This window comes from Convolutriloba macropyga, chromosome 4 (assembly GCF_964194025.1).
Source record: "Convolutriloba macropyga chromosome 4, txConMacr16.3, whole genome shotgun sequence".
NCBI classification, from domain to species: domain Eukaryota; kingdom Metazoa; phylum Xenacoelomorpha; order Acoela; family Convolutidae; genus Convolutriloba; species Convolutriloba macropyga.
Window position 1 is genome coordinate 18,056,124 of NC_134471.1, and position 144,179 is coordinate 18,200,302.

At 34.8% G+C, this 144,179-nt stretch overlaps 1 protein-coding gene and 1 long non-coding RNA gene across 2 annotated transcripts; both read left to right on the forward strand.

Annotated features, from left to right (window-relative positions):
• The first annotated feature begins 5,311 nt into the window (after positions 1–5,311).
• On the forward strand, positions 5,312–100,376 carry LOC142338008 (uncharacterized). Its single transcript, XM_075387642.1, has 24 exons — positions 5,312–5,376; positions 5,698–5,840; positions 6,213–6,275; positions 12,702–12,845; positions 13,781–13,920; positions 29,545–29,653; positions 41,224–41,382; positions 41,530–41,688; positions 42,864–42,988; positions 43,331–43,439; positions 43,860–44,014; positions 48,773–48,968; positions 57,065–57,319; positions 57,745–57,777; positions 58,139–58,207; positions 60,728–60,793; positions 64,349–64,477; positions 64,879–64,956; positions 65,738–65,899; positions 68,767–68,790; positions 77,579–78,097; positions 89,269–89,511; positions 89,814–89,914; positions 100,058–100,376. The coding sequence occupies exons 1-24, from the start codon at positions 5,312–5,314 to the stop codon at positions 100,109–100,111; spliced, it is 3,300 nt and encodes a 1,099-aa protein (XP_075243757.1). The 3' UTR covers positions 100,112–100,376.
• Positions 100,377–135,563: 35,187 nt separating this feature from the next.
• On the forward strand, positions 135,564–142,591 carry LOC142338293 (uncharacterized). Its single transcript, XR_012758968.1, has 3 exons — positions 135,564–135,948; positions 141,206–141,331; positions 142,408–142,591. It is a non-coding gene; the product is annotated as an uncharacterized LOC142338293 (long non-coding RNA).
• Positions 142,592–144,179: the final 1,588 nt, after the last annotated feature.

Below are 144,179 nucleotides of genomic sequence, written 5' to 3' on the forward strand. Positions count from 1 at the left end.
GTCGACTCGCGGGCTAATTTCACTACTTTTTGAAAACAACACTATGTGATATGTATACCATTGAAACCGTCTTGAGCTAAGCTGTTCATATCACTAAACAAAATGAAAAAGTTCCCTCTATACACAGAGTTATTAGCAAAAATCGACCTAGTCCGATCGAAAATAGGGACGTTTCCCATGCTCGTACTCAAATTTACAACTTCTGGTGAATATTTTTTCAGGTTTCATTATATCAAAAGAAAGCACGCATAACGAGCTCTCTGATTATGCAACTCAATGGGAAAAAAAATTCGTGTAGGCAGAGTTATTAACGATCGAGCCGTTGGTGCCAAATGCACCAAAAAAGGACTTGGATGACCCAAAATGCCCAACACCTTCATCAACGATTATGATTAAAACAACCAAACATATATGGGGAGAATCCCCATTATCAGGGGAGTCTAAACAACCAATTCTCGGACAGTTTAATGACGATATTCAGAGGTCACCAGATGATCAGACCTGGCAGTCATCCTCTTCTGGGGTTCAAAATGGGGTCAAGTTTACAGGGTAATTTCTCGAAAACGACCGAACGAAAACAAACGCCGTTAGAACAGTTATTAGCACTGCTTGAGATACGCATCATATTAAAAAATGAGCCCAATCCGTGCATTCTTCAAGGAGTTATAGCAAAAATAAGGTACCGTACCAAATGACCCTAGAAGAGAGATACGCCACTTTCAGAGCTAAAATTGACCTTCTGAACTACGGAAAACGCACTATAAAACATATATGAGGAGAATCCTCACTATCAGGGGAGTCTAAAGAACCAATTCGCGGGGCTAAATTCGTCATTTTTGTTGGTCTAACATGTACATACCTGAAATGTACCCGGACACGAATAGGTAAAAATGGAGGTATGTGTCCTGGCCAATTTCTCGAAAACGGCTGAAAGGAACAAAACGCCATTTACAGGGATTCAAGTACGGCTCACGCTGAGTTCAAATCAACAAACAGATCAAAAATCGGTTCACTCTACGAGATATTCCAACATAAAGGTAGCGTACCAAATGACTAAATAGGACAAGTACGGCGCAGGTTTCGCTAAAATTGACCACCTGGACTACGTGAAACTACATACAAAATATATATGGGGAGACTCCCCACTAACTGGGGATTCTAAATCACTAACACTTGTTGGGTAAATCGCGTGTTTTGTTGTACCGAAATTTGGGTCACCCAGGATAGCCCGAAAATTCGAACTATTTCAAATTTGAACATTAATAACTTTTTGATTAGGCCGATTTGGGAAACGAACCAAACACTGCAAGCAAGAGGGGTTCAGTGCTAACAAAATGCGACCACTCCGGTTTAATTTGGTCCAGTAATTTAGGAGATATTAAGAAAATACTGTTCTGTACCCCATTTTTTGGGCTAAAATCGAAGCCCAAGATCTCCGGAACCGACGTAAAACAACGTGAAACAGCGTTCCCGGCGTATTTGTGGGTGTAATTATGGTCCACTTCCACATTCTAGGTCACGGCAAACCTTCATGGTGAGGTGGGAAAAAATTTCCCACCTCACCATGAAGGTTATGGTGTTTTGTGTGTTTTGACATAAAACAACATCAACAGAAATTTGAAATCGTGAAAAAAGTAAAATTGTTGAATTAAGCTCATCAATCAATACAAGTAGCTCCAAAGACCTATATGGTGCCTAGAAAGCACAAATTGCACGCCGAAAAACCTGTTCTTTGCGCAAAACACCACTAATCGATTAAAATTTGAGAATTGTTAAGTTTTCCAGCTTTCACTGTTAAATTTCCCTTTCACAAAAACTTTTTAGGAAGGCGACCAATAATTTCATCAAAGACGGGCTTAAAAGGAAGAGAATGCGCTCTAAATTACCCATTTTGGTTAATATTTGACAGAGAAACAAGAAAAAAAAGGCCAAAAACGGAGTGCCTTTTTTATGCGACGAAACAAACTTCGTTCCTCAGCATTTGCAGACTCTGACAGAACATCCACCGTAAATATTTCAATTCACCCGGGCATTAATCTGTTCTTAGGCCTGGAATGATAAAAACCAATTAGGAGAAACTTTTAACTGCGAAACAGCTGCTTTAAATAGCGTGTCCTAATGTTTTTCACACAAAAAAATTTGATAAATTGTCATTTCAGGAAAAAACTGTTTTAGTTCTCCATTACCAATAGCTATTATAAATCTTTCAAGAAGCTAATGAAAGAAAATTGATGAAAAAAACACAAACACATAGCAAACAAAAGAGGCGTCAAAAACTAAAAACAATCAATTACAATTGAAAAAACAGTCGGAACTTTTTTTAAGATTTTACTTAATTTTTCTAGTTCTTAAAGTGCAGCATAGTTCGAGTGCTGCGTTCTTTCAACAATTGAAGTTTTGAAGTTGCATGACGTTGATAGACATTATGAGGACTAGGAAGAAATGAAAATTTGATGATTGAGTTCACTTGCAATACAAAAGGTTTCCTTCGGGTTATTATGGATGAAAGAAGATTACTTGAAATCTTGTTAGTTTTAAAATTTAAAAAACGACAAAATGAGTTCTTACACGTTACGATTGTTAAGATATCTGCAGTGTTGATATTATTTCACTTGTGTGCTTCATAAAGAGCGAAAGTCTATTGAAAAAGTATCAAAAACTATCCTTGATAAACTTTACCCTCACTTATTTACAACATTTAAAAATCAAAAAATTTTCAATGTGTTATAAATTTTCCCCATTTTTCGAGCCCTTATTCCCATTTCAATATTGTTTTGGCTTCAGCAGAAGTCCCATTTGGCTACAGAATGAGTTTAGAAGGGATTAAAAGGTTTGAGACATATTCACATTTAGGATTTTCGGCAGGTACCTATTTTATCGGCGATATACGATGTTATCGCAACACAAAACGCATGATTGACTATTTTGCAGACACTATGTGATTTATCACTCTCAACTGACTGCTGACAATTGTTTTTTGTAGTACTTGCTACCTAATAAGGACTCAAAACGATGGGACAATAGTAAAATGTTTTTTACTGAACAAAAAGTCAAATAAAAAATTATTTATCATAAGCTGGAACGCACTAGATGCCTTTGTTTGACTTTTTGAGTGTTTACCACTTCCATCACCTTTGGTAAGAACAGATTGAACTATTTAAACGATCATTGAACTCTTTTCATGAAAACAAGTATTTGAAACACGTTATCGACGCTAAAATCTATATAAAAAAATATTGTTTTTATTTCAAGTTTGGCTGTCAATAATTTTTTTACCGGCATGAATGAAGAAAGCAGCGAGCAGGGCAAACATGAACTGCTTGGTGCTATCAAAATGCGACTATGCCGAACAGATTTGGTTCAGTACTTCAGGAGCATTTAACAAATCCCTAAGTATACCCCATTTTTTCAGCTATTTTTAGAGCCCAAAAATGCCGAAAAAATTCTTGACGTGGTTAAAAGGTACCTCTAACGTGTTTTTGGGAGTAAACTCAGTCCATCTTTGCGTTTTCAATTGAGACAAACCTTCATGGTAAGATGGGAAAAAATTTCCCGCCTCGCCATGAAGGTTATGGTGTTTCATCAGTTTTGATACAAAACAACAGACACCGAAATTTGACAAAACAATAAAAATAGAAAAATTGTTGAAATACCAACAACCATTGATATAGTCAAATTAAGAGACTTGAGTATTGCCTGGAAAACACAAATTGCACGCAAAAAATTTGTTCGATTACAAAAGGCACACCTCAGCCAATAGAATCTGAGATCGGACACTGTTCTCAGGATTGAATCTTGAATAACCGTTCAATAACAAATTTTCAAGACAAACAAATTACATTGCATGCAGTAACCATTTAAGCGCCACCAATTGCGCTGCTGATAAGCCAGCTAGATGCCAAAACTATATAGAAGTCCAGAAAATATAAAACCTCGATTTATTTTTTTTAAAGCGATCAAATGAATTTATTGTTGCGCATTTGAAGATTCGTCTTAAATCATTCTTGTAAATAGTTTAAACTATCTTATTGTAGATCTGCAAGACGGCTCTTGCTGTTGTGAAGGCCCAAAGGTAACTGACTTTTCAAATGAGCCAAAATTTGAATAAAAAATTTTCTTCTGAAACCAAAACAGATTTAATTGAAACGAACGCAAAACAAACACTTTAATTTTTCTTTTCTTTCCTATAAAATGTGGGCCTGTTTTTAGGTATTTTTTCACCAGCTACTGTGGATAATTGGAACTGAATTTTTTTCTGGTTGATTAATGACATGAACTGCAGAAGATATCATTAGACTTCCAAAGTTCTGCACCGCCTCACAAGGGGCGTAACATGTTTTTGCTATTTCAAACTAATTCAAAGTAAAATTTTTGAACGTTATGTGTACCTGCAGAGCAAATTAATGTCTGAAAAAACACTTTGGAAAAATTACAAAACTTGGTACGGCCTTATACGGCGCCGTACTAAGTTTTTTAATTTTTCATAGATGTGAAAAGTGCCAAAAATTATTGAAAAAATGACTTGTGCAAGATAATCGTTTTTTTTAAAAACCAATTTTAGGAAGGTAGACTTTAGAAATTGGCAATTACATCAATTGGATACGGTGCCGTAGAAAACTTATTACGGCCTTATACGGTGCCGTACAAAGTTTTGTAAGTTTTCTACGGCACCGTATAAGTCTTAGTAAGTTTTCAAAGTTTCGTCTAAGGTGGGTAACCTGGGATATTATACTGTTGATTCTTTCGTGGTAAAAATTGAAATGTTGCTTTGTTCCAAAAATGAGATTTCCCTCCCTGCTTAACTATGTGTTAACAAATTTGCTATTTTCCTCCAGCAAAATTTATTTTAAAAAATTTATTTCCCGATTCAGCTGATGCGTAACACAGATGCTGGTAGTTATCTAAGTATTTTTTGTTTTCAGGGGGGGGGGGGGGGGGGGTTTAGGACTAAAATGTTTCGAAATACAACAAATTTTAACCTTGGACAAACCTTTCAGTTGCCTGTGCTAGTTTTTTTTCAGCTGTTTTTGCTAAGTTATCGCGGAAGAGTTTTAATTCTAAAGCCTCTTTTCGCTGGCTTGAGTTATTTGACTTTTTGGATCTATTTTGTCAACCCCCTCCCCAAATAGATCCGACTGTTTCAGTGACTTGTTCACGTTTGAGTTCTTAATTTTTGCCTGATCGGAATTGCGCTCATTCCGAATTTCAGCAGTTTTCTTAAATGTGCTTTATCTAAGATTTAACCCCACCCCCACCCGCCTGTCCGAGAGCAATTAGTCGGTATATACTCTTTACCTCTTTTAATCACAACATGGATCTCAATGAGGTCAACCTCGACTATTTTGCGGTCATCTCGGCTTCAGCAGTGGCTTCTCTGTAAGAAACAGATTGTGACTGCCAAAGTTCAGATATAAATCTTCTTTTGATTTTCATGGGTAAAATGAGGTCAATATTTAGCTGCTTCGGTGAAAGTTTTTACGAAAAATTTTTTCGAAAAGTTGATAGTTTTTGGCGTTTTGGCAAGAGCGGTGCCAAACGACAAAACTATCAACTTTTCGGAAAAAAATTTTCGTATCCCCCCCCCCCCCCCCCCCCGTTGCAAATACTGGGTTACACAAATGTCCCCCCCCCCCCGTTGCGTGCCCTGTAAGACACTATACTACTAACGGCTATAATTTTGAAAAATGATTAACAAAGATGTTTTTGGCAGGTATGCTGCGGGGATCGACATACAGCCATTCTGACACAACATGGGAAACTCTACACGTTCGGTAGCAATGATTGGGGGCAACTAGGCCACGGACACAACAATCCTGTACCTCAACCAAAGAAGATCAAAGGTTTGAAAAAAGAACACTGTATTTCTCCTAATATCTGTAAAATTTCAGTTACAGCAACAGTTAACAGAGATAGGCAGGCAGTGTAGAAAGTTGAATAATTATAAACAACGAAAACAGTAATGTTTAACATTCAAGGCCTTTATACATGCCAATAGAGAAATTGCTGTTGATGGGGTGGAGGAAGGGCAGTATCAAAAATTCAATACAATAAAGAGTGAAGTTAATTGAATTTAAAACGTTTCCGAGTGCTTGAACCGTATTAGGCTTTGTTCGTGTTCTTCTAATATTCATTAAGATGGACCCGAAATTGGGCACCAAAGAGAATTCTTCCCTGTTACCGTATTCTTTACTAAACGTGTGACTATGTTTCAGCTCTTCGAAATGAGCCCGTTCACTTAGTAGCATGTGGGCGATGTCATACCCTAGTTTACACAGGTTAGTTAGCATGCAAATAGAGAGTGTACCCCTATTTCATTAAACCTGTCACAACAAAACAATTTAGCTCAATAAAAATGTCAATTTTGAGCAGTTTTTTGGACAAAGAATAAGTTTATAAAGCTGCAAGCTTCGCGTAGCTGTACCGCAGTAGTTATGGTGATCTGTGGTCTGTTACAACTAATAGGACTATTGGTGGAGCGTCTGTGTTTTAATCGGTAATTTGTAAGAGCGTAATTAAAACTGAAGTTGCTGCGCGGAAAAACCGTTTACTTCAATCTACTGAAAAAAATGGAGAGATGTTTGTGATTATTTTTTCATGCCTTTTTCTGAGAGAGTTTTACTTCTTTCACCTAGATTCATTTAACACCGCATAAATCAACAGCATATCACTTCACTCATAAATTAGCAGTCGGCATTACAAGCAGATTTTCTCATAAATAAGAGAATAAAATTAATGCACTATTTGGCTGTTACAGATTCATAGCAAGTCCCACGCGCCGCTGAGGCATAGCCATGGCGCGCGAGGCATGGCCAAATGATTATGGTGCCAATATTATTAGTGCAAATTACACAAATAAAACATTATTAAAATCGGGCCGAAATGCATTACACCGCAGAGGTATACCCCAACATTTCCGCCTAAGTAAAGTTCGCCTGAAAATTAGATACATAAATTGAACAAAATTAGGAGACAATCTTCTGTATCTTACTTTTCAGAAAATGGGTTCTGCCAATTTTGCGAAGTAAAAGAACTTTCGAATCGAAAAGTAGATTACAACATATTGTAGCACGTTTCCGCTCAATTTAGGTATCTATTATTCGCATTAAAAGTATCTCTAATCCTCAATTAAGCCTAATTAAAAGCGCGCATTTTGAGCATGCAATTGATTTAATACTCTGTAATAAGCACGTTATTAAAGATTTAATTGAAGCTTTTAAAGCTTTAAAGCGATTTACAAACAACTTTAAAGACAAAGTCGTTAAGCCGAGCTATCGGTTTTTTCCGAAGAATCCCTCGCTCAAAAAGGGCTTTTATACCAATGCTGGACTGGCGAACTCAGGGGCACTATAGGTAGGGGCACTGATGTAGAAACCAAGCGGTTTTTTTTAACCAGCGGGAGAAAATCCACCTGAAAATCCGACAAGTATCAAAAAATATTGAGGGATTTTTTAGAAAATCAAATTTTTGTTTTTAATTAACTGAACAAAAAATTTAGTTTGCAAACTAATCAAAAAGTTTTTTCGGTTGTTATTTGGTGAGCGAATAACATGTCTTTAGATTCTGAACAACAAAGTCAAGTTTTGCAATTTCGTCCAATGTTTCTCAAAGTTAGTCTCTTATTTAAAAAGTATCATGTTACCCTATGGGTTAAGGAGCTGTAGAATGTTACTCATACTATGTTCGTAGTATCTCCTATTCATATGGATTGTATTGAAGCAAAAATGTTTGCTTTGTGGTCAATACTTGAAAATTTTGGTGCATTAGAAAAGTTAAGTTTGGAAACGCAAAAGTTTTTTTTAATGTAAAATGCCTTCCTATTTCTCGACTATTAGTTCAGAGGTGGTTCAAACTGATAAGAGAAACGTATGTCAGGCTAACTTTGGCTATGATGTAAAGAAATTTAAGATTAGTGTTATATAAAGTCAAGTTTTGCAATTTCGTCCAATGTTTCTCAAAATTCGTCTCTTAAAAATATGATGTGACCATATGGGTCAAGGAGTTGTAGAATGTTGCTCATACTATTTTCGTAGTATGTCATATTCATATGGATTGTATTAAACCCAAAATGTTTGCTTTGGCTTCAATACTTAAAAAAGGTGGTCCATTAGAAAAGCAAACTTTGGAAACGCAAAAACTTCCTGTTTTTTTTTATGCAAAATGCCTTATTGGGTCTAGATGGTTAAAAGTCATACGAGAAACGGAGAAACGTGTGTCAGGCTAACTTTGACGAGGATGTCAAGAAATCTAAGCTAAGTGTTATATGAAGTCAAGATTTGCAATTTCGTCCAATATTTCTCAAAATTCGTCTCTTAAAAAAAATGATGTGAACCTATGGGTCAAAGAGTTGTAGAATGTTGCTCATACTATTTTCGTAGTATCTCCTTTTCAAATGGACTGTATTAAACCAAAATTTTTGGTGCTTTGGGTCAATACTTGAAAAATTGGTACCTTAGAGAACTAAAGTTCGGAATTGCAATTTTTTTATGTAAAATGCCTTCCTTATTCTCGACTATTGGTTCAAAGGTGGTTCAAAGTGATAAGAGAAACGTGTGTCAGGCTAACTTTGGCAATGATTGAAAGAAATTTAAGACTAGTGTTATATAAAGTCAAGTTTTGCAATTTCGTCCAATGTTTCTCAAAGTTCGTCTCTTTTTTTAAAAATATGATGTGACCCTATGGAACAAGTTGTAGAATGATGCTCATACTATTTTCGTAGTATCTCCTATTCATATGGATTGTATTATACCAAAAATTGTTGCTTTGCGGTCAATACTTGAAAATATTGGTGCATTAGAAAAGTAAAGTTCGGAAACGCAAAAAAAATGTTTTGTAAATTGCCTTCCTATTTCCTCGACTATTGGTTCAAAGGTGGTTCAAAGTGATCAGAGAAACGTGTGTCAGGCTAACTTTGATTATGAGTTAAATAAATTTAAGATTAGTGTTATATAAAGTCAAGTTATGCAATTTCGTCCAATGTTCTCAAAATTCGTCTCTTATAATGAAGGGTAGTTGACCTGTCAAATTCTCATCAATTGAATCTTCACCATCTTGTGAAGCTTAGTTATCTTGACTAATGCCATGCCCTGTCTCGTTGCGTCTTGGGTGTTCACCCCTCGTTGGTGTCCCCCGCTACCCACACGCCGCAGTTCCTGGTGTGGCGGGCCAGATTTTAGGCTGGAATGGTTTTCTTACATCTGTCATTTTGTCTTCGGCTCGTATTTTGTTGTACTTGTTTCTCCCAGACAACCTTTCTCGTGATTTTTCAAGGTGGCCTTCTGGTTGAAGGTTGCACCACAATTTCCACATTTGAACTCCTTTTCCTCTACGCTGTGCATCCTCTTCAAATGAATTGCGAACCCTGCTCTGGATTTGCAGATCTTGTCACAGAACTCGCATTTCGTACTCTCTCTCATGTCCATTTTCTCGCTCCTTGCCATTCGATCTCCTGTCCATCCATTTTTCTGGGATTCGTTGCACTCTCGAATGTGGTTGACTCTCTTCCTCACCCAGCTTTTCCACTGTTTCTTGTCCTGGGCCGTCCTCTCCACTTCCAGAGGGTTCCATCCCGCTTCCTGTGCTAGGCGCATCCAGTATCGCGGTGTACAGCGATATCTTTCTCTTTCCTCTGAGTTTCGAGGTTCTTCAGCCGTCTAAAAATTGTCTCTCGTTCTGCTCTCTCTTGGCATTCTGAGAACATGACCCAATCTCTCCAGGCTTCTTGTTTCAATCTTCATTCGGACTGATTTGACACGAAGTTCTTTTCGAATGTCGCACATGTTGCATTCTCTTGTCTCCATTTCTCTCAGTTGAGCCATTGTTTTCGAGCTCGAGACGTATCCGTAGCACTTATCTACACTGCGTTGCAATCTATAGATTTTGAACCAGCTGTTTCGTCATCAACATCATCGTCGTCATCAAATGCAACATCATCATCATCATCAACTTCGTCATCATCGAACTGTTCAGTTTTTTTTTTCAATTTGTCACTTTCTGTCAATTGGTCATCTCTAGTTTCATTTTCGGACCAGGTCCAGGTCCGACCATTTTCTACCCCTCAAGCGTTTTCTCACCCTCTAGAGCTTCATTGTCATCCGGAACTTCACTGATACACAACTGACTTAGTTTGGGGGTGCATCTGTTTCTTGATCAGGTTCCCGAATGTCCACATCGTAAACTGGGGGTGTTTTAGAACCTATTAAGCTATCTGGGAGAGGAGTTGGTATTCTAGATGATTGATGAGGTTCCCTAGTTACCAAAAATTCCACATTCAAATGTCCAAGTCAGATGTTTCTCTAAAGTCGTTTTGTATTCCAGAAATATGTAACCCCATGGGTCAAAGAGTTGTTGAATGTTGCTCATACTATTTTCGTAGTATCTCCTATTCTTATGGATTGTAACAAACCAAAAATTTTGGCTTTAGGGTCAATACTTAAAAATTAGTACATTAAAAATGCAAAGATCGGAATCGCAAAAGAATAGTCTGTTTTTTGTGTAAATTGCCTTCTTATTTCTCGGCTATTGTGTTTAGGTGGTTCAAAATTTTAAGAGAAACGTGTGTCAGGCTAACTTTGGCTATGATGTAAAGAAATTTAAGATTAGTGTTATATAAGGTCAAGTTTTGCAATTTCTTCAAATATTTCTCTAAAGTCGTTTCGTATTTAAAAATATGATGTATCCCCATGGATCAAAGAGTTGTTGAATGTTGCTCATACTATTTTTGTAGTATTTTCTATTCACGTGGGTTGTAATAAACTAAAAATTTTTGCTTTAGGGTCAATACTTAAAAATTGGTACATCCTAATGGCACAAAAACTTTTTTTTCCCCGAAAAATCCCTAGCTCAAATAAGGCTTTGTTTGTCAATGCGGGACTGGCCGAATCTATTTTCGCGGGCCAAATCTATTTTCATTGGCCAAATCTATTTTCACTGGTCGAATCTATTTTGTGAAATATATGATTTACGTCCCAGTGCCACAAAAACTGATTTTTTTCCGAAAAATCCCCCGCTCAAAAAAGGCTTTTATTTGTCAATGTGGGACGGGTGTAGATTCAATCAACTGGCTAGCAACCCTTTGATAAGTAGTGATAAAGTAGTAATAAGTACTAGTAGTAGTAATTAGGCTTTAATAATCACTTTTATGCTCAAAAACGCGCAATTAATTAGGTTTAATTGCGGATTATAGTGCGAAATCGAGTTACGTTGCGTGCGAAAAAGCGGTACGAAAGTAGAGCAGATGCGTGATACAAGATGCGCGAAAAATAGGATGCAAAGTTTTTACTTGTATTTCGCGGCTAAGATTAGGACACTTTTGCGAACACGGGTGGCTGATTTCCCTTCAATTTTGCAGGTTTCTGCTAAAGTAGCTATTTTCCGCAATACTGTTGCATTTTCAATGTGTTATCATAGGAAAAACGAACACGAGAAACACATATCGGGCATATTTGCCCGTGACGATTTGGGTATAGCTCTGCGGTGTAATGTGATAGGGGTTTAAACAAGAAGGGGGTGAAAAATTGGGACACTTTCTGAAAGATAGCTAGAAAATTAGACCGTGCCGAAATTGTTGTTGACATGCGGCATTTTTACCAGATAACAGCGTAAGGCAATTTTTTATTTAAAAGGTCTCTTTTCTGCCAAGTGATATGATTTTTCTGAATTGTAATTGCATTTGAGCAGTTTCTCAGCAAAGCAATCTGAAATGAATATAGTCAATGTTGAAAAATGAAATCAAAAATAAATACGGGCTATGATCTTTAAACCCATTTTTGCTGCCTTTTAATTAATCTTTGTTTTGATTAGTTTTAGTTACCAGGCCATATGCTCATTGATTTTCACACTAGTCCATTTTATCATTTTTAGGACCTAGGATTAAGCCGAATTACGAAATTGGAAAATTCAATAAAACTCGAACTTTAAATTGTCTTTTCTTTGTTTCCGTCAATCCATATCGGATCCATTGGATTTTCGTGAGTTTTTTCAGACCGTTTATCGTGAATATTTCGTTAATTTTCATGAAGTTTCGTTTTCTGAATTGTTTTCAGACCGTTTATCGGCTATCTTTTTGCAAGAATACTTTGAGATTTGAAAAATTTCTTTGACCAAATTAAGAATACAATGAAAAATTTATATCTGGTGTGAGACTGTGGACATCAAAATTTGTAAATATAGTAATTCACTTTAAAGTGGATTTCTGTGTTGGAAATGAGCCATTTTCGTACGATTTTCTTATCTTAGCTTATTCCAGGTTATATAATATTTAGTTTAGGAGATTAAACCTGAAACTTTATTTTGTAGCTTATCCCTTTTCGACTGTCTGATCAATAGTTCTCAAACGAAGTTTTTCAGATTATATGGATGCAGGTTCCTTTTTACGTGAGTTTTTACCCGAATTTTTGTCGAGATAAACTGGATAAAACCATGAAGCCCGAAGGCATTATTGCGAAGCTGTTCTCTTAGAGCTTTGCTAGTCTCTAAATTTAAAATATAGAGGAGGTATAAATATGCAGTAACCCCCGTTCTTAAGCTGGCTCAACCAAAGCCAGACCCGGTCAGTCGTTTGAGGGCAATTCGTCAGACGTTACTCGTTTCTCTTTGGTTCCGATAATCTCAGTTCTAAATAACTCATTGTATAGTGATAGTGTTACAGTTCTCTTTTACATTTCTCTCTTGCTTCTGCTTGCCAGAGAAATACTACTTTTCAGCCTCCGGGAAATTGTACAGTTGTGGAATCAACACGGGGGGTCAACTGGGAATAGGCAAAACATCGAACGAGACGTCAGACTACAAGTTCCACTTAGTTGCTGCTCTATCGGGAAGTTCAAACATCACCGCAAACAATAGCTCAGGTAATTTATTCATTGTTAGGAGTGGTGTAGTAAAATCAATCTGGTAATGGTTTATTTTAATAAAGTGAATGTTAACTTCAATTGCTCTCAATTAAGTTTGCGACAATTATTTGTTTTGTTTCTTTCTATCCAATTTTTGTATAAGAACAGTTGGCTGTTCGAGTGACGTTGTAACTGCTCCTCTCTCAAAAGAATTTTTCCATGGATTGACAAAAGAATTATGACCATTTTTTATAAATTTTTCCTAGTTTTCAAAATAAAAAATTGTGAGCTCGAATGAAAACCAGTTTGAACTTTGATTGCTCAATTTTAGCGGGTTCGTAGACTGAGAAAATAATTCACAAATTGTATTTGATTTCGTAAGGTTGAGTTCCTGACGTTCTTCTAAATAGTCTGTTGTTCAGCACTTTCATCTTTTTTGGATTTGATTACATCTGTTCGACTAAGTTTCTCTTGATAACCGTTTTCTATGGAGAACTAAATTGAAAGATCTTGGATTTTAATTTTCGCGAGTCATCAAATTGAGGGTGTTGAAGATTTCACAATTTTTCATATCAATGAAAAATTGGGAACTTTGAACTGCTACAAAGAAATTGCTTCAAGCCGTTATCGATAACGCAATTTTTTCCCTCAGAAGGAAAAATTATTTGTCAAGATTGAAATGTATATTCAAAAATTGATGTTACCTAGTTGGTTAATCTATAGGAAAAGGTTTTTTTGCATATCCTGTGAATATTTTGTGTGGTTCTACCTTAGAAATTCCTTATATATGTGAAAGAATTTGAAATTATTTGTTCATTTCAATTGATTCTTAACATTTCAATTGATTCTTAGATGTCAACATCGAGACGCTGAAATTTGAATCGGAATCATTTGAATTTTGCGTATTAAAAGCCCTGATATCTGCTTCAATTTTGTGTTTTTTCATGATAAAGAAAACAATAGAAGCGCGAGTGACGATAGCAATAGGACAGATGTGAAACGAATTACGCAGTTGGAATGTGGGGCTGACCACTCCTTAGCTTTGACCTCAGATGGCACTGTCTACTCATGGGGAGAAAACGATCAAGGACAGGTATGTCAGGTGTTTGGAATTTAAACCTTGGAATTGGAATAACGAGAATTGGAGCCTAAGTTTTGAATTTTGAAAGATATCAGCAAATAAATCAATTGATAGTCGGTCGCATCATAACTTATGTTGTCTGATGGAGCTTTTCCTCTCTAAGCCCAGTAGTAGTAAAAATGCCTGTATTTTAACGGGGGGGGGGACCTGTCCCCCCGTTACAATAACGGCATGGCCTTTTTTAGGTGCCCTTGTCGAAAACTTGTAAAATTTTTCGAAAATTTTGTTTCTCATGGTTGGCAAAGACTTGTACTTTTTTTGTGAATTTGGTGTTGTTAGAGTGGTGGAACTTGTAAAATTTTTGCAAAAAAGTTGGTTCGGTGAATGAGTGAAACTTGTAAAATTTTTCGAAATTTTTGCCATTTTTTTTTAAAAAAAGTAAGTGCGAAGTAATGAAACTGGAAGTTTGTTGAATTTCAAGCTTGGAGAGAAGTTTTAAGTAGAGTTTCGAACTGAAAATAGCGCATGAGAATGAATGGGGGAAAATATAGTGAAAATTGACTGAAAAATTGAAGAAATTGGGGTTTTAAAATTTGTCTGAAAATTGGTTAAAAAAGTGATTTTATCCCTTCATTACTGTGTCGGGAAATGTTCGATATGGGGGCCAATTGAATTTTGGTAAAATTACGGGTTGAAATTAGTCTGAATGGAGCGCTTATGGAGTATTTTTGAAGTCATTTTGCGCCAAAATCAGACAAAATTTTGAAAAAAGTGCAAAAATTGCTGTTTTTTGGTGGTAAAAAATTAAAAAATGTTCTTCGCCCCCAATAAGCATTTTTATACATTTTGAAAAATGTTAAAGTATGGTAGGAGAAGTACTGTTAAGGAATTGGGTTTTTATTGAATATTATTTAGTGATAACTTGTACCTAAATTTTTTGTGTTTTTTAAATGAAAAAAGGCCAAAAATGTGCAAAAATTGGTAATTTTTGAGGTAAGAATGTATAATACAGTGTTCTATGTTAGTTGTAATGGAGTGGGCCACAAAGTTTGCTGTCATAAGGTGAAAGTTTGCTCGAACGATTAATAATGAGTAATTGGGTGTTGTTTGCATGTTACTTTTTGGTTAAACTTTTGTCAATTTTCGGCGTTTTTCGACTAAGTGAAAAAATTGATGTTTCTTGATGTTCAAAAAAGAATGTAGATTAAAATGATGTTTCTTAGTTGAATTGCAATTTGCAATGAAATTTAGTCATTTAACGGCTTGGCGAAAGATATTATAGTGATCTACTGGGTGTCGAAATTATGATTTTTGTTGTTACTTTTTATGTTTTTGAGGTAAGAATGTATAATAAAGTGTTCTATGTTGGTTATAATGGAGTGGGCAACAAAGTTTTATTAGGTGAAAGTTTACTCGAACGATTAATAATGAGTAATTGGGTGTTGTTTGCATGTTACTTTTTGGTTAAACTTTTGTCAATTTTCGGCGTTTTTTGACAAAAAAGTGAAAAAATTGATGTTTCTTGATGTTCAAAAAAGAATGTAGATTAAAGTGATGTTTCTTAGTTGAATTGCAATTTGCAATGAAAGTTAGTCATTTAACGGCTTGGCTAAACATATAATAGTGATTAACTGGGTGTTGAACTTATGTTTTTTGTTGTTACTTTTCTTGTTTGTTTTTGGTTAAAACTATCACTATTTTGCAAACCAAATGTTATAAAAGAGCCATCGGCTAAAATAGCTGACGTCCAATTGTACAGTATTCATTGTACAAGGTCATTTTAATTGTTTGTGCGGAAATAGTGGATAAAAAATTTTGAGAGATTAAGAACAAAAAAAGGAATTATTTTGACAATTCGATAAACCCATTTATGTTTCTATGAAGACTTCTTCGAAGTGTTCATGAATGACTTCACTACATGGTAGATAAAACTTGGGTGTGGCAACCATAAAACTTGGCTGAGTTTGATTTTGATTTCTATTTTTCGCATATCTGTGCGATCGACCATGTAGAGCCAAAGTTAGGAAAAGTGCTCTTAAATAGTTTTATTGGTATTGCATTTTCTTTACGATTCAATTCAAAGCAAGCCGCATTTCTTAAATTCCTCTTACAGTGTCTTGATACAATTTAGAGTGTATTTCTTGTCCACAACGGAATCAAAGTTATGACAAAAATTTTCCTTTCAAGATAATAGTGACTTACCACGAATATGAACTGCTTTTTTGCTAGAGTCTGATACTTAAAATAAGTTGAATGATCTGAGAATATACAATTATAAAGTATTTATCAACATTTATAAAGTCAGATTCACAAAAGAATGTCACACACAACACAAAATCAGCAAAGGAATAAGTTTGATTTAGTTTTCATAATTGAGATAGATTCTTCATTTCTTTGGTGCTAAACACTTGCTCACGGGTGGAGTCGCAAGAATTCTACTGCTCGAAACATCATTGGGTTTGTTTTCAGGTGTACAGGCAAGTCTATCATGAACCATGTCAGGAGTTGGTGGTTCGCTAAAAGTTTCTAGGGTTTTCAATATCTTGTTTCATTTTCACCAGTTCACGATCTCTCCAGTAGCCCTCTTGATTCTCATACAGCGGAATTTTTTTCACGTCATAATCGTAATTTTTTTTTTCGTACTCCATCGTCCAATGTGTCTGGGTGAAATACAAACTCTCTGACATAAGACGTTACAAAATCCAGCAAGTATTGAACTCCTTTCATGAGGCCTTTCTCAATTCGAAATGACTGAATAAAATCAAAAATCACAATAGGTACTGCCATTTGATTTACTGTAACCCACTCATCTAACTGATAATCCTGCTATACAATGATTAAAGTCTGTTTTCTGTAAGTCTCATAAGCAATTGTTCGATTGTCAGGCGTCGATTCCGCCTTTAGAATGATGGCTAGAGGAGACATTAGAATTAAATTCTGTTAATTCTGGTAATCGAATTGAACAATAGGAATCTGTTGTTAAATTCCAGCAAGAGTTCTGCTAAATAAAATTTGGAATTGAGGAAATGAAAGTTGAGGCCAAAAATAGGAAAATAAGAGCTCAGTTATAAGTTTAAGCTATGGCGTGTTCAATCAATTCCTTCCGTTTCTGTTGTAAAAGATTACTCAAGTAGCTATAACACACAAGTTCAGTACACTAAATTCCTTGTATTTTAGGTGAACCTCAGCATACTATTCGTTTTAACGTCTCCAATTTTTCCGTGCTAGTTATGTTGCATGTAGATGCCCAATTTTTTTACTTTCTTATCTAGAGCAATTAATGAATGCAGTATGCTGTTCAAATACCGAACAGCGTTGATATGAGGAATGCTATGCAGATTAAAAGATATATAAAGCTTTGTGGTTTGTTAATGGCTTGGTTTTAACATGTGTTCTTGCAATAAATTCCATTTTGGATAGGACGAAATTACTTCAACTTATATTTAACAAAGGTTTGTAACACTCTCGGGTTTTTTAAGCTTCGGAACAAAACTTGACCTCACGATTTTTACGCTAGCTGTTGTGCCTGCATACCACTCGAACGTATTCAATACTTTCTTATCAATGGTAATAAACAGTATAACGTGTTGTTAACATTATATGTGTAGATTTGTATGTGTGTGTGGTTACTAGTGTATTGTAAAAACTATTTATGAGAATACATACAAACTAAGACCAGCGTATGCTAGGAACATTATTTTATTGCTTTTGCTTTCTTATCTTGAAACGGTTTCAAAGGAATTTGCTTTTGTATGATCAAGATTAACTATGTGCTTAATAAATCAAATCCCATTTTGTCTATTGGTAATAAATTGCTTTCCCGACGCAATGATCAATACTCCAATTTTTGTTCGTTTACAATCCATTTAATGCGCAGCCAGGCTAGCGAAAAGAAGGTATGCGTCTTGAAAAACCAATTGTATGCAGAAACTGTTTGAACAAAATCCATGAAAATTACTTATCGGTTTCATCAAAATACCCAAACAACAGTGTACGGTTAAATTATTTTCTGGGCACAAGTGAATATTTTAGTGACATTAAAGGGTTTGATTTTGAAATAGCGCTAAAATTGAGGCCCTACGGTGGTATTATTGGCATAAACAGTTCTTCAGTAGATAAATACTTGAAAATCTCAGTTTTACGTTTGCACGCTATTTTACACGACGCAGGTGGTTTCATATACGAAATATTTAACCAAGGGCCTGGTTACTCTTATATGGTTCCGTGGAAAAGCAGCAACTGTTTTAGTGGTAGTTTGTCGGGAATATTGTTTTGCTTATATAGATTTTTCATCCGTCAATTTTTCATTTGTTGGAATGCTGAGCAGCAAAACAGTTGTTAGACGTTGAAGGATTTCGTCACAGAGGAGAAAAATTTATTGTTAAAGAACTTGGTATTTGTTTGTCAGATTTGTTTGAGTGCTTTATCATTCATCTGAATTCACTTGAGTATCCTTAATATCTGTAAACTATTTTACACAAAACTGTCAAAATCATTCAAAGGGCAAGAATAATTTCAACAAACATTGTGCAAAAGAAAAGGCTATTTTCTATTTCAACTGGTTAACAAATGAGAGAGGAATTGACTAAAGTGGTCTTTCACTCATTTGGTATGTTATATTGAACCTTTTCGTCAGTGGAGAAAACAGAATGTCAAAAACTCAACCAAAGAGTCAAAAACTCAAAGAGTCTGTCCTCCGAGACTCTTACTGATGTCGAAGCACCCGGTTGGTGAAGAAACTGACAAAAACAATCCTTCACTGCCAAAGAAGATTCAACACTTGGTGAAGGAAGAAAGAGTACACAAAATTGTTCATTATGACAAAACAGAGAGACTCCTCTGAGTGCTTTATGGCTCACATGAAAGACTTCCTAACTGAGTTCAATTGTTATGAGTTGTTTTATGTAAAGTGACTTTCTCAATAGATTTTTTAAGAAAAATTATTTTGTCTCGAGATGGAGGGAGTGACAGTCGATCAAGTGGTCGCTGTTGTAGAAAAATATTTTCAAAAAGAAAGTAGCAGCAAATCTTCATGGAATTTTTGCAATCAAACAACGTTGCCATGGTCAGAAGTTGTATTTTTTGTGCAAATTTTGTTAGATTACTGCTAATATCACTTTGTATTGTTAAATTAACCGTTTTAAAACCAAATTATGAAGAAACTTCAGTTTGGTTATCAATATTGTCCAGTTTAGTAGGATACATTTTACCAAATTCAAGACTATGATTAAAGTTATATCTACGCAAGATAGGGTCTTCATGGCCGTTTTAGGGCCTTCAGGTTGTGGCAAAGCAGAGTTAATTTCCAAAATGCTGAATGGAAACACATTTTACCCAAAATTTAACAACATTATATTTTTATATAGAGAAATGCAACAAATATACATCAAAATGGTGCATAAGCTTGGTGTGATGTTTAGAAAGTACTCTAATTTAGAATTTTTGACTAACCTTGCAAACTGTCTTCTGATAATAGACGACTCGTGCGAAGAAATTTACAATGACAAAGAATTATTGGCCACTGCAGGGCGTCACAAAAACACAGCGCAAGTTGTCTCGTACAATAGACTTGAACACGACACACATCACTTTGTTCAAACCAGCCCGGGATATTCAACAAGTCGAATTTCTAGGCAAACAGTTGAACCTTGTTAAATTTTTAAAACATTTTTATCAATTGGCAACGAAAGAACCGTTTGGGCATTTGCTTATTGATCTTGATCCAAAAACTTCTGATTGTTTACGATACTGTTCAAATATTACTGAGCCAGGTCCTACAGTTTTCTATCTTAAATCTGATAAAGTAGAAACAACTCCTCTAAACAATTAAAGAGAAAAAATTATCTATGATGAAGCAAATGGTATTTGCAGCCAAAACAGTTAAGGAAATATTGCGTAGTTGTGATCGTGATGTTATACTGGTTTTGTGTGAATGTCTTCATAATGTTTTACTGTGGCATGTTAGAGTAAAAGTAAGATACCCTCAAGAAAAATTCATCAACGGATAAACGACGAGCACTTTTACTAACAAAGACCGGTTTCGAACTGATTCAACTCATTGTTAATTTTTGTTTCATCCATTTGAGTTAAGCAATGTCAACTGCTGAAGAGTTTATTTTGATTCCCAAAAATCAGTTTGAAGGAGCAACCTTATTACTCACAAATTCTAATTGATCCCATTCTTCAGCATACAGGTGCTCAATCTTCCTTTTTGAACCGTAACCAAATGAAAACACTAACAAAGAGTACCAAGAAATTTTGGATACGAGGGAAACAACTGATCCTACTGAGTTGTCAAAAGTACATGCGGACAAAATTCTTCAAAATCTCAACATGCTGGCGCCACCAAAATATATTAGGACGGAGAAAATAGTTAATCTCATTAAAGTGTCAGAAAATGTTGTTATAGGCGAAAATGAAAATTTCATTACGGAACAGCGACAGGAATAAATGTCCCTATTTTTCTCTATGATTTAGAGACTTCAAGATTCTAGAGGCTTTAAACATAAAAGAAGACTTGGTGATCAACAGTAATGCTAAAATTGCGATCCAGAAAAGAACTCAGAGTTACCAAACAAAAAAACCAAGAAAAGCCAAGAAAAAGCCAATTACTTAGAGAGGAATCCTCAGACGCCGGAAGTGGGTTCGAAACTTCAAAGGAAGACAGAACTCAGCAAGAGGAGACGGACTGGGAGTCTTTCGACGAATGAGAAAAAATTGCTTGAGTCAAAATATACGAATGGTCCCGCAGCATAAGGAAGCATAAAAAATCTACAAAAAAGCACAAAATTGAAACCAAGTAAAGTAAAGTTGTTTCTAGAGGGTAAAAATGCCCACACAAACATAAGAAATATAAAAAAGATTTCCAACACTGAAAGTTGGTGCTTACGAAATAAACGAGATTTGGTGGCTAGACTTGGCTTATGTGGATAAATTAGCAAAAGAGAACTAAGATGTAAAATATTTGTTGGTTGCGATGGACTGTCTCTCACGTTATCTAATTGAACTTTATAAAACATTCAGCGAGAAAAAATCAGCATTTGCGGAAAGAAATATACGATTGCTCAAGAATTTGATATACATGTATTTAGTGGACAAGTGGACATATTCGTATATTAATCAATTGCAGAGCTTTGTACAAACCATTAATTCTAGAGTCATCAGGGTAACGAAATTGGCGCCCAATAAAGTGACAAAGAAAGACGTTCCTTACTTGATATCCTTAATTTTTAATACGTCAGCAAAACTAGTTCTTCGACCAAAATTTTACGTTCGGGACTTTGTGCGAATATCAAAAGCATATCTTCCTTTTAGAAAAGGATACAAGCAAACATTTACCAACGAAGTTTTCGAGATTTACGATATACCTACAACAAATCTTTCTAATAAAAGTCTCATTGACGCATCCCAAGAGCCAGTCCAAGGAAAATTTTACGAATTAGAGGTGGTCAAAGTTAGAGACAATAGTAGTGAAATAACAAAACATGAATGATTTCACGGTTCACTGTTTCATCAGCCTCTATGAATATTTTTCCTCAAAACACCTTGTCCTCATTCAAAAATTATCTCGAAATTGGCACCGAATAAAGTGACAAAAAAAGACATTCCTTACTTGATATCATTAATATTTAATACGTCTGCAAAACTTGTTCGTCGACAAAATTTTTACAATGGGGACTTTGTGCGATTATCAAAAGCGGATCTTCCTTTTAGAAAAGGATACAAGCAAACATTTACCAACGAAGTTTTCGAGATTTACGATATACCTACAACAAATCTTTCTAATTATAGTCTCATTGACGCATCCCAAGAGCCAGTCAAAGGAAAATTTTATGAATTAGAGTTGGTCAAGCTTAGAGAAAATAGTAGTGAAATAACAAAACATAAATGAATTCACGGTTCACTTAGTTTCATCAGCCTCTATGAATATTTTTCCTCAAAACACCTTGTCCTCATTCAAAAATTATTTCAATGAAGGATTTTATTTGGAGGGGGATTGGCGAGTTGCACTAAGTGAAATCTTCACGGCAAAAATAAATCAAGAGAACAAAAGTGACTTAGAGATATTTTTTCTGAAGGCCTTAAGCTTTGAGAAAAATATTCCATTTGATGCTGTCTCCAGACCATACGGAGGAGAACGAGCTATCATGTGAATTGGTTCCTATGAAAACCGCGACCATCTTTTGAGATCCTTAAAAACAGCTACCGGATTACCTCATTTTTCACTATCAATTTAACAAAATCAGTGGAGTTTTATTCCTTTTTTGGTAAAAACGAAGGAATTACTTTTCCGGATAACGAAGTTCCAAGCATACTAGGTTTCAACAGTATTCATGATGGGACTGGTTATCATATTGGATACAAGATGTTGGACACTTTTGAAAATCTGACCATGGCAGATGACGAAGAAAAAACTTTCGTTGGTGATTATCCTTTTGATTGGTCTGCAGGGAAGCAACTGATTTTTGTTTACGTTAACATAATTAAGTATCAATACGTAGGTGATACTAAAGCTCCTCTTTTTCGAGTCATTGATTGAAAACAACGCCTGAAAAACGGTAGCCCCTGCAAAATAGAGCGAACACAGAACTGTTTTCAGCAACATGGAATACAAAAAAATTTATCAAATAATTTTGAGTCAATTGAAATTCAATTGCGGACAGAAACCGGAGAATTAGTTCCATTCGAATAGAAAAATTTATTTTGTTTTTAAATTTTTTTAAAAAATCGACAAAATGGAAGCCTACTATCAACAGTAATCGGTGTCACCATACTTTTCAGGACACTATCGCCAACGAGGAAGTGGTTTTGGGGCTTCAGCAGCAGGTATTGGCAGAGACGCATTACCGATTGCAAGAAAGTTTCTTTGGCCAGTAGCCAAAAAGATTGGACGTGAATTAATTGTTCAAGCAGCTCCTTAGCTGGTAGATGGAGTTACAAAGATAAAGTCTCCAAAACAAGCAATAAAGTCGTCTGTGCAAAAACTGTAAGAAAACAAGTGGGCGGATCAAAAACAGGAATAATGCGTCAATTGAAAACCAACGATGAAAAGCCAAAACAAGGCATTCGTAAGAAAAAGCCTTTGACGAGAAGCCTTTGACGAGAACACACACCACTTTTGATTTGTTTGAAAAACCGCCTCTGCTTTTTACTTTTGAAAATCCTTTACTCAAAAAGTCGGACCATCATATTCTCCGGACGGTGCATTGCTTGAGTTTGAACTTTTGGGTGATAGGAACAACTTCATAGATTAACAAGAACTCAAAATCTCCCGAAACAATGACGGCGATTTAAGGACAGGCACTGACGCTGCAAACACAGACGCGCCATACTTAAGCAACAACGCACTACATTCTTTGTTTTCAGAATGCAAAATTCTGCTAACGGTGTATAAATTTCCAACACAACCGGAAATTATGCGTACAAAGCTTTCATTGAAACGGAATTTTCGTCAGGAAAAACTGCAAAAAACACATGGCTAGTGTGTCAGGGATATTATTACGAGGATGAGCCAGCTAAAATTGATGGCACCGACGGTCGCGCGGACGACGTAGCGGCCAGAAAAGCTCTTGTTGCTATTTCCCAGGAAAACTTTTTTATTGGACAGCTGGTGAGTGATATTTTTACTTGTGATTAACACTTACTTAGCGGTGTTATTCTGTGAATTTCATTTAGAAGGTCTAGAAATGATTTTGTTGTAATTTCAGAGTCAAACAAAAATTACAAAGTAAAAATAATTGAAGCTAATCTGTACGTTAGAAAAATGACAATAGTGGATCATGTTTTGACGGCAATTGAGAAAACTACTAAAAACACCTTCCGTGTATCGCTATACAGAGGTTTTGCCACGAACTTTTTTTAGCTACAACTGGAATAAGAACTTGGAGCCATGAGGATATATCTCAAAAGAACCTGTACGACGTATGATAATTGCAATGGCGACAAATCAAGCATACCTCGGAACTAATCGCGTTAATCCTTTTCACTAACAGAAATTCAATTTGAGCCAAATTTTTGTTTATAGAAATGGTCAACTTATTGTTGGAACTCCGGTCTCAACAACTTTTAACCACCGTATTTAATTCATTCAATACTCTTAATTAAGTATCAATACGTAGGTGATACTAAAGCTCCCTAAAAACGGTAGCCCCTGCAAAATAGAGCGAACACAGAATTGTTTTCAGCAACATGGAATACAAAAAAATTTATCAAATAATTTTGAGTCAATTGAAATTCGATTGCGGACAGAAACCGGAGAATTAGTTCCATTCGAATAGGAAAATTCATTTTGTTTTTAAATTTTTTTAAAAAATCGACAAAATTGAAGCCTACTATCAACAGTAATCGGTGTCACCATACTTTTCAGGACACTATCGCCAACGAGGAAGTGGTTTTTGGGCTTCAGCAGCAGGTATTGGCAGAGACGCATTATCGATTGCAAGAAAGTTTCTTTGGCCAGTAGCCAAAAAGATTGGACGTGAATTAATTGTTCAAGCAGCTCCTGAGCTGGTAGATGGAGTTACAAAGATAAAGTCTCCAAAACAAGCAATAAAGTCGTCTGTGCAAAAAACTGTAAGAAAACAAGTGGGCGGATCAAAAACAGGAAGAATGCGTAAATTGAAAACCAACGATGAAAAGCCAAAACAAGGCATTCGTAAGAAAAAGCCTTTGACGAGAAGTCGGTCAAATTTCTTTTCAAAAGTTCAAAATGATTACTGATTTACTGCCGACAGAGGCAACACACGCCACTTTTGATTTGTTTGAAAAACAGCCTCTGCGTATTACTTCTGAAAATGCTTTTACTCAAAAAGTCGGACCATCATATTCTCCGGACGGTGCATTGCTTGAGTTTGAACTTTTGGGTGATAGGAACAACTTATAGATTTACAAAAACTCAAAATCTCCCGAAACAATGACGGCGATTTAAGGACAGGCACTGACGCTGCAAGCACTGACGCGCCATACTTAAGCAACAACGCACTACATTCTTTGTTTTCAGAATGCAAAATTCTGCTAACGGTGTATAAATTTCCAACACAACCGGAAATTATATGCGTCCAAAGCTTTCGTTGAAACGGAATTTTTGTCAGGAAGAACTGCAAAAAACACATGGCTAGTGTGTCAGGGATATTATTACGAGGTTGAGCCAGCTAAAATTAATGGCACCGACGGTCGCGCGGACGACGTAGCGGCCAGAAAATCTCAATGGCGACAAATCAAGCATACCTCGGAACTAATCGCACTAATCCTTTTCACTAACAGAAATTCAATTTGAGCCAAATTTTTGTTTATAGAAATGGTCAAACTATTGTTGGAACTCCGGTCTCAACAACTTTTAACCACCGTATTTAATTCAATACTCTGGGAGTCCTGGATTTTCTTGACAAAGGTGGGCATGTCATAACTCTGGACAATTATCCCAATCACTTTATTTTAGCTTTTGACTTAACTTCAACGCAAGAGGCTTCTCATGATTTCATTCATCCAGAACTTACAAATTGCTTAATTTCGGTTCAACTTACATTTGAAGGAGCATTGGCAGCCAACGTAGAAATTTTTTTTCTGGGCGAAAGAAGCTCAACGTTTTATATTAATTCGGAACGAAAGGTGACAAAAAACTTAATTATCACCTACCCCACCGATGGTTAGTGATGAAATACGCTATTTTTTGGGAAAATGTATTCATTTGAAATATTATTTTTATGGAGTTTTTGCAGCAGACAATTTCCCAAAGCTAACAAGAGAAGGATTTATTATAGTTAATGCTTCACCAGCCCAATGTGGGGGAAGTCATTGCATGGTTCTTTTATTTCACAAAAACAACGTTTATTTGGCTGATCCGCTTGGAATCCCGATACAAAACTATCAAATACTGTATTCCCGTCTGGTACACTTTTACAATGAAGTAATTCAAATACTCAAACTTCAGCCAGTTCGAAATCAAAACTCTGTGGACTTTTTGCATTTATATTGCGCATGTGATGTTTGGTTGCGAATATCCTTTACTGTTGAATATGAAAGAAAATGATGTGCTAAGCTTTGCTAATCATATGCTCTAACATTTTTAATTAACTTTTTTTTTGCTCAAATACTTCTTCAAAAGCAACAAAGAACACAATTATTAGTTAGAAGATTTCGATTCCTTATTAAAATTTATCAAATTTAAACTATTCTCAACATGCAAACAACCATAGTCACTATTTAATATATGAAGTATTTTGGAAAGCTCACCCTACAAACCACCATTATAAATACTATAGAATTTATCAATCGTACAAGTAGGCAAAAAATCAGGTTGAGTTTGAACACTATTGGTAAAAACACAATCAACTTTAGGTAGTTTTCTCTTAGAGTTTGCAAAGTTCAATTGGTGTTGCTCGTTGTAGTTCACCGCTTCGTCAATTTTGTTCATTATTTCTCCACGAAAAATTGTCTTTGATATGTTATTTTTAATAAGTAGTTTGAAACAGGTGAAGAGACAAGGTATACTAAACGGCTTGGATGCTGTAGACTTGAAAGAATCAGGAAGTTGATCGTTGGAGGCAATAACATGATAATGAAATCCATGTACTTTACAAAAGTCGTCATTCATATGCAAGCTGTAGGCAAAGTTCTTTGTTACTGTATGGTCAAATATAGGCTCACTTTGACATATAAAGTAACGATATTGTTTGGCAATTTGACGAAAATATTCCGGTGTCCGCTTAACCATTGCCTCCACGATTTTGGCAATTAATTTTCCTTGTCACTTTCACTTGCTTTATTTGTAATTTTTCTCGTTATTTTTTTGCTCTTCCACGTTAGTACTGGAGTCTTTCTTCGAAATCACTTTCACGACCGGTTTGCTGCCTCCGTTTATTTTTCTTTGCAGTTCCTCGAGACGATAGATCTTGAATCGTTTTTATTTTCTGGCCGAGAAGATCGAATTCAGCAGCTGAGAGAGTTATTCTTTGGTTAAAACGCAATTCCTCGGAGTTTTTTTGAAGAGTTGTAGATTAATATATGTTCCCGTTGTTTCGTATGTTTTTACTGAAGCAACAACAATCCGTTTGCTAGAGCAGAAAATTTCGTGGTAAAAGTCGCTATTATCTTGAAAGGAAAATTTTTCAGTCATAACTTTGATTCCCTTGTGGGCAAGAAATATTTTCTAAATTGTATCAAGACGCTGTAAGAGGAATTTAAGAAATGCGGCTTGCTTTGAAATGAATCGTGAAGAAGATGCAATACCAATAACTATTTAAGAGCACTTTTTCCTAACTTTGGCTCTACATGGTCGATCGAACAGATATGCCAAAAGTAGAACTCAAACTCACTCTGACTAGTTTTTTGGTTGCCACACGCAAGTTTTGTCTACCATGTATGAAGTCATTCATGAACACTTCAAAGAAGTCTTCATAGAAACATTGAAGGATTTATCGCCGGCAAAGTTGTCAAGATCATGCCTTTTTTTGTTCTTAATCTCTCACACTTTTTTATCCACAATTTCAGCACAAATAGTTAAAATGACCTTGTACAATGAATACTGTACAATTGGACGTCAGCTATTTTAGCCGATTGTTGTTTTATAACATTTGGTTTGCAAAATAGTGATAGTTTTTGGCTAAAAAACAAAAAAAGTAACAAAAAAACATAAGTTCAGCACCCAGTTTATCACTATTTTATGTTTTCGCCAAGCTGTTAAATGACAAAATTTCATTGCAAATTGCAATTCAACTAAGAAACATCATTTTAATATACATTCTTTTTTGAACATCAAGAAACATCAATTTTTCACTTAGTCGAAAAACGCCGAAAATTGACAAAAATTTCACAAAAAGTAACATGCAAACAACACCCAATTACTCATTATTAATTATTCGAGCAAACTTTCAGCTTCGAAAACTTTGTTGCACACTCCATTATAAGTAGCATAGAACATTTTATCCTACATTTTTACCTCAAAAATTACCAATTGCATATTTTTGGCCTTTTTTCATCAAAAAATACAAAAAATGTAGGTACGAATATTATTTAAAAATAATATTTAATAAAACCCGATTCCTTAACAGTACTTCTCCTACCATATTTTAACATCTTTTAAAATCTATAAAAATGCTTATTGGCGGCGAAAAACGATTTTTAATTTTTTACCACCAGAAAACAGCAATTTTTGCACTTTCAAAATTTTGTCTGTTTTTGGCGCAAAACGACTTCAAAAATACTCCTTAAACGCTCCATTCAGACTATTTTCAACCCGTTATTTTACCAAAATGGAATTGGCCCCCATGTCGAACATTTCCCGACACAGTAATGAAGCGATAAAATCACTTTTTTAACCAATTTTCAGACAAATTTTAAAACCCCAATTTCCTCAATTTTTCAGTCAATTTTCACGATATTTTGTCCCCCATTCATTCTCATGGGCTATTTTCAGTTCGAAGCTCTGCTTGAAACTTCTCTCCACGCTTGAAATTCAACAAACTTCCATTTTCATTATTTCGCACTTGTTAATTCAAACATGGGCAATAAAACCCATTAAATTAAATACCACTTGTGCGGTCTCAGACTCGCAAAACTATTAAATTTCTTACATTGGAACAAGAATTTATCAAATTTAAACTATCTTTTTCTTCACTTACCTCAGTATTCTATCAGGTTAGTCACTTTCGCTTTTCAGTCCTTCATTAGTCTCATTAGACTAGAGAAAGGATTCAGAATTTCTTAAAAAAATCGCAAAATTTTCGAAAAATTTTACAAGTTTCACTCATTAACCGCACCAACTTTTTTGCAAAAATTTTACAAGTTCCACCACTCTAACAACACCAAGTTCACAAAAAAGTACGAATCTTTGCCAACCATGAGAAACAAAGTTTTCGACAAGAACACCTAAAAAATGCCATGCCGGTATTGTAACGGGGGGACAGGTCCCCCCTTAAAATACAGGCAAAAATGTAAATAAAAAGTGTAAATAAGAAATGCATAGCACGAATTATTCATTCATTCTTTAATTGTTTCTTGTAAAACTTAGTGCTATTTGTCATCCTCAGAAATTGTGAAATTTTCTCATCTTAGCAGAATACCGGATGCTTGCTAACCTAAATATTTGGGAAAAGAAACTTAAACCCTAAACATCAGAAGGAACTCTGTCACTAGAGGCGCTATAAAGGAGAGATACCATAAGTACACAAGAAAGAGCGATCACTAATAGATGTTTCGTAGAGCTGTTTATAATTTGTTTTAAAAATTTGCGTCCAACATCAAGCGTTCAAAATTTGCCAGTAATTTCTCGCGAAATTGTATGATGAAATTTCCTTGTTTACGATGGTTTGGTGCAGCTATCAGCATGTCCGCCGATAAGCATAAGTAGGGAGATTCACAAGAAGTTGTGACAAAGTCCCAAAATTTGTGTGAGCAAATTGAAGTGGTCTAATATTGTTAAATCATTAAATCACCTATGAAGATGTTGGAAGAGCTCGGTGCCATGAAAATTTGTCGTTCAAAATTTGTCGCTCAAAAAGTTTTCCATGGTATACATAAACTGACCATCTATGATATTTGGATTTTTTCCTTTTGTGCCCCGAAGCTCTCCTAATCGGCGGAAGCCGCATATCAATAATTACTGTGCAGTATGAATTGGAGTATATGATTGTATTTTAGCTGGGCCTGGGCGACTGTGAAATGAGAAGTAAACCCACAGCTGTTAGTCTGGTACGAGAGGGTGTGAAAGAAGTTTCGTGTGGTTACTACCACTCTGCAGCTGTAACAGGTCAGGAGCATGCGCGATAGAAAAAATCAAGTTGATATCCATCTAAACGATTTCTCCAACATGAAAAATACTAGGCACGATGGAGACAATCGGTTAATGTCTATACTCTATGTTGTACGTTTTTCAGTTCAGCCGGATGCTATTATTTTGTTGAATTTTGAGTATGAAGTATTTCTCGACTTTTTTGTCAGCTTTCTAACAATTACCGGACTGACAAAAATATCGCCTGTTCCCGGTGAAGTGAAATATTACTGAGTAATTAAGTCTTCCTACTTCGTAATGCGATTTGATTTTTAATAGATTCCATTAGCATCTCAAAGCCTATTATAGAGGCACTCTCGCTCTCCTATTTTTACAATCCGAAGAATTTGGATTGTATGGGTGCTCTCTGATTGAAGGAGTATTGTTATTCTGCAGGTTTTTTCAGCTGAAGCAAATTTGTTCATGACTTGAATTTTGACTTTGTTGTTCGAACATTGATTTGTTTTAAAGCTCGACTTTTGTTTCCGAACTCTGGACTCTAACAGTAGCTTAGTTTTTAGAATATCGGATTTAGGAACTGTTGGTAATATTAAACGGCGAAGTTTATTTTTCAGATGTGAGGAATTTTCGTCCCATAACAGTCCGTCCCCCTATTCAAACTACAAACACCACCCTATACCTGGCAACCCTTCCAAACTACTCGCCTCCTTGCCCCTAAGTATCCCACCTCCTAACTGCCCATCTCCCCTCTCAACTACCTATCCCCCTGCCCATAACTCTAAATCCTAAAAATTGTTTCTGCCAATTTGAAAGCCTTCCATGCTTTTATTAGTAAATCTTTTTTAATAGCCGCACAGCGATAGCTGGGGCTATTATTGGCCTTCTCTTGGTTTTTTTTTATTTCGTCGTCATGATTTTCGTTACGACCATATGACGTCACAGCCACTTTTTGTTCATTCGTTCATGCAATTTCAACTGAATTGCATGTGTGACGTCATTTTTCGCTCTTAGTGGAGCGAGTTTTTTTGTTCATGCGCGTGATTAAATTTTTGGTCAGACTTGACTTACCTCACTCTCAAAAATGACTTCCTCACTTTGAAGTTGACTTTTATTTACTTTAATTCAAAGAGATAAGGTCAAATGGGTGTGTGTCACTCTAAATGAAGGTTATTTGAGATCAGCTAATTTTAATCAAAATATAACAGATCAGCCTTCAATGAAAAGACGAATTTTTTGGTCTGTCTTTTTTACTGTTTTTTTTAGACTGCCGATCTACAAATCAATTGCGGCTATTTTCTGGCAATCTGCCAGCTATGTTTTTGTTCTCTCCTTGCTGTGTGATTTTTCTGGTTTAGGTTAGTTCACTATGATTTACGACTCTTTTAGTCATTTTTGGTATTCTACTGGTGATGTTTGTTCATACATTTGTGCATACATTTTTCTGTGATTTCAATAGATGCCCTAAGCTATCTTCGACAGTTTTTTAAGATGTTTTTAATGAAGTTGCTGGAAAGGCCTACTTTGAGCAATCTTTGTCAAATTTTTTGTTCTAGCTTTCTTATTTTTCTTACCAAACATTGGTAATCAATATGGTGACCCTAAAAGTACCCTAATACTTGAATGCTGTTATTTTTCTTACCAAACATTGGTAATCAATATGGTGACCCTAAAAGTACCCTAATACTTGAATGCTGTTATTTTTCTCTAAATTGGGGAAACTTTTTGTCTTTTGATGGAAATTTTCATTTGGTTTGTTGGTCAAGTCTTTAGTTATGCATTCAAATCCTCGGGTTGCATTTCAGTAATTTTCGGGCTTGTTTTTTTAGATATCAAAGAAAGAATTGTTTTTTGTTGTATTGGTGCGACGTCTTTAAGATCTGTTCACTGTTTTCGACTTGTGTTCAATGAGAGGTGAAATTAGAGTAGTGATTATACTCACCTTCGAGTAATAAAAAAAGCAAAAAGTGAGTAGTATTATTGCGTGCAAGATACTGCTGTGAAAATTGAGTAAGAAAACGGTGTTTGGGCAAATTTTCATTTTTGTACGTAAAAATATTTTTCACGTACGGCATTTTGACCTTTGTTTTCACTGTTTTTTTGTCTTCATTGCCTGTACGAATGAGACATGAGTCGAAATGTGGGACCTGTGTTGTCATGGTGCCTACTTTCATTTTCTAAATTCAGCTATTATTTTTCATGGCTTAATATGAACATTATGGACAGTATTTGTGTTATTATTATCTTCGACTTTTTGAACTTAACCTATTTTCGTAGTTTTTTGCCTCATAGTCGCATTGATGACTGGTCTCGAAGGCGTGCTAATGAGGCACAATTGTAGCTATTCAGCGGTTTTTATTTCATATCGAACGTTTTTAGCTACTTTCAAAAATGTTTGCTGTTTTCTTCCGCTCGTTTTCATTGTTTTTTTTCTCTTTTTGAATGAAAATCAGGTAGATCTAGTTGGCTCTCTGATGGAGAGTAATTGAAGATTTTACAGTGTTTCATTTAATATGTAATGGCCTGAACTGCTTGTTTTTTAAAATTCTTGGGAAATTTTTGGGGTTTTGCCCGTTTTACAATTGACCATTGGTTTCTTGTTACTTATTGTCGTTTCTGGTAGGTTGCATTGGCTCTCTGATGAGACTTATTTGAAGCAATTTAATTTTCGAGTTTTTATCAAAGTTTTATTACAACCTTAACTTTACTTGTTTTCAAATTCCCTTGTCTTTATGAGTTTTAAAGAAATCTATTCATAGTGTTGATTTGGTTTCTTGTATAGCGATCTTGACTACTTTGACATGATTTGTTCAAAAATTAGCGGTTGATTTTTTCGACTTTTGACTGCTTGTTGTGCTTGTATGTCATGTCATCTAGTTTCATTAACGACAGGTGTAATAGACTTGCTGATTAAGTAAAGCCAAAGCTAATTCACAATTCCAGTTAATAAGAAAGGTTAATAGATAACAGTTGCTTTCAAAAAGAAAGGTTAATTTTTGAGTTCTGACCATGTTCCGATTTAAATTTAGTGAATTTTTCATTCTTGCGTTTGTTCCCCTTGCAGATTAATCGTTTAGTTGTTTCAAAGAAGTTTTTGTATGTTTCTAAAAATTAAATAATTTGCGGTAAATGGATTATTTTTAGCTACGTGTTTAGATGACGGCTATCATTGCATTTATTTTCCAAATCGTTTGATACCATCGATTTTCTCTAAATTTCTTCTTTTTGTCATTCTTTTCTTAAATTTACTTTGTCTACCTTCTGGTCCGCAGAGGTGGTATGCACTGTCTCAGGTTCCATATTGTAGTAAGCATCTGCTTAAATTGGTGATAACGGTTTTAATGACCATTTTTACCTCTAATATGGTCCTTAACTCATTAGAGTTCAATGAAACTGCTGAAGAAATTAGAACACGTGGAAGTTGACGCTAAGAAAAATTAGAAAATAAATTTGAGTCGTTAGTCAATGGCGTCTATTTTTCGGCAATTTACTGTCTATGTTGATATTTTATACATGCACAACAGTTTTGGAAGTGTAGTACTCATTGATTGTTTAACAATTACTAGCAGGCCCGCAAAAGCATCACAAGAAAATCGTTTAAAAGAATAGAAGGTAAAAAATGCAGATTTTTTGTACCACCCGGGGCTAGAAGATATGCCCCTCGTTCAAAAGCAATTGGTACTACGTTTCGCTACCGATGTGCTTGGTTTGTGTATATTACCCTTACTGCCAACAATTTTTTGTCCAACGACGTTTTCGGCTTTGCCATCTTGAGTATTTATGGAGCGCTAAGACTTGTACAGATAATGAGATTCTGCATGGTGGCATACCGCAACTCATATTCTACGTTAGGCTGCAAGTTTAAGGAGCGTTTATAACATGCGATGATACGGAGCTTAAACATTCGAAAGTGAAAAGAGGACGAAAGAAACGAAAGAGAAAAGACAGAGGAAAAAGAAAACAAAGGCAGAAGAAAAGAACAGGAAAGAGAAAAGACAGACAAACGAAGGACAAAAAAGAAAAATTAAAGAGGGAAAAGAGAAAAAGAAACGAAAAAAGCAAACCAAGACAGAAAAGAGAGAAAAGAAAGAAAGTTAAGAAAGGCAGAGAAGAAATCGAGAAAGGAAAGACATAAATGAAAGAAAAGAATAGAAAAGCAAAAGAGAAAAAGAAAAGCCAGAGAAAATGAGGGAAAAAGAAAGCAAAAAGCGAGAAAAAGAAGAAAAACAAGAGATGAAAGAAGAAGAGAAAAAGACAAAAAGAAAGAAAAGCAAGAGATGAAAATATAGACAGAGAGGAGAAAAGAAAGAGAAATGAAAGATATTAAAGACAAAAGAAATACAGGAAGGAAAGAGAAAATGAGAGAAGAAAGACACAAAAGGCCAAGAAAGGAAAGAGAGAATAGAAAAGAAAAATTAAAGAGAAAATCAAATCAGAAAAGAAGAGAAAAAAAAGGAAGAGAAAAGCTAGAGAAAGAAGGAGAAAGATAGAAAAAAAGAAAACGAAACGATACAGAGAAAAAAAGAGAAAAACGAAATATAAAGCAGACAGAAAAGAAGAAAGAAAAGAAGGGCAAAGAAAAAGAAGCGAAAAGAAAGAGAAGAAAAAGACAAAAGAAAACAAGGCAGAAAAGAAGAACAGAAAAAAAATAAAACTGTGAAAAGAAAGATACAAGAAAGACAAACGATACAGAAAAGAACAGGAAAAAGTAAGACAGAAAAAGGAGAAATGAAAAGCAAAAGAGAAAGAAAAGCGAGAGAAAGGAAAAAAGAAAGGAAAAAGAAACCAAAACACTGAAAAAACAAAAGATAGGAACAAAAGAGGAGCGAAAGAGAGAAGAATGAGAAACAAATGCAAAAAAAGAACAATGAGAAAACCAAAAAAGGAGAAAAGGAAGAACAGAAGAGAGAAAGCAGAAAAAGAAAGAGATATGAAAACAAAGGCAGAAGAAAAGAACAGGAAAGAGATAAAGAAAAGACAGACAAACGAAAAGAAACGAAAAAAGCAAATCAAGACAGAAAAGAAAGAAAGTAAAGAAAGACAGAGAAGAAGTCGAGAAACGAAAAACATAAATGAAAGAAAAGAAGAGAAAAGCAAAAGAGAAAAAGAAAAGCAAGAGAAAAGGAGGGAAAAAGAAAGCAAAAAGCGAGAAAAAGAAAAAAACAAGAGATGAAAGAAGAAGAGAAAAAGACAAAAAGAAAGAAAAGCAAGAGATGAAAATATAGACAGAGAGGAGAAAAGAAAGAAATGAAAGATATTAAAGACAAAAGAAATACAGGAAAGTAAGAGAAATTGAGAGAAGAAAGACACAAAAACCGAGAAAGGGAAGAGAAAATAGAAAAGAAAAATTAAAGAAAGTGAAATCAGAAAAGAAGAGAAAAAATAGGGAGAGAAAAGCAAGAGAAAAAAGGAGAAAAAGATAGAAAAAAAGAAGAAACGATACAGAAAAAATAGAAAGAAACGAAGGATAAAGCAGACAGAAAAGAAGAAAGAAAAGAAGCGAAAAGAAAGAGAAGAAAAAGACAAAAGAAAACAAGGCAGAAAAGAGGAACAGAGAAAAGAGATGGAGAAAAGAAAAGTAAAAGAAAGAAAAGCGAGAGAAAGGAAAAAAAGAAAGGAAAAAGAAACCAAAACACTAAAGAAAAAAAAACAAAAGATAGGAACGAAAGAGGAGCGAAAGAGAGAAGAATGAGAAACAAATGCAAAAAAAAGAACAAAGAGAGAAAGAGAAAACCAAAAAAGGAGAAAAGGAAGAACAGAAGAGAGAAAGGCAGAAGAAAGAAAGAGAAAAGAAACGAAAGAGAAAATTAAGGAAGAGAAGAAAGAGGTTAAAGAGAAGACAGAAAAAAGAGAAAACGCTAAAGAAAGAGAGAAAAGAAAGAGAGAAAACAGAGAAACGCGAGATCTAAAAAGATAGACTGAAAGGAAAGAGAAAAGAAAGCGAAAAGAGAGAAACGAAAGAGAAAACAAAGGGAAAAAAATAGAAAGGAAAGAGAAAAGAATGAAAAGAAAGACAGAAAAGAGAAAAACAAGAGACAATAGGTGAGAAAGAAGACAGAAAAGAAAAGGCAGAGAAACTAATTATAATACAAAAAAGAAGAGAAACGGAGAAAAGAAGGAAAGGCAATTCAGAAAGGAACCGAAGAGAAAAGCAAAAGAGAAAAAAGGAGAGAAAAAAAGAAGCGCAGGAAAGAGAGAAAAGGACGAAAGAATAGAAAAAAGAAAGGTGAAAAAGAACAGAAAAAAGGAAGAAAGAGACAAAAAATGACGGAAATGAAGGACAATAAAAGGAAGCAAGACAGGAAAGAAAGGCACAAAAGAAAGAGAAAATCTGGGAAACGGAAAGGAAAGCGAAAAAAAGCTAAAAACTAAAGAAAAAAAAAGAAATTGAGGAACGAAAGAGAGAAAGATAAGAAAAAAGGCAAAAGAAAAGAAAAAAAGTAGGTAAAAAATGAAAAAAAAAAACAAAAACAAAAAAAAGACAGAAAAATTAACAGACAAAGAAAAGAAACAAAACAGAAAAGAAAGGAAGAGAAAGAGAAAGACAGAAAGGCAAGAAAGAAAAGGAGGGGAGAAAATCAAGCGAGAAAAGAAAGAAACGACAGAAAAGAACAGAAAAAAAAGAGAAAGAAAGACAGGAACGAAAGTCAGAAAAGAAAGAGAAGCGAGAGAGAAGACAGAGAAAAAAGAGAGAATGAGAAACTGATGAGAGGAACGAGAGCGAACGAAAGCGGGACAAAAGAATGAGAAAGATAGGCAGAAAAAAAGAACAGAAAAGAAGGCGAGAAAAAGACAGAAGAAAAAAGACAAGAGAAAGACAGACAGGATATACAGAAAAGAGAAAAGCAAGAGATAAACGAAGAGAGAGAAAAAAGAACAGAGAGAAAGAAAACAGAAAGAAACAGAAAGAGAAAACAAAGAAACAGAAAGGAAAAAAAGATAGAAACCAATGAGAGAAAAGAAAAAGAGAAAAGCAAGAGAAAAGAAAGACAAAAAGCAACAGAGAAAAGAACGACAGAAAAGAAAGAAGCAGGAAAGAAAAACAGTACGGGGAAAAAGAAACGGGAAACTATAGAGAAGCGGGAGAGGAACGAAAGAGAAAGAATGAGGAAAGACAGATAAAAAGAACAGAAAAGAGAGAGAAAGAGAGGAAAGAAACATAGAAAAGAAAGACAAAAGAGAGAAAAGACAGAAACGGAATACAGAAAACGAAGGAAGAAAAGCGAGAGAGAGAGAGAGAGAGAGAGAGAGAGAAAAGCGAAAGAAAAAAGAAGTAAAGAAAAAAACGAAAGAGAAGAGATATACGGAAAGACAAAAGAAAGAAAAGAAATCGCAACACTTTGTTGAGAATTTAAAAGCGCTACACAAAAGCTTGACCATGTTGCTTTTATATCTAGTTAATTTAACTTTTTTAATCATTTTTCTTATCATTTAAATGGACAGTTCTTCATCTTCGATTGCCTTTCGGTAATTGACCTTTACTTAAAGAATCTTTATTGTCAATATCTGTGATGCATCGGCACATGTCATTCAAGGACTATTTTCGTGTGAAAAATTTTTTGGCGGTGGAATCATTTTTTATAAGCAGGTTGCAGTCAAGATACCACCCTCACTCTCCCTCTCGTAGAAATGGTCAGAACCTTGTCTTGTTCAGCGCTCACTTCTCCAACTGAACTCGTCTCCGTGAGCACAAAGCAATCGCAGAATTACTCTCCTTCAGCGAAATTTCTTTGTCTGTCTTCGTGGAACCCCCTTTTCTACTCTTAATTTTGCATTCCACTTTGACATGAGCAATGGTTGCATCAGACGTCTTCGTGTCAACTGGTTTATCAGGTGCGAAAATTGGAACATCGGCAACATTCTGGCTTGGCGTTGCGAATGTTTTCGAAGCACCAGACTCGCCACACTTCTGAGCTTTGTTTTTAGGAGCTTTCTTCGATGTACGCCCCTTGCTTGGCTCCAGATTCATCTTTCCTCGCTTTATAGTAGCCTTTTTAGCGTCGGCCTTCTCACACTCCACGTTAGCCGGCATATCTGCATTCCGCTCGTTACCCTTCATCGCATCAGCCCCAGAATCGTCAGCTATGGACTTCCTCGCTTTTTTTTCTTGGGAAGAGAGACAAATCGTTATCTCCCGTAAGGTAATCGATTCCCGTAATGTAATCGATTCGAGAATTTTTTGGATTAACGTTGAGCCCAATAAAGAATAAAGCAGAAGTATTTAATTTCAGAATCAGCTTCTTGACCTCTCCAAAAGAATCCCTAACTCTTTTTCTCATGGCAGCCACGTCAACAGTCTCGATTCTGTCCTCTATCAGCGCTCTCTCCACTTGCTTGATAGCCACATCTATCTGTTCAGAATTCTCCAAAGTTTTGTTGAAATTACTCTGAAATCTGGTAAGTGCCATCGTAGACGAAAGAGAAGACATTTTAAAACCGAATGATGTATATTCTGTACCATAAAGTTGTGAAGTTATCATACGTTCGCAAAACTGAGCATCAGTTGCGAGCATCAATGTAGTCATTGATGTTGAGCATTCAGTCTAGTCAACTTAAAACGTTCGCATATTTCAACTTTACTAGCAGGTCCGTAAAGGCTATCTGAATGCATCTTATCTTGAAACTTTAAGTATTGATATTCTCATTGAAAACTTATTCGTGATAACTGGTGTACATGCAATCGTTTTAATGATTTTCTTTGCAGAACCACTTTGGAGACACCAGCGAAAAATAAAGAGAGCCAAATATGTCAAAGAAAGGTTTTACGCGAGTTAAGAGTAATAGACGTTCTCACAGAGCATTAAAAAAATCATAACAGATAGAACGAGGTATAAGGAGGGAGAGAAAGAGATCGACAGCAGCAGGTATATGAGTCGGAGCGGAGAGCAAAAAGAATTAAAAATACGAAAAGAACACAAAAACAGAAAACAAAAGAAGGTTGAAAGCAGTGAAGGAAAACAAAAAAAAACAAGAGTCTGGGAGAAAGCCAGCGGGAGACAAAAACGAAAAGGGAATTAACGAGAAGAGAAGGATAAATCAAAAATGACGAGAAAAGAACGGAAAGAATACAATGCAACAAAAACCATAAGAAAATCAGAAACCAACGGTACGAAAAACAATGGGGAACAAAAAAAAGAATCAAAAACATTCAAATAAAAAGAAAAGAAAAAGTTGAAGAATCAAGAAAAGAAAGAGAGAAAGGAAAAGGAAATTGAGCGAGAGAAAGAACGCAAGAAAAAAAACGACAGCGATAGAATGAAGGAAAATGGGACAGCAAAAAGAAGCCAAAATCATGAGACAGGGAGAGAGAAAGTACAAGAACAGCGAGATAGTGAGCGAGCGCAAAAAGCAAAAAATTGAGTGAAGAAAAAAACACAGATAGAGAAAGCTCTTAAAGAGCAGAAAAAATAGATCACCAAATAGAAAAAAGAAAGACAGAGAAAGAAACTGAAGAGCGGGAGAGACACAACAGTTCAAAAGAGAAAAGAAAACAGATCCTGGGCGAAACAATGAATACCGGTTCTCATAAAAAGGATGAATTTGCTGAGAACAAGATAGATGTGTCCAAGACGAGGAAAGTGCCGATAAAGGAATCGTTGGCAAGCCTTTGCGAATTTTTTTAATAAGTCAACAATGACAGAACTGAATTAAAGGGCTGGCTAATGACACCAACAAAAATTTCCACGAAAAAATTAAAGAAAATTATATACCTGCCAAGTTTTGTATGCAAAAATTTATTAGTAACAGCCCTTAATATGAAAAAGTCCTCTACTGGTCGCTATGAGATTTTTGTATTTATTTCAAGACCTCAGTCTTGTCATATATAAATTTTGGCACCTAACTTTGGTTTTTGCAACGGCACCTTTTGGGGGTTTCACACTTCACAAATTTTGTTCGTTGAATTCTTCTGTAATAAAAAAAACTTTCGTAAAGTGAAGCTTTGACAAAACATATTTCCATCATCCACCTTTTAATCCTTGACGTTTTCGGTGAGTGACTTTTCCTACACAAATTTTCAAGACAATCGTTTTCATCAACCACAAATTTTTGACAAGGAAAAACAAAAAACTTTTTTGCAGTCATAAAACCTCTTTGTCTTGACACAATTTCGGTCTTTTACCTTTTCAGTATCACAAGGTTTTCAGGCACAGACCCTTTTCTGAACAACTAACCGGCCAATGATTTTTTCGACACTATTATTTTTGTTTATTGAAACACCAATTATTGTCATTTTCTTTATCAAAGAAATTTCGGCTACAGGCTAAGTATTTTTTGGTAGATGACACGTCCTCTTTGCAACATTCTAGATCAATGACATTTTGGCAACACTTTTCGGTCAATGACCTTTTTGTAACATTTTTCGGTCAATGACCTTTTAGAAACATTAATCGGTCAATGACCTTAAGCAACCGTGCTCTTCGGCAGTACTGTTAAAACATGCTGCTGAGTGATGCCTCTAAAACATGCCGCCTCATCTGTTCACGCGATTAATATATAGATGGGACAGGCTATGTGTAAATCAAGGACGTCAGTTTTTTTTGGGAGTCAAACACACTTAAGGTCGCAGATAAAGAATCAGTTTTTAAACCTAGAAGTATCTGCTGATTAGAAAGTCAATAGAGACCTCATCTAAGCGGCGGTCTGGAAACTTGGCGAATAAGAGAAGTCAAGGCCCCTACGCAGATAAAAAGTTCAGGTTGCCTGAAGAACAAAACTGTCAAAAATGCACAAGATGAGCCCTCATTGTACTACAGGAAAAGGCTAAGCGGAACAAAAGCATAAAGCAAAACAAGTAGTAAATAAACAGTTAAAAACGTACGTGCAATTTTGCAGCTAACGAGCTAAAAGAGCAGTCAGGGTGTTCAGTCGAAAACAAATCTAGAGAAATTTAGCCGTAAGCCTAATTCTGCTTTCCAGGGTCAGACAGCTTTACGGAGAGACAAATGAACAACGCTTAAGAACAACCCACCTCTCACTAAAGGATTTCGCAAAGCGGCATATCCGTGTCCACGTTGAATTATATATAGCTACACAATGCAACAGAAATGCGATTCCATAGCCCAATGGTTACTGTACATGACCAACGTCCCCACTCATCTAGGTTCGGTCCCCATACGAATTTAAATTTTTTCCTCATCTAGAGAACTGGCTGTCTCAGATAGCAAATATATAGTATGCTCTTAAAAATGCTTTTCGACGAGCAAAGCAGTTATCTAATAGTAGGATTTGCGGTTACATTCGTTCACTATGGTCCAGCACTTTATTCTTTGGATTGTTAACCCATAGGTCCAGTTTCAGTTCTCAATCGGGGGAAACTTTTTGCTGATAGGCGTATATAGGCGCTCAATAACCTTAATAAAACCCTACGCATCCCCCTTCTCCAAACCATGCGCATCCCCCTTCTCCTTAGTTCAACTCATTGTGCTTCCGCTTCTCAACCCATAGACCCAGGTTCAAACCCGACTATTGTATATCATTTTCTACGGACACCGTGTTTAAGGGCCGTAGATAGGCGCTTAAACATGGTGTTCAGAGGCTCTGTCGGCGTCGAATTAATATATAGATATAGATTACATAGTTGGCTTGTTCAGTTTCTGGGAAGCTGTGGACTTGGGGTGACGCAGAGAGTGGCCAACTCGGTTTATCCAATCAGAGGATGGAACAGAAGGATAGTCCTGAGTGTGTCCTCAAATTGGACGAGGCGGCTGATCATGTCAGCTGTGGAAGCACACACACGGCAGTCATTACCAGTTAGTAGGCTTAGTAAAACTTTTACCCCGCTTATACGCACTTTCACACAGCTGAAGTTGCTCAAAATGGTGCCCCCTCGGAGTCTGTCGAGAGCAATTCGTACAAAATTAGTTGGATGTCTTTGTATCTTATTTTGACAATTTTAGAGTCGGGCAAGCTGTACACCTTTGGTACAGGGAAGAGCGGTCAATTGGGTTTGGGGCCAAAGTGCATGAGGAGTAACCTACCCAAGCTAGTTGAGAATATGCGAAGGACCAAGAGCATTCAAGTGAAGTGTGGAGAAAATCACACGGCTGTCTTGAATGGTAAGTTGTGTGCTTTAGTTATTGCTCTAGAATTGGGAAAATAAATAAGTTGAGCATGTCCTATTGGTCAATATTATAACTTTTCTTGGTAAATAGTACCGAAAAACAGCTGGATAAACCCAGCCGCTGAAATTTGTATCAATTGTTCATCGTTTTGATGCATCTGATTCATTTTATCTAAAATTGTAGGGCCTTTTGTTTTATGAAATAACCTGCCTTTTACTTGATATTGTCGGTTTTTGTCGAGAAAAGTTTTCAACATTATTCTGCCTTCTGGTGCTTAGAGGCGATTTTTTAGGGCTTAAAAATGGCTTTCTTTGGCTTTCTGAGTTGGCTTATAGATAGCCTAAAGATGGCCTTTTCTGTTATCTGTTGAATTCTTTTACCTTAGGATGTTGTCAGCCTGATGGTTCATTTCACGAGTTATGTTTGTATTGTTGTTTTGGAGTCACGCATTGTAGAGTTTTTGTTTGATACTTTTTCTTTTTCCTTGGCTTTCTTTGGAGCAAATAGTCAGTAAATTAATAGCCCCCAAAAAGTTAAAATATTCAATAAGTAAGTGATTATGTAGAGCCTGACTGTAGATGTCTTCAATTGACTTGGAAGTCTACTGTCGAGTCCTCTGGCTAAGCTTTTTAAATAGCAATGTGCATATCTTTGCAAACATTTAGTCAAGCCTCGATTGCAGCAATGTTTTCAGTTACTTCTACTGCTCAGCTGAAGTTTTGTGCGTGATGTCATTTGAAATACCCAAGCTAGATTGATGTCAGGATTTCATTTGAGATTCTTTGTGATACGAGTTAAAATCTCAATCGCGTGATTTGGTTTTTCGATCGAACATTACTTAACTCACAAAAATTACATCTTACATCTGCTGTCGTTTTTTGATTTTAAATTAAGGAAATTGACTCTAATTGAAGCTAAATAGAGATCACCAGAATAATCTAAATTTTTTTAGAGTTCTAATTCTTGAAAAGCAATAATGCATGGAATTTGGACTGAAAATTTGGTCTTTTGTGTCAATGGTATTCTTCACAAGGGATCTCAGCGGTCCGTTTTGTAGCTGTTGTATGGCATTTTACCAGCTGTGATTTATTTTATGAAAAAACCTTTGTGAAAATCCAAAAGTTGGCATGTTAAGTTTGTTGTGTTTGACAGCTTTGCTTTTCCTTCAGAAAAAGGACAGCTGGTCATGTTTGGAGATGGGAGAGATGGAAAGTTGTGCCAAGTGGGAGATGAGTTTGCAAATGTGTTCAATCCTGTGCCAGTTCTTCGCTTCAAAAAGTTCAAAGTTCTTAGTGTAAGCATTCTTTTCCGAAGCTATCACAGTATGGAAACTGTTAAAGAAAGGTCGCTGTCATCGTTCTTGTAGTCTATTAAGAGAAAGGAACTAATGGCTTATAGTTGTAGAATAACTTCGTTTTTTTTCAGCTGTTTTTTTTTTTGGGGGGGGGGGGGGGTTAGTAACGAGGGTTAGAACTCATCGATTGACTGATGACTTCCACAGTCTCTTACAGGTTCCTACTCGCAAATAGCGCTTAAGATCTTTGAAAAGATGGTTGAAAAACTTGACACTGACTAAACTATCATTCGATGGAAACTAGCACGGGTTTTGTAATTTGATTTTTTGTACATATTTCAGTTCTCACTGGGTGGTACGCACTCGGTTGTGGTGGCAGCTAAAAGAGACACTTCAGCATCCGGAGGGTTTGATGACTCAGACGACGAAGGAGGGCTCATGTCAGATGAAGGTCTGTCAAACAATTTTTCGAAATTGTTGCACGTGGTATTTGAAAACTACAAAAGAGAACGTTGTGCAAACATCCAAATGAGCAATCTGCTCAAATGAGTCGGCCAATCTTGAAGTCAGAAAAATATAAGCAAGGATGAACATAGTGATAGGTCTTTATGATAATTGACACCCGAAAAGTCTAATGAGCTTGTTTGTAGCTCATTATCAGCTTTCGAATAAACTCGTGTGGAAAATAAAACGTTTCAACGAATTCAGCAATGTTATTCTCAAATACTCCAGAAAATTTGTGGATCTTTTCCGTTTGTGCCCCCAGCTTAGTGTGTGCATATTATTTGCACCCCCAGGGAGTGGGGGGTGCATAACGTACTGGGGGGGGGGGGTACAAACGGATAAGATCCAAATTTGTTAAATTATTTAGACGATGATATGGCAAAGTTTGACTATCTTGGTGGCACTTCGATGTTGCGCATGGCATCTACTAGGTCTGTAGGACGGAAATCGGCTACTCTCCCTGTACCTGGAAAAATGGGAGGAAATAAATTGTCGCCCAGAGACAGACGAAGGGTTAAAAAGGTAGGGCTGAACTAAACTCTGAATAAATGTTAATATGCGGAATTTTTAGTTGCTCGCAGAAAAAATTTGTAGCAATTATTTCGCAATGTTGTTCTTTTTATTTGCCCTCAAACGAACTTGGAGGCAACTAATGAAAACGTGTTGGTCATTTTGAGCAAGTTTTTGCTTGACTGTTTTGACTTTTCGAGTGACCCTTACGCCCTCAACTTTTGTTTTGCGTAACCTCAATTTCTCTCATTCACAAGTGTCAACAGCTGAACTCAAGTGCCGGCAGTTCACTGCTGAAAGTCAGCTGAAAAGTGCGCCGAAATTGGTGTATTTTTTAATAGCCGCCGTCAACCTCTCAACGCTGTTATTCAGGCGCTCTCCTTTTTTTTTTTACAAATCAAAGAATTTGAATTGTATTAGGGCCCTGTTTTTTTAAGATCTGTTCACACATTTTCATGATTTTTGAAGTCAAATTGGAGTAGTGATTTTAATCACGCCGAAATAGGAAGTGGAGCGAAAAAGCGAGTGGTTTTGCTGCGTGAAATTTTTTCCCTCTAATTTTAAAGCAGAGTAAGAAAACAGTGTTTGAACAATAATTCGCAGTCTCGCTGTCTCGGTTTTTTGTACACATTTGGCCATTTCATTTTGAGTTTTACTGTTTTTTTAAAATTTTTTGGTTCGGTTTTTTCTAAATGGTATTCCCAATCCATTCATAGCTCATTCTAGACCTACTTTGACATTGATTTTCAGTTTTTTTTAAATTTTTTGATCTGTTTTTTTTTCGGAAATGGTTTTCCCAATTCACTCATAGTCCATTTTATGTCTTTGTTTAGTCAATGAAATTGCTTTGCATTGTACGTCAGGACTTGTCCTATGTTTTTTTAATTCGCGTTTCCTTTCTGTCACGTTTTTTGTTTACATAAGTCACGATTTTCAAGCTTGACTTCTGACTTACCTCACTCACTGTTTCAGCTGAATGGTTTTTAAATTATTTCAAGCCTGGATTTACGCAATGTGAATAAGGTCATAGTCAAAAGAGCGAGATGAAAGGATCAAAAGAAACGCGATAAGCATGTAAAGCCCGGTCATTAAGTCATAGTGCATTAGCTTATCAAAGTTCATTAAAGCGATTGTGAGCTGGCATTAGTGTTATGCTTAATAGCGTTCAGTTTAAAAGCTGAATTAAGCGTAATTTTAGAATCTAACCGGATATGCAGGATTTGCACACCAAATATAAAAGTGATTTTTAGAAAATTTTTCTCATTTTCTATCTCTTTTTGTTTCAATCCCAATTTTTGTCGAGCGGGTCAATGGCAGCTATTCCCCAGAAGTTTACCGGCTATGTTTCATTATAGCTGCGAAGCTGTAAGCTTAGCGGTGCTCTTGGTTTCTAACAACACAAAAGAATTTGAACGGTATTAAGGCGCTGTCTTAAGGTCTGTTCACATAATTTCTTATGTGAACAGTCTCCAATTTGGTTTTTGGAGTCAATTTGAAGTGATGATTTGGGTCCCGCTGAAACAGGAAGTGGAGCAAACAAGTGAGTGGTTTGCTGCGTGAAACGTTTTCATTTTAAAGCAGAGTCGGAAAACTATGTTTGAACAAAACTTCGCTTTCTCGTTTGGTGTTTTTCACATGCGGCTCTTGGATTCCGATTTTACCTTTTTTTACATTTGTTCATCAGATTTTTGAAGCGGTTTTCGTAATCCATTTTTGTCCATTCCAGTTCTATTTTTTTGTCTAGTTATTGAAAATACGTTGAATTGTGTCAGGACTTGTCCTGCTGTTTTTTTGTACGCCAAGATATTTGATACGACTATATGACGTCACAATCACTTCAAATCTGCTTTTTGTTCCTTTGCTCATGCAATGGCAACTGAATTGCCTGCGTGACGCCATTTTTCGCTCTTAGTGGTGAGAGCTTTTTGTTAATTTGATTTATTTCGTTTTTATAAAGTATTCAGTTTTTGGTTTTCACCTGTATTGGATATTCGTTTATTGTCACTTTGTCTCATCGGCCACAAAATTTATTCTATATATGGTTTAATAGCCGTTGTCAGCCTCTCAGCGGCTATTATTTAGGCGCTCTCCTTTTTTTATTCGCTTTACCTTTTGATCACGTTTTTTGTTTTACATAAGTCACGATTTTCACGCTTGACTTCTGACTTACCTCACTCACTGTTTCAACTGAAGTGATTTTAAATTCTCTCACGCATTCAATTAAGCAATGTAATGTTAATTTCAAAAGAAACGGGATAAGCATATAAAGCCCGATCATTAAGTCATATTGCATTAAGTATCAAAGTTCATTAAAGCGATGCTAGTTGGCATTAGTATTATGCTTGATGGCGTTCCGTTTAGAAGCTGAATTAAGTGTAATTTTAGAATCTTACTGAATATGCAGAATTTGCCCACCAATTACAAAAAATTTTAAACTTGAAAAATTCGGTCTGTTTCTATCGCATATTTTTCTGTTTCAATCCTAATGTGGGCCAAGCGGGTCAACAGCGGCTACTTTCCGTCAATTCGCCGGCTATGTTTTTTGTAGCGAATGTTTTTGGTTTGGATGCTCCATTTTGGACCTGGCGATCATTTATTATTACTTTTATCTTTTTTTTACCGGTAGAATTAATACAAAGATGTTATATGCTTTCTTAGCGTTGAGTTTTACGGTGTTCCCGTGTATTTCAATATTTAAAAACGCTTTTTTATAGCTGCGAAGCTCTATTATAAGCTGAGCGTAGCTATATTGCTGTGTTTCTGGTTTTTGTTTGTCGTCAGAGTCTCTTTTTTCGTTTTACATTTGATCACGCAGCGAAGCTGAAAAAGTGAAATGTTTTGATTGACCTCTTCCTCTCACTTACGGCATTTTTGCGTGTGACGTCATTTCTCACTATCTCAAGAGAAGATTTTTAGATCATTTGCGTGATTAGATTTTGATCATAGTGACTTAACTCACTCAAAAAAATCTTTTCGAATTAGTTTAAAGTCAAAGGAACTCATATGTGTAATAAAGGTCCCTAATGCAGAATGCATTTTAACAAGCTTTATCAATTAATTCTGAATGTTTTTCACATTGTTTTTTTTCAGCATCGCCAATGACTTTTTCATTTTATATCTGTTTCTATCTATATTATACGGCACGCTATTGTATTTACAACTATTCCGGCAATCTGCAGGCTATGTTTTTAGTTTTCATTAGTGGTTGAAGTGATGGATAATCACCTCTATTGAAGTCTATTTTTAGGTGCTATCCCTTCCCCGGTTCAAGCAGGCTGCAGGTTGAGCTCCCACTGGTCGTTTGAGATCCTTTCTTCTGATGGTTTTGATTTCTTATGTGTCAAACGATAAGACCAATTAGGCATGATTTTTTTCTATTTTTTATTTCGAGCTTGACGCTGGGTTCTTGCGCCATTTTTTTCATTACAGTCTTGGTTCTGAAGATATAAACACCAAGGATTTTGTAAAACTTAAGTTATTTTGCCGATTTAATTTTTTTTAGTATTTGATATTTTTTGACCTGCAACTGCTTGTCTCTTGTATATTAATCGGAAGACTTCGCTTAGGTTTCAAGTCTTTTCTTCTCTTTTTCTTGTTTTTTTAAATATCAGCCTGGTTGTGCAAACTCGCTGATACAAATAAAAGACAATTTAAATGCGATAGTTTTTTCTTTCAATTTTGGAACCAATTTTTATCTCTTTTGCTCGTAATATTCAAATGGTCTTCTGATAAGGTAAAGTAAAATAGTTTTTTTTCAGTTTCTTTGATTCTGTTTCAGGATTTGCTCACCTTTCTTTTTCGCGTGAAATCTTTTTCTTGACTTTGCGTGAAATCTTTTTATTTCTTCAGGCTAGTTTTACTCTTCTAGCATTCTGCTCGAAGAGCTTTGAAGCGGCAGTTGCTCAGCCAAAAAGTCTAGAGTCAACAGGGTCAGTATCGAAAAGCGAAGTCAGAAATAGAATCGGGATTAAACATTAAAGCCCTATTTTAGATGACCGCTCTTGAACATAGTTCTTATAAGCGACCATCTCTGTTTAAATAGTGCGCACTTTTAAAAAAGTCTCCCTTCATTTTTTTCTGTTCTTTCATTCCAATTCGTGGTTATGGAAATCAATGGCGGCTATTTTTTGGCAGTCAACCGGGTACGTTTTCGCAAATGTTGGTGGTTAACGTTTTTTCTTATTTTGACAACGGAAACTTGACGACTGCTTTCGGGATTTCGAAATTTTAGTTTTCCGTGCACTATTATAAAAAGATTTGTCCTTTTGATTACAGCTTAATTCTTTTTCGTTTCAGAGAAGCCTCGCTCTTAACGTCCGACTTATCTGTTACTGTTTTAACTTACCGTTTTTAGATTCATTGAACTTTTAAATCAAGTTTTGTCATCTTCAGGAGGTGTTGTGGCTATTTCTTATATTCATAGTTGCAAAACGATTATTGCGGTAACCAAATATTTTAAGGATCTACGAAAATTTTTTAGTGGAAAACGAATTTTGATCTTAAACTGAGGATATTTGTCACCCAACGTAACATCTAACATAGGCTCAGCAAATTTGAACTGAATGGGACTGTTACTTCAACGTTAACACCAGACCCATCGCTAGAATTCAGAAGACCCATCGCTAGAAGACCAGTTGCTTCAGAGCTCAGCTTTGTCTGGACCAGTATTGTGTGGACCGTTTCTAACTTAAAACTAATTTTCATTTGTGGCAATGTTGTTCTATATTCATGATTTATTGCTCGAAATCGTAATGTAAGTATTATTTTCAGATTGAGGAGGAAAAGGAGAGATTAAACCAGACTCTACCAGTGCACTGGACCACCAAATTGGGATCGTTGCCAGATCTCTCAATTCCAGATCTGCCGATTTCTTCTTCAACACAGGAAATCTCAATTGAGCCGAATCAGTCTGATGATCAACCAGTTGCGAGAGTAAGGACGATCAAATCCAAACCACTTGAGGGCGGTAAGTATGAAGATGAGGCACTGATTTTGTGCATTTCTTTCGTGATGGTAGGAAGTGGTTACAACCTACAACTTCCACATTTCAAAGAAAAATGACATTATATTGATCCATAATGGTGGATCTGCATGTTTAATTGCTCTTGAACGAAGTTCATAGCAATTATTGTAAACGTGTGTCTTTTTTGTGCAAAATGTTCGCTTGACAATTTTGACTTTTCGAGTGACGTTTACGCCCTTGACTTTTTGCGTTTCGCGTGATCTAAAATTCTCAATCTTAATTTCAAGCAGCTGAACTCAATTGGCGGCAATTTAATACTAAAAGTCAACTGAGAAGTGCGCCGAAACTGGCGTCATTTTAAAATTTTAATCTTAATAGTGGTATATTTTAACCTCGAATGTGGTTATTTGAAGCCCTCTATTGAACTTCGTAGTCCCATTTAGGCTCACCCTCCCTCCACCCCCCCCCCCGTCTGAAGCAGGCTGCAATTTATTAGAACTCCCACTAGTCGTTCGAGAGCAATTCCTCCGACGTTTAGTCGGTTTTTTTAATAGCCGCGAAGCGATAGCGCTATTATTGGGGACATCGTGTTTTTCTTTAATTCGTCGTCTCCATCGATGATTCTTGCGACCATTGACTTTTTCAATTTCGGTTACTTCTACTGCTTTGCAGTTAAAATTTGTGTGCGTGACGTCATTTCTGCTTTTAGGGCAATTGCGTGTCTTACCTCAGTAAAAAAAATACTTTTGAACTCACTTAATGAACTTAAGTTTTTTGAACATTTACTAGTTAAAGATCAATAGTGTGCATCTAATTTGTGCCGAACATATGTGCCATATTATTGCTAGTATTAGATTCTTGAATTTTCGATTTCGAATACTAATTTTGAAAAAAGCTATATTACGGCCTTTTCCTTATAGAGCGTATGTTTCTCATAAAAAGTACAGTCCGAATCTAACCCAAAAAGTCAAGTTGTCTAATAAAGGACTAGTGGCCCACTCTAAATTTTTAACTTGCTTAAAAACAGACGCAACTGATTCGTGTGAGCCCGATTGGTACAACAAGAGCAACGGGGGATTAGTATCAAACTAATGGTGTTCTCGGCTTACAGGCACAGGGGAGGAGAGAAGGCATAATTTTAAAAATTTCAATTTGTTAAAAAATGGGTAGAAAGTCGAAAAGTTGAATTTTTTTTAAAATTATGCCTTCTCTCTTCCCCTGTGCCTGTAAGCCGATAACACCATTAGTTTGATACTAATCCCCCGTTGCTCTTGTCGTCCCTCTTCTGACCTCGCTCACTGTTATTTATTCAATTTTATTTGCTTATTTTTCAATTTGCAGAATTAGCCATATTTATTGAATTTTTGGATACTTTGTACCAAATCAAAAACGCCTAATGACACTGTTAATCGGGTAGAACTTTCTTATTCTCGTCACTTCTCTATTCGTCTTTATCTGCCAGTCCCAATGCAAGCGATCAACAGCGTAATTTTTGTGGCAACCGGTGGGCTATGTTGACGAGTTTGTGTCATAAATGACTGCAGTTTGTGTTTTAACCATCTTTAACCAAGTACTGGTGATAATTCCCGGAAATTCTTGTGTTCTTTTTATCTTTTCAGCATTTAAATCAGACCTTTTTCTCTTCTGTAAAAATGTTTAAAATTTCAAAATTGACGCTTTTGTTAGATTAGGAATGTTCCGGATGATGAAGAATCCTTTTTTTCTTTCGGTAAACGTTTGATGGCTCTTTAGTTTAGTTTTTCTGCGTCCGTGGCGTTTCTTGATCCCATACGTGTGTTAGTCAGACTTTGTGTTCGTGTGCCATTGTTTTAGTTTTCATTTTTTCAATTGTCGATTGCTTAATAAACATTGCTGCACGTACAATAAAAATTTTGCACGCAAAATAGAAATTTTGCACGTGGGTCTACCTTTCAAATGTCAGTTTAACCAAACAGATGGCAAATGAAAGTTTTTTTGTCTGAATTGGGTTGACACCGCATATAATTATTGTGACAATATTTGACTAACATCCACACTTTAAATTCCTGTTTGGTCCTAGGAAGACATTCGATTCACTTCGGTCTTATAGCACAACATGCAATGATGACTACCAACATACGACCCTTATGTTTGGTGACCCAAAATACGACCAAAAATCCACCTGGGCTTTTCTCAGCGCAGCAGCTCACGTAGCTCCACGAATAGACAAATCAGTTCAGGTAGTCAAAAAGCGTCAGTTACGGAAAGCTTCGGGCAGCAGTCTCTTTTGTTTCAGCTAACTCGCAGGCAATTCGTGACCTGGAAACGTTTGCTGAAAAAAGTTGCATCGTCTAATATGGTCATAATTGTTTTCAGTAGTGTTTGAAAGCTGTATAGTTTTTAACTTTTAAGTTTAAGTTCAGAAGGAGGTATTTACAAATGCTGATTATCAATAACTCTACATTGCAAAAGTAGCTTGATCGCAACAGTATTACATGTTGAATAAAAAGTTTAGATAGTTTTTAGTTTGCTCAGGATCTTCTTGTCATGATCCGTTTAAGACACTTGCAATAAATCGTAGAGTTTCGACTCTCATATGAACAAATATCTCACACCAGTTTGTCAATTGTAAGACGTTTCTTGCTGCAGTTAATTTGTCGCATTTAAAAACTAACAGCTCTGATGTTTCAAATGTGTTTTCGCAGAAGCTGCTAATGGGCGAGTCAGAGAAATTTTTCAGCCTTCTTACTTGTTTGTCAACAAGACAGTTGAATGCAAGTCGATACAATAAATTTTGTTGTTGAGGTAAGAGCTTGTTAATTTTCCAAATATCTCGGCAAAAGTGGGTTAACTCTTCCGTTGAACTATTGTATTTAATGGCAGCTTTGCGTAAACGATTTTCAATAATACTGTAGGGAAAAATTTCAGTGATTATGTACCAGTAGATGTCTCTGGTTTTCATGCGATTGTACAGCTTGAGCGAGGATTCTCTGTTGTTTTATATAGCTGCGAAGCTGTAAGCTGAGCGAAGCTATATTGCGGTGCTCTTGGTTTTTTTTTGTTTCGTCGTCTGACGCTCTTTTTTCGTTTTACATTTGTTCACACAGCAAAGCTGAAAAAGTCAATTTTCTGAATGACTTCTTCCTCTCACTAACGGCATTTGCGCTCGTGACGTCATTTCTCACTCGCTTTAAAAAAAGTTTGTAGGTTATTTGCGTGATTAGATTTTGATCATACGTGACTTACCTCACTCAATAAAATGACTTTTGCACTTTAAAATTTAAGTTTAGTTTGAATTTAAGGTCAGAGGAACTCATTTGTGCAGTAATGGTCCCTGATAAGAGGCTTCTGCGGAATGAATTTCAACAAGTTTTATTAATTTATCGCTGAATGTTACCTAGTTTTTTGAGCAGCTCCGATTTTTCAATTTAGATCTGTCTGTTTCTATCTCTATTATGGCACGCAGGTCTATTCGTTCGCAGCTATTCCGGCAATCTGCCGGCTATGTTGAATAAAAGTATAACGTTTTCGTTCTGAACGACTTTAAGCTCTAATGAGTTTATTAAAAGGCTTTAATTAGGTCTTTCAAAAAAGTGATCGGGTTGTCGTCAGGTAAATTAAGTTCGTCAAATGTTTTGCAGAAACCATTTTTGAAATAATATGTGGAAGGGAGATCCCTCCTCTAGCTGATGACTGGTATAGGACTTCGCTTCTAATTTCCATTTTCTGACCAGCTTTCAATAGGCTGGCTGTTAATGCTGTAAATAGGAGGTTCTGCATAATTCCCAAACTTTCACGGTCGAATCTGTGTGTCGTTCATAGTAAAGGAATTTTTGGAAGAATGAATGTTTCGATAATTTTTTCTTGGCTTTCATTGTTTTCGCTCGAGAATTGAAACGACTGTAGACGGCTATTTGATGTTTTGAAGTGGCCAAGTAGATTTGGCTGGGAATAGTCAACGTGGAACATTTTGCCAAGAATTTTTGTTGATCGCACAGTTTTTTAAAATGGAATATTGTTTGTAGATAAGATTTCGCTCGTTTTGACATTAATTTCTAGCTGGGTTCAATCACAATAATCTTTCAGTATCGAAGAGAACTTCATTGGATGACTTATAAACCGTATATGTAATGTCATCAGAATAAGCAACAGTTTCTCCATTCACGAAACCTCTGATGTGAGATGAGTTGTCAACAGAACAAAGTAACGGCTCAATAGCAAGGATGAAGAGTAAAGCTGAGAGAGGACACCCTTGTCTTACTCCTGGTTCGAGAACAATTGACTGAGAGAGATAGCCGTTGATTTCAGCAATTGCTTTTGTTTGCTTATGTATTGTGACTGCAGATTTTGTGAAACTATTTACACCTATTTTATCGAGAAGAGCGAATATGTAACTCCTATCTTTTTTGTCGAAAGCTTTTGAGAAGTCGAGACTTACGAGCTATTTACTGTTACACATTTGTTTGTGGGCCTTGCGTACCTTCGTCAGCGCTGTATTAATTTGCCGTTTGTTTAGGTAGGCGTGTTGATGTTGACCAATTACTTTTTCGAGTTTTTGATTAGTATGTTAGCCAAAACATGCGATAGAATTTCCAAGTCAGTGTTCAATAGGCTTATGGGCCTGAACTCGTCTACTGTTATTGGGTTTTTGGTCTTTGGAAGGGGTTTCAAGATTGTGATTTTTTGGTTGTCTGCAAGTCTGTTGGTCTGTACAATATTGTTGACTGTTTTTAGTATTGGGGCCTTTTCTCGTTTAAACACTTTGTAAAAGTTAGAAGTAATGCCATCTGATCCTGGTGAACTATCTGCGTTTAGTTTTTCGATTGCCTTTTCAATTCGTCTAAGGAGATTTCGTTTTTGGTTGTCATTTCAGTTTCTCTCTCCTGTCGATCAAGCAATCGTTCAAAGGACGTTTTCTTTTTATTTTTATACATTTTTGAGAAATGATTTTCAAATATGTTAAAGGCCTCATCTTGATTTCTTGTTAAATTGTCACCAACTTTCAATGTTGTAAAACTATTTGTGCTGTTTATAGTTTTCGACCATGTATTGAGATCTCTGGCATTAGCAAGCTCACAGGATTGCATCAATTTCTTAAAATGTTTGAAGTTCAGTCGTTGTTTGTTATTCTCGTGTTTTTTGTTTTGGGATCTTGTTGCGTTGTATCGATCTAAAATTTTAGATCTGATTTACTTTGCTGAATTTTCTGTGAGTTCTTGTTCTTCACGTAAGCCGCTTTTCGTCTTTGAACTTATCATCCGGGATTTGTTTGTCGCTACGGCTTGGCATACATCTCGTATATGACACATCAATTCTTCATATGTGTCTTCAATCGGAAAAGCATTACCAAATTGTTTCAGTTCTTCTCTTATATAGTTTTTATTTTCTAATATTGTGTCATTCGTTTTCCAAAAGCTCTGACCACGTTCTTTTCTTCAATTTTGTTGCTTAGCTCCAGAAGCATATGATCAGAGAGGTTATACGTATGTATTTTCATGTTACTTTAATTGAGATAATTAGTTTAAAAAAATAATCTATGTGCAAGAAAGATGATGTTCTCTTATCGTAATGTGTGAAGTCTTGGACGTCTAGCTCAACTGCTATATCAAAAGGGAGCGCTGTCTCGATGACAGGCTTTAGCTTAGCGAATCGCTTTATTCTCATCTTCATTTCTAAGAGCATTTGAGGTGTTTCTTTGATTATTCAATTCGTTTTTCCTTTTACGCCATTCAGTGATCAGAAAATGTCTTGGTATTTCGGTGCTTTGTTGCTTTCGTTGTTTATTCTGTGTTTGTTTGGTCTCTTTTCTGTATTGTTTCAAGACAGCGCCTTTGAGATGCTCAATGTTTGATGAATTAAGCCTTTTTGGACAGTTTGATTTGATAATGTCGTTGCTTTGTTTTTCAATTGAAATTTGATTAGACAAAGTGTCAGTTTGTTCCGTGGTTTCGGTGCTTTCCGTTGCTTCGCTACTCATTTCAGTGCTTTCTGTTCTATCCGCTACGATTTTCTTCTATGAAAGTTTCCTGAACTTCTTCTTCGTCTGTGGTTAGGTTGCCAAAAGACTCTTGATGAACATTTCTTGTTCCTGAGTAATGTCAGGATTTGTTTGTGTTTCCGGACGGATATTCTGTTGTTCTGCGTTTAAAATTCGACGGTTTTGCGTCTCTTTGTGCGTTTGTTTTGCCATAGAACACTAGTATTTATGGTGTCCGATATATTGGCGGCTTTTTTCATGCAAAAATTGCAGCTATATAGCGCAGGAACATGGAATTTAATTTCCAGATCTTTCCAGTTTTTAAATTCGGCAATTTTGTTCTCATAGGACCAATTTCTGACCTTTTGTTCTTCGTTAGCATCGTGAATAGTGACGTTTAAAGTTGCATATCCGTCGAAAATAAAGTCTCCATCAATATTTACTTTCATGTGATTAATTGTCGGGTTGTGCTCTATCCCTTCTGGAAGTTTAATCAGTTTGAGAGTGTCGGTGTCCGAGTAAACGTAAGGAAGATTTACAAATTCAATGTTTTATCTTCTGGTGTAGAAGTTTCGTTCTTTGTTGAGGATATGTTTGCCCATGTGAAATACAGTTTGGCCTAGTAAGTTGAGACCTCGTGATCTTATTGAGTGATAAAGGGCTCTAACAGTTGGAGAAGTAATGGTCAGTGAGTGCAGCGTTTTGTCTCTTATCTGCGCGAATGTTCTGCTAATGGTTATTTGAGACCGTACTTCGTGTGGGAACTCTTTCAGAACAGATTTTGCACATTGAATGAAAGCATCGTTCAAAGATCCTGTATTTGAAAGCATCGATTTAGTGAAAGGAGGAATGACTTGCATGATTTGGAAATCGATCGAGGCTGTTTCTTTTGATAGGTCGTTTTGGATCTGTTCTGTTGGTTCTGTTCTCCTTTTGTTTCGTATGACGCTCATTTTTTGTTTTCGCGCATGCTTAAAGGTTTGATTTTTTAAGTCCTACAAAAAGTGAAGGATGAGATATCTTGAGAGCTATTCGTGCGATATAATTTGTTGATGTTCAAATTATAGTTCGCAATTTGGTTTTACTTTTCTCGCATTTCTGAGGCAGCCAGAAAAGCGCACTGCTATTTAACATTGTATTGTTGCTTTATTTGATAGTCAATCGATGTTAGCATGAATGACTCCGGGTATATGACGCAGCGCCTTTTACCTTATCGGTTTGTTGCGGCTGCTCAAGAATCTCAGCGGAATGCGATCTTCACTGCGTGGTTCTCGAGTTTCACGTTAAAAGAGTTGTAATTTTAGTTGATGGAAATCCTTAGTGGTAAACTATGCTCAATCTCGTGCTGAAGTTTCCAAGGTTGCGGTCAGTAATAGTCTCGTTGCCAACTTCTTGCAAGAAAGCTCAGCTGACTTATAAAATTTGCCGATTTTTAGATCTAGCAAAATGTTCAACGATAATGATTTAAGTTGATAAATCACATTATCGTCTAAAGGAGAGCCAACTTCTCTTTTCTAATGGCTCTAAATACAATAATTTTTACCTTTCAAGCATTTCGGTTCAATCAAATGACATTTAAAATAGCATCTCTAACTTCATGTATACGCATCTCTGATTTGCCGATCAAGTAAGTGATTAAAATCAATATGTACATTGTAAATGTCAAGTTACTGCGCTGAATACTTCAAGTGTCATATATGGCATTTGACTATTTATAAAAATCTAAGAGATCATAAACTAACACATTAACAAAATCGATTATAAACAGATGAAATATGAAAAAATGCCTTTTGCACTATATAAGTGTTAATAGCCATAAATATGGACTTGACGGAATTATGTTTGTTTGGCTCATAGGTGGCTTAGTTGTTATCTAACCGTCTGCTAAACTGTTCCTCTGGGTTTGCCATCTCAAAATCGGAGGGCGTGTACAGTCTCTCGGTCCAACTTAAAAAATTCTTCAGTTATGACTTTTTTCCAGAAAAATTCTTCAGTTATGACTTTTTTCCAGTTTTCACAAGTTCTATGTTTTTCAAGTTTATTCGTCATTTCTGTTGGTCTGGTGGCTCTTGCTTCTGATCAGTAGTGGCGCTAACAGGTTTGCACAGTTTTATCTAATAGGATAATAAAATTGGTGTTTCAGACGAAGGCTTTGAAGAGGACGAGATAGTTGTTGATGATAAGCGGTCCCTCCGTGCTTCAGCTCCAGACCTCTTCCTCGCTAGCCAATCAGAATCAGTCGAGCTGAAGAGTGAACTGGCCGACGAAGTGGATAAGGAAAAGAGGGAAAAGAAGTCAAAAGAAAAAGGCGATGATAGTCATGATGAGGATGATGATAATGGTGACACCGCTAGCTTAAATACAACTCACGATTCGCCACAGGAGAACGAAGAAAATGGTAAGAATAAACAATGGTAAATTTTAATAATAGAATGGAGCGTTTCGTATTTTGATTGTCTTGTCTTTAATTGCTCTCCATCGAAGTTTCAATTAACCTTTTTGACTTAGCGAGTGAGTTTTATAACACCGACTTTGTGCATTATGAGTGATGTAAATTGCTCGCTTATTCACGTCTTTCACCAGCGGAAATGTAACTAGATGGCAGAATGCTAGAAAAAAGCGCCAAAATTGATTTCGTTTTTTTTCTGTGAGGGTCCATAAAAAGCCTCTAATAACTTCATTAGATGCTATTAGAGCTAATAGGACTAACACGCTCACACCCAGCTCCGAATTCGGGTTGCAGCAGAATATAGCACACGTCCGACGGATGTGCTTTTAGTTTAATTTCGTTTGTCTGTAATGTAAGTTTTCTATATTTTTTAGAGGCTGATGAGCGTGTTGTTAGAAAAAAGAAAGGTAAATCTTGTTTGTCTAAATTTTGCGGACTGTTGCAAATAATTTGGTTTTAGTCTTGCGTTCAATCATCCATCTAGAGTTATGGTTTAGTTTTGTTTTATCATCTTGAGATATTTTTTAGCGTGAAGCAAGAAAATTATTCTCTATAAAATAAATTTTGACTACAATTGCTTCTTATGTGATGTCAAAGACCCAGAGATCAAAAATCTGTATAAATTAAAACCTCAACAACCTCTTCGATTAAATTTTAATCTCAGTATATCGGCGCTGCGATGCACCATTATTGACTTTCATTTCATCTGAGGTTTTTTTCCATGCAATCATGTTAAAACAGCAATTGCGTATGATGTATATGTTTTAGATGAAGGAAAGAAGAAAGGAGGCAAAATTTTGGGTCTGTTTGGTAGAAAGAAGTCGACTGATGAAGATGGTTAGTATAGTTTGAACTGCCCCTAACAATAAGGCAATCTATAAGTGACATCTTCACCTTCAAATAGAATATATTGTAATATTAGACGCTACAAACTTACCAATATATTTTTTTCGTTCGCACTGATTAGTCTGTTCACTCCATCTTACAGGAATCAAAATTCTGTAACAGGATAACCTATCAAGTTAATAATGAACTCTGAATTAGTACTATTAAGTTTGTTGTAGGAGAATCGCTTCTCTAGCTCGCCAAGCAAAAAATATTTCAGCGCAAAACAGTCAAGCACTGGGAATTTTCATAAAATGTATGTTCCAAAACTTTGATCTCTGAAACAAAAATCTGAATTATTTGGATTAAGAGGTGTGTATGTGTGTCGAATGATTTCGCTCAGATTTATTGAGCAGGGTTCAAGTTACAAAAATTGATAACTCCCATTCGATGCCTAAAGTGGAAACTGCAGGAGGTCCTCAAAGTTCACTCTTAGGACCCGTAGAGTTTATGTTTATTATAGCTGCAAAGCTGTAAGCTGAGCGGAGCTATATTGCGGTGCTCTTGGTTTTTTTGTTTCGTCGTCTGACGCTCTTTTTCGTTTTACATTTGTTCATACAGCAAAGCTGAAAAAGTCAAATTTTCTGAATGACTTCTTCCTCTCACTAACGGCATTTGCGCGCGTGACGTCATTTCTCACTCGCTTTAGCAAAAGTTTTTAGGTTATTTGCGTGATTAGATTTTGATCATAGGTGACTTACCTCACTCAATAAAATGACTTTTGCACTTTAAAACTTAAGTTTAAATTGAATTTGTTTAAGGTCAAAGGAACTCATATGTGCCGTAAAGGTCCCTAATAAGAGGCTTCTGCCCTTGTTAATGAATTTTAAAAAGCTTTATTAATTTATCGCTGAATGTTTTTACCTAGCTTTTTGAGCGGCGTCGATTTGTTTTTCAATTTACATCTATGTTCTATTATAGCATCCATATTCTTTAACTTCGTCGAACAAAAATTTGTTTCGCTTTACCTTAGTTCTAATTTGCTTTTTCGCCATTTTGTCTGAAATCTTAACTTCTGTAGTCCAGTTTCCTTCTTCCCTCATTCTGCTCAAAAGGCTTTTAAGCAGCAGTTGCTGAGCAAATAACCTAAAATAAACCGAGTCATTCATGAAAAACGAAATCAAAAATAGAAACGGGATGAAGTTAATTTTAGTTGCCCGCTACTTGAACTTTGTTCTTACAAGTTTTAGTTACCAGCTCTATTGCTTATTGGTGTTGATATTAGTCCTTGTGTCCTCTCATTAAGAAACTGGAGTATAATCAAGTACGAAATGACATCAAAATTGTTTGCTCTTTGACAGTATTTGTTGTACAAGTTTTCGTTATTTCAACCCCACTCAGGGTTATGGTAATCAATGGCGACCATTTTCCGGCAATCTGCGGGGTATGTATTATTTTAATGATTCAGCTTATTTTTGCGGAAACGCTAATTTAATTGTGTTCACAACACGGATTAAACAGCACTTGTTTTTTAGGGACGCAATAATTTTAACTTGAAAAGCAGTCTCTATACATTTGAAAACTGGTTACATTGTTACAAGCTATCATTGAATTGTTCGGAAACTGTATTTGTTTCTTACAAAAAGATTGGCTTGTGTAGTACAGCTATAAAGAGCTATAAAACTTCAAACAAGTTGCAGAAATTAAATATTTTGGAATAGGTTTTGACTGGGACCCGAAATTCGAACAGCATTTAAATTTTTGCTTCAAAATTTTTGTGGACTGATATGTGGAATTAGGCATCAGAGCTCAAAAAAATATTGTTTTTACATTATAACGGTCACATCAGATCAATCATTGAGTATGGCAAATGAGTCGTTGCGGATACTTTTTTTCGATCACTGATTCTATTTACAGAAATGCAGAAAAAAATTTTAAGATTAATGTTTTTAATAGAAGGAAAGACTAAATTTTGAATGGATTTGTAAAACCTGAACAGCAAAGTGGTTACAATATTAGGAGGAGGTCAAAAAAAGTTGTTTCATACGCCTTTCGGCGCGTCTTCCACTGAAACGTTCTGACCTTTTTACCGTTTGCCTAAACTACCTAATTATTTCATTGAACACAAGGCGTTTCCCTCAAATCTGAAATTACAATTGCTTATCGATGGAACAATTGAAATCATATGCAAAAAGAACGTGGCTTTTATTATATAAAGTAATGCCTTAGTCAAGCATGTTTTGATCTCAGAGAATTGAGGTTTTTTTAATATGGGCAAAGGTGAGGTATTTAAATCTCGTTATTTGTCTTTTGTCATTATTGGCTTAAATAAATTCTCCTTTTTATGGTTCACATTTTTTGCTTCAAAATTGTATTTTCAGCATCTTATTGGATCTGTACCTCACATATTATTTTTTCGATATTTTTCGCTTGCGGTCCCCCCCCCATTTAGTATCGCTCATTATTGGCAACTCGATTAATGGTTCACATTTTTGTTACTGCCGTGGCGATACACATGGAAGCATATTTCAGGAAAAGAGACTTCCGTATTGGAGAAAGACAAAGACAAGAAAAGCAAGAAGCACGAAGAAACAGAAGGTTAACATTTTTCATTGCTTTTATTCCTTGGGTCAATCAAGTTCTTAAGAGTTACGAGACAATTGTAGTGTGATCTGAATTTGAGCCGAGGTTTCACAAAAACGATTTTGCTGAGTCTAATATAAATTGACGACCAATTGACTGAAAGCTAAATAGCCAAGCTTGTTCTTAGCAGACCATTTAATGGAGGAGAAGGTACTGTATGCTCGAAAAAATGTGATCAATGAGCCAATTTTGATCAATCGATATATTTCATGATGTGAGTGCTATCATAAAAAAAAATCCGTCGTGCGTAAAACATTTCACTGGAGAATTTTTATACGTGTCCAATTTTTGTGCATATTCAACTAAATTCATACAATGGGCTCCAATTTTAATCTTCCAAACCCAGATGAGATAGGAAGCTTTCTAATTATCAACAACTACATTTTTAATTGCTCTTCAACGAAGTTCATAGCAATTATTGTAAACGTGATTTTTTATGCAAATCTTTCGCTTGACCATTTTGCGCTTTTCTTCTAGAACATGCTTTGACTTCTCAAGTGACTTTTTCACGCTTTCGTTCTGCATATTTGAGTGATCTCTATTGCTCTCACTCCTAAGTAAAGCTTGTTGCTAATATAAAGTCGGTTGCAGCATAGAATAAACAAGGGAGAAATAGCACAGCCGGAAGTGCATATGGTTATTAAGCGGTAGGTCAATGCTTCGAATCCCGGTGGAGTAAAATGTTTTTCCACCCGCCTGTCGTTCGAGAGCAATTCTTCTGACATTAGTCGGTTTATGTTTAATTGGCCTCAAACGAAGTTTGTAGCAATTATATTAGTCCTGTCGGTCTTTTTTAATGCGATTTTTCGCTTGACCGATTTTTTGTCTGACTTATTTGACTTTTCGTCCTCAAAAACGGGATAAACAGGTAGCGCCCAGCGGGCATTAAGTGCTCTTAGAGGCGTTCAGCTCACTAGTCTCCAAGTATGTGATTCACAGAAACGGTTTTGGAGCCTTATACTTATAGTGTGAAGGGCGGTTCTTGGAGGTTGACCCCCCATCCCCGCCGCTTTACATCATTCAGGCCATAAGGACCCCGTGAAGCTAAAAACCCCCTACCCTTCACTGTTGCACCCCACCCCCGCTGCGCTCGTCTCGCCCCTTGAATTAAGCTTAAGCCAGCCTCACTAAACCGTGGCTAGCCACTGATGAAGCCAACTGCTCGCCGATCGTTTGAGAACAGTTCGCGCGACGCTATTCGGTGATGTTTTGTAATTTGAAACTGGAAGGAGTCTAAAATAATCACCGACATGTGTAAAGTTTTTTATCATTCCACTAGAATGGACAAAAATTGAATTGATCTCAACTTGTGAGCTAAAAGTTATCAAAACCCTTTTTTTATCAAACTATACCCGATTTTAATAGAACAACAATATAGCACACAAATTCAACTTTTCAGCGGTAGAAGCACTTGTGGACTACTTGTCGCGTTATCAGATGGTCGTAACAAAAATCAATGAAGTTAGAAACCAATCAAGAAAAGTCCTGAAACACGCTTCTAATAATCATCGAATAAAATGATGGCCTCACTATTTCCTTCATTAGAAAAATATTTGACAGATCACAGATACGAAACCAAAATACCCAAATATAAATAATTATATTATTTCTGTGACCTTTTGCAATTTTTCGTTTGAGTGATATTTCATCTGACCATATTAACTTTTTGTCATCAAAATTGGGATAAACAGGTAGAGCCCTGTGGGCATTAAGTGGTTTAGCAACTCTCTTAGAGCGTTACGCCCTACTAGTCGCTAAGTATGCGATTGACCGAAACTATTTTAAAGACCCCCATCGCTTGACACCCACCTCAACGCTTAACCCCCTTTCCACTCTGCTCACCCCCCCCCCCCCCCCAAATGCTAGAATCCCTAAGCCACAGCTCGCTTTTACGTAAATCAAGCGCTCAGTCGGTTTTTCCCCCTTTTTGTAAGCTACTTCCAAATTGCCTACCAGTCGGAAATATATGTTTAGAACTCGTTGCCATCCACAGTTTTTTTTCACTAGCTACTAATTCGAATTATTCGGGGCTTCAAAAAATTTGAATTTTGGGACTAGTTGAATCGAGCCAGAAGTTAAAAGTCTGCGACGTTCTCCCGCATTTTAGCTTGCAGTTTGCGCCAAGCCATTTGTCGACCAGTTTTTAAAGTCCAAAGGTCGATGTAAATTAATTTAGAGCTCAAAAATTTCAAATTTTTGTTTGCGTTTATATAATAATGATCTCACTTTTAAGAAATGATTTTAATTGTTTGAGGTGAAAGAAGAACTAAAAATTTCACACTTTCTTTTTGAACAATTAAAGAAGTTGTAAGTTGCTCTCGAACGAAGTTTGAAGCAATTTTTGTGAACGATTTGGTCTTTTATTAATGCAAAAATTTCGCTTGACCGTTTTTGCGCTTTCGTTCTAGAACATTCTGTGACTTCTTGAATTACTTTTTTGTTTACTTTAGTTGTTATTTTTGGACACCCCCTCTAAATCAAATTGCCCCGCCTGTCGTTCGAGAGCAATTCATCCGACGTTGGTCGGTTTATGTTTGTATGATGTCTACCTACCTGTGCGTACTGTTCAGCTCATTGCTCAACAATTGGCTTTCGCCTATTTCAAAGAAAAAAATTGCCTGTAATTTTTGGAATTTTGACGCAAAGTTTTATCAATTGCTCTTAAACAACGTTAGATTAGTCCTGCTGGTTTTTAGTTCAATTTGATGTACTTTTTCGTCCTCAAATTGGGATAAAATTGTATATGATTCACCGAATGGAGACGTAAATTTATAGTCTGAAGGGCGGTTCTTGGAGTTTCACTAAAGCTGACTCCCCTCGCTTTATCTTAAGCTAGCGTACCGAAGCGTAGCTAGCTACTAAGGAAGCTAAGCGATCATCAGTTGAGAGCAATTCGCCCGATGTTATTTGGTTATTTTTAATTGCTCTTGAACGAAGTTCGTAGCAATTATTGTAAACGTGTGTGTCTTTTTTAATGCAAAATTTTCGCTTGACCGTTTTGACTTTTCGAGTGACTTTTACGCCCTTGACTTTTTGCGTTTCGCGTGATCTAAAATTTACCCTCAATCACAATTTCAAGCAGCTGAACTCAATTGGCGGCAATTTAATACTAAAAGTCAACTGAAAATTGCGCCGGAACTGGTGCCATTTTTCACTTTAAATCTTAGTAGTGGTATATCTTAACCTCTGATGTGGTTATTTGAAGCCCACTACTGAACTTCTTAGTCCTATTTAGCCCCCCCCCCCCCCCCGACTGAAACAGTCTGCAATTGATTAGAGCTCCCACTAGTAGTTCGAGAGCAATTCTTCCGACGTTTAGTCGGTTATGTTTTTATTTTTCGAGAAAAATTTAACTGTGCTATCTAATAGAGACATGCTTGGTGCTGGGCAGTTATCAAATTATTTTTGTTTGCACTGAGTTTAAGGTGTCTCAAAATACAGAAAAGTTAACAGCGGACAAACATTTCAGCGGTTCTTCTCTTGTTCATCCTATGATTTTGTGTTTTTTAGAGAAAGACAAGAGCAAGGAGAAAGACAAAAAGAATGGAAAGAATGGAAAAGACAAGGAAAAGGAAAAAGAAAAGGAAAAAGAGAAAAAAGACAAGAAGTCTGACAAAGACAAGTCAAAAGATGACGACGGTGAGTTGCGATGTTGAGTTGAGTAACGTGTTGGTAGCAATCAGACTAAGTCATAAATGAAAAAAAGCATTAGTTTGGGATCATGTATGATCTTGATATGATTGTTAAGAAATTTCAACCCGGTAAGTGCGAAAGTGGTGTACTTTGTACTGTGCTATTTTCACAACCATTTGCCGAAATTTTTTTGGAGGCTAGTATTTCTTTGCTTTAAAAAAGGAATTAATTTCTCCAGTTTTAATAATTAACAAAACAATTTATAAATATATTAATTTAAGAGACCCGGGGGGACAGACAACGGGATCAGCGGTCCGCTAATTCTTGCCCCTCAAATTCTTGCTTAGATTTCAATGCGCTTCGTTTGAGCAGTATTTGGACGAATTATGTTTACATAGGTGTTTCAGGGAAGAAGGTGTCTTTTGCTGCTGAGCTTGATTTGGATCTGAGCGAAGATTCCTGGGCAGAAGACGAGAAAGACAAAGGTAACAGACTTTTAGTACTCTCTCAGATCACCTTCGAACACTATAATGACAAACGTCAAATAACATTCTGACAAAAGGAGACACCAAGACACATAAGACCTAATATAAAGGAAAATTCATAATTACTCACCTAATATGGAAAATTTGTTGTGACCTTTAATTAAATTTCAGTGAATATTTCAACTTCTCGTAAGAAAACTAACCCGATTATTGTGAAAATTTCTTGAATTATATTACTGGTTGCTCTTAATATGCAGAGTAAATCAGTATTGAAGAAATTGTTCGTGTCAGTGCAAAATAACTCCTGTATCGAAGGGTTGTGCCAGACATTTAATCACACTAAACCGTTATAAAAAGTCAAAATGAATGATGTGCGAAGTGTGTAAATGCAAAGTAGCTGAATGTCTTAAGATCAGCAATGTGCAATCTTTGAATCTTGAAGTCTTTTTGCGGAAAAATTGTCAACCGTTCCATCTAATTGCTAATAGGGATGATGGTAGCTTAAGTGTATAATAATGGGGTTAAAATTGAAATCATAAGCTTTTATCAAATTGATCATTTCAAATATCTACTTTACCAGAAACGGGCCATTTTTGTGGGTATAGTGGAAGGTTTTAAAGGTCGGACTTGCATTTTTCGTTTGGACCTGCATCTGTTTTTAAACTACAACTCCGAATAGATTAGGTGAATTTAAATTCCTTAACGGCAACCGAGAACCCTAACGTTCAAATCTAAAATGAACGTTAGTTTCTATTTTTATGAACACAATTTCAAATTTAAGGTAAAAAAGGGAAGAAAAACAAGAAGAAAGACGACAAAGAGAAGGACAAAGACAAGGATAAGGATAAAGAAAAAGAAAATAAGAAGGACAAAAAATCAAAGAAGGAGAAAGAGGACAAAGAAAAGGAGGATGACGAGAGTCATGAGACAACAGACGTCAAAAGTAAGTTGCGTTTCTGCTACCCATCTCTTTAAAACCAGAATTAAACTCAAATTGAGAACACAAGTTTGAGATCACATACGATCTCACAGTGTTTGTTTTGAAAGTCATACATCAAAGAACAGTCAAAATATTTACTTATTTACAAGCTAGCCAAAGTTTTTTTTCAACTGCTCTCAATCGAATTTGGTAGCAGCTGTTTGTCCTGCTGGTCTTTTATTGCGCACTTTTTCTTGATACCTATTTTTAAAAGCCGCCGTCAGCCTCTCAACGGCTATTATTTAGGTGCTCTCATTTTTCTGTCTTTTTACAACTCGAAGAGGAGTATTGTAGAAGTCTTTTTTTCATCACTTCAGTTGGAGTGAATTTTGAAGCAGGAAATGAAACGCGTGAAAAATTTTGGAGTGGTTTGGGTGCTGAACAAAATCGAAGAGTGGAGCGGCGAAAAGAGAGCGGTTTTCTGTTCATTCCGCTGTTTTCGAGAGCGAGAAATTGAGGTGTGAAAAAGTTTCTGTGAGCGAGAAAAACTTTGTGTTCACGTGCGGCTTTTTAAAACCGTTTTCTTTTTAATTTTTGGTTTAGAAGTTGTATTATGATATTGTATTGTTTTAAGGGTTGTTTTTATAGTGGTTTGTAGGTTTCTGGTTATTAATATGAATTAATACCATTTTGTAGGTTTTTCGGCTATTTTGCTGAATTTTAGGCGATTTCTAACAATTTTTTGCATTTGTTCTGTTATACTACTTTGTATGGGCTTTGAATAGACGCATATTAGTTATGGAGTTTTATGATACCAAGTGATTACAGTTTTATTGGTGTTAAACGGGTTTTTTTAAAAGAAAAATGACAGTAAACTGAGAAATTTTTAATTGTTTTATTTTTTGTGCTGTTTTTTTGTTTTTTTTTTCTGTCTTATCTTAGAAAATATTTTTACCCTTACTTTCCTATTGTTTTGGAAGCTTTTCAATACTCGTTTCGCTCCAATAAACATTTTTTTTGGCTCTCTCTGTGCTCTCGTGAAATCAAAAAATGCATTATTTTGATTTTGTTTCAAGTTGTTTTTAATTTCCCTTTGTGTTCTTCAAGTTTCTATAGCATTTGGTGATGCCTGTAGTCCAAATTAGTTGTTTTTTATGCATGTTTATGGTTTTGATTTTAGTTTTGAGTCAATTTGGAAAAGATAATTGATTAATTTTTTTGAAGGTTTCTGCGTTTTTTGCGTTTTTTGCTTACTTTTGCTGAATTCTTCTGACTGTGTGCTTTTTGCTACTTTTTACTGTTATAGTTTTTAATATGAACTTTTGTAGAGGTGTTGTTGAAATTTATTCAGTGTACTTATCAATGACAGATATTACCAATTTCTGACTTTTTTCATTTCTTTTTTCGTTTTTCTTTTTACGTTTTTAAATCGACAATGTTTTGGATTGGCGGACGCTTGATCAGAGGTAGCTTGATGGTAGTTGATCCTTAATTTTTGTCTAAATTTTGTTGCAATTTTACAGAAAATGTTTTTGGTTTTGTTTTTCATTTCGTTTTTCTCACCTCCGTTTTCTACCTGAAAATTTTTTTGGAGTTTTTCTCTCAATTTGCAGCGGCTCAGCGAAATAAAACTAAACGTATCGCATGGGTTTTTGCCAAAAATTTGTTTTTTTTTAAAAAAAACTTGCAACTCATTGTGAAATTTTCATCACCTGCTTTATCGTCTTTTGCGGTCATATACGTCATTGTTCTTTTTCATTTTCTTGTTTTAAAGTGATTAGTTTTTTTCACTCGAATTTTACATTAGAGTGAGAAAACGGTGTTTGGACAAAAATTCGGTTTCCCGCTGGTGGTTTTTCTCATATGCGTCGATTTCACTGATTTTTTCTTTTTTTCGATTTGTTGGATCGGATTTTTTTCAATGGTTTTCCCAATCCAGTCATAGTTCATTCTAGGCCTAGTTTTGTGTTTGAACCAAATTTCTCTTTCTATCTAGTGGTTTTTCGTTTGCATGCGGAATTTTGACATTGATTTTCAGTTTTTTTTCTTTTTGGAAATGGTTTTCCCAATTCACTTATAGTCCGTTCTAGGTCTAGGTTTTGTTTAGTCGATGAAAATTCTTGGGATTCTACGTCAGGACTTGTCCTGATATGCTTTTTTTAAATCGCTTTACCTTTTGATCATGTTTTTCGTTTTACATAAGTCACGATTTTCACGTTTGACGTCTGACTTACCTCGCTCACTGTTTCATCTGAATGAATTCTAAATTCTTTCACGCATTGAATTACGCACTGTAGTGAATACGGTCAATAACAAAAGAGCAAAATAAAAGAAACGGGATAACCGATAAAGACCGGTCATTAAGTCATAGTGAATTAGGTTACCATTAAAGTGTTTGCTAGCTTTCAGTTTAGAAGCTGAATTAAGTATAGGTTTAGAATCTAACTGAAACGGCACGCCGTATTAGAACACATTTTGATACTGAAAAAAAAACAGACAGACAGAAATTGGGTCAATTTATCCCTTTTTTTCTTATTTTTTTTGTTTCAATCCCGATGTGCATCAAGCGCGTCAACGGCGGCTATTTTTTAACGGTTTCCGCTAATCTATTTTACCTTTCGTTGACAATCGAATGTTTTTCAAAATATGTTGACAAGATTTGATTGTCAACGCCAGATAAGGCGTTGAAATTATTTGTATGGAAAGCGTTCTATGAGATGTCAATCTAAATGGCGTATGTTTCATCAGTGATTATGTCATTGTAATGAGATCCATTCCAGTTTAGTCATAAAAAGAAAATTGACTCGAGCTCTTGTCTGCCATGTTGTTGCTGATTGTGTTTTGGGTTGATTGAGATCGAATTTATATTAAATGTACATAAATTCATCAAGGTACACATGGTGAAGTTTCGTCAGGTACGCTCTACGTGTCTGCTTTTGCTAGTTTAATGTTAGCGTGAATGTTGCTTTGCTTAACACAAATTAACAGCTTCAGTTGCAGATGATCAAGCTGTGTGAGTTAACTTCATTGTATTACGAATTAATTCCCCTAGGCAAAGGGAATTGAGTTATTTGATTTAAAAAAGGGGGTTTATCTGTATTAATCATATGTTAGTAGTAGGCATATGTATGTCGCAGAGGTAAGAGAGGAGAAGATAGAATTATATAACACAAAAGCTATCCTTTCCTCTATTATCGCTTGGTCATACAAATGCCTACTAATTATGTTTGTATAGTTTACAATTGAAGTTTGTTGTCTGCGTGTATAGTTTAGATTTAAAAGAATGAAGATCTGTTTTGCAACTATCACGATTTCAGCCTATTGCTATAGGTTCCTCTCAGCCATGCCGGTTGTAGTTTAAGTTTGGAATGGTTTAGCTGGCAAAATTTTTAGCTGGCATTTTGCCCCAGAAATATTTTTAAGTTAGTGAAATTTTTCTGATGCGTGGCGTAGATTCTGTATATTTTGTATAACTGTATTTGGTCTTCTGATACATTTTTCTGTTCGTCTTCTCGTGTTCTTTTAATCATATTTTTACCCGCAAGATCGATTTTCGTCCGACCGACGCCACATCTCCAAGAGTAGTTCACGCCACATCTCCACTCCCACCGAATTGTCCTTAGTAGATGAAACTTAACAGTGTAAAGCCCACAGTCGTGTGTGGCTTTTTCAAGCAGTTTTTTTGGTTCTTACTATTTTTTCGTTTAAAAGGTTTGAATAGGCCAAGTTAATCATTTAGAAAATGTACTGATAGTGTTTTTGGTTTTTTAATCTATTTTTTATTCTACTATCGAGGTTTTCAACCATTTTGCGGTTTTTTTACGCAAGCAAATTTTTTGCCCATTTTTTGCTTCATTGCTTTTGTTGTGGATTGAATAGAGGCCTGTCGCTCGAAAGACTTTTGTATGTGTGAGTTTATTACAGTTTTAATGTTATTCAATCTTATTTTTGTTTGGAAACTCAACAAAAATATCAAATTTGAAACGCAAGTATTCATTTTTCTCGGACGTTTGTGGCCTATTATCGCTTTCCTTATTGTTATGTAAGATTTTTTGTGATCTTTTGTGATTTTTTGTGACTAAAGAAAGTTTTTCGTTTCTATCTGCACTTACATTATTAGTTAAGTTGGCTTTTGAGTCTAAATATTTCATCAATTCACTTTGATTTGCTTTTTTTTTTATTTTTCTTCAGTGATTTATGTAGTTTCTGAAAAAAATTGTTTTTCTTTCGAGTCCGTTCCTGAATTCTTCTGGCTATGTTTAACTCGTCGAAAAAAAATTTGTTTGGCTTTACTGTGGTTCACAGCTTGCTCGAATTTTTGCGTGAAATTTTGTTGACTTCTGTAGGCTAGTTTCACAAAATAGTTGGCACTATCGAAATGTATTTGCACAAAAATCCCTTCTTTCGATTGCAATTGGGGATATGGGATTCATGCATACCTAAACACTTGTCGTCTGCACTTCTAACTCAATCTTAGTTGAATTTGGTTCGAAAACAATGAAAGACATGTTGTAATGAGGGTCTCGACAGATAAGCCCTCTGCAAATATTGTAGCCTTGATGTAGCCAGATTGTTTAATCATCTCTAACAAAGTTAATAGCACTAATTGGGGTTCTTTTGGTTTTTTTGGAATATTCAACTTATTCGAGTTTTTGTTGACCCATTTGATTTTTCGTTTTAAAAAACGTGATAAAATGGCAAAAGAGTTAAGTTACTGAGCAGCGCGGTTAGAGCTTTTTTCGCCTCTTAGTGTACGGTTCACCGAAGTTGCTGAGACATACCAACATTATGGTGTGATGGACCTCATTCCACCCCCCTCCCCCCCCCCCCCCCCCCCCGCACTCCACACACCCCTTTTACTACACCCCCCCAAGCTTCTCAATTTTTCGCTTGATCGATTTTTCGTCTCATTGATTGTTTGTCTTGAAAAATGCGATAACTGGTAAACCTCGAGGGCATTAAATCTTTAAGCGGCTCTCTTAGAGCTTTAGCAAGCGCTAAGCGTAGTAAATTCACCCCTCCTCCATTTTTTTCACATTACACAAAGGTCGCTGCGGCTGGCCTCCCTAAGACCATGCTAGCTACACCGAAGTCAAAGGCTTTCCAGTTGTTTCAGAACAATTCGCCCAACCTTAATTGATTGTATGTTACTGTACGAATATTGTAAAAATTAATTAGAAAATGCACATTTCGGTTCTTGTCAAAGATTTTGGGTGCGTTAATAATTTAAGTTCAATAAGGTTAATAAAAAGTTCATGAAAAGTTAATTAATAGCCGCCCTCATCTTCTCAGCCGGCTATTATAGCGCTCCTATTTTTTTTTTACAATTCAAAGAATTTGAATTGTATTGGGGCGCTGTCTTTTTTTTTTAAGATCTGTTCACACATTTTCATGATTTTTGAAGTCAAATTGGAGTGGTGATTTTGGTCACGCCGAAACAGGAAATGGAGCAAAAAAGCGAGTGGTTTTGCGGCGTGAATTTTTTTCGCTCTAATTTTAAAGTAGAGTGAGAAAACGGTGTTTGAACAAAAATTCGCTTTCTCGCTAGTGGTTTTTTGTTCACATGCGGCAATTTCACTCTGATTTTTACTGTTTTTTTGATGTTTTGGATCGGATTTTTTTAAAATAGTTTTCCCAATCCATTCACAGCTCATTCTGGACCTAGTTTTTTGTTAGAATCAAAGTTACGTATCTCACTAGTGGTTTTTTGTTCTCCCTAGCAGCATTTTGACATTGATGTTCTGTTTTTTTTGTTTTTTTTTCATCTGACTTTTTTAGAAATAGTTTTCCCATTTCATTCATTGTCCTTTCTAGGTCTAGTTGTTTGTTAAGTCAATGAAAATTCTTTGAATTGTACGTCAGGACGTGTCCTGCTATGTTTTTTTACTTCGTCGAATAAAAAAATGTTTCGCTTTACCTCATTTTGCCGCCTTTTCAACATTTTGCGTGAAATCTTTTTGACTTCTCTAGGCTAGTTTCTCTCTTCTCTCATTCTGCTAAAAGTGATTTTGAACATCAGTTTCTCAGCAAAGCAATTCAAAATGAACAGTCAGTATAAAAAATTGAAGTCAGTATAAAAAAATTTATTGATAAACCCATAAAGCCCAATTTTAGATGCCCGCTATTTGAACGTCGGTCCTATAAGTATTAGTTACCTCTCTCTAATGCTTATTGTTATTGATAGTAGCCCCTGTAGCCTCTCTCTAAGAAACAGAAGTTTGTTCAACTACGAAATGCCATCAAAATAAATCGGACTTAAAAAAATGTTTTTGTACGAAAATTTTTTTTTTCAATATCTTCTGTTATTTCAATCCCAGTCATGCTTATTGGAATCAACGGCGGCTATTTTCCGGCAATCTGCCGGGTATGTTTAAAAGTTTATAAAAAGTTTACGAAAAGTTAATAAAAAAGTTAATAGAGGCAATAATTTAGGTTCAATTTAAAATGCTCAATGCTGATTCTTCTGCTAGTCTGTTAGTGACTCTAATTCTTCATTTTTTCTTCACGTTTAAAAAGAATGGCCTCAATTGTTTTAATTATCTTGAGGAATGGCCGACTGTTTCTTTACTTTTCCACATTTTTTGTGATCGTTAGGTATGGAGCAGCTTTAATGTGACTGCTAGTTCCACTGCAAGTTGGTGTAATTCTGCGAGTTGCTACATGTAGCAAATATCGTTGGTTATATTTTAATTGAATAGCTCTTCGTAGCTCTATATTCACGCAGTTTTATTGTGGAACATCGTTAAGCAAACTTAGCGTATTTTTTAAATACCAATGTTTTTGTAGCTTTCATATTGAGTGGCTTTCAAGTGTAGCTTTAAATTTATATCAGTTTATTGCTTTAAATTGCTTTCTTGCTTTAAATTGCTTTTTTGCGAGATGCCTGGCTCAAACTTTTCGTTTTCCATTGGGCTTATTTTTTTCTGTAAAAATATTGTAGCGTAGAGCAAAATGACAAAGTGATGACTTGCAGGTCAATTATTTAGTTTTTACTGTTCAGATTTAGGCTTTTTTAGTAGTTTTGTATTTTTCGAGTTATCGTTAAATTTTTACAATTCATCGAGTTTTTTGTGTCAATTATTATTGGCTTGGTTGACATTTAATTTATTTGGTCAAAATTTAAAATTAATTCTCTTGGTTACGAAAACTGCTTGAATCGAGCCCAGTTTAGGCCCCTTTCTAATTTGCGTTTTTTTCCTTGTTGCTTTTCAAAAGTTTTTAAATTATTCAAGTTTTTTTTTAAACCTCGAGTCGACTTTGATGATTAATTGTCCATTTTCTACTGAACTATATAAATTAATTTTCGCCGGTTTTGCTTTTATATGCTCTTCAATTTTTTGTATCTGTTAGTCAGTGAATTCTCTGAATTCCAGTGGATTCTCGTTAGCCAGTGGATTCTCGTTTATCTTGCAGGTCGTTGATTGAACTAAAACGACATGTTGTTTTATGTTTTGTTTTTTCGGAGAACCTTCCAAAATGTCTTCGGAATTTGCTTTTTTCTGTTTTGTTTGTTCTCTGCTTTTTGAATTGAATGATATGAAGTAAATGGCAATGTTTAATAGCCGCGTCCTCAATTCTAGGCGGCTATTATAGCGCTCCTAAAATTTTTTTAATTCAAAGAATTTGAATTGTATTGGGGCGCTGTCTTTTTTCACACATTTTCATGATTTTTGAAGTCAAATTGGAGTAGTGATTTTGGTCACGCCGAAACAGGAAATGGAGCGAAAAAGCGACTGGTTTTGCGGCGTGAATTTTCCTCGCTCTAATTTTAAAGTAGAGTGAGAAAACTGTGTTTGAACAAAAATTCGGTTTCTCGGTAGTGGTTTTTTGTTCACATGCGGCAATTTCACTCTGATTTTTACTGTTTTTTCGATTTTTTGGATCCGATTTTTATTCTAAATGGTTTTCCCAATCCATTCACAGCTCATTCTAGGCCTAGTTTTTTTTGTTTTAATTAAATTTTCTTTTCTCGCTAGTGGTTTTTTTGTTCACATGCGGCATTTTGACATTGATTTTCTGTTTTTTTCTTATTTTTTATCTGATTTCTTAAAAAATGGTTTTCTGATTTCACTCATAGTCCATTCTAGGTCTAGGTGTTCTGTTTATCAATGAAAATTCTTTGAATTGTACGTCAGGACTTGTCCTGCTATGTTTTTACAATTCAAAGAGTTTGAATTGTATTGGGGCGCTGTCTTTTTTTTTTAAGATCTGTTCACACATTTTCATGATTTTTGAACTCAAATTGGAGTTGTGATTTTGGTCACGCCGAAACAGGAAGTAGAGCGAAAAAGCGAGTGGTTTTGCGGCGTGAAATTTTTTCGCTCTAAATTTAAAGTAGAGTGAGAAAACGGCGTTTGAACAAAAAATCGCTTTCTCGCTAGTTTTTTGTTCGCATGTGGCAATTTCGCTTTGATTTTTTTCTGTTTTTTTTTTCGATTTTTTGGATCGTATTTTTTTCTAAGTGGTTTTTCCAATCCATTCATAGTCCGTTCTAGGTCTAGTTTTCTGTTTAGTCAATGAAAGTTCTTTGAATTGTACGTCAGGACTTGTCCTGCTATGTTTTTTTACTTCGTCTAACAGATTTTTGTTTCGTCTTACCGTGACTTCTTGGAATTGACTTTTTCAATGACTTACCTCACTCAAAAAATGACTTCTGAGCTCACTTATGAAACTTTAAATTTTATGATCATTTACTTATTAAAGTTCAATAGTGTGCATCTAAGTAGTGCCAAACATATGCCCTAATTCTTGAATATTAGAGTCTTGAGTTTTTGATTTCGAATAATAATTTTGGGATATTTTCCGTTTGTGCCCCCCCCCAAATATTGCACGTGCATCTGGGGGTGCAAAAAATATGCGCCCACTAAGCTGAGGGGCACAAACGGAAAATATCCTAATTTTAAAAAGCCCTCTTAGTGCTTTCTCCTTATAGAGCTTATGTGTCTAATAAAAATGACAGTCCGAAGCAAACCAAAAAGTCTAGTGGTCTATTAAAGGACTGGCGGTCGGTCTATTTTATTTCTATAGTTGTTTCAATTCATGTAACGCCACAAGCGTCTATCGTGGCTGTTTTCCGGCAATCTGCCGGCTATGTTTAAGTGAGTAACGGCTTCAGTCAATTTTTGCATCAGGTCGATTGCGAAAAAATTCTAGTTAACTCTTTTATTTCTTTTTCTTCGATGATCATGTCGTTTAACTTCTTGCATCAGCTTTTAGCTCTTTTGCGCATTTTTTTTTTAATTAGCTTGCTGTGCCCACATTATAAAAAGTACAGTGGGCCTAAACCCAGCCCACAACTTTAGTGCTCTAATTATTTGAAATTTGAAAGACATCTGAAAATTGACAGTCCTCTTAGAAAGTTTTCTCCCATTGTGTAACACAAATTACTCCACATCTAATCCTTAGTGTTTAGAAAATAAAAGACTTCTAATTTATCTTTTTAATTGCTCTCGAACGAAATTGGAAGCAATTATTGTAAACATGTGTGTGACTTTTTCTGCTAAGTTTTTGCTTGACCGTTTTATTCCAGAACAATCTTTCGGTTTAACATATCTTGTGACTTATTCATGCTTGTCTACTTAACTTTTTTGTGATCTTGATTGCTATTATTCAGAAATTAAATCGTTGCTAAAATAACGATTGTGAAGTTACGTTTGAAAAGCAACTGATAGCGGAGTGGTTAATGATGAGGGATATTACGACGGAGGGTGGGGGTTCGAACCCCTCCTGGGGCGCATTTTTTGCCCCATAAAATATCCCGGTTACGATCCCCTCAATCCCGCCTGTTGTTCGAGAGCAATTCGTCCGACATTAGTCGTTTTCTGTGCTTTTTAATAGCCGCCCTCATCTTCTCAGCCGGCTATTATAGCGTTCCTTTTTTTTACAATTCGAAGAATTTGAATTGTATTGGGGCGCTGTCTTTTTTTTAAAGATCTGTTCACACATTTTCATTATTTTTGAAGTCAAATTGGAGTGGTGATTTTGGTCACGCCGAAACAGGAAATGGAGCGAAAAAGCGAGTGGTTTTGCGGCGTGAATTTTTTTCGCTCTAATTTTAAAGTAGAGTGAGAAAACGGTGTTTGAACAAAAATTCGGTTCCTCGGTAGTGGTTTTTTGTTCACATGCGGCAATTTCTCTCTGATTTTTACTGTTTTTTCGATTTTTTGGATCGGATTTTTTTCTAAATAGTTTTCCCAATCCATTCACAGCTCATTCTGGACCTAGTTTTTTGTTAGAATCGAAATTATACATATCTCACTAGTGGTTTTTTGTTCTCCCTAGCAGCATTTTGACATTGATTTTCTGGTTTTTTTTGTTTTTTTCATCTGATTTTTTTAGAAATGGTTTTCCCAATTCACCCATTGTCCGTTCTAGGTCTAGTTGTTTGTTAAGTCAATGAAAATTCTTTAAATTGTACGTCAGGACTTGTCCTGCTATGTTTTTTTACTTCGTCGAATAAAAAAATGTTTCGCTTTACCTCATTTTGCCGCTTTTTCAGCATTTTGTCTGAAATCTTTTTGACTTCTCTAGGCTAGTTTCTCTCTTCTCTCATTCTGCTAAAAGTGAATTTGAACATCAGTTGTTCAGCAAAGCAGTTCAAAATGAACAGAGTCAGTATAAAAAATTGAAATCAGAAATAGAAACGGGATAAACCCATAAAGCCCAATTTTAGATGCCCGCCATTTGAACGTCGTTCCTATAAGTCTTAGTTACCGTCTCTAATGCTTATTGGTATTGATAGTAGCCCCTGTAGCCTCTCTCTAAGAAACAGAAGTATGTTCAACTACGAAATGCCATCAAAATAAATCGGACTTAAAGAATGTTTTTGTACAAAAATCTTTTTTTTTCAATATATTCTATTCTTTCAATCGCAATCATGCTTATTGGAATCAACGGCGGCTATTTTCCGGCAATCTGCCGGGTATGTTTTTCAATGCGTTTCGATTTAATGAAAGTCGAGTAGGTCTATCGCGGTTATTTTCTGAAATCGGCCGTCTATGTTCTTATTATTTGCTCTGCTGTAGGAAGTTGCAGTCATGTCGATTTCACCTCTAGTTTTAGCCGCTTTCTTTGAGGCGCTCTGCTTACTTTTCTTGATCTAAGATCTTTCATGAATTCACATGAACTAAACTGTGCTGTAATGTGAATGAGCTTATCACGATTGCTGCAATTAGTTTATTTGAAATTAAATCAATTAAGGCTTCACGCGTTATTATTGTTAGGGGGGGGGGGGGGGGGTCTATGCAGGTGCAAATACTGTGAAAAGGGGCAAGTACTGGATTCGAACCAGAATATCTTACTTGCAAGCCTAGTGTGCTACCCATTTGCACCAACTGGTCTTGAGCTCTCGAACTTGGGCACCTCTTATAACCTGTTTTCATGTTCTTTCTTGTTCCGCAAGGCTTCATTTCTCTTGCCAAGTATACGTTGAACAAGTTGAGCTTCTTGTCAAGCTTATCTTATGCACGATTTACATTAGGTTGTTCTCTCTCAGCCTTCTAACAATTATTTATTTTCAACGACTCCTCTATTTTGACTCTTCTATGAATCATCCAGAAAACGCGTAGAAATCAGCATTTTTGGAAAAATATAAGCTGCCTAATTCAAAAATAATTCAGGTTAAATAGGCGTTTGACTGCGAACCGTAAAATTCTCTCCTATCGTAAAATCTAAATTACTATTAACTTTCAACAATTTTTTCAGAGGACGAGAAAGAAGAAAAGAAAAAGAGCAAGTTCAGCTTATTCGGAGGCAAGAAGTTTGGCTCAAAGGAAAGTGTTGATCATGAAACAAGCGAAGTCATGGAGTTCGGAGCCAGTGACAACGACACGGAAGCTGACGATGACGATGATCGAAGCACTCACGAGTCACAGAAGGACAAGAAATCTAAGGATAAGAAGTCAAAAGACAAGGATAAAGAAAAGGAAAAAGACAAGAAGAAAGATAAAGATAAGAAAAAGAAGAATGGTGATGGTGATCAAGAAGATGAAGCAGATGAGGATTCGGAGGAAGCAGATGGAAAGAAGAAAAATGGGAAGAAGGATGGAAAAGATAAAGACAAAAAGGACAAGAAAGACAAGGAAAAGGATAAGTCGAAGGGCAAAGAAAAGGACAAAAAAGGAAAGGATAAAGAGGAAAAGAAAGACTCGAAGAAAGCGGGAGTGAAATCTGCAGATTCAGTGACCAGTCTTGCATCATCCGGAATCAGTGATGACATTGAAGGTATTTAATTGATCTCAAACAAAAGATCTCAATGCAATTCACATTTGGTAGATTAAAAAAGCGACTTGACTTTCTTGGTAGAGCGGATTGGATAGCCACAACTGTCTGTGAACTTATTTCGGAGTGAACTTATTTCATTTGAAACATCACAAAATCAAGTTTTTTTCTAGACTAGAGAAGTTGACGTGTTTTCCGAAATGGTTCTTTTCCTACTTAATGGTTCTCTTTGACCGTTGAGAGGGTTTAGGCAATGAATTCTATGAAAAGGATTAAAGATAAAGTAGATCGAAGCCCATATTGGAGACATTGTGGGTGCATGTTACCAGTTTTGTTTGCATTTTTGTTAGTCATAACTGGTCAATTTTCTCGGTTTAAATAAGTGCGATAGCCATAGCTGAGTGGAGTTATTATTGGTTTTGCAAAATTTCGATTAATTTCAAAATTTTGCAAAATTTCGAGATTGCAAAATTTCGATTAATATATGGCTTGGTAAGATAATCTGAGTCGACTTTATTAACTGATTGTCCTGCTATTAGTTTTCAGTTCAAAGTCATTATCCAAGTTTTGAATCACAGCAACTCTCAGATTATTGGCCCCTCGCCACTATCATGTTGATTTATTATGTGAATTAAAACCCACACAATCGGGTTTTCAATTAGTTTAGTCGAACCCACACAATCGGGTTTTCAATTAGTTTAGTCGAACCCACACAATCGGGTTTTCAGGTGGAATAATAAAACCCACGCAATCGGGTTTTCAATTGGAATAGTGGAACCCACACAATCGGGTTTTCAAATGTTCCACTATTTTCAATAGTTTTCAATTTTTGTTTTTAATTCTTCTTTGTTGTTATTTATTTCAAATTTTTTGTTAAAACCTGAGATGCCACACGCTTCAAATTAGCTTTTTCAAGTTCATTCATGCTATTTTTCGACTGAATTGCATGCGTGCTCTCATTTCCAGTTAATAATAGCCCGCGAAGCAATAGAGAGGCTGTTATTGGTCTCATCGTGGTTTTTTTTACGAGCCAGGATGACTTAAAACCTAAGGATAGTTCTGCTGATCTTTTTTAAATGCAATCGAAGGAAATTTGAAGAAATTATTGTAAACGTGTCTTTTGCAAAATTTTTGCTCGGCTGTTTTTACACTTTTGTTCTGGAACATTCTTTGCTGTCAAGTGACTTTTTTAACGCTTGACTTCTTTATTTTTGCATGATCTCAATTGCCCTCATTCCGAATTGAAGTTTGCTAAAATAGAAGCGGTTTAATGCCAAAGTTGTTATAGTGGTTACTATGTCAGACTTTAGTCCTGAAGGGTGCGGGTTCAAAGCTATATGAGGCCGGATTTTTTTGCACCCACACAATATGCCGAATACACGGTCATGGTCTAAGGAGCAAAATTAAAAGAAACCGATGGATGGAGCCCGATTGTTAAATTCATTGGGTTATTAAAGTTCATTAGACCTATTGCTTGCTGGCATTTGTAGAAAGCTTAATAGCCTTCAGTTTAGAAGCTGAATTGTTATCTTTTCTTTAGTCTGATCCGCTTTCAGAGACAACGACTGATTTTCAAGAGTTTATTTTGCTTTGTATTCTTCTATAAGCTTGTATGCTTGTTAAATAATAGCTTACCAAGGTGTGGTTTATACCCGCATATGCGACCAAAGTTAAGTGTGGCACGATGAAACTCATGTATGATGATGAATGAAAAGGTTTGGCATTGAAAGTCATGAAAAATCAAAGTTAGAGATATGACTTTTACAGCGATTATGAATGAACTCAATAAATTTGAACTAAATAACAAGGGGAAGGGTTGGGGGGCTGAACAGTTACGGACCGTTTACACTCCGGCAAGCAACAACAAAACTTAGCATATAAATTTATCAGAAAAGAACAAAATAATTGACATCAGAAATTCAAATTTACTGCTTCAAAAGTTTCCGCTTGAGTGAGTTTATGCATCGGTTTGACATGATTGAAGGAGTCATTCACCCTCCGCTTCTTGACACTCCATCTTTACTCACATGTGCTTTGATGATCCGACCAATGGGCCAAATTCCTCGGGGTGTAAAATCTTTGTAGAGCCAAACAACATCGTCTTCCTTGAGCTCAGCGTTGGCTTGCTGGCATTTTGTCCGTCTGTTAAGTTCCAGTAAAAACTCTTTGAGAAGACGAGACCAATAGTGGTCCAACAGGGTCTGTGACTCCTTGAAGTCTCTAATTAAAAACCTGGTTCTGTTGTTTGCTGCAGGTTTTAGGCAGATGTGGCGTCTTCACAGGAAATGATTCGGTTCTAATGGTTCCTCATCGTTCAAAGTGCTCCCAACATGCGTCAGTGGGCGTGAATTAAGAATTCCTTCTGCCTCCGCTACGACTGTATGGAAGACTCAAAGGTTTAGTCGGCGGCTTCCGAGGACAACAAGTAGCCTTCGTTTAGCCGACTGGATAAGTCGTTCACAAACCCCTCCGAAGTGCGGTGCCAGAGGTGGGTTGAACGTCCACTGGATGTTCTGTTGTGCCAGCTGGAGACGCATGTAGTTGTTGTCTGGTTTGTAGTTTTCGTGAAAATTGAGTTTTATTCCCTGGTTAGCTCCAACAAAGTTTTTTCCGTTGTCCGAAACAATGACCTCAGGGTATCCTCGTCTGGATACAAAACGTCGAATAGCCATCAGTAGACAGTCGGTGGAGAGGTCCTCACAAACTTCCAAGTGCACTGCTCGTGTGACCAAGCATGTAAACATGCAGACATAATTGAGTTCTGTCTGGGTTCTGGATTTTTCAATGTGAAAAGGACCGAACATGTCCATTCCAGTATTCACAAATGGGTAGAGTTTGGAGTGCTCCGGAAAGCGAAAGTTTGGTAGAGGAGCCATCTTTGGTCTGACATTGTCTGCTCGCCAGCGTCTGCAGATGAAGCAGTACTTCCTTAAAGTTCTTAGAGCTCTGCGGATTCCAACTATCATGAACGTTGCTTGGATATGTGCACGAACATGTTCATTTCCATGATGCCCGCAGTCGTGATGTGCTTTCTCGATAAGCAGTTTGGCAACTCTGCACTTGCTGTGGAGTATCACCGGATGTTTGCTCTGAAAAGGCAATCCAGATTTCTGAATTCGTCCCTCAACCCTAAGGAGTCCATCGCTATCCAGAAAGGGTGTATATGGTAATAGTTTCTCCTTCTTGTCTAGGGCTAGTCTACTTTGAAGTCGAGAAACTGTGTCCAAGAAGTGTGTGGACTGAGATATCCTCAAGAGAAAGTTTCGAGCCTTGTTTTCGTCAGCCGGGAAGTCGTCCAAGTCGCAAGGTACGTCGCGTTTGATCGACCTCTTCAGTACGCGTACTGCTCGAAAAAATGTCTAATTGTGCCAAGGAGTCTAGGCCAGTTTGAAAATCTGTTTGGATATACCAACGGTTTTTCACTGGTCTTGTCATCAACTTGAGTGGCGTATGTTTGAGCTGTTTTGTCACCGGAGAATGTCCACTCGCTCTCAGGTTTGATCAAGAAAGAAGGTGCTGTTATCCACAATTTTTGAAGATCGCATGGAGTTAGACCTCTGGTACCATGATCAGCTGGGTTCATTTTTCCTGGTACGTGTCGCCAGTAGTCTTTGTTTGAGTTCTCAGCAATTTTGTTGAGCCTATTTGCGATGTACATCTTCTGTCGATCCTTTGATTTGATCCAGCTGAGTACTGCTGTGATGTCGGTCCAAAATTTTTTGCCCTTCACATGTATTGTCATCTCGGTCTCACAGAAGCCTGCTAGTTCTGCTCCCAATGTAGCTGCTTCGAGCTCCAACTTGGGAATGCTCAACTGTTTGATTGGTGCCACCTTGGATTTGCTGCTGACGTTGCGGGTAGCTATTGAGCCGTCAGCGGAGATTGTCATCAGGTACACCACTGCTGATACTGCTGAAAGTGAAGCGTCTGTGAAGGTGTGCAACTCGTGAGTTCCATCGACGTTGGGAACTAGGCATTTAGGTATTTGAATTGAGGCATGTTCTGGAAGTCTTCCATCCATTGCTGAATTTCGTGGTAATGTTCCTCTCATAGTAGCTGGTCCCAATTGTGTCCTTGTTTGATGACTTTTTGCAAGATGCATCTCAGTCGAATTGCAAAAGGCGAGATTATCCCAATGGAATTAAACAAAGAAGCAGCCATTGAGAGAAGCTTTCTCTGTGTGATATTCTCTTTTTCATAGCTCAGTTTGGGTTTCGCAAAAAGAAGTTGATCGGATTCAGGGTTCCATGTTTGACCAAGTATCCTTTGCAACTTTAGAACTCCAATTCTGTCTTCCTCAGGAATCTTTTCCAGCACAGCAGGGTTATTGGTGAGAAACTTGGTGAGGTTGAACCCCCTGTTTTGAGAACATGTTTCTGCTCAGTCGCTGTATTTGCTGCCTCTTCCTCTGTTGAGAATGTTTGATTGAAGTCATCCATGTAGAATTGTTTTGTGATTGAGTCAAATATTTTTGGATGTTCTTGTCTGTTATCGTTGGCGCACTTTTGCAGAAAAAAAATTACGCAGGCAGGAGAACAAGTTGCTCCAAAAATGAGTCGTTAGTATTTGGATGTCCTCTCCTCATCATTGTCGCTCCACAAAAAACGGAGAGCATCTTGGTCTTCTTCTCTGATTACAACTTGCATGAACATAGCCTCTATGTCTGCTGTTACTGCAACCTCGTACTGACGAAACCGTAGAAGCAATCCATGTATATTGCACAAAAGGTCCGGTCCCGTTAGCAGTGCATCGTTCAAAGAAACCCCTTTGTATTTTGAGGCTGCATTTTTCACTCGTCTTATCTTGTCTGGTTTTTGGTTGTTGATGACGGGATGATGCGGTAGATACCAAATTTTGTTTGCATCCTGGTTCGTAACAGCTGCTATGTATCCCTTATCCATATCATCAAAGATAGTGGTCATATATCTCTGTTTCAGTTGGTTGTCTCTCTCTAATCGCTTCTGCAGGGCGTGCCACTGAACCCTTGCCATGAAGTAGTTGTTGGGCAGTGTGACGTTTTCTCGCCAAGGGAGTCCAATCTCATATCTTTCCCCGTTGTGATGTGTGGTCTCTGTCAAAGTCTTTAGTGCCTTCTGGTCCTCTTCATTGTGTCCCTTTGTCGAACCCTGACTAAAGTTGACACCTTCAAAGGTTCAAAAAAGATGTAGAAGGTTTTCGTCCGGGTCGTCACTACCTCGCTTGAGATGGTTGAAAAGAGTGATGTTGTGGTTGCTGCTTCCTTTATTGTTTGGTTGAAAGTACTCTTGTGGCACAGGGCCTGTCGAAGTCCATCCTAACAATGTGTTGACTCCGTAGGGTGTTCCTGGTTTGCCGGTAGTGAAGTGTCTTGGAACAGTAGCCAGAAAAGCATCAGTTCCTATGAGTATTCCAATTTTGTTGTCACGAATTTGTGGGAAATTGATTTCTGCCAGATGATCATGGTCTCTACAAAGTCTTCAACATTTCTGCGGGGACAGTTGGCATCTGGAACTACTCGATGGAGGTTGCGTACACAGGAAGACTTGTCACCTGTTTTGAGCTGCTAAGTGAACCAATTCCAACCATGACATCAGCTGTTGTCACTGTGTGCTCCCCATGTAGCGAAGCTAGAGGTAGTTCTGTATCTTTGGGGACTCGAATTCGAAGAGCATCGGCAATGTTTTTGGTGATCTGTGTATTATCACTTCCACTGTCCAGAAGTGCATAAGTCTCTATGTTGAAGTCTTTGTAGAAGAGCGTGACTGGTATTGCCTGTAGTTGAATAAAAGCTCTGACCCACGTGGGTTCACGATTTCTGCTGCAAGTGTGGTTTTGCACCCTTGGAAGTTTTGATGAATCATCATTCAGCTCATTGCTGGTCACTGATTGAAAGTGGGTGTTACTTCTTTTATTAGATTGCTGAGGATTGCTGTGCTGCTGATAGGCAGTTTGATGCGAGCTGTTGTTTCCATAGCTTGGTTTACGAGGGTTGAAATTGTTTTGATTGTATCCCCTTCTGTTGTTGGTATTTGGCGTGTTACTGATTGTTGACGAAAGCTAAGGCGTTGTATGGCTGATGTTTCTACGGTAGTTTGACTGCACTGGGGTGTTCCTGGTTTGAAATCCCCCTTTACTCGTTGCTTGGAAATCACTTCTCTGCGAAGTCCTGAAGTCATCTCGATGGAGAGTTGAATGATGAAGCCAGTTGCATCTGTCTACTAGACATCGAATTTTTGATTTACAGAATCCACTCTCATGTCTCTTCAAGCAATTGACACACAAGTTGTGATGCCTCACCAATTGTGACGGTCAGCTGCAGATTTTCTCAGGTATTCTTTGCAGCGGCCAAGGTTGTGATCCCCAGAGCATAGTTGACAATTTAAGCTGGCTTGAAAAATTATGTGTATTTATGAGTGTTTCTGGCCTTGGGAAAGCCGTTCAACCCGGTCTGTTTTTTGTGGTCTTTGTGGAAAGACATCCTCGCAAGCCTCTACATATATGCTTATCCAATCTGCAAAATCAGCCAAATTGGGTTGCTCTATTCTCATGCTCCTTACATGTTGATTCCAGCGAATCGTCATTGGTGTTGTCAACTTTTCCTTGGCAACTTTAACTACCGCAGAAGCCCTTAGGTCGGATTCAAAATGGTGAATCGAAAGGTCTGTACCAAACGTCTGAGGAAGGACGCAAAACTTACAAAGATGCTGGGATCATCCATTCTGGTCTTAGGCCATCGCTCAAGTTGTGTGAGGTACGCACTCAGAACATGCTGCGGCTTTCCAAACTTTCTGATAAGTTCCTGAAGTGCCTCCTCGTAGAAGTCTCCGTTGTAAGGGTAACCACAGATGAAGTCTTTTGCTTTGTGAGTTACCGAGTTTTGCAAGTATGTCATTTTCTGAACAGTTGAAAGAGCTGGATTGTCGTGAAGGGTTGACTTGAAAAAGCTGTACCATTGATGCCACATCAAGGGATCGGCTGAGAAATGGTCAAGACTAATCTTTGGTAGACTGAACGCATTCATCATCACTTGATGATTGGTCCACTCAGCATTGTGGGGTCGTTGTGCGAACTGTTGCTCAGAAAACTGCTGTGGCATGAAATTTAAGTGACGACTAAGCTCTCCGTTGGGAGCGTGCATCATTTTGTTTGTCTCTGGGAATGAGTCATCCATTTGACTACCGAACAAATGACGTGCCTTTTGCTGATCACGTGTATAGATATTGTCTGCAAACTGTTGAGTGAAGTTGTCAGGCATTGCTCGAGGTTGAAATCCAGGTGTTGTACTGGAATTCCAATACACAGTGTCTGATGGTTGATCGCTTGAAATATTGAGGGTAGCAAAACCTTGATTTGGAACATTCACATCAAAAATTGGGCAACTCTGAACCTGTTTCGCATCTTCACTGAGGCTGCGATGCTCCTGTTTCTCACTGTTCTCTTTTGGTTTCGGTTGCTGAGCGTTCTATTTTGCTACACTTGCTCTCTCTTTTTGAAGATCACGATGACTGTTTTTGGACGGTACACCATCATGGTCATCAGAACTGAACACCTCATCCCAGCTCTCAGCGTTTTCACCTGCATTTTGCATTGGCGTTTTACGTCTCATTCCGCTTGGTTGTTTACGTCTGGTTCCTGAAACAACAACCTTGCTCCGTAGTTTGTTGGGTTCTTCCGAGGAGGTGTCGGAAGAGATGAACTTTAGATGGTTTGACCCATGAAGTACTCTGATTTTTTGTTTGATTCTCAGCCATTTGCAATTTCTCCGTGCAGATTCTTCAGCAAGTGTCGAACTCTTCTTGTGTCAACTGTTGTTCTGTGAGTTCGTTACACATGCAACCAAGCTCCGCTTTTTGCAGTCGAAGTTCGTCAACGAGCTCTTGAAGGTCTGCTGCTGTTTCTGTTTGTTGCATTTGTTCGTCGAGTAGGTCTTGTGCTGCTTCCCACTCACTGACTTTGAACTTCAAGAGTTGCATGAGTTGAGCCTTCGAGGTTGACTTTGTTTTGGTTTTGCTTGACATGGCTTTGGCTTGTCTCATTGGTTAATGGTTACTTAGTTTATGGTTGCACGATGAACTTCACAAAAAAAACTTTATTGCACTATGAGTGTTATGAGTCACTGCACTTATAGGTAGCACTTAAAATGTTGTTAGAACGCTTACTAATCGTTTTTTTTGTATCCAAAACAACTTGAATGCTAATTATGTTGCTGTTGTAGACAGCTAACCATGGTTTGGTTGTCTTTTGTTTTACCAAAACTGTTTTTTAAAGCTGTTTATTAAAGTATTTATGTACGCTTTGCGTTGTGGGGAGGGTTTTGTCTGATCACGGTCGCAGAGAAACACCCTAACCTGGGGAGGATAGTGTTTTACCTTTTAGAAAATTTTGTGCCTAGAAAGAAAAATTTTTGCACAAAAGCTTCTGCGTGTCAGCAGGTGCAAAACTGTAAATCAGAATGAGCTAGAGTATCTGTTTGAATGTAAGAAGGGCTTAATCAAACACTGAATTTTTTAATGCTTTTTCGCTAGACTTAGGGTCAGAGAGTTTTAGCTGAACTAGAACGTGCTATAATCTAAGAAAGATCAGGCTTTGCTACCTTTGTATATGTTCGACTATCCCCGTCGTAAGCCTATGCGTTGATTCAAAAGAGAACCCGCAGCCTCTCCCGCTTAGGCCCCAGTCAATCTTATTAGCAAATGTGGGACCTCTAGCCGCATGGACTAGAGAACTGCATTGAGCGGATTGCATCATAATGTTTGGAGTGCAATGAACGATGCAGGGGGAAGTTCATCGAACTGTAACTTACTTCGAAAGCCTGACAGCCTATAAATTTGAAGTGCTAGAAATATCAGATATAAAAATCTATAGCACGTTTTAAGGCAGAAATCTTAAGTTGTCTCTGTATTGTGAGTCGATGGTTCGGTTTTAAAACCTAGGATGCGCCAAAATTTTCTTTTCTTTAGTCTGATCCGCTTTCAGAGACAACGACTGATTTTCAAGAGTTTATTTTGCTCTGTATTCTTCTATAAGCTTGTATGCTTGTTTAATAATAGCTTACAAAGGTGTGGTTTATACCCGCATTTACGATCAAAGTTAAGTGTGGCACGATGAAACTCATGTATAATAATGAATGAAAAGGTTTGGCATTGAAAGTCATGAAAAATCAAAGTTAGAGATATGACTTTTACAGTGATTATGAATATGAACTCAATAAATTTGAACTAAATAACAAGGGGAAGGATTGGGGGGCTAAACGATTACGGACCGTTTACATGAATTAAGTGTAATTTTAGAATCTAACTGGTACTGCACACAAAATTAGAGCACTTTACACTTCGAAAAAGGCTATTAACGTGTATCTTTTCGTCTTTTCTGTATCTATTTCAATTCCGACGGGCGTCATCGGGGTCCACGGCGTCTATTTTCCGGAAATCCGCCGGCTATGTTTCTATTTGAGGTTTTGTTTGCAGCAACAAAGCAAACTCAGCTAAGGGCGAATTAAGGGCGAATTCTATCGTTATTCCGTCTATGTTGTGAACATAATTGAGTTGGTTCTAATTGTGGGTTTAAGGGACTAATTGTTAGTTAGCAGCTGCAAAAATTGGCATCTAAAAGATATCTTACGTCTTTAGTAACGAATTTTTGTAGAATCAAAGCTTAGGCTACATGCACTTGTTTGAACGGAATAGAGTGAACAAAAAATGTCCCAAATGTACTAGTTCGTACGCAGTGTTCGTATTTCATTATCTCGTAGCCCCACCGCTGACTCACAAATTATTGATACTTCACGTTAAATGATTGCATAAAGTGCACCGGAATCTACAGTTTAATTGCGCTTGCATCGTTGCCAGAAAGGTATCATTTTTGCCAGATCTGTCAGTTAAGGTCTTGGCCTTAGTTGCTGGTACTTTTATCAAGCTACGAACGTAGGAAGAATTTGCAGTTTTGCGAATTTAACTTCCAGAGGTATCTGTTTTCTTTCCTTCATATAAGCCAGCTTTGCACTTATTGAGTGGCTAGAGTATTTAGAGGCTAAGAATATTTTATAAGACTCTTTGGTCCGTCATTCTCAAAAATTTTTGCAGAAAATAATTTTGTCAACAGAAATAGGAAGTTCTAAACTGGGTTTAAAATTGGCTGATTTTAATGTAGTGGGATGGCAATGGTGATTTTTAAGCTTTTTTTTTACTCGAATCCACACTTTTGTTTTCCCAACGATATTTTTTGTATTCGACAGCTTGTGGTTTTGAATGTCAAACTATCAGGGATGAAAACTTTGTAATCTTAATTGCTCGCAAACGAAGTTTGTAGCAGATTTATTAGTCCTGTCTGTCTTTTTTTCGCGATTTTTTGCTTGACCAATTTTTGGTCTGACCCATTTTACTTTTCGTCCTCAAAAACGAAATAAAAAGGTAGCGCCCAGCGGGCATTGAGTGCTCTTACAGCCTTCCTTTCAGCTCACTAGTCTCCAAGAATGCGATTCACAGAAAATGTTTTGGAGACTTATACTTATGGTGCGAAGGGAGGTTCTTAGAGGTTGACCACCCCCCCCCCCCCACTCCCTCATATCAGCCCCCCTCTCACTTCACCGCCTCACCCAATCCCCACCCCTGCAAATCGTTCAGGCCGTAAGGGCCCCGTGCAGCCAAAAACTCCCTCCCACCGTTGCCCCTGTCAGCCTCTCGCGCTGCGCTCACCTCACACCCCTTTAATTAGGCTAAAGCTAGCCTCACTAAACCGTGGCTAGCTACTGAGGAAGCCAACCGATCGCCGGTTGTTTGAGAGCAATTCGCCCGAAGTTAGTCGGTTATGTTCTGATACATTGCTCACCAGGCAACTCAGTGATCAAATCAAGCAAAGCAAAACAACATGTTCTGCTGAGGGGACTTGAAATTAAGAAAAATTAAGATTCGCAAAAAAACAATCCTATAGCCAGGATGACGAATTTTTTGTTTGAAGCATGGAAAAATTGAGAAAATTTTCCGCAGACATCAATTAATAAGGCTGTAGCAAGTCGGTAACAACTGGATTAGTCCTGAGGTCTTTTTAGTGCAATTTTTCGCTTGAGCAATTTTTAGTCTGACCCAATTAAATTAAAGCTAGCCTCACCAAACCGTGGCTAGCTGCTGACAAAGCCAACCGCTCGCCGGTCGTTTGAGAGCAATGCGCCCGACGTTAGTCGGTTATGTTTTGTTTAGAAATCTACTCAGACCTGGAAGATGTGAGTGGCGAGGAGGAATTGGGAGCATCAGACGAGGAGGACTCGAAAAAGAAAAAGAAGGATGGGAAGAAAGAAAAAGACAAGAAGGGAAAAGAGAAGGAGAAAGATGGAAAGAAAGACAAGGAAAAAGAGAAAGATAAAGATGGAAAGAAAGATAAGGAAAAGGAGAAAGAGAAAGAGAAAAAAGACAAAGGGAAAGATGATGAGTCGCCTGATGAAAGTAAGTATAAAAATATTATCCGTCGCATTTGTGGATAGTTTTGATTCGACCTTTTCAACTGGAGCGTTGTCAAATACAACCCAATAAATGAACCCAATAAACAAGTTATCTGGTGAAGTGCCTTAATAGTTAATCTTTACCTGCAAATTTTTGTTGAAGGGGACGAATTTCTCGGGGCGACTTTTTTGTAAGAAATTAATGTTGAATTAATAACGATTATTGTAAATTCAAATTGAGTAATGCCTTGATTCAAGAGCGGCCTGATTCCTATCTCTAAATGTTAAAATGTACATTTTGTTCAGAGTCAAGTTCTAAGAAGGCAAAGAAGAAAGTGACAATCAAGGATGACAAGGGATCCATTGATGATGACGAGGAAGAAGAAATCACTCCCTCCAAGAAAAAGGTAGCAATTGAAAATCTTAAAGGCTTGTTAATTGCTCGCAAACAAAAATTTTTAGCTGATCTTTTTTGAAATCTTTGTTCTACCAATTTTTCGACTCACCAATAAATTTTGTGACTTTTTGTCCTGAGAAACGGATAAACTGGTAACGCATGAAGGCATTAATTTTCTGAGCAGTTATCTGAGAGCCTTTTTAGTTACACATTACATCGTTACACCTCTTACATTCTGACACCCCTTACACATCGTTCCATCCGTAATCCAGCGCGCTCGACGCCCCTCCCGCTCGCCGCGCTCGACACATGTTTCTTCAATTAAGCTAATGCTGGCCTCCCTAAACCGTAGCTATCTACTGAAGAAGCCAACCGCTCGCCAGTCCTTTCAGAGCAATGTGCCCGGTGTTATTGGGTTATGTTTGATTAATAGCTCTAAGCGTGTTTTTAATGCAAAATTTATGCTTGAGCGGTTTTTCTAGACAGTTCGTTTGAGTTCAATTCGTGAGTGATTTTTCACGCCTGACTTTTTGATTTGTTTGAGTGATTTGAATTCCACGCATTCTGAAAATAAGTGTATTGATAAAATAAAACCTATTTTGAGTGATGACAGTACTTAGCCCGTGTACTGTAGCGGCTAATGTTCTCGACTCCGATCTGTGGTTGCAACCCTTCAGCAGTCAGAATTTTTGCACCATAAAATTTTCGGTAGCCTATGACCCCTTCTAAATCGTTTGTCTCGCTGGTCGTTCGAGAGCAACGCGTCCAGCGTTAGCCCATTTATGTTATTGTATTAATTTTAGGCTTGTTTTGATTGCGGTTTGAAGGTTCCTGGTAGTTAGTATGTTTAATAGCCGCACAGCGATAGCTGGGGCTATTATTGGCCTTCTCTTGTTTTTTTTTATTTCGTCGGCGTGATTTTTGTTACGATCATATGATATCACAGCCACTTTTTGTTCATTCATTCATGCAATTTCAACTGAATTGCATGTGTGACGTCATTTTTCGCTCTTAGTGGAGCGAGTTTTTTTGTTCATGTGCGTAATTAAATTTTTGGTCACACTTGACTTACCTCACTCTCAAAAATGATTTCATCACTTTGAAATTGACTTTTATTTACTTTAATTCAAAGAGATAAGGTCAAATGGGTGTGTGTCACTCTAAATTAAGGTTATTTGAGATCAGCTAATAGAGGCAGCAATAACTTATACAGATTTTTAATCAAAATATAACAGATCAGCCTTCAATGAAAAGACGAATTTTTTTGGTCTGTCTTTTTTACTGTCTTTTTTAAACTGCCGATATACGAATCTATTGCGGCTATTTTCTGGCAATCTGCCAGCTATGTTCTTCTAATTTGGAGTTTGCTGGGTATTTTGCTGATTTTTAGCAGAATGTTAGCCTTTTCGACTGTTTTACTGCCTTAAGTGGAATTTGGAAAAAAAAGGCTGAGTAATTAGGAATTTTTTAGATACCAATTGAGTACAGTTCTGTGGGTATAAAACTTTTTTTGCAGAAATATGTCAAAATATAGAGAATTTTAAACTATCATGCTTAACTTTTCGCAGTTTTTCGGTTTTTTTTGTCTACAGTCTTAGACAACTTTCTTAGCTGTTTATGATTTGCTTATTGTTTTGCGAGAATTATAGATTTGTTATTTACTAAAGGAACTTTTTTGTGCTTTATGTGCACTTGTAATATAAATAAAATTAATGAATCTTTCAAGTTAATCAAGAGCTTATTTTCATAAAGTGACATCAAATAATTCTTTGATTTTAGTGAGTGTTGCTAGGTACTGGTTTCTTTTAAAGGGGTAGTACTTTTTTGTACAGATGGTGCTTCTAGTCGTTTCAGGAACTCTTATTGCTTTGTTTTTTGAGATATGTTTACTTATTTTGATGGTTTTTAAAGTCAAATGCAAGCTGTGGTTTTGGTAAGGCCGAAAGAGGAAGTGGAACAATAAACATGTGGTAGGATATTTTTCTACTCCAGTTGTGTGGCAGTGAGAAAACGTCTTTTGAACAAAAATCGTTTTCTTGCTAGTGGTACTTTGGGTTCGCATGCGACAATTGTTTCTCGATTTGCACCGTTTTTTCTCGAGTTGTTTAATCTAGTTTTTGTCAAAAATGATTTTTCAATCCATTCATTTATCCGTAATAGGTCTATTTGTTTTTTTCAGTCTATGAAAATTCTTTGAATGTGAGTTCAAGACTTGTACTGCTTTTTAATTGTTCATCTTCCCAATTAGTACGATCCCTTATTTGATCATGCGCCAAGAAATCGACGTGCTTTTTTGGATACTTTTTCACTCTGCAGCTGAATTTGTGTGCTTGATGTCATTTGTTACCGCACGCTGTTTAGGTCAATCGGTGATAAGTTTTTTGAGAATACATGACTTGCCTCAATCAATAAAATGACTTCTGCTCTCACTTTTTAAGTCTAAATTTTGAAAAAGTAAATGAAATTGAATAAATTTTAGGTTTTAATTATAAGGCTATATCACTTGAAAGATATTAGAGTTCGAACTTTGATTCGAAAATCAGGCTGACTTGAAATGCAATTCTCGTATTGAATCGCAATAGTTTTTTGTCCTCAGTCTTGGTAAAATTTTAAAAACTCGCGGGTCTCAACAACCTATTTTGCGGTTTATTGAGCGGCAATCTGATGGCTATGTTTTCTCTGGTTATAATTTCTGAACGGCAGAAATGGTTATACTGAACGGCAGAAATGAATCAACACCCGCTAGTTGTATGATGATGTAAAGTTTTCCTTTTTGAGGTAACATCTTTCCAACTTCAAATCAATTTTCGAAAACAATTTTTACACCATAGATCTTCAATGTAAAGTTAGTGGAATCAATTCAAGTTTCACAGTCGAAGGAAAATTGTTACATGATTACAATTGGTTCGCATATCTCTCTCTCGCTCTCTCTCTCTCTCTCTTTCTCTCTCTCTCTCTCTCTCTCTCTCTCTCTCTCTCTCTGATGCTAACACAAGTCTAAATTTAGCTTTGGTTGAAAACCTGAAAACATTTCACATTTTGTGAAAACTTTTTTTACTGTGAAACTTGGATGGAGCTCGCTAACTTTACATCGGATTAATTCGAGGGATGAACAAATAACAGCGGCATGAACAAAAAACCACTTTTTTTGCTCCACTCCGGAATTTTGAATCAGCATACAAAATTTTATCACTAGTTTCATCTCCTGCTTTAAAAATTTATTCCAATAAAATTGAACTCCAATAAGAAAGACTCCAATGCGAATCAAATTCTTCGAGTTATAAGAGTTGTAAAAAACAGTTGTAAAAAAGCGGATGTGGGCAATTGGTGCTTGCATGTGGAAGGGTAAAGTGACTTTAAAATATTTTCATTGGGTATATGCTATTAATTAGGATTTTATGCACCACGGAAGTGATTTAACTTTATTAAAAAACATAGTGCTCCAATACACTTCTAATTCTTTGAGGCGTTACAATTCCTTGAATTGTAAAAAAAATGAGTCCAGTAATAGCGGCACTATCTCTTGGCGGCTATTATAAAACCATACTCAACCGAATGAAGTTCGATGAATAGCTCTGAAAAATTTGGACGGTTGGCGGATGCGGCCAATTGTTGCTTGCATGTGGGAGGGGCTGGTGAATTTAAAATGTTCGCATTTGGCGTATGTTTTTAACTAGGGTTTAGTATAGACCACTGAAGTGATTAATTGCTCTTGAACAAAGTTCATAGCAATTATTGTAAACGTGTTGGTCTTTTTTATGCAAATTTTCTTCGCTTGACTTCTTTTCGCTTGACTGTTTTTGAGCTTTTCTTCTAGAACTTTTTTTAATCTTCTCAAGTGACTTTTTCACGCTTTCGTTCTTCATTTTTGAGTGATATCTATTGCTCTCACTCCGAAGGAAAGCTTGTTGCTAATATAAAATCGGTTGTAGCATAGCAATAAGACGGGCCTGATAGCCGAGTGGGCAGTGCTGCTGGTTAGGGAGCGGGAGGGATTCGAATCCCTGCGTTGTCAAATGTTTTTCCACCCGCCTGTTGTTCGAGAGCAATTCTTCCGACATTAGTCGGTTTATGTTTTAAGTTCATTAAATGTGAATCAAATAATCTGTTTCTGCTCAAAAACGCTGCTTATAACCCCAACAACGCTGCATTTTATGTATCACGTAATTTCAAAAAGAATAGCAAGTGCAACAAGGGGCGCAAAATTTTGAGGCCTACTAAGCTCAGGCGGAACAAGAAAAGATCAAGAGATGGATTTATATGTGACTTTTAGCAGTAGTAACCAAGTTTAACTGCTTAATGAGTAGAACCGTCAGAGAAAACAAGCAAATGAAAACGCATGAAGCCAGTAACATTATATGCCACAGAAGTTTTTGGGGTAATAATAGCTTCACTCCAGTCTTAACATAATATACTAATTAAATTGACCAGAATCAGCATTGATGCAGTGCAACTCAAAAATCGAACAATTTAGGAGATCGAAATGATGTTGTTGGAGCTTGTTTTGAACCACTATTTTGTTCCTGCGGAATTCTAGTCACAAAATGTTGATGAAAACATTGAGAAAAATTCTTTTTCTTGCTAGTGGTTTTTTGTTCACATGCGAAATTTTTCGATTTTCACTTTTTCGATTTTCACTTTGCGTTTCCTATTGGTCGCGTTCCCTGTTTTAATGGTCATTTATTTGATGACGAGCCGAGTTTGAACAAACGCTGCCACGAATTGCATGTATCCAATTAGCACAACTGAGAACTGGATACTGTACCCTGCGAAACTCTTACTTGAGTAAGATCTGTGACAATATTGATTACCGCTGTCCCAAATGTGATGTCGCACCACATGACGTAAACCACATTTTCAACTGCAGTAAGAACACTACGGACGTGAAAGTGATTGACCTGTGGAAAGACCAATAGAGCTAGCCATATGGCTGGATGTAATACCATCCATCAGTCCTACACGACCACACTGCACAGAATAATCCGCCTTATTGCCCCTTTCCCCTGATGTTGACGATGATCCTCCTGGTCGCCCTAACCAGGGGACCGCATGTCATTCACCATGGCGTAGATGTAGAAAAGTCGCCGCCCCACAAGCAAGTCGTGGATAGGCAGTCACACACTTTTACTAATATATCTATTTTTATTATGATTTAAATGCAACTAGGTACCAGTTAGAAACGGCAATAAGCGCCTGTATCGCGCCAAAATTAATTGCGAATTGCAGCTCTATGTGACAGCTACAACAACAACATGACGAGCCAAGAAGTCTAATTTGAGGTGATCTAAATGAATTTGAATATAGTTTATAGTCGTTTTGACTAAAAGGCTATATCACTTAAAAAACTTTTGTGTCCGAATTTTTTTTTCGAAACTCAAGATAACTTGAAATGTGAATCTCGTATTCTGAACAATTTTTGTCCTTTGTGTGGATGAGTTATTTTGAAACTCGTGGGCTTCAACAGCCTATTTTGCGGTTTATTGACTGGCTTTCGCCGGCTATGTTTTCTGTTGTTATAATTTTCTGTGTTTTTTAGCGAGTATTATTTAACTCGCAGTTGAAATTTTTTTACAGGTACTTAGACGGCGTGTTTTGTCCATTTCCTAATTTTCCTAGTTTATCGCTCTGAAACACAGCAGTACTAGCAATTATTGAAATGCACTGGAAGACAAAAGTAAGTTGGTACCCGCTAGTTTTATGAAGTAAAAATTTTATTCCAACTTTGAATTGTCGGAATTAATTTTTACAAGATTGACCCCTACGCTAGTCCTCTCGTCCACATATGAGACTCAGATATAACGCACTTACTCCAATCCCAAGGTGAAGTTTCTGAACTCAATTCACGTTTCATATTAAAGAAACTTGCTACAAAAAGTTGTTACTTGTCACAATTGATTCATATCATTTCTCTATCTAATTTTCAACACAAGAGCAAACTTAGCTTCAAATTAACAAACCTGAAAACATATAACATCTTTCACTGATTTTATGACAACTTTCTTGCTTACTGTGAAACTTGGCTGAAGTTCATCAACGTTACATTGGGATTCATGGTAAATGCATATTGCGTTTTTTCTGGCATAGGTAGGCGAGAGTACTAGTGCAGAGGATCAATGGTTTAAAGATGATTTTCGATTATTGATTTTCAATAATTTTATATTGGAGTAATATTGCCTCAAAAAGTGAATTTTTACTTCCTTAAACTAGCGGGTGCTAACTTACTGTTGTTGCCGTCCAGTATAATTAAACAATTGTAATATTGCTTCGTTTCAGAGTGATAAATTAGAAAATGTAAACAATAGACAAAAAGGCTAACCAAGTAGCGGTTAAAAATTTCAGCTGCGAGTAAAAAATGCTCGCTTAAAACACACAAAAACATATAACCAGAGAAAACATAGTCAATAAATCGCAAAATAGGCTGTAAAAATTTTACCAAGACTCAGGTAATAAACTACTCATTCACAAAACGATATTCTTATTTCAAGTTATCCTATTGAAATTTTGAACATTCATGTGTTACAAGTGATATGGCTTTTATTTAAAGCACCTATAAACCATGTTCAATTTCCTTTTCTCAATTTAGACTTCAATTTGATCAAGTAAATGGTTGTTAAAATAGGGAAGACAAATGGTTGTTAAAATAGGGATCAATTAAAAAAAGCTTGACAAGTCGAGTTAAAATTCAAAAAATTTTCATATACTTAATAAACAAATAGAACTAAAGTACTATGATTAGATTGGAAAATTAGTTTGGAAAAATATCAAAATTCGAAACAAAACAGTGAAATTCGAAGAGAAACTACCACATGTGGACAAAAACCACTAGCGTGAAAAAGAATTTTTCCCTATCTTTTCATTGATATGTTGTGATTAGAGTTCTACAGAGCTGTCGCAGCTATTTTCTTGCAATCTGGCTGTTACACTTTTTTAGTCTAAAAAAGCACGTGGTTCATACTGAGCTCCAATAACGTTTTCATCTCCTAAATTGTTCGATTTTTGATCTACCCTGCAGTAATGCTAGTTTTGCTCAGTTTTTTAAGCATGTTGTGATGAGACTGACGTTAGAATATTTTAATCCCTGAAGAATTCTGGGGATATGTATCTGGTTTCATGCGTTTTTGTTGGATTGTTTTCGCCTCTGACGGATCAAATCATTAAGCAGTTGAACTTGGTTACTACTGTTAAAAGTCAGATGTAAATTGGTCTTGTTATTTTCTTTTTCCGCCTGAGCTTAGTAGGCCTCATAATTTCCACCGTTTATTGCATATTATATTAGAATTTACGTGATACATAAAACGCAGCGTTGTTGGGGTTATAAGCAGTGTTTTCTGGCAGAAACAGATTATTTGATTCACATTTACCAGCCTTAAATCACTTCCTTGGTGTATAAGAAACCCTAATTAATAACATACACCCAATGGTAATGTTTTAATGTCACTTTCCGCTCCCAAAAGCAAGCACCAGTCGGCCACATCCACTTTTGGGGAAAGATGTAAACCAATGTGATCATGTCAGAACTTTAATTTTACTGTGAAACTTGGATGGAGTTTATAGACATGAAGACTAATGTAAGGTTATCAATGGTGTTAAAATTGTTTTTTTAAATGGATTTTAAGTTAGAGTATTATTGACTCAAAAAGTTTTTCTCATAAAACTATCGGTTGCTAGCTAACTGTTGCTGTTCAGCATATTTCAACACTTGGTAATATTGCTTTGTTTCAATTAGAAGAAAAAGTAAGCAGTAGACAAAAATCGCTGTGTAAGTACCGGTGAAAAATTTTAGCTACGAGTAAACAGAATAACCGCTGAAAACGCAAAAAAATGTAACCAGAGAAAACATAGTCTTTTGCCGTTCAGTATATTTTTTGTCTTCTTTTCTTTGAGTGACTGGTATGACCTTTTTATTGATTTTTTGCCCTTAGCGTTCTGATTTTTGCGTAATCTAAATCGCTCTCATTCACAATTTTCAGCATCTAACCTCAATCTTTTTCATCCTAACTTTTTAACTTGCTCTCGAACGAAGATGGAAGCAATTATTGTTAACTTGATAGTCTTTATTATGCACAATTTTGCTCAACCATTTTTGTGCTTTTGTTCTGGGACATTCTATGACTTGTTCAGTGACTTTTCACGCTTTACTTCATTTGGAGTGATTTTTGCTCTTTTTGTTTGTTGCTATATAAAAGCGATTATGAGCGGATGAACATCGAAGTTTTTGTAGCTGAGTGGTTAAAATGTTGGTTAAAGACGGTTATCCTGCAGGGCACTGGTACGAACCCCTATGAGGGCGGAGTTTTTGTGCCCATGAAGAAGTTTCAATGCAACTTCCCTAAATTTAATTGCCCTGGCCTGTCCTTCGAGAGCAATTCTTCCGACATTAGTCGGTTATGTTTAATAGCCGCGAAGCAATAGCTGAAGCTATTATTGGCCTTCTCTTGGTTTTTTACAATTCAAAGAATTTGAATTCTATTGGGGCGCTGTCTTTATTTGATCGTTCACACATTTTCATGATTTTTGAAGTCAAATCGGAGTAGTGATTTTGGTCACGCCGAAACAGGAATTGGAGCGAAAAAGCGAGTGATTTTGCGGCGTGAACTTTTTTCGCTCTAATTTTTAAGTAGAGCGAGAAAATGGTGTTTGAACAAAATTTCGTTTTCTCGCTAGTGGTTTTTTGTTCACATGCGGCAATTTCACTTCGATGTTTACTGTTTTTTCGATTTTTTGTGTGTCAGGACTTGTCCTGCTATGTTTTTATTTCGTCGTCAAGATTTTTTGTTACGACCATATGACGTCCCAAACACTTCAAGTCTGCTTTTTGTTCATTCTTTCATGCAATTTCAACTGAAGTGAGCGTGAGACGTCATTTTTCGGTCTTAGTGAAGCGAGTTTTTTTGTTCATTCGCGTGATTAAATTTTTTGTCACACTTGACTTACCTACCTCACTCTCAAAAATGACTTCCTCACTTTGAAATTGACTTTTATTTACTTTAATTCAAAGATATAAGGTCAAATGAGTGTGTGTCACTCCAAATGAAGGTTATTTGAGAGCAGCTAATAGAGGCAGCAAAAACTTTTTTTGGTCTCTTTTTTTCTGTGTTTTTTTGAGACTGCAGATCTACGAAGCTATTGTGGCTATTTTCTGGCAATCTGCCAGCTATATTTGAAATTTGCGCTTCATGTTGTAGAAAAAACTGCTAAAAATTTCACCGAATTTAAGGCGGATTTGAGATCGTTGGGTTTTGTATTTTACTTTATATTCTGATGATGCGATTTGACTTTATTTGCGTTTGAACTGGCCATTAATTGTTTTTTTTTGCATTCACCAGTCGAAATATCTTTTGTTTTTATGCTTTTGTGTTTCATGCTGGATACGAAAGCTGGAAGATGGTAGAAAAGTGAAAGAAAATGAAAAACTTCTATATGATTACATGTTTATATAGCTCTTTTATACCCATTCTATTTTCGTTTTCAGACAGTTGGAAAATAGGTAGTCATGGTCAGTTGGCACGCTTTGCTTATATCTGTTTACTTTTTAGCTGAAAATAAGTGAACTGCGTTTCTAATGGCTGTTTATTGTTTATTTCAGGGCCTGTTTGGACGCTTCACTAAATAAGTAATAACTCAGCTGTTTATTTATTGCACACACATAACTAACCACCTCTGATTGATCGAGAGTTTGTGTGTGACTGTCGCATAGTTTGACTCGACTTTCGTTTCTTATCTCATCAATTATTTCTCACCAGTAGACTGAGCGTGCAATGTCATGTCATAAGTTTGAAACTAGTTTCCAGCTGTTTATGTGATTTCTTGATAATTTACACTTTTTTTACAATTTGTAATAAAACTTTGGTGAGAAGGTTTAAAATTTGGGCTTCAAATGTGGGTAAATCAAAACTCTTAATGGTTGATTCTGAGGTCTTTTCAATAAAGGATCACTTACTTTAATAAAATATCGCCATACTTGAACACAGTTCTGAATAATTTTTGGTATAACTCAAAGTTGGCTAACACTCATGCAGAGCTTTAAAAGAACTGTAGATCATTCATTGTTGCAAAATCCGGAGAAACTCTTGATAGAAATTCACTCTCATCATAATTTGCAGCTTTTTCGAATCTGAAGAATTGAAGCTGTTTAAAGGGCTTCCTTTTTCAGGACCAGGATCCAGACCCGCAGAATGGTGTGATATTTCTCCATCAGTCAATTTGAACCTCTAGAAAGCATTCTTAGTGTATAATGTTACAAACTTGTAAAAAAATATAATTGTCTCATATGTTAGTTGTCTTGGCTATAAAGCTGCTCTGTACAAATCTATGCTCTATATTTTTTCTTTATCGTCATGTTCAAATCTTAATGTAAAGTTGATTGTAAATTGTACCATGAAATTTACAGTAAACTGTGTTGAAATGATAGAAGTTAGGCTAAAAAATTTGTAAATATACTGTATAAATGTAAATTTACGTTTCATATCCTAGATGTTTTAAATCGTAAAAATATTCAATTATTTTCCACTATGAAAAATATACCAGATCCACAAAAAAATTTTGAAGCAGAGCTTAAATCAGAACTTTGTTTTCGCTATTGATTTACACGCTTCTTGAAAAATAAGGTGAGTCCAGTTTCGGGAGAACCTCGCTGAAACTTCATGAAAAAATTTCAGTTTCGGCTTTTCTAGTGTTATATTTTTAGTTTGACAAACTGGATCCCCAGCCTATTGTTTCCTCTCAGACTTCTCTTTGATATCTAAGGGCGGTGGAACGAAGTTAAGTGGTCCTTAAAGGAAATGTGTTAGAGATTATGCTATCAATTCCGGTTTTGCTAGCTTAAACCATCTGTTTGTTCAATGCAAAGATAACTGTTCTTGGCAGCCGTATTTGTGTAATAATTGCAGAAAAATCGCCAGCTTTCAAATTTAGTACGCGGGCTATCTGATCCGAAATAATTGAAGACTTAAAATTCAAAGTCTTAGGTTTTTGTCTCAATGTTAGGCAAGTCGAGTATTTGCTGTTGTTTGCCTTGTGAAGATAGAATTGTGAAAAAGAAAGATATTCCTGTATTTGTTAATCTAGGTACATTTTCGGTAACATGTCAATTTAAATTAATGAACAAAGAGGCTCGGTAATATGCGTTTGCACATTAAATTCCGACCCCTCTCAGCTGCATTTTTGACAGATTTGTCCACCAAATGCAGATATAGAAAACTTTCAGAAAATCAATTACCGTTCGAAAATAATTGTATCCATTTAATAAATGGCTTTAGCTGAAACCACTATACAAATAAAATAACAACTCATTAGAGGACCGATGATTGCCATTAAGGAGAGTAAGAGACAAGACAATCAAAATCCAATAAAGACAACAAGCATTAGTGACGACCAATACTCCATTTTATCCATTTTTTTAAAAACATTTAGTGAAAAAATCAAAATAGCATTAAATAAAAATTAAACTGAGCCAAATGGCTTGGATTTCACCAGAAAAGATATGGAAAGTTTCTTTATTGAGACTAATTAACAAGTAGACAGAAAACAAAAAGGGGCAAGTTAAAGAATACGTTTACTCTTTTTGAAAACAAAGTCCGGAAAGCAACTCTTGAGCTCTATTTTCATCCATAATCTCATACGACTACCAAAAAGAACAAATACAGACAGAAATAAACGTCATTGCAATTTCGCGAGGAAACGGAAACGGCTAGAAGATTAAAATCTATTCACTGAAAGTAAGGAATATAATCAGTTCCGACTTATTTCAACACCATTAGTGTGATATGCGACTTGGCATTTATGTGCCATTAATGTGATGATGGGACGAAGCAGCAAAAAAGAGCTCCCAAAACTGGAATATGTCAAGAAATAAAAAAATATATGAAAATTGATAGTATCAATGCCAAAAAAGCGATTTTAAATAAAAAGAAGTAATCTCTAAACTGTTGCAGAAAATAGGTTGAAAGTGACAAATCATTAAAAACCACTATTTTTATTGAAATTTTTTAAAAAACCGTGAGATATTACAGCCACAAGCTTTCAACTGAAACTTGGTAACTAGTTTAGCTTGCTTGTAACTGCTTAGGAAACCAATTGTACATTTCCTTGGTGATAATAATTCAAAAGATAGCGCATTAACACAATTCAAAAGTTCGCGAACTTTTTTGTGCAAACGGCGTTGAATCCAAAAAACTATATGCATGTGCTATTCGCTGAAATCGTCAATTATGTTTATTCGCCTGCCTTTGCACGTAAAAATTGCAGTCATTAATTGAGTTTTAATTTGAATTTATTCTGGGCGGAAACTAATGTAAAAAAAACAAAAAAGCTTGTGTTTTAAAGAATATATACAGCGCCCCATTACAGTCCAGATAATTTCTGAACTATAAAGTTCCACAATTGGACCAAAACTGCTCCTCCTTGTTCCAAAAAAATGTACCAAATGTTACCCAAAAGTCATTATATCTGAAATGAATTTCGAATTTTGGATTCTTGTCGAGTTATATTACCGAAAAAGGATATGTATCCATTCAAGCATAAGATAGTTTCTAAAATAGCGCAATACTCTTTCATTGGACCTTATTTGAACATAAAGGGACCTCTTATTGATTGAACCTTTCAGAGAAAAACGATTCTTGTAATTCGGATTCAAAAAATGCAAAAACAATTTTGGCCAACGAAAATTATCATATCAAAAATGAGCCGTTTTTTTTTATAAAATAAGTATCAGTTGAAATTAGCGGAACACTGCAAAAACGTTATTTCCAGAAGATTTTTGTAGGAATCGGAGGTACAGTGAGCTCATATCTGATCAAGGGAAGATTTTGTCGGCAGTTTTTTTATGTCTGTACCACCGGTCAAGCTGGACAAAGTGGGCCAAAAAGGAATGTTTGATGCCATTGGTTTATGAAAAAAAGAAAAAGTGCTGAATTTCCAAAAATGTCGCCAAAACAGTTGGTTCAAACAATTCACCAACTCTTTTCTATCTTTAAACGTAAACTAATTAGATTATCGTAAACAATTTTATTATATTTTAGCAAAATTTGATCAAAGTTCAAGCAAAAATTACGGAAAAATGTGGACAAAACAACAAAAATTAGGCTAATGTTCACAAACCTTTAAGCCTCTTAAACTCCTGGGAAAATCTGAAATTGAAGAAAGTCTTTCGAGTTTGAAATTCTACGCTTGACAAGCTTTAATGATATCACTCTCAATCCTGTACGATGGATATATCAATCGGCGAAAATTGACTGAAAAAAGACTGAGTATATAGTTCCTCCCCAACTAAAGTGGGTAGGAACAAAGAAGTCGGAAGAATTTCCAAAGCGGATCCAAAAGTAGTTTTCAATTCGGGGTATTGTTCAACGTTTTGGTAATTTGTGTTTGTTGTTCGTGCCGTTAAAATGTTATAATTGTTTCATTGAATTCCCCAGCTGTTTCTTTTGAAAAATTTTTAAAGCTTCCGTCAGCCTCTCGATTCCTATTATTTAGCTGCTCTCTTTTTTAAATTCGTTTTACTTTTTGAGCACGTTTTTTGCTTTACATAATTCACGATTTTCAGGTTTCACCCGCGAATTACTTTACTCACTGTTTCAACTGAATGGATTTTTAATTGTTTCAATTTCGCAATGCAGTGAATACCATCAATGTTAAAAGAACAAAATGAAATGAAACGGGATTAACTGGAAAGTCCGGTCATTAAATTTTAGTGCATTAGGTTCTCAAAGTTTATTAGAGAACCCAGGGTACGAATTTTTTGGTCGCTAAAACATGGAGGCACGTGCAAAAGTGGAATCCTAAGTTTTGCGGTCCTATTTTAGCGACCCTAACTTAGTTGCCCGCTTGCATTAAGGAAAAATAATTTTTGGCAGTGAGGCCAAACCCACTAATTATTTTGACATTTGCCGTCAAAACCTGAAACGAAAGCACTTGGAGGCACTAGGGCGTAAGCGCCCTCGTGTCAGGGCACTAAGTCCCTCGGGTCGGTAAGATTCATGTGCTAACATATACCTAGAGCCCTTGCTAGCTGACATTAGCATTAAGATTAATAGCTTTCTGTATTATTGTTCACAGCCCTGTTTCATGATTAGAGTTGTAAGCGTGTCTGTATCAACTGTGCCATTAAGCGATACTATCGCTTCAAAAATTCAGAAATGGAAATAGTCAAATCTGTCTAGTATGTCAAATTTTAATCAAGCGTGAACAACAGTGAAATTATGTTGTAACTCAAGGTCAACGCCATCACTGTTGTTTATCTTTTTTTTCACATATTAATAAAGATAAATACTGAAACGTATCAGATGCTTATTGTTGTTCTGCTTAATCATATTGCATTGAAAACAAACTTGTGAACCAACAGAGCATGCTGACATTCTGAAGTCTCTTCTGAAGTCAGTTAACCGATCAAAGTACTGGAAAAATTAGGCAGCTGATAATTTTTTCATCTTACATGGGGTCTTGGCATCTAATGTCGTGAGGTGAAAAATTTTAATTTGCTACCATTATTATAGCTCTTTTTCTTCAGGGTCTAATTTTGCTTTCTATTCTGAGAGTTAACTGACTTTCTTGAGTTCCATTTTTTTAAACTGCCAACTCGAACTAGCATCAAAAAACTAATAACACTTGCCTGATGTCTCTTCAGCTTTTTTGAATTCTTCTTTTTGAGTTGTCTTAGAAAAATTTGAAAATTGTTATAGTAGTTAATCTAAACATTTTAAATGAAACTTTTTTTAAAAAAATATAACATACAAAGAGAAACTTTTTTGTTTTATTTTTTGCAAAAGGTTGTTCTGGTAAATAATTGTGTACTATATAATCAAATGTTCAATATAAAAAAAATTGTAATCTTATTGTAGTTTACATAACTATGCAGTATAAAGTATAAATATCCCTGACCTCACTTTGATGTTTTGAAGGCACATCTGAAGTCGGACTGGTAGCTGCTTAAACAAGCGAACATGAATTCGGTGTTTTTTTTGTGATTTCTGAGGGACGTAGCGTTTGCAAATTGTCGCTGTAAAGTGCGGAATCTGAAGGATAATTTTTACACCAGATTCCACAAAATGGCTAAGTTGGCGATTTTGTGGAATTTGATGACAAAAAATAAAGCAGTTTCCAAACAATTTTTTGTAACCATATGTCTCATTTTCAGCCAATTTTAAGATAGATATGTAGAAAACGATGAGCGAAACGGTTCGAATGGTCCACCCCAATTTGGTGGGGCGCTGATTTGTAAAGGTTTTTTCAAATTGGCATTGCCGCTCAATCTGATGAGGCTTTTTAAATTTTACATAATGTTAAAATCAAATCTAACGAATCTGACAACTTTGATACCAACTCTACAGAACTGTGAATTTTTAGATTGTGTCTATTTTTTCAGTTATTTAATATTTTGCCACTAAGTCTCATTTATGAGAAGTCTAGTTGGCGGTCTGTGGCAGCATTGAGTTTAATTACTGATATACTTCTCGAAAAGTACTTTTGATTGATTTAAAAGTTATCCAGCGCAATTTTGAACAAGATGTTTTTTAGTTCTGTTGGTAAAGGAGAACAATTTTCTTTTATTCGATGATTTAATTGAAGCAAACAACTGTTTTCCACCGGGCGTTCAGAGAAAAAACAATAAACTACTACGACGGGTTTACTTCATACATTCAAACTGCGTAAACAAACCCAATGTGCAATCTTCATCAGTGCTGACACAGATTAAATTGCTGTAATGTTGCTTTAATTGCAGTCCTCTAAGATGAGAAATTAATAGAAAGAGAACAAATAGGATTTTAGCAGGCTGGATAATTATCACTTACTGTGGTTTCTACGTGATTGTATGATTAGTCGGCGTTGACTTCTCTAAATTGAAGTTTCCTTAAATTTTCAGAATAATTATATTTTTTAATTTTGAGATTCTCTTACTAGTAAATTGTTGAGGCCCACTGCTTTAAACCAAGCCTTAATTAATTTTTACTTCACACAATTTTCGCCCATTTTTCACGTTTTTCATACCCCTATTTCTTAGGCAATCGTTTTTTGTCTAATTTTTGCATTTTATTGCGTTCTAATTTCTGCACTGCGGATCTTTTAGTGGCTATCACTCTCGCATAAATTTGTTTCAACAACAATTGACTTCTCTAAATAAAACAAATAAATGAAAGATTCGTAAGCATTTGTTTTCTGTAAGGCGTTCTCCAATTGTTTTCTGTACTTTTTCTACATTTTTAGCTATTTAGTGAGAGGGTGACATACAACAAGGCCGACGTATATGAGTGGCGATTATAAGAATACCGAAAGTTTATTCAAATTATCTACCGAAAATTTTTTAAACCAATGAGATCATTTCAATTGAAATGAGCGCAAAAATTCTGAACCAATCGCAATGAAGTGGTGAGATTTTGGATTTTTAATTAGTAGGACAAAATAATTGGAGCGAGATAAATTTAATGCAAACAAGAATAATTGCAGACCATGGCCATGCCTCAGAGGACCGTGGGACTTGATATGAATCCATCACAACCGAACTACTGATCAGCGTGCACTGTTTCCTTTTAAAATAATTTTTGCTACCATTTAATTGATAATTAATTGGTATTGGCATTTTCGGCAATTTCAAAATCAGTTCCACTTTCGGCACTCTTAAACATCGACATAGTATTACGTCGGCATAGTTGTACCTAATCTAGTGAGAGAGGTACACATCACATCTGTGATCTATTGTTAAATGCTCTACTTGCCGAAAAAAGGTATGCTATCATAATCAACAAAAATATTATCATCATCAACAAAAACTCTCGATCCTAACGTTAAGGATGGCGCCAATATTCAAAGTAACTATTTGAAAGTAAGAAAAGTAGATAAAACAGCTGAATCGCGAAGCTGGACTCACAAAACTAAGCTAAAATCGTAAAATTGCAAAACTGACTTTACACAAATGATAAAAACAGGTTTAATCTGCAAACATCGTGCAAATCCAAGGCTGATCTCGGCAGATATAATTCATTTTGAACCAATCAAAAGTCAGTCTGTATTCGATTGATTGTCTCGTGAACACAAACACACTCTCTCTTCTTCCACGAGGAATCATAAAACTGGGAATGTGGTCATTAGCACCGTCTATAAAGAGGTCACCGATTCCAAACCCGACCTGCGAAATGACATTGATACATAGGAGTGGGTCGTATTCGACCCCAATGAAGTTAAGTTGTTTGTTAGAGCCGCTCCTGAAGTCTGTTATTTTTTCATGGTACTGTTAGAGGCAATAGTTTCTCTTATTTCTTCTTTTTGAAGGCATTATGAGTTTTGTTATGACTATCACGACAATTTTTGAATCTATGATACGGTCAATTTTAGTTGCATTTGGTTGAAGTTTAAGGGTTCCAAATTTAATTTCTATGCTTTGTGCTTTTCTAAAGCACGAACATGGATAATTCAGAGTCAGGAAAAATTTGGCAGTTTTTTGAACAACATTGACAAAAATTTGCATGAAGGCATTGACTAGTTGTATGGTTCCTAAGATATGTTATAAAATAGCTCATAAAGACTTGCCAAACAATTCAGTCCCACAGTCTTCCAGTAATGCAATTTTTGGATCTATTCTGTAAAATTTACATTCCCACTAAGCAATTATTTGACCATTTTTAACCCTCTTGGTTTTTCCCCTCTGCCGAGGCTATAATTTTATAGCTTTCAACTTGATCAGACCCGCATCTTGCCTATATGCGACTTAAAACAGTCGTCTTATCAGAGGACAAAGTCGGGGGGACGACCTCAGTTTGGATCAAAAAACTATTTTATTGGAAAAATGAGAAAAGAGAAACAATTGCCTCTGCTGGAGTGAAGCCGTTACTCCTTCCCTCTAAAAGATACATAGACACCTGGTAATAACAACAATGACCAGCATCGTTGTCGTTGAAAGAAAACCAATTGTACCGTGAATAACTATTTATAGTAAAATTCCAAAATTCATCTCGATCTCCAAGTTGAGGGACTCGTTGTCTCTTTTCAGTCGTAGTCCATAACATAAGGCAGAAAAAACGACTAAACTCAAGACAACTTCGTCCCGCCGAGTTGATATCGGTTGCGATTTGGAAATGAAGGGATTCAAAATGGTTATCTATTTCTTGATTCTGTTCAATTTCGCCTGTAACTTGAACGTTACAGTAGCAGAGATTCATTGAAACATAATGAAAAACAGTTAAAATTACACAAACAATTGCACTAAATTGAGCCATAATTCAAATTATCAATTCGAATTTTTAACGGCGTAAAAATGATTTTTTTTAACGTCTGATCGCCAGCAGTTTTGAATTGAGAATGATTTGAAGGTAAATGGTAAAATTTTGAGAGATCATTTTATCGAATCAACATAAACTATTGATCTATTTTCAGCCTTGAAGTTTCGACTGCGTGAAAGTTATGAAAGTTGAAAGTTATGAAAGTGACGACATTATTAAAGTTTTAGCTCTTCAGGAATTAAATGGACGCACCCTCTTATTTGCTCAAAGTTGTTTTTTTTTAAAAATTGTTTGTTGTTAAATATTTAAATATAAGTTGCGTGATTAAAGTCCAATTGGAATTAGGTGATAGTTTGACCTTCACATTTGTTCTACCTCTTTGAGTTGTAAACAACTCAGTTTGAACGGATACAACTCAGCGATTGATCAATGGGCTGGTTTGAAAGATCATAACTGAGTAAAAGCAGACCTTAATCATCTCACCCAGGCCGAGGTTTCACCGTAATCCACCTCTAATTAGCAGGAATTAGTGTGTAATGACCATTCCACTCTTATTTATTGGCCAAAAGAGCGTAAAAGTGTAATTTTGGCAAAATACACTATTTACACTCTGGTCTACACTCTAATTACACTCTTTGCAAAGAGTGTAATTAGGTGTGAACTAATGTAAAATTACACTTTTTATTTCACCCATACACTTAAAAAAATTTTTCACTCTTGTTTCTTACCGCCCTTGTTTGTTCAGGAGAGTGTCAGCATAATTTTAAATTAATTTAAGTATAATTTTGTCGTAAGCAATAATTGAGACCAATATTTTTATGAATCGAGAAAGGGTCGAAAATTGGGGCAAAAAATGATTTAAAAAAATCAACTGTCCGGAATTCGGAATTCAAAATTAGCAAAAACTGTTTCAGGAAAATGTACGAGGATTCAAGATAATTTCAGGAAAAACAAGAAAAGATTTGATGTTTTTATTTCATAGACCTGTAATTACACTAAAATTGATAACATATGATTTCTATTGTAAGACAGACGAGTCAAGTTGAAGATTTTAGACAGAATTCTCAAACCGGGTAGTCAAAATTGACCGACATAGTGGAAGTAAAACATTATCTTATGTTAATGAAGGAATCTTTAAAATTTTGGTGAAATTTAGAGACTTTCAGAATAAAAATTCTCGGTGATATGCCTCGGCTCATAATGTTCCGACGCTCCTCATCCACAAATTTCCAAAGCCAAATTTTCTTATTCATTGTCTGAATGTTAAAAATGTTAGAATTTTAAAGCTGACTCAAATTTCAGTAGAACTTCAAGAAATCCAGGTTCATCTTTTTTGATCAAACTTCACTATTTGTAAACAAAACATCAGTAAGATACAAATATCTCTACAACCCAATCTGGAAAAAAAAGTCAAATTTGACTTCAATGAGAATCAATCTGATTCCTTAGCCTATAATTAGCAATAGACCTGAAATTTGCATAGGTATTCATTTTTAGATACTAGCTGTAAACGAGATGCTGCAAACAGTTATGTAGGCGAAATAAAAAGTACATGTCTTTCTTATTGGAATCAAAACAAACAAACAAACGATAAAATGAGTTCTCTAATATTCACGTTCGTGTTCTAGAATTGCAATTAAAATCAAAATAATTGGACAGAAGTGAAAAGATTCATTTGTTTGTAATTTTATCTCACTTTTAATCTTTTCTCGTATAATGCAGAAAACACATATTTCTACCTGCAGAACCGAAACAATACAATTTTGTTGAGTGCGCTCTTACACTCATAGTTGAGTGCGCAACTACAATTAAATTTAGAATCAGGCTATTTGGATCGTAAGAGAAAAGTAAGATAAACATCAAGGGATAAAACATGACACGAGCTTAATATCTTCATTCAAAAAAATGTTTTGCTGTGCATCAAATCGAAATGGTAACCAGCAAAGCAATTATCTAGATAGTTTCGTTTCCATTTTTTGGTTTAAGAGTAACAATTTATAGTAAATAAATACGAGGAAAAATAGTTTTTTTAAAAATGGAAACTTTTATTGTTTATGTTTGACTTATATGAGATATGTTTTTCTGATGGAACAAAAACAGCAAAGATATCAGGCCCTAGATTCAACTAATTTGTTTAGACTTTATTGTTTGTGGTGACGGAAAAACTTTGTTCAGATGTCTTAGGTATTAGTTTTGCTATTCATGAAGTGAGAATTGTTTTCTCTCAACTGGAGGAACCAACAAAGTGCGAAATAATGTATCTATTTTGTGTCAATGTATCTAGTTATAAATTTTTTCTGTTCTTGATGTTACAGTGACTTCGTCGCTGAAATCAAACAAATTAGAAAACGTTGCTGGAAGAGTTGTTAAGAGGTATATCTTTAAGTTATATAAGAAAGAACTATCATTGTAGATGAATTTCGTAGTTCTACTGTAAAAAAGTCTGCCAGCGCGTCTTAAATGTCTCCCTTGGTTTTTCAGAGAAATTTGGAGCTCGTCAAAAAAGCGGAAAATTATCGAAGGCATCAAATTGAAAGCAATGATTCTCATCTTTGAGTTACTGCTTGATTAATTAGGCAGAGCTGCATTTTTGAGGCAATACTGAAAAATAATCCAAGAAATGTTAATTTCACCAATGAAGGATTTGTTCTTACCGCACCAAAGTGTGGAGAACAAAAACAAATTGAAAGAAAGACCTACTTCACATTTAGAGGAAATAAAAGATCTGCTGATATGTTATTCATTAAAATGTTTATCTGTTGGTTGTGTTGATAAATTTTGTTAAAATAACCAAGTTAAAAATCAGTTAAAGATTTTATGCCTATAAAATAATCGGCATTTAGTTCTTTCGTATCTAAAATGGAGTCAATAAATTTTATTTACTTTTGGAAAGAGTTCAGCAAAAAATCTTAAGAAATCAAAAAATCTAAACACAAGCGTATCTCTATAGTTTAAATAAATTTTCTAATCATTCGAACTTTCTAGTTTAATCACATTTAAATCTATAAAATTATAAGAAAAAAACAGTTAAAGTTCTTGACAGAAATTCTGATTTTTCAGCTCAATGATGAAAACGGATTACTGCAAAACCGATTAGTTTTTTGCGGATTGGTGCAGATTATACTTGCAGAACAATTTGTAATAGAAATAAATTTGCAAAATACTATAGATTAAAACTCACTTGCTAAGAGTCAAGGATACATCTCAGCGGCAATTTTACTCGCCACATTATTTATAGGCAAACTTCACAAAATTTTAAAATTGTTTGAAACTAAATGAACAGTTTTTTCAGCTTAGCAAAGCACACTTTGTTCGATCATATAACTAATGATAGTTTGATTCTTTTAAGTTAATCCCACTGATTTACAATCAAGGACGCTTTCAACCGTTATTAAAATGGAGGTGGCTGCAGGCATTTAAGTGAAAAGTTTATTTATTTGATTGGCTGATGTTTTTTGATGTAGATATCCATAATTTCAAAACTTTTTCGAAAATTTTTTCAAAAGTGGGTTTCATGTAAAACTTCTTATGATGAACGTTTTTATTGAGTGAGAAAACGTTATTAAAGTTTTGGAAAAATGATTCGAAGAAAAAGTAATGAAAAGCAGACATTGTTCGATTAATTAACTAACGGTAGTTTGATTTTTTTTAATTATGCTCACTCATTTACAATCAAGGACGCTTTTAACCGTTATTGAAATGGAAGTGGCTACAAGCTTTTAGCTGAAAAGTACTTTAATTTTGATTGGTTGACATAGATATCCATAATTTCAAAAGTTTTTTTAAAAATTTTTTTAAGGAGGGATTCATGTAAAACTTATGATGAACTTTTTTATTGAGTGAGAAAACGTTATTAAAGTTTTGAAAAAACGATTCATGTAGAACTTCTTAAGACATATTTCTTACTTGGGTCTAAAAATGTTATTAGATGCACCTTGCATCTTCGAATAATGAATAATTAGATAAAGGGAAAGGCCTATTTGGATTTTTTTTGTTCAGGTTAAGATGAGTAAATTATGTACTTCCACAGCATAGAAAACCATACAGTGCTCTTCAATATTTTTTGAGTAGGTATTTCAGTTTTTGTTAGTCGCAGACAAATTCTAATGGTATGATTACAATAAATTCAAACAAATAGATTCATTGCAGCAATTCCGTTTTTTCACAATAATTATTCCACGTAATTAAATTTCAACCTTTTGTTACAGTTTTTCTTTCTGTTAAAAAAATGAATATTAAGGTCAATCTGAGAATAATTTTCTCCTATCTTTTGAAGACGTAATTTTTAAAGTAATTTCTTTCAAGGAAGTTCTATAACTGAAGTAATTTCTGTAATCGTTTGAATTTTCTAGTTTATTCACATTCTGTTCAACAACATTATAAAAACAAACAGTTCAAGTTCTTGACAGAAATGTTGATATTTCAGCTCAATGGGCAAAACGGATTAGTGCTTTGAGGATAGGCGCAGATTATATTTGCAGAATAATTTGTAGACTAAATAAATCTACAAAGTACTTTGTAGAAACAAATTCTCTTGTGAATTGTCAAAAATAGATCACAGCTGGATTTTTACTCGCCATAATAATTAAATGCAAACTTTATGAATTTTTTGTAATTTTTGAAACTGAATGGACAGTTTTTTCAGCTAAGCAAACCAGACTTTGTTCAATCATATAAATAACGGTAGTTTGATTTTTTTAAGTTATGCCCACTAATTTACAATCAAAGACGATTTTAACCGTTATTTACAAGCTGAAAAATATACTTAACATGATTGACTGATATGGATATCAGTAATTTCAAAACTTTTTCGAATTTTTTTTAAAGAATTCATGTAGAACCTCATAAGAAAAAAGTTTTTTTTTGGGTATGAAAACGTTATTAGATGCACTACGCATCTTCGAATAATTAGATAGAGGGAACGGACTAATTTGATTTTTTTGTTCAGTTAAAGATGAGTAAATTATGTTTTTCTACAGCATAGAACCCCATAAAGTACTCATCAAAATTTTCTGAGTAGGATTTTTAGTTTTGGTGTTTGGCAGACAAATTCTAATGGCGTGATTACATTCAATCTAATCAAATAGCCTCATTGCAACAAATCTGTTTTTTTTTACAAAAAAAATTTCACGTAAATTATTTTCAACATTTTGTTATAATTGTTAAATTCTGTTCAAAAAATAAATTTTATTGTCAAAATGCGAATTTCTTCCTTTTTTTTGAAGAAGTACTTTTAAAGTAATTTCTTTCAAGGAAGTTCTATAATTGAAGTAATTTTTGTAATCGTTTGAACTTTCTAGTTTATTCACATTTTGTTCTACAACATTATAAAAACAAACAGTTCAAGTTCTTGACAGAAGTTTTGACTTTTCAGCTCAATGAGCAAAACGAATTAGTGGTTTGTGGAGTGTTGCAGATTATTTTCGCAGAATAATTTGTAGATTAAATAAATCTACAAAGTACATTGCAGAAAAAAATTCTCTTGCGAATTGTCAAAAATAGATCACAGCTGGATTTTTACTCGCCACAGTAATTAAATGCAAACTTCATGAATTTTTTGTAATTTTTGAAAATAAATGGACAGTTTTTTCAGCTAAGCAAAGCAGACTTTGTTCAATCATATAACTAGCGGTAGTTTGATTTTTTTAAGTTATGCCCACCAATTTACAATAAAAGACGATTTTAACCGTTATTGAAATAGAATTGGCTACAAGCTGAAAAATATACCTAAAATGATTGACTGATATAGATATCAGTAATTTCAAACATTTTTCGAAAAATTTTTTTTAAAAAAAAGATTCATGTAGAACTTCATGAGAAAAAAGTTTTTTTTTGGGTATGAAAACGTTATTAGATGCACTACGCATCTTCGAAAAATTAGATAGAGGGAAAGGACCAATTTGATTTTTTGTTCAGTTAAAGATGAGTAAATTGTGTTTTTTTACAGCATAAAACCCCATAAAGTACTCATCAGAATTTTTTTAGGAGGATTTTCAGTTTTGGTTATTGGCAGACAAATTCTAATTGCGTGATTACTTTCAATCTAAACAAATAGCCTCATTGCAACAATTCTTTTTTTTACAAAAAAAAAATTTCACCTAAATTATTTTCAACCTTTTGTCATAATTGTTAAATTCTGTTCAAAAAGTAAAATTTCTTGTCAAAATGCGAATTTTTTGAAGACGTACTTTTTAAAGTAATTTCTTTCAAGGAAGTTCTATAATTGAAGTAATTGTTGTAATCGTTTTAACTTTCTAGTTTATTCACATTTTGTTCTACAACATTATGAAAACAAACAGTTCAAGCTCTTGACAGAAATTTTGACTTTTCAGCTCAATGAGCAAAACGGATTAGTGCTTTGTGGATTGGTGCAGATTATATTCGCAGAATAATTTGTAGATTAAATAAATCTACAAGGTACTGTGTAGAAAGAAAATTGTTTTGTGAATTGTCAAAAATAGATCACAGCTGGATTTTTACTCGCCACATTAATTTAATGCAAACTTCATGAATTTTTTGTATTTTTTGAAAATAAATGAACAGTTTTTTCAGCTAAGCAAAGCAGACTTTGTTCAACCGTATAACTAACCGTAGTTTGATTTTTTTTTAATTTATGCCCACTAATTTACAATCAAAGACAATTTTAACCGTTATTGAAATAGAAGTGGCTACAAGCTGAAAAAAATACTTAACATGATTGACTGATATAGATATCAGTAATTTCAAATCTTTTTCGAAAATTTTTTTTAAAAAAAAGATTCAAGTAGAACTTCATAAGCAAACATTTTTTGGGTATTAAAACGTTATTAGATGCACTACACATCTTCGAATAATTAGAAAGAGGGAAAGGACTAATTTGATTTTTTGTTCAGTTAAAGATGAGTAAATTATGTTTTTTTACAGCATAAAACCCCATAAAGTACACATCAAAATTATTTGAGTACGATTTTTAGTTTTGGTTATTGGCAGACAAATTCTAATGGCTAGATTACATTCAATCTGAAGAAATAGCTTCATTGCAAAAATTCTGTTTTTTACAATAAAAATTTCACGTAAATTATTTTCAACCTTTTGTTATAATTGTTAAATTCTGTTCAAAAAATATATTTTATTGTCAAATTACGAATTTTTCCTTTCTTTTGAAGAAGTACTTCTTAGAGTAATTTCTTTCAAGGAAGTTCTATAATTGAAGTAATTTTTGTAATCGTTTGAACTTTCTAGTTTATTCACATTTTGTTCTACAACATTATAAAAACAAACAGTTCAAGTTCTTGACAGAAGTTTTGACTTTTCAGCTCAATGAGCAAAACGAATTAGTGGTTTGTGGAGTGTTGCAGATTATATTCGCAGAATATTTTGTAGATTGAATAAATCTACAAGTACTTTGTAAAAAAAATCTCTTGTGAATAGTCAAAAATAGATCACAGCGGGATTTTTACTCGCCACATTAATTAAATGCAAACTTTATGATTTTTTTGTTATTTTTGAAACTAAATGGACAGTTTTTTCAGGTAAGCAAAGCAGACTTTGTTCAATCATATAACTGACGGTAGTTTGATTTTTTTTTAATTTATGCCCACTAATTTACAATCAAAGACGATTTTAACCGTTATTGAAATAGAAGTGACTACAAGCTGAAAAATAAACTTAACATGATTGGCTGATATAGATATCAGTAGTTTCAAAACTTTTTCGAAAATTTTTTTAAAAAAGATTCATGTAGAACTTCATAAGAAAAAAGTTTTTTTGGGTATGAAAACGTTATTAGAAGCACTACGCATCTTCGAATAATTAGATAGAGGTAAAGGACAAATTTGATTTTTTGTTCAGTTAAAGATGAGTAAATTATGTTTTTCTACAGCATAAAACCCCATAAATTACTTATCAAAATTTTTTGTGTACGATTTTCAGTTTTGGTTATTGGCAGACAAATTCTAAGGGCGTGATTACATTCCATCTGAACAAATAGCTTCATTGCAACAATTCTGTTTTTTTTACAATAAAAATTTCACGTAAATTATTTTCAACCTTTTGTTATAATTGTTAAATTCTGTTCAAAAAATAGATTTTATTGTCAAATTGCGAATTTTTCCCTTCTTTTGAAGAAGTACTTTTTAAAGTAATTTCTTTCAAGGAAGTTCTATAATTGAAGTAATTTTTGTAATCGTTTGAACTTTCTAGTTTGCTCACTTTTTGTTCTACAACATTATAAAATCAAGCAGTTCAAGTTCTCGACAGAAATTTTGATTTTTCAGCTTAATGAGCAAACCAGGTCCGTGGAAAAAGAATTAGTGCTTTGCGGATTGGTGCTGATTATATTCGCAGATTAATTTGCAGATTTAAAAAATCTGCAAAAAATTATAGATTAAAGCTCACTTGCTAATAGTCAAAGATAGATCTCAGCGTCATTTTTACTTGCCACATTAATTATAAGCAAACTTGAAAAATTTTTTAAAATGTTTGAAACTAAATGGACAGTTTTTTCAGCTGAGCAAAGCAGATTCTGTTCAATCAAATAAATAACGGTAGTTTGATTTTTTTTAAGTTATGCCCACTAATTTACAATCAAAGACAACTTTAACCGTTTTTTGAAATAGAAGTGGCTACAAGCTGAAAAAACTACTTAACATGATTGGCTGATATAGATATCAGTAATTTCAAAACTTTTTCGAAAAAATTTTGAAAAAAAATCGTGTAATACTTCATAAGAAAAAACTTTATTTGGGTATGAGAACGTTATTGGATGCACTACGCATCTTCGAATAATTAGATAGAGGGAAAGGACTGATTTGATTTTTTGTTCAGTTAAAGATGAGTAAATTATGTTTTTCTATAGCATAAAACCCCATACAGTACTCGTCAAAATTTTTTGAGTAAGTTCTTAGTTTTGGTTGTTGGCAGACAAATTCTATGGTATGATTACATTCAATCAAAGAAATAGCTTCATTTCAACAATTCTGTTTTTTACAAAAAAATTTCCAGGTACATTATTTTCAACCTTTTGTTTTATTTGTTAAATTCTGTTCAGAAAATAGATTTTATTGTCAAATTGCGAATTTTTCCTTTCTTTTGAAGAAGTACTTCTTAGAGTAATTTCTTTCAAGGAAGTTCTATAATTGAAGTAATTTTTGTAATTGTTTGAACTTTCCTGTTTAATCACATATTTTTCTATAGAATTATTAAAAAAAACAGTTCAAGTTCTTGACAGAAATTTTGATTTTTCAGCTTAATGAGCAAACCAGGTCCGGGGAAAAAGGATTAGTGCTTTGTGGATTGGTGCTGATTATATTCGCAGATTAATTTGTAGATTAAATAAATCTGCAAAAAATTATAGATTAAAGCTCACTTGCTAATAGTCAAAGATAGATCTCAGCGTCATTTTTACTAGCCACATTAATTATAGGCAAATTTCACAAACCTTTAAAAATGTTTGAAATTAAATGAACAGTTTTTTCAGCTTAGCAAAGCAGACATTGTTCGATTAAATAACTAACGGTAGTTTGATTTTTTAAATTATGCTCACTGATTTACAATCAAGAACGCTTTTAACCGTTATTGAAATGGAAGTGGCTGCAGGCCTTCAACTAAAAAGTATACAAAAATTGATTGGCTCAGATAGATATCAACAATTTCAAAACGTTTTCAAAAAACTTTTGAAAAAAAGATTCATGTAGAATTTCTTAAGATAAACTTTTCATTTGGGTCTTAAAACGTTATTAGATGCACCATGCACCTTCGAATCATTAGATAAAGGGAAAGGACTATTTGGAATTTTTGTTCAGGTTAAGATGAGTAAGTTTTGTTCTTCTACAGCATGAAAGCCCATACAGTACTCATCAAAATATTTTGAGTAGTCTTTTTAGCTTTGGTTGTTGGCAGACAAATTCTACGGTATGATTACATTAAATCAAATGAATAGCTTCCTTCAACAATTCTGTTTTTTACAATAAAATTTTCACGTAAATTATTTTCAACCCTTTGTTTTATTTGTTAAATTCTCTTCAGAAAAAAAATTTATTGTCAAAATGAGAATTTTTTCCTTTCTTTTGAGGAATTCTTTTTTAAAGTAATTTATTTTGAAGAAGTACTGTAATTAAAAAAAATTTTCTAATCGTTTGAACTTTCTTGTTTAATCTCATTTTCTTCTACAGAAATATAAAAAAACAGTTCAAGTTCTTGACAGAAATTTTGATTTATCAGCTCAATAGGCATAACAGATTGTTGGAAAACGGATAAGTGCTTTGCGGATTGGTGCAGATTAAATTCGCAGAATAATTTGTAGATGAATTAAATCTGCAAAATATTTTGTAGATTAAAATTCACATGTTAATAGTCAAAGATTGATCACAACGAGATTTTTACTTGCCATTTTAAATATAGGCAAGCTTCACAATTTTTTTTGGAAATTTTAAAAAAAGAAAAGAAGAGTTTTTTCAGCTTAGCAAAGCAGACTTTGTTCGATCATATAACTAACGGTAGTTTGGATATTTTATGTTATGCCCAATGATTTACAATTGAGGTTCTTTTTAACCATTAATGAAATGGAAGTGGCTGCAGGCCTTCAACTTACAAGTATACTAAATTTGATTGGCTCAGATTGATATCCGTAATTTCAAAACGTTTTAAAAAAATTTTGAAAAAAATATTCATGTAGAATTTCATAGATAAACTTTTCATATGGGTCTGAAAACGTTATTAGATGCACCATGCATCTTCGAATAATCAGATAAAAGGAAATGACTAGTTGGATTTTTTGTTCAGGTTAAGATGTGTAAGTTATGTTTTTCTACAGCAAAAAATCCCATACAGTACTCCTCAATATTTTGTGAGTAAGTTTTTCAGGTTTGGTTATTCGCAGACAAATTCTAATGGTATGATTACATTCAATCCAAAGAAATAGCTTCATTGCAACAGTTCTGTTTTTTACAAAATAAATTTCACGCAAATTATTGTCAACCTTTTGTTATATTTGTTAAATTCTGTTCGGAAAATAAATTTTATTGTCAAATTGAGAGTTATTTTCCTTTCTTTTGAAGAAGTACTTTTTTAAGCTATTTTTTAAAAGAAGTACTATATTTGAAGTAAGTTTTCTAATCGTTTGAACTTTCTTGTTTAATCTCATTTTTTTTCTATAGAATTATAAAAAAAACAAGTTCAAGTTCTCGACAGAATTTTTGATTTTTTAGCTTAATGAGCAAATCAGGTCCGTGGAAAACGGATTAGTGCTTTGCGGTTTGGTGCAGATTATATTCGCAGATTAATTTGTAGATTAAATAAATCTGCAAAAAATTATAGATTAAAGTTCACTTGCTAAGAGTCAAAGATAGATCTCAGCGTCATTTTTACTCGCCACATTAATAATAGGCAAGCTTCACAATTTTTTTGGAGTTTTTAAAAAAAGAAATGAAGAGTTTTTTCAGCTTAGCAAAGCAGACTTTGTTCGATCATATAGCTAACGGTAGTTTGGATATTTTATGTTATGCCCAATGATTTACAATTAAGGACCTTTTTAACCGTTAATGAAATGGAAGTGGCTGCAGGCCTTCAACTTACAATGATACTAAATTTGATTGGCTCAGATAGATATCCATAATTTCAAAACGTTTTCAAAAAAATTTTGAAAAAAAAGATTCATGTAGAATTTCTTAAGATAAACTTTCCATTTGGGTCTGAAAACGTTATTAGATGCACCATGCATCTTCGAATAATTAGATAAAGGGAAAGGACTAGTTGGATTGTTTGTTCAGGTTAAGATGAGTAAGTTATGTTTTCTACAGCAAAAAATCCCATACAGTACTCCTCAATATTTTTTGAGTAAGTTTTTCAGGTTTGGTTATTCGCAGACAAATTCTAATGGTGTGATTACATTCAATCCAAAGAAATAGCTTCATTGCAACAATTCTGTTTTTTACAAAATAAATTTCACGCAAATTATTGTCAACCTTTTGTTATATTTGTTAAATTCTGTTCGGAAAATAAATTTTATTGTCAAATTGAGAGTTATTTTCCTTTCTTTTGAAGAAGTACTTTTTTAAGCTATTTTTTTAAAGAAGTACTATATTTGAAGTAAGTTTTCTAATCGTTTGAACTTTCTTGTTTAATCACATATTTTTCTATAGAATTATTAAAAAAAACAGTTCAAGTTCCTGACCGAAATTTTGATTTTTCAGCTTAATGAGCAAACCAGGTCCGTGGAAAAAGGATTAGTGCTTTGTGGATTGTTGCTGATTATATTCGCAGATTAATTTGTAGGTTAAATAAATCTGCAAAAAAATATAGATTAAAGCTCACTTGCTAATAGTCAAAGATAGATCTCAGCGTCATTTTTACTTGGCACATTAATTATAAGCAAACTTCAAAAATTTTTTAAAATGTTTGAAACTAAATGAACAGCTTTTTCAGCTTAGCAAAGCAGACATTGTTCGATTAAACAACTAACGGTAGTTTGATTTTTTAAATTATGCTCACTGATTTACAATCAAGTACGCTTTTAACCGTTATTGAAATGGAAGTGGCTGCAAGCCTTCAACTAAAAAGTATACTAAATTTGATTGGCTCAGATAGATATCCATAATTTCAAAACTTTTTCAAAAAAATTTTGAAAAAAAAGATTCATGTAGAACTTCTCAAGATAAACATTTCATTTGGGTCTAAAAACGTTATTAGATGCACCATGCATTTTCGAATAATTATATAAAGGGAAGGACTCTTTTTAGTTTTGGTTATTAGCAGACAAATTCTATGGTATGATTACATTCAATCAAATAAATAGATTCATTTCAACCATTCTGTTTTTTACAATAAAATTTTCACGTAAATTATTTTCAATCTTTTGTTATATTTGTTAAATTCTTTTCAGAAACAAATTTTGATTGTCAAAATGAGAATTTTTTCCTTTCATTTGAAGAATTCTTTTTTAAAGTAATTTATTTTGAAGAAGTACTGTAATTAAAGAAAATTTTCTAATCTTTTGAATTTTCTTGTTTAATCACATTTTCTTCTTCTGAAATATAAAAAAACAGTTCAAGTTCTTGACAAAAATTTTGATTTTTCAGCTCAATAGGCATAACAGATTGTTGGAAAACGGATAAGTGCTTTGCGGATTGGTTCAGATTAAATTCGCAGAATAATTTGTAGATGAATTAAATCTGCAAAACATTTTGTAGATTAAAACTCACTTGTTAATAGTCAAAGAATGATCACAACGGGATTTTTACTTGCCATATTAATAATAGGCAAGCTTCACAGTTTTTTTAAGAATTTTTAAACAGAAATGAAGAGTTTTTTCGGCTTAGCAAAGCAGACTTTGTTCGATCATATGACTAACGGTAGTTTGGGTATTTTTTGTTATGCCTACTGATTTACAAATATGGACCTTTTTAACCGTTATTGAAATGGAAGTGGCTTCAGGCCTTCAACTAATAAGTATACTAAAATTGATTGGCTCAGATAGATATCTATAATTTCAAAGCGTTTTCAAAAAATTTTGAAAAAAAGATTCATGTGGAATTTCTTAAGAGAAATTTTTCGTTTGGGTCTGAAAACGTTATTAGATGCACCATGCATCTTCGAATAATTAGATAAAGGGAAAGGACTATTTGGATTTTTTGTTCAGATTAAGATGAGTAAGTTATGTTTTTCTACAGCAAAAAATCCCATACAGTACTCCTCAATATTTTTTGAGTAAATTTTTCAGGTTTGGTTATTCGCAGACAAATTCTAATGTTTTGATTACATTCAATCCAAAGAAATAGCTTCATTGCAACAATTCTGTTTTTTACAATATAAATTTCACGTAAATTATTTTCAAATTTTTATTATATTTTTTAAATTCTGTTTAGAAAATAAATTTTATTGTCAAACTGAGAGTTTTTTCCTTTCTTTTGAAACAGTACTTTGCTAAGCTATTTTTTTAAAAGAAGTACTATATTTGAAGTAAATTTTCCAATCTTTTGAACTTTCTTGATTAATCACATTTTTTTCTTCAGAATTATAAAAAAACAGTTCAAGTTCTTGACAGAAATTTTGATTTTTCAGCTTATTGAGCAAACCAGGTCCGTCGAAAACGGATTAGTGCTTTGCGGATTGGTGCTGATTATATTCGCAGATTAATATGTAGATTAAAAAAATCTGCAAAAAATTATAGATTAAAGCTCACTTGCTAAGAGTCAAAGATAGATATCAGCGTCATTTTTACTCGCCACATTAACTATAGGCAAATTTCACAAATTTTTATAATTGTTTGAAAATAATTGAACAGTTTATTCAGCTTAGCAAAGCAGACATTGTTCGATTAAACAACTAACGGTAGTTTGTTTTTTTAAATTATGCTCACTGATTTACAATCAAGAACGCTTTTAACCGTTATTGAAATGGAAATGGCTGCAGGCCTTCAACTAAAAAGTATACTGAATTTTATTGGCTCAGATAGATATCTATAATTTCAAAACGTTTTCAAAAAATTTTGAAAAGAAAGGTTCATGTAGAATTTCTTAAGATAAACTTTTCATTTGGGTCTGAGAACTTTATTAGATGCACCATGCATCTTCGAAACATTAGATAAAGGGAAAGGACTATTTGGAATTTTTGTGCTAATTATGATGAGTAAATTATGTTAATATACAGTATAAAATCCCGTGAAGTACTCGTCAATATTTTTGAGTAGCATTTTCAGTTTTAGTTATTCGCAGACAAATTCTAATGGTATGATTACATTCAATCCATAGAAAAAGCTTCATTGAGGCAATTCTGTTTTTTACAATATAAATTTAACGTAAATTATTGTCAACCTGTTGTTATATTTGTTAAATTCTGTTCAGAATATAAATTTTATTGTCAAAATGAGAGTTTTTCCTTTATTTTGAGGAAGTACTTTTTTCAGCTATTTTTTTTAAAAGAATTACTATAATTGAAGTAATTTTTCTAATCGTTTGAACTTTCTTGTTTAATCGCATATTTTTCTATAGAATTATGAAAAAACAGTTCAAATTATTGACAGAACTTTTGATTTTGTCAGCTCAATAGGCATAACAGATTGTTGGAAAACGGATAAGTGCTTTGCGGATTGGTTCAGATTAAATTCGCAGAATAATTTGTAGATGAATTAAATCTGCAAAATATTTTGTAGATTAAAATTCCATTGTTAATAGTCAAAGATTGATCACAACGGGATTTTTAATTGCCATATTAATTATAAGCAAGCTTCACAATTTTTAGAATTTTTTAAAAGAAATGAAGAGTTTGTTCAGCTTAGCAAATCAGACTTTGTTCGATCATATAACTAACGGTAGTTTGGGTGTTTTGATGGTATGCACACTGATTTACAAATAAGAACCTATTTAACCGTTATTGAAATGGAAGTGGCTACAAGCCTTCAACTAAAAAGTATACTAAATTTGATTGGCTCAGATAGATATCCATAATTTCAAAACGTTTTCAAAAAAATTTTGAAAAAAATATTCATGTAGAATTTCTTAAGATAAACTTTTCATTTGGGTCTGAAAACGTTATTAAATGCACCACGCATCTTCGAATCATTAGATAAAGGGAAAGGAATATTTGGAATTTTTGTTCTAATTAAGATGAGTGAATTAAGTTTATATACAGTAAAAACCCGTGCAGTACTCGTCAATATTTTTGAGTAACATTTTCAGTTTTAGTTATTCGCAGACAAATTCTAATGGTATGATAACATTAAATTCAAACAAGTAGCTTCATTACAACCATTCCGTTTTTTCACAATAATTACTTCATGTAACTCATTTTTAAAATTTTGTTTCAACTGTTGAATTCTGTTCAAAAAATATTTTTATTGTCAAACTGAGAAGTTTTCTCCTTTCTTTTGAAGAATTCATTTTTAAAGGAATTTATTTTGAAGACGAACTGTCTGGTTTTATCACATTTTTTTCTACAGAATCATAAAAAAACAGTACAAGTTCTGAACAGAAATTTTGATTTTTCAGCTCAATGAGCAAAACAGATTGGTGGAAAACGGATAAGTGCTTTGCGGATTGGTGCAGATTAATTTCGCAGAATATTTTGTAGATGAATTAAATCTGCGAAATATTTTGTAGATTAAAATGCACTTGTTATTGGCAGAGATTGATCACAACGGGATTTTTACTTGCCATATTAATTATAGGCAAACTTCAAGAATTTTTAAAAAAATATTTCAGCTAAACAAAGCAGACTTTATTCGATCATATAACTAAGGTAGTAGATTTTTTTTAAGTTATGCCCACTGATTTACAATCAAGGGCGTTTTTAAACCTAATTGAAATGGAAGTGGCTTCAGGCCTTCAACTAAAAAGTATACTAAACTAGATTGGCTCAGATAGATATCCATAATTTCAAAACGTTTTCAAAAAAATTTTGAAAAAAAAGATTCATGTAGATATTCTTAAGATAAACTTTTCATTTGGGTCTGAAAACGTTATTAGATGCACCATGCATCTTCGAATCATTAGATAAAGGGAAAGGAATATTTGGAATTTTTGTTCTAATTAAGATGAGTAAATTAAGTTTATATACAGTAAAAAAACCCGTGCAGTACTCGTCATTTTTTTTGAGTAACATTTTCAGTTTTAGTTATTCGCAGACAAATTCTAATGGTATGATAACATTAAATTCAAACAAGTAGCTTCATTACAACCATTCCGTTTTTTCACAATAATTACTTCATGTAACTCATTTTTAAAATTTTGTTTCAACTGTTGAATTCTGTTCAAAAAATATTTTTATTGTCAAACTGAGAAGTTTTCTCCTTTCTTTTGAAGAATTCATTTTTAAAGGAATTTATTTTGAAGACGAACTGTCTGATTTTATCACATTTTTTTCTACAGAATCATAAAAAAACAGAACAAGTTCTGAACAGAAATTTTGATTTTTCAGCTCAATGAGCAAAACAGATTGGTGGAAAACGGATAAGTGCTTTGCGGATTGGTGCAGATTAATTTCGCAGAATATTTTGTAGATGAATTAAATCTGCGAAATATTTTGTAGATTAAAATTCACTTGTTATTGGCAGAGATTGATCACAACGGGATTTTTACTTGCCATATTAATTATAGGCAAACTTCAAGAATTTTTAAAAAATTATTTCAGCTAAACAAAGCAGACTTTATTCGATCATATAACTAAGGTAGTAGATTTTTTTTAAGTTATGCCCACTGATTTACAATCAAGGGAGTTTTTAAACCTAATTGAAATGGAAGTGGCTTCAGGCCTTCAACTAAAAAGTATACTAAACTAGATTGGCTCAGATAGATATCCATAATTTCAAAACGTTTTCAAAAAAATTTTGAAAAAAAAGATTCATGTAGATATTCTTAAGATAAACTTTTCATTTGGGTCTGAAAACGTTAGTAGATGCACCATGCATCTTCGAAAAATTAGATAAAGGGATAGGACTATTTGGATTTTTTGTTCAGGTTAAGATGAGTAAGTTATGTTTTTCTACAGCAAAAAATCCCATACAGTATTCCTCAATATTTGTTAAATTCTGTTCAGAATATAAATTTTATTGTCAAAATGAGAGTTTTTCCTTTATTTTGAGGAAGTACTTTTTTCAGCTATTTTTTTTAAAAGAATTACTATAATTGAAGTAATTTTTCTAATCGTTTGAACTTTCTTGTTTAATCACATATTTTTCTATAGAATTATGAAAAAACAGTTCAAATTATTGACAGAACTTTTGATTTTGTCAGCTCAATAGGCATAACAGATTGTTGGAAAACGGATAAGTGCTTTGCGGATTGGTTCAGATTAAATTCGCAGAATAATTTGTAGATGAATTAAATCTGCAAAATATTTTGTAGATTAAAATTCCATTGTTAATAGTCAAAGATTGATCACAACGGGATTTTTAATTGCCATATTAATTATAAGCAAGCTTCACAATTTTTAGAATTTTTTAAAAGAAATGAAGAGTTTGTTCAGCTTAGCAAATCAGACTTTGTTCGATCATATAACTAACGGTAGTTTGGGTGTTTTGATGGTATGCACACTGATTTACAAATAAGAACCTATTTAACCGTTATTGAAATGGAAGTGGCTACAAGCCTTCAACTAAAAAGTATACTAAATTTGATTGGCTCAGATAGATATCCATAATTTCAAAACGTTTTCAAAAAAATTTTGAAAAAAATATTCATGTAGAATTTCTTAAGATAAACTTTTCATTTGGGTCTGAAAACGTTATTAAATGCACCACGCATCTTCGAATCATTAGATAAAGGGAAAGGAATATTTGGAATTTTTGTTCTAATTAAGATGAGTGAATTAAGTTTATATACAGTAAAAACCCGTGCAGTACTCGTCAATATTTTTGAGTAACATTTTCAGTTTTAGTTATTCGCAGACAAATTCTAATGGTATGATAACATTAAATTCAAACAAGTAGCTTCATTACAACCATTCCGTTTTTTCACAATAATTACTTCATGTAACTCATTTTTAAAATTTTGTTTCAACTGTTGAATTCTGTTCAAAAAATATTTTTATTGTCAAACTGAGAAGTTTTCTCCTTTCTTTTGAAGAATTCATTTTTAAAGGAATTTATTTTGAAGACGAACTGTCTGGTTTTATCACATTTTTTTCTACAGAATCATAAAAAAACAGTACAAGTTCTGAACAGAAATTTTGATTTTTCAGCTCAATGAGCAAAACAGATTGGTGGAAAACGGATAAGTGCTTTGCGGATTGGTGCAGATTAATTTCGCAGAATATTTTGTAGATGAATTAAATCTGCGAAATATTTTGTAGATTAAAATGCACTTGTTATTGGCAGAGATTGATCACAACGGGATTTTTACTTGCCATATTAATTATAGGCAAACTTCAAGAATTTTTAAAAAAATATTTCAGCTAAACAAAGCAGACTTTATTCGATCATATAACTAAGGTAGTAGATTTTTTTTAAGTTATGCCCACTGATTTACAATCAAGGGCGTTTTTAAACCTAATTGAAATGGAAGTGGCTTCAGGCCTTCAACTAAAAAGTATACTAAACTAGATTGGCTCAGATAGATATCCATAATTTCAAAACGTTTTCAAAAAAATTTTGAAAAAAAAGATTCATGTAGATATTCTTAAGATAAACTTTTCATTTGGGTCTGAAAACGTTATTAGATGCACCATGCATCTTCGAATCATTAAATAAAGGGAAAGGAATATTTGGAATTTTTGTTCTAATTAAGATGAGTAAATTAAGTTTATATACAGTAAAAAAACCCGTGCAGTACTCGTCAATTTTTTTGAGTAACATTTTCAGTTTTAGTTATTCGCAGACAAATTCTAATGGTATGATAACATTAAATTCAAACAAGTAGCTTCATTACAACCATTCCGTTTTTTCACAATAATTACTTCATGTAACTCATTTTTAAAATTTTGTTTCAACTGTTGAATTCTGTTCAAAAAATATTTTTATTGTCAAACTGAGAAGTTTTCTCCTTTCTTTTGAAGAATTCATTTTTAAAGGAATTTATTTTGAAGACGAACTGTCTGATTTTATCACATTTTTTTCTACAGAATCATAAAAAAACAGAACAAGTTCTGAACAGAAATTTTGATTTTTCAGCTCAATGAGCAAAACAGATTGGTGGAAAACGGATAAGTGCTTTGCGGATTGGTGCAGATTAATTTCGCAGAATATTTTGTAGATGAATTAAATCTGCGAAATATTTTGTAGATTAAAATTCACTTGTTATTGGCAGAGATTGATCACAACGGGATTTTTACTTGCCATATTAATTATAGGCAAACTTCAAGAATTTTTAAAAAATTATTTCAGCTAAACAAAGCAGACTTTATTCGATCATATAACTAAGGTAGTAGATTTTTTTTAAGTTATGCCCACTGATTTACAATCAAGGGAGTTTTTCAACCTAATTGAAATGGAAGTGGCTTCAGGCCTTCAACTAAAAAGTATACTAAACTAGATTGGCTCAGATAGATATCCATAATTTCAAAACGTTTTCAAAAAAATTTTGAAAAAAAAGATTCATGTAGATATTCTTAAGATAAACTTTTCATTTGGGTCTGAAAACGTTAGTAGATGCACCATGCATCTTCGAAAAATTAGATAAAGGGATAGGACTATTTGGATTTTTTGTTCAGGTTAAGATTAGTAAGTTATGTTTTTCTACAGCAAAAAATCCCATACAGTATTCCTCAATATTTTTTGAGTAAGTTTTTCAGGTTTGGTTATTTGCAGACAAATTCTAATGGTATGATTACATTCAATCCAAAGAAATAGCTTCATAAGTTCTTGTTTAATCATATTTTTTTCTATAGAATTATAAAAAATGAGTTCAAGTTGTTGACAGAAATTTTGATTTTTCAGCTTAATGAGCAAACCTGGTCCGTGGAAAACGGATTAGTGCTTTGCGGATTGGTGCAGATTATATTTGCAGATTAATTTGTAGATTAAATAAATCTGCAAAAAACTATAGATTAAAGTTCACTTGCTAAGAGTCAAAGATAGATCTCAGCGTCATTCTTACTCGCCACATTAATTACAGGCAAACTTCAAGAATTTTTAAGAAAATTATTTCAGCTAAACAAAGCAGACTTTGTTCGATCATTTAACTAACGTAAGTTATGCCCACTGATTTAAAATTAAGGACGTTTTTAAGCGTTATTGAAATGGAAGTGGCTATAGGTTTTTAGTTGAAAAGTATACCTAATTTGATTGGCTGATATAGATATCCATAATTTCAAAAATTTTAAAATTTTTGAACAAAAAGATTCATATAGAACTTCCTAAGATAAATTTTTTGTTTGGGTCTGAAAACGATATTAAATGCACCATGCATCTTCAAATAATTAGATAAACTGAAAGAATTTTTCTGATTTTTTATTCAAATTAAGATGAGTAATTTATGTTTTTAAACAGTATATAAACCCGTGCAGTACTCGTCAATATCTTTTGAGTAGCATTATCAGTTTTAATCATTCGCAGACAAATTCTAATGGTATGATAACATTATATTCAAATAAGTAGCGTCATTACAACCATTCCGTTTTTTCACAATAATTACTTCACGTAACTCATTTTTAGACTTTTGTTTCAATTGTTGAATTCTGTTCAAAAAATATTTTTATTGTCAAACTGAGAAGTTTTCTCCTTTCTTTTGAAGAATTCATTTTTAAAGGAATTTATTTTGAAGAAGAACTGTCTGGTTTTATTACATTTTTTTTCTACAGAATCATAGAAAAAACAGTACAAGCTCTGAACAGAAATTTTGATTTTTCAGCTCAATGAGCAAAACAGATTGGTGGAAAACGGATTAGTGCTTTACGCATTGGTGCCGATTATATTCGCAGAACAATTTATAGATGAATTGAATCTGCAAAATATTTTGTAGATTAAATTTCACTTGTTAATAGTCAAAGATATATCACAACGGGATTTTGCTCGCCACATTAATTATAGACAAGCTTCACAATTTTTTCAGAGCTTTTTAAACGAAATGAACAGTTCTTTTCAGCTTAGCAGAGCAGACTTTGTTTGATCATATAACTAACGGTAGTTTGATTTTTTTGAGCTATGCCCACTAATTTACAATCAAATACCCTTTTAACCGTTATTGAAATAGAAGTGGCTACCAGCTGAAAAATATACTTAATATGACTGGCTGATATAGATATCAATAATTTCAAAACTTTTTCAAAAAATTTTGAAAAAAAAGATTCATGTGCAATTTCTTAAGAGAAATTTTTCGTTTGGGTCTGAAAACGTTATTAGATGCACCATGCATCTTCGAATAATTAGATAAAGGGAAAGGACTATTTGGATTTTTTGTTCAGGTTAAGATGAGTAAACTATGTTTTTCTACAGCAAAAAATCCCATACAGTATTCCTCAATATTTTTTGAGTAAGTTTTTCAGGTTTGGTTATTTGCAGACAAATTCTAATGGTATGATTACATTCAATCCAAAGAAATAGCTTCATAAGTTCTTGTTTAATCATATTTTTTTTCTATAGAATTATAAAACATGAGTTCAAGTTGTTGACAGAAATTTTGATTTTTCAGCTTAATGAGCAAACCAGGTCCGTGGAAAACGGATTAGTGCTTTGCGGATTGGTGCAGATTGTTTTCGCAGATTAATTTGTAGATTAAATAAATCTGCTAAAAACTATAGATTAAAGTTCAGTTGCTAAGAGTCAAAGATAGATCTCAGCGTCATTCTTACTCGCCACATTAATTACAGGCAAACTTCAAGAATTTTTAAGAAAATTATTTCAGCTAAACAAAGCAGATTTTGTTCGATCATTTAACTAACGTAGTTGATTTTTTTTAAGTTATCCCACTGATTTAAAATCAAGGACGTTTTTAAGCGTTATTGAAATGGAAGTGGCTATAGGTTTTTAGTTGAAAAGTATACCTAATTTGATTGGCTGATATAGATATCAATAATTTCAAAAATTTTAAAATTTTTGAACAAAAAGATTCATATAGAACTTCCTAAGTTAAATTTTTTGTTTGGGTCTGAAAACGATATTAAATGCACCATGCATCTTCAAATAATTAGATAAACTGAAAGAATTATTCTGATTTTTTATTCAAATTAAGATGAGTAATTTATGTTTTTAAACAGTATATAAACCCGTGCAGTACTCGTCAATATCTTTTGAGTAGCATTATCAGTTTTAATCATTCGCAGACAAATTCTAATGGTATGATAACATTATATTCAAATAAGTAGCTTCATTACAACCATTCCGTTTTTTCACAATAATTACTTCACGTAACTCATTTTTAGACTTTTGTTTCAATTGTTGAATTCTGTTCAAAAAATATTTTTATTGTCAAACTGAGAAGTTTTCTCCTTTCTTTTGAAGAATTCATTTTTAAAGGAATTTATTTTGAAGAAGAACTGTCTGGTTTTATTACATTTTTTTTCTACAGAATCATAAAAAAACAGTACAAGTTCTGAACAGAAATTTTCATTTTTCAGCTCAATGAGCAAAACAGATTGGTGGAAAACGGATTAGTGCTTTGCGCATTGGTGCCGATTATATTCGCAGAACAATTTATAGATGAATTGAATCTGCAAAATATTTTGTAGATTAAATTTCACTTGTTAATAGTCAAAGATATATCACAACGGGATTTTGCTCGCCACATTAATTATAGACAAGCATCACAATTTTTTCAGAGCTTTTTAAACGAAATGAACAGTTCTTTTCAGCTTAGCAGAGCAGACTTTGTTTGATCATATAACTAACGGTAGTTTGATTTTTTTGAGCTATGCCCACTAATTTACAATCAAATACCCTTTTAACCGTTATTGGAATAGAAGTGGCTACCAGCTGAAAAATATACTTAATATGATTGGCTGATATAGATATCAATAATTTCAAAATTTTTTCGAAAAAATTTTGAAAAAAAAAGATTCATGTAGAACTCCATAAGAAAAAATTTATTTGGGTATGAAAATGTTTTTAGACGCACTATGCATAATAATAATTAGATAAAGGGAAAGGACTAATTTGATTTTTTGTTCAGTTAAAGATGAATAAATTATGTTTTTCTACAGCAAAAAATCTCATACAGTACTCCTCAATATTTTTTGAGCAGGTTTTTCAGTTTTAGTTTTTCGCAGAGAAATTCTAATGGTATGGTAGCTGTAAATTCAAACAAATAGCTTCATTGCAACAATTCCGTTTTTTCACAATGTTTATTCCACGTAATTCATCTTTAACCTTTTGTTATATTTGTTGAATTGTGTTCAAACATAAATTTTATTTTTAGAAAATTTCTTTCCTTTCTTTTGAAGAAGTACTTTTTTATTCTGAAAGTTAACCCTAAAAAGTTAGAAAAGAGTGTTGTTTTCAAACAGTTATTTAGTCTGACTGACAGCTGTCCGTACGATAGAATAACGTGTTTGTCACTTCCAACTGTTTGATTGACCAACCTTTGTCATTGCAGACTAGCACCCCATGCAAATTGGGGCGGACCATTCGGTCCATTTCATACTTTATTTTCCACAGAACGTAACTTAAAACATCGGAAATTGGCTTAAAATGTGAAATATTGTTACAGAAGAATTGTTTACAAATTGCTTCACCTTTTTGTCACCAAATTCCAGTAAATGGCCAATTTGGCCATTTTGGGGATTTTGGTGACAAAATTTGTCCCTCAGATTCGAACTTTAAGAATTACAATATGCATTAAAATATGGCAACATGCTTTTTGTGGAACAAGGTCACGAACTTTGTCACTCGTTTTCCACAAAAGACAAAACTTGAAATATGGCGAACAAATTTTGTATATTTTTTGTTGATTTAGTTCACTTTCTTTTCGGCAGGGGGCTAGTCTTTAATAATAGTAACTAAAATTAGTAACCCAATTAGCAACTATAAACAGATCAGCAGACCAAAATACGGAACGCAAGCATTGGTTTTGATTTATTTTTGATTTTATTGAGATCAGATTTTTTTTTTGAATTTTTGCCCGAACATTTCGTGTTAATGCAGTTCAAAATTAAATGATTGTGGGCAATAATTCACCTAAACATTATTTTATGATTTTACATAGCTCTGTCAAAAATTCAGTCTGCTGAAGTTCTCAATGGGATGCACGGCATTCCTTCATAGTTACATATTCAGAATCTCTTATTCGCAAACTATTTATAGCTCATTGAATTTCTAATCAAATTTCGGTCATTTAAGAGTAATGACATGAGCAATCGAAATGAACGATTTTCTTTAAAACTATTATAACTGTCCAGAACGTACGATAGATTGAATATGGATTGGAGAAAATTGAACTCAATAGTAGGACTTGGTTGGAGAAATTCAAAAATTATGGTCTGAATTTAACAGAAAAACAACAGAACCCGATCGAAAATGAATGCACTGATTAAATAATCTGCAAAATTTGTAAATTTGTTTTGAATTTGATCGGAAAAGTGCAGAAAATAATTTTTTGAAAGGGGGGTGGTTCTCAGGAAAATCTCAGTAAAAGCTGCGAGAGCATTGAACAAATTAATAGGCTTGGAGTGCCCGCTGTCATTGAAATTCACCGACAATATTTTCAACAGATTGTAAAAAATTGAGTGTTAGATTTAGTGTATAGTTTATAGGAATTGAGAGCTAGCAATTATAATAATATTGAAAACAGATTTGTAGGATGGAAAGCTAGCGATTATAATAATATTGAAAACAGATTTGTAGGATGGAAAGCTAGCGATTATAATAATATTGGAAACAGATTTGTAGGATGGAAAGCAAGCGATTATAATAATATTGAAAAAAGATTTGTAGGATGGAAAGCTAAGCTCTTATGCCAGTTTGCTGCTGATTTTCAAAAACAAAACGTTTGAAAGATAATGACTCGTTGCACCATTTAAACAATAAAACTAGAAGAATTTTTGGAGTGTATCATGAATGAGTGTGAGATTTAGTAAAATGTATGCGGTCGTCTCATCAAGCTGTGAAAAGCGTACTTAATTAAGGCAGCAAAATGTATGGAAAGCTATTAAAGACTAGTGTAGCTATTTACCTGAACAAAGTTGTTAGAGGGTTTTGAAAAAAGCGTGTATGTGTACCTCAATTCAGCAGTGAAATAAAAGAATATGCAAGAAAAGAAGATCACCAATTAATGACCTGCAAGTGATTTCCTAATGCCTTAGATCTTGTACAATGCTGGCACACCCTAAATCTCTAACAAGAACAAATTTTGAAAAAGTGTGTAGGGGTAAAAACTAGTTTCAAATAAATCCAAAAGATTGATTTTTGCCTTACAAGAGTTGTACAAGATATCATTACTTGGTCGTTGTCCGAAAAGGCCAGCGGCAATTTTCATAAAATTGACGTTTAGTGGAAATGGGTGCCAATACTTCGAAACCATTTTTCATTTTGCTTAGCCATTTTCCACGCTGGAATAAGTTACCCTATTCCGCGATTTTCAGCATGTATATAACCTAAAACTGCGCCTAAACTGATTGCCCGACACTAAAATTTATTTACTTGAGACAAAATTCAGAGATCTATTTGTTCCCGTGAACAGCTATATCTTTAATCGTAAAACTGCTTTTTGTCTTACTAATGAACATTTAAAATCGCGAGGTAACATAAAAACAAAATTGAGAAAAAGATCTACATTTGCTCAATAAAACTAGTTTCCATACACAGCTAAAAAATTAGCCTTAATAATAGTCGAGGAAAAAAATTCTTTCAAGTAATCTGACATTGGCCAGGCAACGATGGCTATACCAGATGTTGGCCGACCTTGACCTTTGGTCTTGTCATGGCCTTTTTTGATTGACCACGATTCTTTTTTTCTACTTTTTTCAAATGATCAATTTGACCAACAAAAATTAAAAGTTCTGCCCCAAAAATTAAAAGCAGGAGCAGTTTTTGCAAATCCAAGCAAAATTGTAAAAAGCAATCCAACCAGAAAAATGTTTGGGAGGTTGTCAATTTTTCTGAATTTTTTTTCACAAATAAGGGGACAATAAGACCAATTTTAAAATCTCAACAGCAAGCTTAGCGTTTTTCTCTTCGTTTGCAAGCTTGACTGTTTACTCTAAATTTCTAAATTCACTCTAAAGTATTGAACCAAGTTAAACTTTCAGAAAATTGTAGGGTTTTATGGCACGCTTTTCCTCCACTTTAAATTTAAAAAGTGGCTAGATTATATGAAAAAAACAGGTTAATATTGGTCAGATACAGTCGTTTTATAAGTCGAACAACGGTCTTTTCATAACAAATTATTCTCACTGCATAACTCAACCAAACATTTTATAAGTCAACCCAGAGTCTTTTCTTGATAATACGGTCGACCTTAAAATTTTTCATGGGTCGTTTTAACCAATAAAATTTTGGTCATTTCAAGTCAACCCCATTTTTTTTACTGTCAAAACTTGTTTGTCCTGAACAATAGCTTATCACAGCTTATCCCGATCACTAAATTCGATGAAAACCCTAGTGATGGATGAATTCAGGTCTTGCAAGCATCTTGATAGATGATTCGAAATCAGCCCGTAAAAAAAGAGGAGGGAGTCATTTTTAACCTGAGTTCAGTAGATTTTCCGACAGTTTTTTAACTAATGCAGCTCAAACAACCGCCGAAAGAAACCACATAACCAGGACGAAAGACTAAACGTAAACTCAAAATTTTGCAAGATTCTTGCAAAATGGATGCGATTTTTGTAAGATTCTAGCACGTTACATTCCCTTGCAAGATTTCAAACAAGATTCTTTTCATGCCCAATTTTGGTCGACCACTTTCTTTTCATAAGTCGACGTCTCAACAAGGGTAGCCATACTTTCTCAGCTAAGGGTTTTATTGAGGGAAATAAACTTTAATTGTTGTCATAAAGCGTTTTATAGTGAAGTCGACTTCCACATAGTTTTTGCGTTTTTATTGCCCTAATTCAATTTTGCCAACCTTTTGGCTTTAGAATTTGAGAATATAAATGAAAGATTAAGAAGTACGCTTGCAGTTAAGCAGGTGTCTTTTTTGATCAATTTTCCGTTTTTTGTCTTTTGGCAATCGAATCTTTGGAAGAATTCTACCTCCCTAAACACTTGAATTAATTTTGAACTAAATTTCTATCTCATCCTAACAATCATACAGGTATTCGATTTCATTCTTTTTATTGCCACGTTTTCATGATTTTACATTATCTAAACCGTAGCTTATCAATCACAAACGGATACAGTTGTTCAAAAAGAGACAATCACAGTTAGTGATAAAAGCGCACGATTAAGACTGCTAACATTAAAAAATTAGCGACAAACTGTTACTGATTTTCTTGTCAGTGAAAATGAAAACGGTTGCTGTTTTGTTATGCTGCACGCTGCTTGTGATGATGGTCTCAGGTAAGGAAGGACAATTTGATGAACAATCAACAAGAGTGAACTAAATAAACTCTCCAGTATGAAGTCGAGTTTATAAAATAGTTCCAGCTCAATTGTTTTCAAAGAGAAGTTATATTTTCTAAATATACACTTTTTACTAAAATTGTTCACGGTTTCAAACTCTCAAATTGAGCAGTTGTTACCAAAGATCTTTTAGAACGGCTATGTTGTAAAACTTTTCGCTATTGCATTTATCCACCTTTATAAAATCTTTTTTATCTTCCAATGCTGGCTGTAAACTGAATTGAGATGTCTTTTAGTGGAAAGTTTTCATTTTTAGTTGAAAAAGTCATAGTCAACGTTATATAGTTTTTTGGAGGAATATTATAGAAGATTGGTTACCTTTTTGGTTTTCAGATAAAAACTGATGGGGTGCCAACGACATTGAGGTGCTGACGATGCATGTAAAAGTTGCGGCAAAAAAAGTTTTTATTAAAAACTGCTTTCACTCTATCAAAGCTTGAAATTTATGCGTTACGTTTCAACACCATCATATAACCATATAACTTTTTTTGTGCAAATTGGTTTGCTATAAAGCAGACCAGTTAAGCTTACATGACTCTATTTGTCTGTTACTAACCCACTCAACTACCGGGTTGTCAAAACGTTTTAATCATGGAACGTTCATATTATGGACAATTGACTTCAAAAATCAAAAAAGTTTTAAGAGATTGGTTAAAATACAACTTCGCCATATATGAAAGTTCGATGACTAAAACTAATCCATAAATGGAAATTGTATGACTACAACTTTTCAATAATATAGTAGTTCTATAGTTACTACCTCTCCGTAACAACACACACGAGGTATTTAAAGAGCATTGGTTTTTTCGTGAGTCCTCATGAGTTTCTTAAACTAAAATTTTTCCAATTTTTTTAACCAATTTTTTCATAATTACGTTTTTTGCGTTTAGTTTTTGCGTTTTATCAGATCACATGAACAATTCCATTTTCCAGAACTTTCTTTTAAGGAAATTTTTGTGACTACAACTTTTCATAGACACCGTAATATAAAGTTGTAATTTTGTGACTTTTTGAATTACGGGAATTTGGGCTTATAATAAAGAAGTTGAATTATATCTTCAACTATCACGATAATTAGTTAATTAATATACCGGAGTTAGAAAAGTACACGTGTCTCAAATATCTATCTAAGGATGAATAACTAATATTAATTATTTGCCATTCATTGCAGAATAAAGAATTCCGAGACTCTGATTGGATATTTCAGTTTGAATCCACGGAAAACTTCCGTCTCTTGTAATTTTCTTTCTTGTTAATAGAAGATTTTTTTACATACACATCTACGTTCGTTAAGATAATGCTGACTAAATCTCCGTATCTTTTCACCTTTGTTTGTCTATCACTCAAACCTAGTGAAATTACGAGTGCTTGTGGGACATATATAATTCGACAGTCATTAAAGAACTATTGAATATATTAAAATTGAGTTCAGTAACAAATCTAATACCATGTAGTACTAAAAAATTTAAGATATCGCCATAAACGTTTCCCCATCTTCTAAAGACTCTGTCTGGTTGATTTTCACTGTTTCTTTTTGGCTATATAATGTCGGCATTTATTTCTCAATTTAATAATTTCTCAATTATTGCGGATTCATAATGAAGGCCGGAAAACAAAGTGGGCCAAAAATCTTTCTGGTGACCAGATATCAATTTTTGTTAAAATTCAAACAGCAAATGCCAAAACTGCCAATGCCATAGGCAGTTGATAAGGAGCAAACTTACTCTTAAGAGAGACTTCCAAGTTTCCCGTGCTTTATTAATTTCCCGCTCCATCCTCTACAAGTCATTTTTCTTTAAAATTTTAATATTTTTTAAATCAATAAACTGAACTAATATTAAAGAGATTGGAAAACTTTACATCTGTCTCCGCTTGCATTTAAAATTTGTTCTGCTCACTGTTCAAATTAATGTTATCAAAATTTTCCAGGTAGAATAGCGAAACAACAATTTTTTCTTTTTTGTTTTCAGAGACTGAACAATCATTTTTCTTATCAAGTCTAAATAAGTGCGGAATTTTTTTCTTGTTTTTAGTTTAAAATTTGCTTACCACTTTTTCCTCATGGTTAAAAGCTTTAAAATCTAATTTTTACACAAAAATATTGAAAAATTAAAGTTTTATTTTTTTTCAATTTCTAGGGTAATCATTTCCTCCAGTGGGAACCAAATGTGGGCAGTTATCAGCATACGTAGGTTTTACTGCATTATAAAGTTTCAAAAAACATCTGTATGTAATGTCTAGTTTAACTTTGTTTAGAATCCAAAAAATGAATTATTCGTAATTTTGTACTACATGTAAATTGAAAAAATTCACCTAAGTGCGATTTGCTTTTCCTAAATCGATAGTTGAAATGCAATTGATGTCAAAAGTTTTAGGATAAACCAGCGTATTCGGAAACCAGTCTTTCAGCGTATTTTAAAAAAATAAGTTTTTTTTCTATAAATTGTAACTGACATAATCCTTTTGTTTTCCAGTGTTTTTAGGAGAGGAGCATTATGAATTCTGACCCCGAGCGAATGCTCTATATAAAAAAGAAGTAATTTGCTATCTTGAGTATCGTTTTTCTTACAATTATGGGTCGATACTGTGCCGGGGATCATCAAAATAAAGAACAGGTTTGAGTGAATTTGGTGTGAATTTATTTATTTCTTCGACATCAAGTACATCTCAAACAATAGAATGAGAAAAATTAGTGTAAAACATTGACTTTGAGTCTTAGAAAGCTGCAGGAACTAAATATAGAAACATTTTTATACTGAACTCCTAATAATTTTAAACCTGCAAATATTAATTTTCTGCTTTTCCATGCTTTGAATTTTCCCCACCTAATAAAGTTATCTTGGATGTTGAAATATCTTTGCCGTAAACAACAAAAATGAAATTAGGAGAAATGTAGGTCAGGCTGCATTTGATACGAAGATTTGAAACTTATGTTTGATATTACAGAGTTCTGACGAATTTTCTTGATAAAAACCTTGCTAAGTTTTGGCTTAAATTTTAAACCAAGGATCTTCGTCAATTAAATAATTTTAACACAATATCAATTCAAGTTTTCAATTTGCTAAGTGATCAGCTGTTGTTTTCAGATTTCAAGGTCAAAATGACTATAGGCAAATGAGAAAAAAAATCAGGGATAATTGTCACTTTCAACTGCTTGATAGGTTAAGGTGTTAAGATCAATTACAAAGTATTGTTTCACCTTTTCATGCCTCGTTAATTGATGATGTGTTCTGATTCATCTTGATGCAGCTATTCTTGTCATTAATCAATATGTATGGACCAAAGTAATTCAATCTAATAAGTTTCGTTTTCGTTTAACATAGCATTTTTTTTTCACTAAAATTACCCTCATCCTTGTAACATAGTAAATCAGCGCTGAATCATGATATCTCAAAGCTGTATTTATGCTATTAAACTCTTCTGGTTCTGTCACTTTTTATTTTGGAGAAAAGTATTTTCAGTTAAGCAGTTATCTGAAAATTTTTTGAACAAGCGACAGAATACGAACTTTTATATAATCAAGGAAAAATTTAACTCACTAAGTGCAATTCACAGCGCCAGTGAAAAATAACAAAGTTGTCGATTTAATATTACTTTTGTATTCGCAGATAAATGAATCAAAACTGACTGTCGGGGCTAAACTTATTTTAAAAACGGTTGCCTGAGGAAACATTGCAAAGTTTTTGAGCACAAACCCTAAAAATACTATGAAACATTTGATATAGAGTTTTACTATTCGCAGTACTGGTTTACTTTGAGATTGCTTTGCGAGAAGTTAAAATGACAGAATTTCCCGTATACTTAAAGAGAAATTGATTTCCATGAATGTCGTCATTTCAAAACGTGTAGTTTTCATTATTAAGCTAGGTTACGTGATTCTGCAAATGACACTTCGCAATTCCTGCTGCAAACCTTGAGCTGCTTCGGGACTCTCAACAATCGGAAGTTCGTAAAGACTTCAAGCAGATTCACCTAATCTATACTTAATTAACAAGTGGAAAATTTCAACTTGTTTTGAGCTTAACATAGTCAGATAGTTTTGCAAATGATTCTGCAAATGACACTTCGCAATTCCTGCTGCAAACCTTGAGCTGCTTCGGGACTCTCAACAATCGGAAGTTCGTAAAGACTTAAAGCAGATTCACCTAATCTATACTTAATTAACAAGTGGAAAATTTCAACTTGTTTTGAGCTTAACATAGTCAGATAGTTTTGCTATTTTGGTCTTTGTTTTTTCTGATTCTTATTGAGGAATAATTCTGATTCAGACATGACAAAAGTTTCGACTTTTTGCGTACCGTCTTGGTCGGTTTAACAATTGGCATGACAAAAGATGTCCTTCTGCTCTATAAAATATGTTCCTGAGTCATTCCCATTATAGCCCTTTTGCTTAGTGGTAAGATAAGCTATATCCCTTTAATCATGGTAAATATACCATAATGGGGCTATAGTTTCATGGGGAAGACAATCGGCTATATTGGGAAAGAGTCAATTTTTCATTGTTTCTTGAAATCAAAATTTCTGGAAACTTCATCTGATTTAATGATAAAAACTGAGTCAATGAAAAAAGGGGCCTACTTTTGTACATCATTCTGCATCACATCCCTTTTTCTCTGTGTGTGGGTATGTGTACGTGTGCGTCCGTAATTGCTTGTGTGCCAGTGTATAGTTGCGTCAGTCTATAGTTGAGTAGCATGTGAATTCGTGAGTGAGAGTGTTTGAGGGGTTGTATGTGAGAGAGTATGAGCGTCTGCGTGAGTTTGTTATACTGTCAGTGTGTGTGGTGTCTGTGTGTGCGCGTGTGTGTGTGTGTGTGTGTGTGTGTGTGTGTGTATGTGTGTGTATGAGTGTGTGTGTGTGTGTGTGTGTGTATGTGTGTGTGTATGTGTGTATTTAAATTTCTATATGTGTGTGGTGTGCGTGAGTGTGGGTGTGTTTGTGCTTAATTGTTTGAAGAAGGTGCGAACAAGATATACACCAAAAAAAATCCGGTTTTTGAAAACTATATTTTTATGGTTTTTCAAATGGTACCTGAAATGTGTTCCTACATTTCTAAAAGGCGTGACAACATTTGAAATTTTGCCTGCCATCTCTGCCGGGTTTTTGTTCTATTTTTCGACATTTTCTTGAACTTGTAGGGAAAAAAAGTTAAACTATGCTATATCAGTTTAGGAATGAACGTTTACAATTTCAGTGAAAAGTATGCCGGCGGTGAAAGAAGAGCGGAATGTTGCAAGGAACTACTTGGGAAACCTGATGGATTATCCTCTGAACAGACAAAGACGACGTCCTCCTAAAGCAGGATTTATATTGGAACAAGGTACTAGTACTTATTTATAGCATTTTTTCCACTTATTTTGGACAATTTCCCGGTTACTTCTTAGCGTTTTTCGGACCTATTTTTGGACTTTATTTCAGATTTGCTACGAAATTAGAATTTGGCATGCCATGTTCTGGCCAAGACTTTAATTTAGTCTTGCACGTCTTGTCGTAAGCATATCAGGACACAGTGTACAACTCAGTTTATAAGGAGACAGGTGATCGTGGGTTGGGGGGGGGGGGGGGGGTTGGGGGTGGGGGATTGATGGAGTGTGCGTGTGGCTGCGGGTGGAATGAGGTGAAGTAGGAGGGGAGATAATTGCGATAGGGGGAGGAGGGGGAGGGGGCTGGAGTTAAAGGTGGATGGGAGAAACTCTAAAGACCGCCCTCACATCATGAATTTGTCTCTTGAACTGCTTCGATGAATCACATATTTAGATACTTAGAGAGCGGTGAACCGTTGAAGATCTTATTGAGCTCAATTCCCTCGGGGCGTTACCCGTTTATCCCGTTGTTGAAGACGAAAAAAAATATTAATAATTACAAAGATTAAAAAAATAGTTAAGCTAGTTTTCAAGATAGTTGAAAATCTGACCATTAATGGAGATTTTGAGTTGCAAATTGATTTTGTGTTTCAGAAATAAATAACTCCATAATCTCTAAATAACCGAAAATACCAGTATTAACATTTTAATTCAGTATTAAAAACAGAATAATTATTCTTCATAGTATCGTATTTTTTTGTTAATTTTAACCCTACGTAAAAATCGTTGGTTTTCATCATAATCCTATTTTATAGTTTGGAACGTTTTCTTGGAATGTAATTATGAAATATTATGTAAAATTATGTAATATATGAAATAACCAAACTGAGCTTTTTTTAACTATTAAACTTATAAAACTATTGAAGTTGTCGTGGAAGGAACGAGCACTGATTGAAATTTGAATGCCGTTAAATAACTTATTTGATTTTAAAATTTGCAAATTGTACTTCAATGGATTCTGCGATATTTCTTTATACCTCTCTATACGAAAAAGATATGTCTCTATACGCAAATATATCTTTGTTCATTTCAGGTGCAATTGAATTCAACGATGGGTGAACAGTCAATATCCTCGAAGGAGTCAAATTAATTTAGAAGGATAACAAAACTCCTACTGTTTATATTCCTTTACTGACTTTATATGCCACCACTGGTAAACGTCATTAGTTTTGATAAACTTGTAAAACGGCAAATCGAATTAACTATTATTATTTTTCTGAGTGATTCATATTTATGAGATCGCTTTGTGTTAAGCCACGCGTCTTCTTCTGGTGTTAACCGATTTTAAAAAATAACCAATTTTTCCCGAAGAATTGAAGCTCAAACAAAATTTTTGCAGCCACAAATTCAATACTTTAATACTTTCGAAACATGATTCTAAGCAATTTAAAATTGCTGTCATTTTTTGACTAAATTTGAAGGAATATGCGAATCCATAACCCAATATTATTTTATAAGGCAATGTTGAGGTCCCATGGTAAACAGACTTCTGATCAGATTTACACGAGCTCTTGTACATCACTAATCTTGTACAATAGTTTCTAGCGAATGAGTCTGATCAGAAGCGCAGTAATGAGAAAAAGTGCTTCCTGTCCCAATCAATTGTGAATGAATGACTAGCACAATAAAATAGTTTGTCCTCAAATGCTATCGAGGATCTGTTGAATTTACATGCAACGCACAAAGAATTTACATTCAACGCATTAGGCTCTTTTGAGGTTTCCAAAATAAGGATTTTGTTCGATGTTACATCGAGCAGCGCTCAAAATAATATCATTCAGCCTGTTGCGGTGCAGCACTTAGTTTGTATGAAATAGAGTTGTTTTATAAACGCTCTAAAGACCTAAATGCTTTATGCTCAAGAAGAACTCATGCTCAAAAGATAACAAGTATACGTGATAAAATCATATGAAACTATGGTCTCTTAGCTGAAATCACGTGATAATTTGTTACATTTGTTACATTTGTTGAAGAAGTCATCTGGAAATCTGGCTGGGTCAATTTAGGTCAACCATTTAGGTCGAGCTTATTTACTGCAGCATATTGCAGCCTCCTTGAACGGGTTCAGACGAAGTCGATGTTTCAGCTGCATTTTTCTATTGGCCCTGAAAAACATTTTGAAAATTTGCCAAATTAATGTTTTCCGAGTAAAAAAATGATTGTTATCATATCGTTGTTGTCATTGGCGTCATTTTTCTCGCGGTTGCCATGAAGGTGAATGTATGAAGAAGTTAGACATCTTAATGTTGGATGTAATTTTATATCGTGTTCTCTTTCAGGGAAGATTTTGTATTGATTTCTGATGCCTTTGATGTGCCTTCTTGTCACTCCTCGTCCATTGAGTCATCTGTTATAGTTGATTCCTGTATGTGATTTATTTTTCCCTCTCGTTGTAAAAAAACAAGTCGGCTGGCTGGATAAAATAGAGACCTGTTTGGGTCTTGACCCGAGCAACTCGTTCTATATAGTCATTTCCGTCAAACAATTCAGTTGTCCTAGCAATTGGCCGAAGCATTGGAGGCCTTCTGTCTTCCATGATGATGACAATGTCGTTAACGCCATATTGGGGCTTGTTGTCGAGCGTGCCACTTTGGTTGCTGTTGAAGCGGCAAGTAGTCAACGGACCACTTTTTCCAAAATTGTATGACAAAATTTTCGGTTACCTTGAACATACTGCTAACTGTCTTGTCGTCATGCTGGTATAGCTCCGGCAAGGCTGTCAGAAGGCGTTCAATGGAAAAACTGAGGTGATGTGTCGAGGCTAATTGGTCAGCCTAACGGGTAAGCGCGAATTCAGAATGGAGT

Excerpts from the sequence above, each read along its gene's own strand:
- LOC142338008 (XM_075387642.1), top strand. The coding sequence starts at position 5,312 with ATGGATCTCAATGAGGTCAACCTCGACTATTTTGCGGTCATCTCGGCT. Across the intron at positions 13,921-29,544 it reads GAGAAAACGATCAAGGACAG|CTGGGCCTGGGCGACTGTGA; the intron begins GTATGTCAGGTG and ends ATTGTATTTTAG. Across the intron at positions 60,794-64,348 it reads GAAGCACGAAGAAACAGAAG|AGAAAGACAAGAGCAAGGAG; the intron begins GTTAACATTTTT and ends TGTGTTTTTTAG.